The sequence below is a fragment of the Ascaphus truei genome, chromosome 3 (genome assembly GCF_040206685.1).
Source record: "Ascaphus truei isolate aAscTru1 chromosome 3, aAscTru1.hap1, whole genome shotgun sequence".
NCBI lineage: Eukaryota > Metazoa > Chordata > Amphibia > Anura > Ascaphidae > Ascaphus > Ascaphus truei.
Window position 1 is genome coordinate 432,458,270 of NC_134485.1, and position 144,179 is coordinate 432,602,448.

At 54.4% G+C, this 144,179-nt stretch overlaps 1 protein-coding gene across 2 annotated transcripts; it reads right to left on the minus strand.

The window, feature by feature from the left end:
• Positions 1-17,341: 17,341 nt before the first annotated feature.
• HAO2 (hydroxyacid oxidase 2) lies at positions 17,342-115,355 on the minus strand. 2 transcript variants are annotated; one of them, XM_075592925.1, is made up of 8 exons: positions 115,221-115,355; positions 82,984-83,136; positions 75,205-75,356; positions 72,177-72,460; positions 33,313-33,531; positions 32,211-32,369; positions 31,917-31,986; positions 17,342-17,531 (listed from the first exon to the last, which is right to left on the minus strand). In XM_075592925.1, exons 2-8 carry the CDS (start codon positions 83,112-83,114, stop codon positions 17,476-17,478), a joined length of 1,071 nt encoding a protein of 356 aa, XP_075449040.1. In that variant the 5' UTR covers positions 83,115-83,136; positions 115,221-115,355; the 3' UTR covers positions 17,342-17,475. The 2 variants fall into 2 exon arrangements, with proteins under 2 accessions (XP_075449040.1, XP_075449041.1); XM_075592926.1 differs by lacking the exon at positions 115,221-115,355 and adding an exon at positions 92,464-92,554.
• Positions 115,356-144,179: the final 28,824 nt, after the last annotated feature.

The window sequence follows — 144,179 nt, forward strand, 5'->3', positions numbered from 1 at the left end:
CACGGTAACGCAGAGTTAGTGTAAATAATCATTCAGGGTCTCAGTTTTCCTTTGGTCACGGTAACGCAGAGTTAGTGTAAATAATCATTCAGGGTCTCTGCTTATTTTTTAGAGGTGCAGAAAGTCCAACTGTCCCCCTACTTAATATCCTGTGAATCCGCCGTCCTCCTCCTAGAGAGGTGGCCAGCTTCATTCAAATGAACATGAGTGTGAGACACACGTGTCAAATCTCACTGACTTTCTATCTCACTAGTTTTTAGCTTCAGTATCTCAAACATTTCAGTGCTGTCTCACTGATAAAAATCAGTATTTTCCCATTCAAATGTCATTTTTGGGCCCAGAACCCCAAAATCTCACTGACTTTGCAAGGGTTTCTGGGTCAGCTCTTGTCAAGGGTGCAGGGGTCAGAGGGTGCGCCCCTGGTGCAGTTGGGGCTGCCTGGCGTTTTGGCTCAGTGTGAGGTTGGTTTTCAGGTCATGGTGTTGCTTCAGTTGCATTAGTAACGGTGTGAAGCCTCGCCTCCAGGGGAAGGGCAGTGCCCGATGTATGGTAGCGAGGGGTAGCGTTGTGTACCCAGACCTCCTGCTATGCATCGGTTGAGATTTGTTGGCTTCCCCATGACATTAAGGACTTTATGGTAGAGGCAGAAGAAAAGTCCGAGGAGATACCCTGTGGGGGGTATGGAGCTGAATTCAGGGCCGGGGTTCGGGTCCTAGCCCCGTTGACCAGATTTCCATTGGGTTCCAATTTCCTATGCTCCCATGCTGCGCCCCTCGGGGGCCATCCTTAGGCACTGGTACAACCCCCAGCAATGATTGGTCCATTCCAGAGGCTCCTTTTGCTCCTGATTGGCTCATCGGAGTAATGGTCTATAGCGATTGGTCAGCGCCCTGTTCTTTGTTTTCAAATGGAGGCCGGGAAAGTATAGAAGTCGACTCCAAACCGAGCTCCAGACTTGTTCATGGTCGGTGTCGGGGGCTCCAGAAAGAATATATGGTTGTGTGTACGTGCGCATTCACAGAACCAAAACTGACCATTCTACTACTCAGGGTTTGGGAGGACTATGCGAGGGTAAGACCTGGCAAGGGTGGATCTGCTTTATGTTATGAAAATGGGGAAACTTTCTCAAAGTTCCACGTTACAGATCTTAAAGCTGTGTTTAACGGAAGCGGTGGTGGATCCAGATCTGTATGGTTCTCATTCGTGTCGGATTGGTGCAGTGGCAGAGGCAGCTCGACTGGGATTGAGTAAGGTCTTATAAAGTGGATCAGCAAGTAGGAGTATGCATGCTTCAGTGGTGTAATTAGGGCATGCTTATTTTAACACGCTTGGTTGTTGGAGGTAATTGTTTGTGCTCATTTGTCTTGTTGCCGGTGGTTTCTATAAGGCGTGGATTTGAGGGGACTCCCGTGCAGAATAGGCAGGCAGTGGTAAGCAGGCCCTCAGGAAAGCAGCTGGGTATACTGGGAGATTTGATATTCGTTTCTGGGTTAGGACAGCAAAGGCTCAGGTGGCTTCAGTGTTTTCACTAATGTTGGGGACACTATTCAAAGAGACACTGCCCAGTTGACAATGGAGGTGAAGGATACAGTGCTGGTGTGGGCAGAGATAATGCCACACTAGGGCTCCCTCAGGGTTGAACCGCTCCCCTCCAACCTACGAGGACTCTCTGGTTCCTGAGATATTTCGTTTTGAAATTACCTTACATTAATATTTTGTGCGGGAGAAATAATATGACCACTGCAGTCAGCCTCACTCTGGTGGCCAATAGGAAGCTGTGACATCATCATGAGATGACCCTGCAGTCATCTTTGTTGTTCTTACCAAGTACTGGACAAAGTAACAAATGAAATCTTTCTGCTCCGGGGGGTCGGCGGAGCTTGCAGTGTTGTGGTTCTGCTCCGGGGGGTCCCGGTTCTGCTCCTGGGGGTCACGGTTCTGCTTCGGGGACCCCTGGTTCATATAGGATTTAAAAGAAATACTTGGTGCGTGCTTCTGTTTGCTTCATAATTCCAGATACATTTATCAGTCTGTTAGATTTAGGTTTCCAGCTATGAACACACACTCAGTATATACAGCTCACCGTGTCAGAACACACTCAGTATATACAGCTCACCGTGTCAGAACACACTCAGTATATACAGCTCACCGTGTCAGAACACACTCAGTATATACAGCTCACCGTGTCAGAACACACTCAGTATATACAGCTGTAACGCTTGTTCCCTTTGGTCTGACCCACCCAATCGCACATTGGCCCCTGTGGTCTATGCAGCACTGTTACATGTTCGTGTCTGTGGTGCACTTGTAGGCAACAGGACTCCTGAGTCTCCCGCATGATGGTATTCGGGAATGTCAAGTCAGACAGGTGTCTGAGGTAATGGGTGCGAGTCCTACTTACATCACGTGCAGCGCCTCCACCTCATCAGGATCTAAGCATATGCAGGGAGATGGTCCTGATGAGGAACTCCTTCTTGGTGGTGAGGGCCCCTGGAGAGTAATTGCAGACTCACACCATGGGGTTTCCATTGAACAAGCCATATTTATTGTGCGTGGTGATAAGGGCCAGCTGCCCCTCACAGTCATTGTCTTAGCCACACATTGCTCCGTGATCCCCTTCAAAGGGTACGCCCTCCCAATGGAGTGGGATTCCCTCTCCCCGCAGGGAGGTCCCCACTGTGCCAGGTCCCTGGACACAGTTGGCCTTCTCTAGCTAGATATTGAATGGTGCCACTAGTTACTGCACTAGTGGGCACCTTTGAACTTGCTGCTTCACCTTGTAACATCAACCCGCAGCAACCACACTAACTTTAGGCAGTGCAGTGCCTTATATACCTCAGGAAGCAGGCACATCTCTGATGTCACTAATCAGGGACTCAAAGCATGTAGCCACTCCCATCCATACATAGGGCACCTCACCAGGGTGTGAGGGCAAACCTCCATGATTACTGCTGGCATTCCTGTAACTTACCAGGTTTTGCTGCCAGCAGGAGAGATGACTGTAGACATTGTTATGCATGGCTACATACTCCCCCTGGTGAATCCCCACCATCCCGGCTGGGACCTAAATTTGGTGTACCTTTCTCCAGGAAACACTGCAAAAGGAACACACATCAAAAGTCATAACAATGCTTTTCATCCATAATTAGAAATATAACACAGCGCTCACTGACCAGCAGGGGCGCTCAAGATTTCTTTTCCCAGACCTCATTTGCTGTCTCCCTAGTAAGGCCTTGCCCCCGCTGTGGCGGACGCTGCGCGCATGAGAGCCCTCCCCGCAATGGCGCCGGGCCCGCTGCGAGGGGGGGCCGCAGCGCTCGCGCGAGAGCTACTCCTGCTCTCAATAGAATTGAGAGCAGGACTCGCGTCGAGCGATTAGGCACGCCCCCCGGCGGTTCAGCCAACGAGGGCAAACCTGCCGGGTGACGTCATGGCCACGCCCCCGTCACTCCTCCGCCACACCTCCCCCCGGTCTCTGCTCCTGCAGTGAGCTGCAGACCGGGGAATCGGCTGAACGCGCCGCCAAAAGCGCGGGCGCGCGTTACAGCGTCGTGACCGGGGTCTTAGCCTAATAGTGACGAGGATCTGGCTTTTTAATCTCTCTGCCCGCCATGTCGGTCACTGATACGCTATACTCCCTGGGCAAGCCACGCTCCCCTCTATACACCACCTTATGCATATAGAAGCTGCGCCCAATACTCCAGACTCGCATTAACTGGGATATTCGTTCCTCTGCTTGGGTGCCTGTAATGGCACCTCCCCTGGTAACCATGTAGTACTCAATATCCTCCCTGAGCCACCCATCCCGACAGTCCTCTATCTCCTGCATGAGGGGTTCGGGAACATAGGGGTATTCTAGCCCATGGGTACGTTTATACTTAGTACAATGGTCCGTTCTGCTCGGCAAGCCCTTGTCAGCTTAGCACTGCCCGTTCTTCCTGGCAACACCCATGATAGGGGTTCATCGGGATCCACCGGATCATCCAACCCATCTGGACCCAGGGGATCTATAAATCCACGCTAAATTCTAAACCATCTATCCTGGATTTCCCTGAGATGATCCTCCTCCGTAAACTCCCCTTTAGCCCACCAATGATCTACCTCCCCATCCCGATCTATGATGAACCGAGTTCTATCAATCCAGGGCACATATCCTTCAAACAAGGGGGCCCACCATCGGGTTTCCCTGACTTCCTTTAACGATACTTCCTCTAGCTCTCCCTCTTCTGGTCCACCACTGGAAGATATGCCCGATGTACACTCGGAGGGTGCTTGATTGTTCAAACCCTTTTTCTGGCTTCCAATAGTAACGCTCACATTACTGGGACAGTCACTGAATACCGACACCTGTCGTGTAATCCTCCCTCCTCCCACTGACCCATCATCGGATGTCCCATAGTCCAGGCTCCCAGTCCGTTCAACGGAAGTGACCCGTGAATCCCCTGACATCCCTAAACTAGAGGATGACCCAAAAGTGAAAGTGAATGGGGCTGGGACTTTAACTAGGGCCTGGGGTCTAGCTAGGACTGGGGTTTGGGGATAGGGCCGCACAGTCAGTATCCGCGGGGCTAGGACCCGCTCTTCTCCGCTACCTGGTCCGGTTCCGCCGCAGGGACTCTCCATCTCTCCAGTCTCCCGACTCCTCGATTTCTGCGTCGATCGCCCGCTCCTTTTGGATTTGGGCGTCCGACCTCCACTGCTCGAGTGACGGGAAGCGATCATCTCCCCCTCTGCTCCGCTCGGTCCACAGGAAGTGATGTCTGGACACGTACGTGTCCCGCCGCCATCTTGGGTTGGGTCCCCAAGCGGGACCTCTTCCTCCACCACGATATCCAGCAACGCCTTTTTCCGTCGTGGCGCCGCCTGGGCCTGGCTCTGTCCTTCCTCCGCCACCGCCACCTTGGGAGCCTGGGACAAGCATGGACTCTGCTTACCACTCCCCCGCATTGGAGTGGACCTGCCGCCATCGGATCTGCTGGTCACCACGGCCGTAGGACTTCGCCGCGGTATGGGCGACACTCGGCTCCGTTCCTCGCCGACACAGGTAAGTGGCACTCTTTTAATAGTACCGCTGCTGTGGTACGCCGGCGGTCGGGTCGTAACTGCAATAATGCTGAGGGACTCCTCGTCCGAGGACTCCAATTTGGCATTAGGCCGGGGCATTCCGCTTGGTGATTTGTGGCGCGGCCCCCTCTTATCACCGTGTCGGTGACCGGTTTTCTCGGCCGGCTCTGTTTTGACGACCGGAGCTGGTCCCTGTTCACCGGGACCCGTAGTCTCCCTCCAGAGCGCACCGGGAAGTTCCGCTGCCAGCATAGCGACATCCTCCGCAGCCTCTAACGCCTGAACCGGCATGAATGTTGGCATGGGCCATAAGTATTGTAGGCCACACTGGGCGCATCGGGCGGTAGAGCTCACCGCTCCGCCCGGCAGTCGGCCCTGCAGGCATAGGCATGCCACTGTCTCTACGCCCTCTACTCGGAGGATCAAGAAGCCTCCTGGGGCCGAGTAGGGATGAGTGGTTATCAGAGGCCCTTGTTCTTGTTTGCAAGTCATAGTCACTAATGGAGGTGCTCATATTAGTGGTCCGTACTGCTTGCTGGTTCCTCGCAACTGAAGGGCATGGGCTGGGTCACCAACCCTTCCTCCAGCTTTCTCCATCCGCATCCGCTAAGACAGGAAACCACTCCCCATGGTTGAAACTTGGGGGATGTCCCGTAGACTTGTAGACTGGCCCAGCACAGGGGCGGAACTAGTCACAGTCCATGTGGGCGTGGCTCCAGCTTTCGCGCCATACCCCCCAACAGGGCGGGGTCTCTCCGTTGGCGACACTCCTGGCCAACTTTCTGCAAATTGAGCATTTGCAATATTCTCTGCAACTGGCCCACGCGGTTTCCCAGGGAAGCGGGAACCGCCATTTTGGACTGCACTGTCGAGGTAGCTTTCGACTGTTTGTTTGTTGAATGACAAGCAAGTCCATTACGTGCCTCCCATTTCACGATACTATCCCCTTCACTATCCTCAGGGTCAGTTCTCCAAGGTTCGAAGCAGGCCATACACGGCACCACCACTGTTTTCATGCCATTCCACAACAGGCTCACAAAAGTCTCCTCTGTAGCTGGCTCCTCTTCCTCACACATCATAACATATTCGTTCTCTCCTTCGGCCTCCGTCAGCCATATTTGAGCTTCCGCACCGCGCGGATTTTCCATTCTGCCGGTGCCATTCGACTACTGTGTCTTGAATTATTGTACATGGAGCTCCTGTCTGCGGGGCAGCTGCCACACCAATACAATAAAAATGCCTTGTGCACCACCCGTGTACCTGATGTAAATCTGACTCGTGTTTGCACTACCTCAGGCTAGGCTCTCTCTTTCTGTGTCTGCTGTATCTCCTTCCTCCCAGTCTGTGCTCCCTGCGGTAAGTGGTCTGGAATGGACTAGAGTACTCTGGTTCGTCTATGCAATACTTTGGGGGTCTACCTACTGTTGGTCAGTCTAGCGCAGACCCTCTCCAGGATTCCTGCTCTAAGTTACCAGTTTATCCCTTTAGGCGTCATACCACTAGCACTACCTCAAGGTTTCGGTGACAGCTATAGCCCGGCTCCAGACCCAACCAAACTCCTAGCAGAATCCCAGGGCGGCCCGTGCGATCCGCATCACATGCAGCACCCCTGACTACCCCTGGCTCCCTTCCACGCAGCACAAAGTGGCAGCAGACAAGCTCCCTGTTCCTGTTGAGCCCAGCAAAAGCCTGTCCTGTTGACAGGTATCTCAGCAGCGCCTCCAACTGCAACGCTTGTTCCCTCTGGTCTGACCCACCCAATTTCACATTGGCCCCTGTGGTCTATCCAGCCCCGTTACATGTTCGTGTCTGTGGTGCACCTGTAGGCAACAGGACTCCTGAGTCTCCCGCATGATGGTATTCGATGATGTCAAGTCAGACAGGTATCTGAGGTAATGGGTGCGAGTCCTACTTACATCACGTGCAGTGCCTCCACCTCATGCAGGTAGATGGTCCTGATGAGGAACTCCTTCTTGGTGGTGAGGGCCCCTGGAGAGTAATTGCAGACTCACACCATGGGGTTGTCATTGAACAAGTCATATTTATTGTGCGCGGTGATAAGGGCAAGCTGCCCCTCACAGTCATTGTCTTAGCCACACATTGCTCTGTGATCCCCTTCAAAAGGTACGCCCTCCCAATGGAGTGGGATTCCATCTCCCCGCAGGGAGATCACCCCTGTGCCAGGTCCCTGGACACAGTTGGCCTTCTCTAGCTGGATATTGAATGGTGCAACTAGTTACTGCACTTGTGGGCACCTTTGAACTTGCTGCTTTACCTTGTAACATCAACCTGCAGCAACCACACTAACTTTAGGCAGTGCAGTGACTTATATACCTCAGGAAGCAGGCACATCTCTGATGTCACTAATCATGGACTCAGAGCATGTAGCCACTCCCATCCATACATAGGGTACCTCACCAGGGTGTGAGGGCAAACCTCCATGATTACTGCTGGCATTCCTGTAACTTACCAGGTTTTGCTGCCAGCAGGAGAGATGACTGTAGACATTGTTATGCATGGCTACACTGCTCACCGTGTCAGAACACACTCAGTATATACAGCTCACCGTGTCAGAACACACTCAGTATATACAGCTCACCGTGTCAGAACACACTAAGTATATACAGCTCACCGTGTCAGAACACACTCAGTATATACAGCTCACCGTGTCAGAACACACTCAGTATATACAGCTCACCGTGTCAGAACACACTCAGTATATACAGCTCACCGTGTCAGAACACACTCAGTATATACAGCTCACCGTGTCAGAAAACACTCAGTATATACAGCTCACCGTGTCAGAACACACTCAGTATATACAGCTCACCGTGTCAGAACACACTCAGTATATACAGCTCACCGTGTCAGAACACACTCAGTATATACAGCTCACCGTGTCAGAACACACTCAGTATATACAGCTCACCGTGTCAGAACACACTCAGTATATACAGCTCACCGTGTCAGAACACACTCAGTATATACAGCTCACCGTGTCAGAACACACTCAGTATATACAGCTCACCGTGTCAGAACACACTCAGTATATACAGCTCACCGTGTCAGAACACACTCAGTATATACAGCTCACCGTGTCAGAACACACTCAGTATATACAGCTCACCGTGTCAGAACACACTCAGTATATACCGCTCACCGTGTCAGAACACACTCAGTATATACCGCTCACCGTGTCAGAACACACTCAGTATATACAGCTCACCGTGTCAGAACACACTCAGTATATACAGCTTCCCATGTCAGACATCCCAACAAACCATTTAAAGCACTGCGGTAAAGTGACGGCTTTTACCTGGTTTAAATACCAGGGCTGTTTGTGGAGAAGCGTTTATGGGGTCTGTTTATCAGCCTTCCGGCTGCAAAACGAGGGCAAAAATAGGGCACCAGATTTATGAAAGGAAACAACCACGTTGTCTTAGATGGGACTCCCTTCCTTAGACAAATCTGGTGTTGTTTTTTTTTTGCCCACGTTTTGCAGCCTGCAGGGACTTGTGCATAAACATTCCTACATACAGTACTGCTCGGGACACAGAGTAAAATAATAATAATAATAATAATATATATATTAAAATGTTCTGATTTTAAACAGTCCCTATATACAGGAGTTTACATGAATAGATTTGTTTGGAGATAGAATTCTCCGGCACCTTTTGCTGGATATAATGTAACATGTTATATTCCTACAGCTGTACGTGTGCGATCCTACAGCCGTGTGTCTGGATATAATGTAACATGTTATATTCCTACAGCTGTACGTGTGCGATCCTACAGCCGTGTGTCTGGATACAATGTAACATGTTATACACCCCCAGCTGCACGTGTGCGATCCTACAGCCGTGTGTCTGGATATAATGTAACATGTTATACTCCCCCAGCTGTACGTGTGCGATCCTACAGCTGTGTGTCTGGATACAATGTAACATGTTATACACCCCAAGCTGCACGTGTGCGATCCTACAGCCGTGTGTCTGGATATAATGTAACATGTTATATTCCTCCAGCTGCACGTGTGCGATCCTACAGCCGTGTGTCTGGATATAATGTAACATGTTATATTCCCCCAGCTGCACGTGTGCGATCCTACAGCCGTGTGTCTGGATATAATGTAACATGTTATATTCCCCCAGCTGCACGTGTGCGATCCTACAGCCGTGTGTCTGGATATAATGTAACATGTTATACTCCCCCAGCTGCACGTGTGCGATCCTACAGCCGTGTGTCTGGATATAATGTAACATGTTATACACCCCCAGCTGCACGTGTGCGATCCTACAGCCGTGTGTCTGGATATAATGTAACATGTTATACACCCCCAGCTGCACGTGTGCGATCCTACAGCCGTGTGTCTGGATACAATGTAACATGATATACACCCCCAGCTGCACGTGTGCGATCCTACAGCCGTGTGTCTGGATATAATGTAACATGTTATACACCCCCAGCTGCACGTGTGCGATCCTACAGCCGTGTGTCTGGATATAATGTAACATGTTATACTCCCCCAGCTGCACGTGTGCGATCCTACAGCCGTGTGTCTGGATACAATGTAACATGTTATACTCCCCCAGTTACACGTGTGCGATCCTACAGCCGTGTGTCTGGATATAATGTAACATGTTATAGACCCCCAGCTGCACGTGTGCGATCCTACAGCCGCGTGTCTGGATACAATGTAACATGTTATACACCCCCAGCTGCACGTGTGCGATCCTACAGCCGTGTGTCTGGATATAATGTAACATGTTATACTCCCCCAGCTGCACGTGTGCGATCCTACAGCCGTGTGTCTGGATATAATGTAACATGTTATACACACCCAGCTGCACGTGTGCGATCCTACAGCCGTGTGTCTGGATACAATGTAACATGTTATACACACCCAGCTGCACGTGTGCGATCCTACAGCCGTGTGTCTGGATACAATGTAACATGTTATACACACCCAGCTGCACGTGTGCGATCCTACAGCCGTGTGTCTGGATATAATGTAACATGTTATACACCCCCAGCTGCACGTGTGCGATCCTACAGCCGTGTGTCTGGATATAATGTAACATGTTATACACCCCCAGCTGCACGTGTGCGATCCTACAGCCGTGTGTCTGGATATAATGTAACATGTTATACACACCCAGCTGCACGTGTGCGATCCTACAGCCGTGTGTCTGGATACAATGTAACATGTTATACACCCCCAGCTGCACGTGTGCGATCCTACAGCCGTGTGTCTGGATACAATGTAACATGTTATACACCCCCAGCTGCACGTGTGCGATCCTACAGCCGTGTGTCTGGATACAATGTAACATGTTATACACCCCCAGCTGCACGTGTGCGATCCTACAGCCGTGTGTCTGGATACAATGTAACATGTTATACACCCCCAGCTGCACGTGTGCGATCCTACAGCCGTGTGTCTGGATACAATGTAACATGTTATACACCCCCAGCTGCACGTGTGCGATCCTACAGCCGTGTGTCTGGATACAATGTAACATGTTATACACCCCCAGCTGCACGTGTGCGATCCTACAGCCGTGTGTCTGGATATAATGTAACATGTTATACTCCCCCAGCTGCACGTGTGCGATCCTACAGCCGTGTGTCTGGATATAATGTAACATGTTATACTCCCCCAGCTGCACGTGTGCGATCCTACAGCCGTGTGTCTGGATATAATGTAACATGTTATACACCCCCAGCTGCACGTGTGCGATCCTACAGCCGTGTGTCTGGATATAATGTAACATGTTATACTCCTCCAGCTGCACGTGTGCGATCCTACAGCCGTGTGCCTGGATATAATGTAACATGTTATACACCCCCAGCTGCACGTGTGCGATCCTACAGCCGTGTGTCTGGATACAATGTAACATGTTATACTCCCCCAGCTGCACGTGTGCGATCCTACAGCCGTGTGTCTGGATATAATGTAACATGTTATACTCCCCCAGCTGCACGTGTGCGATCCTACAGGCGTGTGTCTGGATACAATGTAACATGTTATACTCCCCCAGCTGCACGTGTGCGATCCTACAGCCGTGTGTCTGGATATAATGTAACATGTTATACTCCTCCAGCTGCACGTGTGCGATCCTACAGCCGTGTGTCTGGTCATTTACCTATTAAAGCTGCATTTATTTCGGTCAGTGCCTGAGGGTACCCGTGTCTGTCCCGCGTCTGTCCCGCGTCTGTCCCGTCTGTCCCGTGTCTGTCCATGTCTGTCCCGCGTCTGTCCCGCGTCTGTCTCGCGTCTGTCCCGCGTCTGTCCCGCGTCTGTCCCGCGTCTGTCTCACGTCTGTCCCGCGTCTGTCTCGCGTCTGTCCCGCGTCTGTCTCGCGTCTGTCCCGCGTCTGTCCCGCGTCTGTCTCGCGTCTGTCTCGCGTCTGTCCCGCGTCTGTCTCGCGTCTGTCTCGCGTCTGTCCCGCGTCTGTCCCGCGTGTCTGTCCCGTGTCTGTCTCGTCTGTCCCGTGTCTGTCCCGTGTCTGTCTCGTCTGTCCCGTGTCTGTCCCGTGCCTGTCCCGTGTCTGTCCTCGTGTCTGTCCTCGTGTCTGTCCCATGTCTGTCCCGCGTCTGTCCCGCGTCTGTGTCGCGTCTGTCCCACGTCTGTCCCGCGTCTGTCCCGCGTCTGTCCCGCGTGTCTGTCCCGTGTCTGTCTCGTCTGTCCCGTGTCTGTCCCGTGCCTGTCCAGTGTCTGTCCTCGTGTCTGTCCTCGTGTCTGTCCCGTGTCTGTCCCGTGTCAGTCCTCGTGTCTGTCCCGTGCCTGTCCCGTGTCTGTCCCGTGTCTGTCCCGTGTCTGTCCTCGTGTCTGTCCCGTGTCTGTCCTCGTGTCTGTCCCGCGTCTGTCCCGCGTCTGTCTCGTCTGTCCCATGTCGGTCCCGTGTCTGTCCCGTGTCTGTCCCGCGTCTGTCCTCGTGTCTGTCCCGTGTCTGTCCCGTGTCTGTCCAGTGTCTGTCCTCGTGTCTGTCCTCGTGTCTGTCCCGCGTCTGTCTCGCGTCTGTCTCATCTGTCCCGCGTCTGTTCCGCGTCTGTCCCGCGTCTGTCCTGTGTCTGTTCCGCCTCTGTCTCGCGTCTGTCCCGCGTCTGTCTCGTCTGTCCCGTGTCTGTCCCGCGTCTTACCCGCGTCTGTCCCGCGTCTGTCCCGTGTCTGTCTCGTCTGTCCCGTGTCTGTCCCGCGTCTGTCCCGCGTCTGATCCGCGTCTGTCCCGCGTCTGTCCCGTGTCTGTTCCGCCTCTGTCTCGCGTCTGTCCCGCGTCTGTCCCACGCCTGTCTCGTCTGTCCCGTGTCTGTCCCGCGTCTGTTCCGCGTCTGTCCCGCGTCTGTCCTGTGTCTGTTCCGCCTCTGTCTCGCGTCTGTCCCGCGTCTGTCTCGTCTGTCCCGTGTCTGTCCCGTGTCTGTCCCGCGTCTGTCCCGTGTCTGTCCCGCGTCTGTTCCGCGTCTGTCCCGTGTCTGTTCCGCCTCTGTCTCGCGTCTGTCCCGCGTTTGTCCCGCGTCTGTCTCGTCTGTCCCGTGTCTGTCCCGCGTCTGTCCCGCGTCTGTCCCGTGTCTGTCCCGTGTCTGTCTCGCGTCTGTCCCACGTCTGTCCCGCGTCTGTCCCGCGTCTGTCCCGTGTCTGTCTCGTCTGTCCCGTGTCTGTCCCGCGTCTGTCCTCGTGTCTGTCCCGCGTCTGTTCCGCGTCTGTCCCGCGTCTGTCTCGTCTGTCCCGCGTCTGTCCCGTGTCTGTTCCGCGTCTGTCCCGCGTCTGTTCCGCGTCTGTCCCGCGTCTGTCTCGTCTGTCCCGTGTCTGTCCCGTGTCTGTTCCGCGTCTGTCTCGTCTGTTCCGCGTCTGTCCCGCGTCTGTCCCGCGTCTGACCCGTGTCTGTTCAGCGTCTGTCCCGTGTCTGTCTCGTCTGTCCCGTGTCTGTCTCGTCTGTCCCGCGTCTGTCCCGCGTCTGTCCTTTGTCTGTCCCGCGTCTGTCCCGTGTCTGTTCCGTGTCTGTCTCGCGTCTGTTCCGTGTCTGTCTCGCGTCTGTCCCACGTCTGCCCCGCGTCTGTCCCGTGTCTGTCTCGTCTGTCCCGTGTCTGTCCCTCGTCTGTCCCGCGTCTGTCCTCGTGTCTGTCCCGCGTCTGTCTCGCGTCTGTCCCGCGTCTGTCTCGTCTGTCCCGTGTCTGTTCCGTGTCTGTCTCGCGTCTGTCCCGCGTCTGTTCCGTGTCTGTCCCGTGTCTGTCTCGTCTGTCCCGTGTCTGTCCCGTGTCTGTCTCGTCTGTCCCGCGTCTGTCCCGCGTCTGTCCCGGGTCTGTCCTGCGTCTGTTCCGCGTCTGTCCCGCGTCTGTCCCGCATCTGTCAAGTGTCTGTCTCGTCTGTCCCGTGTCTGTCCCGCGTCTGCCCCGTGTCTGTCTCGTCTGTCCCGCGTCTGTCCTCGTGTCTGTCCCGCGTCTGTCCCGCGTCTGTCCCGCGTCTGTTCCGCGTCTGTCCCGCATCTGTTCCGCGTCTGTCTCGCGTCTGTCCCGCGTCTGTCTCGTCTGTCCCGTGCCTGTCCCGTGTCTGTCCTCGTGTCGGTTCCGCGTCTGTCTCGTCTGTCTCGCGTCTGTCCCGCGTCTGTCCCGCATCTGTCTCATCTGTCCCGTGTCTGTCCCGCGTCTGTCCCGTGTCTGTTCCGCGTCTGTCCCGTGTCTGTCTCGTCTGTCCCGTGTCTGTCTCATCTGTCCCGTGTCTGTCCCGCGTCTGTTCCGCGTCTGTCCCGCGTCTGTCTCGTCTGTCCCGTGCCTGTCCCGTGTCTGTCCCGCGTCTGTCTTGTCTGTCCCGTGTCTGTCTCGTCTGTCCCGCATCTGTCCCGCGTCTGTCCCGCGTCTGTCCCGCATCTGTCCCGTGTCTGTCTCGTCTGTCCCGTGTCTGTCTCGTCTGTCCCGTGTCTGTCCCGCGTCTGTCCCGTGTCTGTCCTGTGTCTGTCCCGCGTCTGTCCCGCGTCTGTCCCGTGTCTGTTCCGTGTCTGTCTCGCGTCTGTCCCACATCTGTCCCGCGTCTGTCCCGTGTCTCTCTCGTCTGTCCCGTGTCTGTCCCGTGTCTGTCCCTCGTCTGTCCCGCGTCTGTCCCGCGTCTGTCTCGCGTCTGTCCCGCGTCTGTCTCGTCTGTCCCGTGTCTGTTCCTTGTCTGTCTCGCGTCTGTCCTGCGTCTGTCCCGCGTCTGTTCCATGTCTGTCCCGTGTCTGTCTCGTCTGTCCCGCGTCTGTCCCGCATCTGTCCCGCATCTGTCAAGTGTCTGTCTCGTCTGTCCCGCGTCTGTCCCGTGTCTGTCTCGTCTGTGCCGTGTCTGTCCCGCGTCTGTCCCGTGTCTGTCTCGTCTGTCCCGCGTCTGTCCCGCGTCTATCTCGTCTGTCCCGCGTCTGTCCCGCGTCTGTCTCATCTGGCCCGTGTCTATCCCCTGCACAGGAGATGGGGGATTAATCTCCGGCGTTCGCCTTGGCGCGAGTGTGTTGTTTCTTCGCAGGCGAGGATATTCGTGGCTCAAACTCAGAGCGACACATTGTGGCGCCCCCGCAAAGTGTGAATGCCCAACTGCACCTGCTTCTCCCCCCCATTTCCCACCGCACCCATTTCTTCCCCCCCCCCATTTCCCACCCGCACCCACTTCTTCCCCCCCATTTCCCACCCGCACCCACTTCTCCACCCCCCCATTTCCCACCCGAACCCACTTCTACCCCCCATATCCCACCAGCACCCATTTCTCCACCCCCCCATTTCCCACCCACACCCATTTCTCCCCCCCCCATTTCCCACACGCACCCATTTCTTTCCCCCATTTCCCAACCGCACCCATTTCTCCCCCCCCCCCCCATTTCCCACCCGCACCCATTTCTCCCCCCCCCATTTCTTTCCCCCCCATTTCCCACTCGCACCCATTTCTCCCCCCCCCCCACTTCCCACCCGCACCCATTTCTTCCCCCCCCATTTCCCACCCGCACCCATTTTTCCTCCCCATTTCCCACTCGCACCCATTTCTCCCCCCCCCCACTTCCCACCCGCACCCATTTCTTCCCCCCCCCCATTTCCCACCAGCACCCATTTCTTCCCCCCCATTTCCCACCCGCACCCATTTCTCCCTCCCCCCCATTTCTCACCCACACCCATTTCTTCCCCCCCCATTTCCCACCCGCACCCATTTCTACCCCCCCACATTTCCCAACCGCACCCATTTCTTTCCCCCCCATTTCCCACCCGCACCCATTTTTCCTCCCCCCATTTCCTACCCGCACCCATTTCTTCCCCCCCCCCATTTCCCACCAGCACCCATTTCTTCCCCCCCCATTTCCCACCCGCACCCATTTCTTCCCCCCACCCATTTCCCACCGCACCCATTTCTTCCCCCCCCCTTTCCCACCCGCACCCATTTCTTCCCCCCCATTTCCCACCCGCACCCATTTCTTCCCCCCCCATTTCCCACCCGCACCCATTTCTTCCCCCCCCCATTTCCCACCAGCACCCATTTCTTCCCCCCCATTTCCCACCCGCACCCATTTCTCCCCCCCCATTTCTCACCCGCACCCATTTCTCCCCCCCCATTTCCCAACCGCACCCATTTCTTTCCCCCCCGCACCCATTTCTACCCCCCCATTTCCCACCCGCACCCATTTCTTCCCCCCCCATTTCCCAGCCGCACCCATTTCTCCTCCCCCCATTTACTACCCGCACCCATTTCTTCCCCCCCCCCATTTCCCACCCGCTCCCATTTCTTCCCCCCCCATTTCCCACCCGCACCCATTTCTTCCCCCCCCATTTCCCACCGCACCCATTTCTTCCCCCCCCTTTCCCACCCGCACCCATTTCTTCCCCCCCCATTTCCCACCCGCACCCATTTCTTCCCCCCCATTTCCCACCCGCACCCATTTCTTCCCCCCCCCCCATTTCCCACCCACACCCATTTCTTCCCCCCCCCATTTCCCACCCGCACCCATTTCTTCCCCCCCCCATTTTCCACCCGCACCCATTTCTTCCCCCACCCCCATTTCCCACCCGCACCCATTTCTCCCCCCCCATTTCCCACCAGCACCCATTTCTCTCCCCCCCCCATTTCCCACCGCACCCATTTCTCCCCCCCCCATTTCCCACCCGCATCCATTTCCCCCCCCCCCATTTTCCACCCGCACCCATTTCTTTCCCCCCATTTCCCACCCGCACCCATTTCTCCCCCCCCCATTTCCCACCCGCACCCATTTCTTCCCACCCGCACTCATTTCTTTCCCCCCATTTCCCACCCGCACCCATTTCTTTCTTCCCACCCGCACCCATTTCTTTCCCCCCATTTCCCACCCGCACCCATTTCTTCCCCCCCATTTCCCACCCGCACCCATTTCTTTCCCCCCATTTCCCACCCGCACCCATTTCTTTCCCCCCATTTCCCACCCGCACCCATTTCTGAAGGCAGGAAGTTTACATTCATTATCTTGGTGTTGAAGACTTCCACGTCCACGCTCCGGGGGGTCGGTGTCGTACGAAGTTCAGCAGATTCCTGCTGCCTCTAATTTCACAATTTATTTTTAGCCCTGTAAAGCACGGCGAAAAATCTTACAGAAAGGTTACATGTTCACCATCATTTCCCGTTCCACATTTGGGGAGTTTCGCACACACCTCTGATGGCGCGAGTGGCCTTCTTAAAGGTGGCCCATCTTACGATTATATCAAACACATTGAGAACTGCCCATCCACCACCTTGTCCTCGCGAGACTGATCTAGTCCTGAGAGTCCCAGGGCTACAGATATTTGAATAAAAATGCAGGTTAATGGTCACCGCATTCAACGCTGCAGCAATAGACAACCAAAACTGGACTGAGATCGCACGAGGACAGGGAGTCTGGTCGGCATTAGCAGAGATTGATTCTATTGGGGGAACCCGACGCATTCCACACATACTCCTTTAGCTAGCTGGAGGTTCTAATCGAGGACTCTTCAACAGACTGGTGCTTGTATTTTCTTTATATAGAAAGTGGAAGCATTAGTCTGTTAATAAAAAAGTATTATACTCTGAGGATGTATATGAAAAAGCAGTGGTACTCTGCTCAGTACCATCATACGTCTGTATATATGTATAGATATATTATTGTGGCAAAATATGGGGCTGCGCTTTTAACCCTTTTACTGCTAGCGAGGCCAGAAGTCGCCCTGTGTTTGGTGCTAATCAACTGTAGAGCAGTTAACACTGCAATAAGGCACCCAGTATACGTGCAGAACTGATCCCCCAAGTGACCTTTGACCAGACAAATAAAGATTCACGCATTGATCGTTGTGAAAAATAAAATCATGTTTTACTTCCAGTCCATCGAGCAGCACTTTATTTTTGGGGGATCACGGTTGTGGGGGGCGGAGTTTGTCAGCTTCTCCTCCTCTCCCACAGTCGCGGTAGGAGGTACCGTCCTAAAGCTTAGAGAACTGAATGAGGTTTCTGTTGATTTCGGAAACATTTCGACAGCCTGAAAGAAAAGAAAACAGCGGATAATGTGTAAAGATTGGGGAGAGGATATTGTGTACAGGTTGGGGAGAGGATATTGTGTACAGGTTGGAGAGAGGATATTGTGTACAGGTTGGGGAGAGTATATTGTGTACAGGTTGGAGAGAGGATGTTGTGTACAGGTTGGAGAGAGGATATTGTGTACAGGTTGGAGAGAGGATATTGTGTACAGGTTGGGGAGAGGATATTGTGTACAGGTTGGAGAGAGGATGTTGTGTACAGGTTGGAGAGAGGATGTTGTGTACAGGTTGGAGAGAGGATATTGTGTACAGGTGAGAGAGAGGATATTGTGTACAGGTTGGAGAGAGGATGTTGTGTACAGGTTGGAGAGAGTATATTGTGTACAGGTGAGAGAGAGGATATTGTGTACAGGTTGGAGAGAGGATGTTGTGTACAGGTTGGAGAGAGGATATTGTGTACAGGTGAGAGAGAGGATATTGTGTACAGGTTGGAGAGAGGATATTGTGTACAGGTTGGAGAGAGGATATTGTGTACAGGTTGGAGAGAGGATATTGTGTACAGGTTGGAGAGAGGATATTGTGTACAGGTTGGAGAGAGGATATTGTGTACAGGTTAGAGAGAGGATATTGTGTACAGATGAGAGAGAGGATATTGTGTACAGGTTGGAGAGAGGATATTGTGTACAGGTTGGAGAGAGGATGTTGTGTACAGATTGGAGAGAGGATATTGTGTACAGGTGAGAGAGAGGATATTGTGTACAGGTTGGAGAGAGGATATTGTGTACAGGTTGGAGAGAGGATGTTGTGTACAGGTTGGAGAGAGGATATTGTGAACAGGTTGGAGAGAGGATAATGTGTACAGGTTGGAGAGGATATTGTGAACAGGTTGGAGAGAGGATATTGTGTACAGGTTGGAGAGAGGATATTGTGTACAGGTGAGAGAGGATATTGTGTACAGATTGGAGAGAGGATATTGTGTACAGGTGAGAGAGAGGATATTGAGTACAGGTTGGAGTGAGGATATTGTGTACAGGTTGGGGAGAGGATATTGTGTACAGGTAGGAGAGAGGATATTGTGTACAGGTTGGAGAGAGGATATTGTGTACAGGTTGGAGAGAGGATATTGTGTACAGGTTGGAGAGAGGATATTGTGTACAGGTGAGAGAGAGGATATTGTGTACAGGTTGGAGAGAGGATATTGTGTACAGATTGGAGAGAGGATATTGTGTACAGTTTGGAGAGAGGATATTGTGTACAGTTTGGAGAGAGGATATTGTGTACAGATTGGAGAGAGGATATTGTGTACAGATTGGAGAGAGGATATTGTGTACAGGTTGGAGAGAGGATATTGTGTACAGGTTGGAGAGAGGATATTGTGTACAGGTTGGGGAGAGGATATTGTGTACAGGTAGGAGAGAGGATATTGTGTACAGGTTGGAGAGAGGATATTGTGTACAGGTTGGAGAGAGGATATTGTGTACAGGTGAGAGAGGATATTGTGTACAGGTTGGAGAGAGGATATTGTGTACAGGTTGGAGAGAGGATATTGTGTACAGGTGAGAGAGGATATTGTGTACAGGTTGGGGAGAGGATATTGTGTACAGGTTGGGGAGAGGATATTGTGTACAGGTGAGAGAGAGGATATTGTGTACAGGTGAGAGAGAGGATATTGTGTACAGGTGAGAGAGAGGATATTGTGTACAGGTTGGAGAGAGGATATTGTGTACAGGTGAGAGAGAGGATATTGTGTACAGGTTGGAGAGAGGATGTTGTGTACAGGTGAGAGAGAGGATATTGTGTACAGGTGAGAGAGAGGATATTGTGTACAGGTTGGAGAGAGGATATTGTGTACAGGTGAGAGAGAGGATATTGTGTACAGGTGAGAGAGAGGATATTGTGTACAGGTGAGAGAGAGGATATTGTGTACAGGTGAGAGAGAGGATATTGTGTACAGGTTGGAGAGAGGATATTGTGTACAGGTGAGAGAGAGGATATTGTGTACAGGTGAGAGAGAGGATATTGTGTACAGGTGAGAGAGAGGATATTGTGTACAGGTGAGAGAGAGGATATTGTGTACAGGTGAGAGAGAGGATATTGTGTACAGGTTGCAGAGAGGATATTGTGTACAGGTGAGAGAGAGGATATTGTGTACAGGTGAGAGAGAGGATATTGTGTACAGGTGAGAGAGAGGATATTGTGTACAGGTGAGAGAGAGGATATTGTGTACAGGTGAGAGAGGATATTGTGTACAGGTGAGAGAGAGGATATTGTGTACAGGTGAGAGAGAGGATATTGTGTACAGGTTTAAGAAGTTGTGCATTTCCATGAAACACCTTCTGGGGACAGAAGACTTCACTTGGATGGGGTGGACGGATCTTGTGGTGCCAGGAGGCTTCTTATTAAATAGCCCTGCTTAGTAACTATGGGCAATAATGTGACATTATGTACAGTATATGAGAACGAATAACTGGAAAGATCCACAAGACCGCGTTACAGAAATCCGCTCTCACCGGCCCTTATTCCATATGAGAAGTGGGGTAACGCAGTCAGTGCTACGACGACTTCCCATCAAGTAAGTGCAGTACAGTAAGGAAGTATATTCCAAAGGGAGAGAGGTGCCGGTACAAGGGGTCATTCTCCGAGGCTGGAGGGCGGCAGCAAAGTGAGGAAGTACTTCTTCACGGAAAGGGTGGTGGATTCAGGGAATAGCGTCCCAGCAGAGCTGGTAATACAGTAAGGGAATTCACACATGCTTGGGATAGGCATAGGGGTATGAAAGGAAGTCAGGGATCACATCTGAGGCCTTACAGCGGATCGGGAAATGGGCAGAGACGGGGCAAAGTGGGTCTTATCTGCCGTCAACCTCTGTGTTTCTATACCTGCGCTAACAGCGATCCAGTCCCGGTTCTGTTTCTATACCTGCGCTAACAGCGATCCAGTCCCGGTTCTGTTTCTATACCTGCACTAACAGCGATCCAGTCCCGGTTCTGTTTCTATACCTGCACTAACAATAGGGCGGCAGTGATCCAGTCCTGGTTCTGTTTCTATACCTGCACAAACAATAGGGCGACAGTGATCCAGTCCTGGTTCTGTTTCTATACCTGCACTAACAATACGGCGACAGTGATCCAGTCCTGGTTCTGTTTCTATACCTGCACTAACAATAGCGTGACAGAGATTCAGTCCCGGTTCTGTTTCTATACCTGCACTAACAATAGGGCGACAGAGATTCAGTCCCGGTTCTGTTTCTATACCTGCACTAACAGTGATCCAGTCCCGGTTCTGTTTCTATACCTGCACTAACAATAGGGCGACAGAGATTCAGTCCCGGTTCTGTTTCTATACCTGCACTAACAATAGGGCGACAGAGATCCAGTCCCGGTTCTGTTTCTATACCTGCACTAACAATAGGGCGACAGAGATACAGTCCCGGTTCTGTTTCTATACCTGCACTAACAATAGGGTGACAGTGATCCAGTCCTGGTTCTGTTTCTATACCTGCACAAACAATAGGGCGACTGTGATCCAGTCCTGGTTCTGTTTCTATACCTGCACTAACAATAGGGCGGCAGTGATCCAGTCCTGGTTCTGTTTCTATACCTGCACTAACAATAGGGCGACAGAGATCCAGTCCCGGTTCTGTTTCTATACCTGCACTAACAATAGGGCGACAGAGATCCAGTCCCGGTTCTGTTTCTATACCTGCACTTACAATAGGGCGGCAGTGATCCAGTCCTGGTTCTCTTTTCTCATTTGCCCTAATGTTATACGGTAAGATCGGAGGTGCGGGCCGGGTCATATTCACACCGGGAGGTGTTGGTTAATGAGCACTATATACACACACACACACACACACACACACACACACACACACACACACACAGACACACACACAGACACACACACACACACACACACACACACAGACACACACACACACACAGACACACACACACGTTTAGCCCCGTGTTTCAGCTGCAATAATGGGGATTTGCTCCCTTGATAAGTCTGATTGTGTTGTTGCTAACAGCGATCCAGTCCCGGTTCTGTTTCTATACCTGCACTAACAGCGATCCAGTCCCGGTTCTGTTTCTATACCTGCACTAACAATAGGGCGACAGTGATCCAGTCCTGGTTCTGTTTCTATACCTGCACTAACAATAGCGTGACAGAGATTCAGTCCCGGTTCTGTTTCTATACCTGCACTAACAATACGGCGACAGAGATTCAGTCCCGGTTCTGTTTCTATACCTGCACTAACAATAGGGCGACAGAGATTCAGTCCCGGTTCTGTTTCTATACCTGCACTAACAATAGGGCGACAGAGATACAGTCCCGGTTCTGTTTCTATACCTGCACTAACAATAGGGTGACAGTGATCCAGTCCTGGTTCTGTTTCTATACCTGCACAAACAATAGGGTGACAGTGATCCAGTCCTGGTTCTGTTTCTATACCTGCACAAACAATAGGGCGGCAGTGATCCAGTCCTGGTTCTGTTTCTATACCTGCACTAACAATAGGGCGACAGTGATCCAGTCCTGGTTCTGTTTCTATACCTGCACTAACAATAGGGCGACAGAGATCCAGTCCTGGTTCTGTTTCTATACCTGCACTAACAATAGGGCGACAGAGATCCAGTCCTGGTTCTGTTTCTATACCTGCACTAACAATAGGGCGACAGAGATCCAGTCCTGGTTCTGTTTCTATACCTGCACTTACAATAGGGCGGCAGTGATCCAGTCCTGGTTCTCTTTTCTCATTTGCCCTAATGTTATACGGTAAGATCGGAGGTGCGGGCCGGGTCATATTCACACCGGGAGGTGTTGGTTAGATAAGTCTGGTTGTGTTGTTGCACCCAAGACTTGGAGACATCCCCCCACGATGTGTGACGTGCTGAATGAATACATAACCCTTTACTTGCCAGAGGGACAGCGACTTGCAGGCCCCTCTGGGAGTGAAATAGTTAATTGGCGACAGGAGATAGGCGAAGCTTTTCCGAATCCGGCACATAAACGCACCAGTTTGGCGCTCTGCGACCTCGTCGGACCCACCTCCAATTATTTTTAAAGTAACACCTGGACGGTGCGCGCGTTGCCTAGTTGTACGAACACCCATTGTGACGGTAAAGCGGGATCGCAGTGTCGTTGGTGGTTAGCAAAGGGTTACAGTCAGCACCACGTCGCCACCTTGTGGTTTCTCGGGGGCACTGCAGTATGAGTGGGGATTTGGGTTTTTTGTCTGTTCTCTGCGGTTCGGCCTTCAGCTCGGGGCAGCCTTCTCTCTCCGGGGCAGCCTTCTCTCTCCGGGCTCCAGCCTCTTCTCTGGGTTCCATGCAAAGGGCCCTGTGCCTGGCCCCTTCCCCCTGGCCCCTTCCCCTGGCTCACCCCTGGATGTTAAGCTCCCCTCTAGGGCATGGGCTTCTACACCAGACTTTAAGCCCCCTCTGCGTCCCTGCCTGGCACGGGGGCAGCAGAGGGAAGCCATGTTAGGACAGGCCTGGGTGGGTAAGGGACGCTGCAGATGGGCGCCCCCCCCCCCGAAGGTCCCTCTCGCAGATTACTCCCCCACCCCGCAGCCAGAAGGACGGACTGGTGATAGATCGCAGCGAGGTACCTGCTCTGCTGCGCACAACACCCTGGCCCAGAATCAGGTCATCTATGATAGAGGTGGGTGCCCTCTGACGGTCTCCGGTACTGGCTACTGGCCGGCCGCTGGCAAGTGGAAGCATAAGTCTGCTAATAAAAAAGTAGTTATATTCTGAGGAGAGGGTGCAAAGTGAGTAGGGGCCAACCCCCCCCTTTCCTGCCCCAGTCCTGTTTTAATTTGGCCTTCCTCTGCCTTTCCCCTCCCTCTCTGCTAGTCAAAGAGACATAGGGGGCGTAAGGGCTTGGGTAGGAGCCCATATAGGGGAGGGAGCTTAACAGGCGGACGTAGCCCGCCGACAGGGTGGGTAGATTTGGAACAACTGTCCCAAGCCCGGCCAGAGGTCAGTCCCAACTTCTGCGTCCAGCTGCCGGCCCGCTAGTTACTGCCAGGGGGTATTGTGTGAGTGTAGGGGTGTTTTGTGGGGGTATTGTGTGTGTGTGTGTATAGGGGGCGGGGGGGGGTATTGTGTGTGTGTGTGTATAGGGGGTGGGGGGGTATTGTGTGTGGCCAGTGGGGAGGGGGGGAATGAGTAGGGGGTTGAATGTGAGGAAGGGGGGGGGGGAGATTGAGAAAGTGGGATTGAGTAAGAGGAGGGTGGTGCATTGAGTGATAGAGGAGGGAGGAGAGTGTGAGAGAGGGGGTGTAAGAGGGTGAGATGACCCTGCCAGGTGGCCCTGCCAGGGATGGGGCTGAACGGCCGGGGGAAGGTGGAGGGGCCAGGCACAGGGGAAGGTGGAGGGGTCAGGGGAAGGTGGAGGGGCCAGGCACACGGGAAGGTTGAGGGGCCAGGCACAGGGGAAGGTGGAGGGGCCAGGCACAGGGGAAGGTGGAGGGGCCAGGCACAGGGGGAGGTGGAGGGGCCAGGCACAGGGGAAGGTGGAGGGGCCAGGCACAGGGGGAGGTGGAGGGGCCAGGCACAGGGGAAGGTGGAGGGGCCAGGCACAGGGGAAGGTGGAGGGGCCAGGCACAGGGGAAGGTGGAGGGGCCAGGCACAGGGGAAGGTGGAGGGGCCAGGCACAGGGGAAGGTGGAGGAGCCAGGCACAGGGGAAGGTGGAGGAGCCAGGCACAGGGGAAGGGGCCAGGCACAGGGGAGGGGCCAGGCACAGGGGAAGGTGGAGGGGCCAGGCACAGGGGAAGGTGGAGGGGCCAGGCACAGGGGAAGGTGGATAGGCCAGGCACAGGGGAAGGTGGAGAGGCCAGGCACAGGGGAAGGTGGAGGGGCCAGGCACAGGGGAAGGTGGAGGGGCCAGGCACAGGGGAAGGTGGAGGGGCCAGGCACAGGGGGAGGTGGAGGGGCCAGGGGAAGGTGGAGGGGCCAGGCACAGGGGAAGGTGGAGGGGCCAGGCACAGGGGAAGGTGGAGGGGCCAGGCACAGGGGAAGGTGGAGGGGCCAGGCACAGGGGGAGGTGGAGGGCCAGGCACAGGGGGAGGTGGAGGGGCCAGGCACAGGGGGAGGTGGAGGGGCCAGGCACAGGGGAAGGTGGAGGGGCCAGGCACAGGGGAAGGTGGAGGGGCCAGGCACAGGGGGAGGTGGAGGGCCAGGCACAGGGGGAGGTGGAGGGGCCAGGCAAAGGGGAAGGTGGAGGGGCCAGGCACAGGGGAAGGTGGAGGGGCCAGGCACAGGGGAAGGTGGAGGGGCCAGGCACAGGGGGAGGTGGAGGTGGAGGGGCCAGGCACAGGGGGAGGTGGAGGTGGAGGGGCCAGGCAAAGGGGAAGGTGGAGGGGCCAGGCACAGGGGAAGGTGGAGGGGCCAGGCACAGGGGAAGGTGGTGGGGCCAGGCACAGGGGAAGGTGGAGGGGCCAGGCAAAGGGGAAGGTGGAGGGGCCAGGCACAGGGGAAGGTGGAGGGGCCAGGCACAGGGGAAGGTGGAGGGGCCAGGCACAGGGGAAGGTGGAGGGGCCAGGCACAGGGGAAGGTGGAGGGGCCAGGCACAGGGGAAGGTGGAGAGGCCAGGCACAGGGGAAGGTGGAGGGGGCAGGCACAGGGGAAGGTGGAGGGGCCAGGCACAGGGGAAGGTGGAGGGGCCAGGCACAGGGGAAGGTGGAGGGGCCAGGCACAGGGGGAGGTGGAGGGGCCAGGCACAGGGGGAGGTGGAGGGGCCAGGCACAGGGGGAGGTGGAGGGGCCAGGCACAGGGGAAGGTGGAGGGGCCAGGCACAGGGGAAAGTGGAGGGGCCAGGCACAGGGGGAGGTGGAGGGGCCAGGCACAGGGGGAGGTGGAGGGGCCAGGCACAGGGGGAGGTGGAGGGGCCAGGCACAGGGGAAGGTGGAGGGGCCAGGCACAGGGGAAAGTGGAGGGGCCAGGCACAGTGGGAGGTGGAGGGGCCAGGCACAGGGGGAGGTGGAGGGGCCAGGCACAGGGGGAGGTGGAGGGGCCAGGGGAAGGTGGAGGGGCCAGGCACAGGGGGAGGTGGAGGGGCCAGGGGAAGGTGGAGGGGTCAGGCACAGGGGAAGGTGGAGGGGCCAGGCACAGGGGAAGGTGGAGGGGCCAGGCACAGGGGAAGGTGGAGGGGCCAGGCAAAGGGGAAGGTGGAGGGGCCAGGCACAGGGGGAGGTGGAGGGGCCAGGCACAGGGGAAGGAGGAGGGGCCAGGCACAGGGGAAGGAGGAGGGGCCAGGCACAGGGGGAGGTGGAGGGGCCAGGCACAGGGGGAGGTGGAGGGGCCGGGCACAGGGGGAGGTGGAGGGGCCGGGCACAGGGGGAGGTGGAGGGGCCGGGCACAGGGGAAGGTGGAGGGGCCGGGCACAGGGGAAGGTGGAGGGGCCGGGCACAGGGGAAGGTGGAGGGGCCGGGCACAGGGGAAGGAGGAGGGGTCGGGCACAGGGGAAGGTGGAGGGGCCGGGCACAGGGGGAGGTGGAGGGGCCAGGCACAGGGGAAGGTGGAGGGGCCAGGCACAGGGGAAGGTGGAGGGGCCAGGCACAGGGGAAGGTGGAGGGGCCAGGCACAGGGGGAGGTGGAGGGGCCAGGCACAGGGGAAGGTGGAGGGGCCAGGCACAGGGGAAGGAGGAGGGGCCAGGCACAGGGGAAGGTGGAGGGGCCAGGCACAGGGGAAGGTGGAGGGGCCAGGCACAGGGGAAGGAGAAGGGGCCAGGCACAGGGGAAGGTGGAGGGGCCGGGCACAGGGGGAGGTGGAGGGGCCGGGCACAGGGGAAGGTGGAGGGGCCGGGCACAGGGGAAGGTGGAGGGGCCGGGCACAGGGGAAGGTGGAGGGGCCGGGCACAGGGGGAGGTGGAGGGGCCGGGCACAGGGGGAGGTGGAGGGGCCGGGCACAGGGGAAGGTGGAGGGGCCGGGCACAGGGGAAGGTGGAGGGGCCAGGCACAGGGGAAGGTGGAGGGGCCAGGCACAGGGGAAGGTGGAGGGGCCAGGCACAGGGGAAGGTGGAGGGGCCAGGCACAGGGGAAGGTGGAGGGGCCAGGCACAGGGGAAGGTGGAGGGCCAGGCACAGGGGGAGGTGGAGGGGCCAGGCACAGGGGAAGGTGGAGGGGCCAGGCACAGAGGAAGGTGGAGGGGCCAGGCACGGGGGAAGGTGGAGCGGCCAGGCACGGGGGAAGGTGGAGGGGCCAGGCACGGGGGAAGGTGGAGGGGCCAGGCACAGGGGGAGGTGGAGGGGCCAGGCACAGAGGAAGGTGGAGGGGCCAGGCACAGGGGAAGGTGGAGGGGCCAGGCACAGGGGGAGGTGGAGGGGCCAGGCACAGGGGAAGGTGGAGGGGCCAGGCACAGGGGAAGGTGGAGGGGCCAGGCACAGGGGAAGGTGGAGGGGCCAGGCACAGGGGAAGGTGGAGGGGCCAGGCACAGGGGAAGGTGGAGGGGCCAGGCACAGGGGGAGGTGGAGGGGCCAGGCACAGGGGGAGGTGGAGGGGCCAGGCACAGGGGGAGGTGGAGGGGCCAGGCACAGGGGGAGGTGGAGGGGCCAGGCACAGGGGGAGGTGGAGGGCCAGGCACAGAGGAAGGTGGAGGGGCCAGGCACAGGGGGAGGTGGAGCGGCCAGGCACAGGGGGAGGTGGAGGGGCCAGGCACAGGGGAAGGTGGAGGGGTCAGGCACAGGGGAAGGTGGAGGGGCCAGGCACAGGGGAAGGTGGAGGAGCCAGGCACAGGGGAAGGTGGAGGGGCCAGGCACAGGGGAAGGTGGAGGGGCCAGGCACAGGGGAAGGTGGAGGGGCCAGGCACAGGGGAAGGTGGAGGGGCCAGGCACAGGGGGAGGTGGAGGGGCCAGGCACACGGGAAGGTGGAGGTGCCAGGCACAGGGGAAGGTGGAGGTGCCAGGCACAGGGGAAGGAGGAGGGGCCAGGCACAGGGGAAGGTGGAGGGGCCGGGCACAGGGGGAGGTGGAGGGGCCGGGCACAGGGGAAGGTGGAGGGGCCGGGCACAGGGGAAGGTGGAGGGGCCGGGCACAGGGGAAGGTGGAGGGGCCGGGCACAGGGGGAGGTGGAGGGGCCGGGCACAGGGGAAGGTGGAGGGGCCGGGCACAGGGGAAGGTGGAGGGGCCAGGCACAGGGGAAGGTGGAGGGGCCAGGCACAGGGGAAGGTGGAGGGGCCAGGCACAGGGGAAGGTGGAGGGCCAGGCACAGGGGGAGGTGGAGGGGCCAGGCACAGGGGGAGGTGGAGGGGCCAGGCACAGAGGAAGGTGGAGGGGCCAGGCACAGGGGAAGGTGGAGCGGCCAGGCACGGGGGAAGGTGGAGGGGCCAGGCACGGGGGAAGGTGGAGGGGCCAGGCACAGGGGGAGGTGGAGGGGCCAGGCACAGAGGAAGGTGGAGGGGCCAGGCACAGGGGAAGGTGGAGGGGCCAGGCACAGGGGGAGGTGGAGGGGCCAGGCACAGGGGAAGGTGGAGGGGCCAGGCACAGGGGAAGGTGGAGGGGCCAGGCACAGGGGAAGGTGGAGGGGCCAGGCACAGGGGAAGGTGGAGGGGCCAGGCACAGGGGGAGGTGGAGGGGCCAGGCACAGGGGGAGGTGGAGGGGCCAGGCACAGAGGAAGGTGGAGGGGCCAGGCACAGGGGAAGGTGGAGCGGCCAGGCACGGGGGAAGGTGGAGGGGCCAGGCACGGGGGAAGGTGGAGGGGCCAGGCACAGGGGAAGGTGGAGGGGCCGGGCACAGGGGAAGGTGGAGGGCCAGGCACAGGGGGAGGTGGAGGGGCCAGGCACAGGGGGAGGTGGAGGGGCCAGGCACAGAGGAAGGTGGAGGGGCCAGGCACAGGGGAAGGTGGAGCGGCCAGGCACAGGGGGAGGTGGAGGGGCCAGGCACAGGGGAAGGTGGAGGGGTCAGGCACAGGGGAAGGTGGAGGGGCCAGGCACAGGGGAAGGTGGAGGGGCCAGGCACAGGGGAAGGTGGAGGGGCCAGGCACAGGGGAAGGTGGAGGGGCCAGGCACAGGGGAAGGTGGAGGGGCCAGGCACAGGGGAAGGTGGAGGGGCCAGGCACAGGGGGAGGTGGAGGGGCCAGGCACACGGGAAGGTGGAGGTGCCAGGCACAGGGGAAGGAGGAGGGGCCAGGCACAGGGGAAGGTGGAGGGGCCGGGCACAGGGGGAGGTGGAGGGGCCGGGCACAGGGGAAGGTGGAGGGGCCAGGCATAGGGGCCTTTGGATGTAACCCAGAGAAGGGGCTGAAGCCCGCAGAGAGAAGGCGGTTCGCGGCACGCGGCTGAGTCCCAGAGCTTTGCGCCGGCAGACCTGGTGGCAGAGAGCGAGAAAGGGGTTATTTTTGCTTTGCTTAACCTCAGTCCTCACTCAGGCCGCAGTGCCCCCGAGCAACCACCAGGCAGCGACATGGTGATGACTCTAACCATTTGGTAACCACCAAACCACCAAAGACACCGCAATCCCTCGTCTCCTTTACAATGTGCTTTAGTGCGACTTGCCAAAGTCCGCACCGTCAAATTGTTTCTTTAAAAAAATTGGAGGCGGGTCAGACGATTTCGCAAAGAGTTAAACTTTTTGCGTCTGATTCATAACTTTGTCAAAACTTCACCCGTCTCTACCGGCCGCTTTATAGTGACCCTAGTTTTATAGCAGTTCCTCAGGGACAGACTAAAGAGGAGAGTGAGGGAAAGAGGAGGAGAGGAGGAGAGGGGGGAAGGAGAGAGGAGAGGAGGAGGGGAAGGAGAGAGGAGGGGAAGGAGAGAGGAGGGGAAGGAGAGAGGAGGGGAAGGAGAGAGGAGGGGAAGGAGAGAGGAGAGGAGGAGAGGGGAGGGGAGGGAGGGGAGAGAGGAGGGGGGAGAGAGGAGAGGGGGGAGAGAGGAGAGGGGGGAGAGAGGAGAGAGATAACACATACACAGACATCGAATGTTACAAAACAGGGGGCAATGTATCAATGTATCAGTGGAAAGTGGTGTAAATCAGAGAAAAATATCCCACTGCAATCAATAGGATTATTTCTTTGATGCATCAGATGCACTGTTCTGCCCAAGAATTTCCCCCACATTTACCTTGAAACATAGACCCCCAGGATGGAGAAAGTGACTAAGGGAAGAACGCAGTAACAGACAGGGGACAGTGCAAACCCGTTTCCCGCGGTTCATTTTAACAAAACAAATCCTGCCTATTAGAATGAGAGAAAAGTCGCCAGTTGTATATATATATATCCCATCAAACATCCCTCTAAATAAATTAGGGAGACATGCCTGTGCTGAAACGGGAGCACACCTGAGGTACCTGGCTGGGAGATATGCTAATGGCTATACAAAGTATATTTAAATGAGTCACACACTATCTGAACGGATTACCATACCAACTATATAGAGTTGATAAGCCCAAGGCACCAAGCTAATTACTGGAAAGGTGTCAGACCCAACCAGGACTAGAACTCAAAACCACTGCTTTTCTAAACCACAGCTCTAACAGTGTGAGCAAACCAGCTGATGGATAATATAATTGTCAAATCCTACTTTTGAGCTGCTCACACATGTAGCTAATCTAGCTATTCGTGTATCTCACAGGTATCTCAGGTGGGCTCCACAAAGAACACTAAGGCTAAGGTCCCGTTGCACGCGTCCGCACGGCTGGCTTGCTTGCCGGCGGCGCGTGCAACTCGCTGTACCGCGATCTGCGGTCTACAGGATACTTTTCTCTGAGCGGGGGGGGCGTGGCCAAACGGGTTGGGGGGGGCGCGGCCATGACGTGAGGGGGCGCGGCCATGACGTGAGGGGCCGGAGCGGGAGGTGGGCGGGAGTGGGAGGATTGACAGGGAGGGGGGGGCGTGGCTTGAGCGGAGGGACCCGCTACTCTTCCCCCCCTCCCTCCACGGGCTGCAGGTAAGTAAAAAAAACACACACACGCAGGCACTCATACATACATACATACATACATACACACACACACACACACAGGCAGGCACTCACACACACACACACACACACAGACAGAGACAGGCACGCAGACAGACACACACACACACACACACACACACACACACACACACACACACACACACACACACACACACACACACACACACACACACACACACACACACACACACGCAGGCACTCACGCACTCACGCACTCAGACACACACACAGACAGGCACTCACGCTGCTTTCACTCCACACTCCTCCCCGCTCCCCAAAGCCTCTCCTCCTCCCGCAGCCTCCCCTCCCCATTGGCTCACAGCCACACCACGTGACGCGTCAACGCTAAGAAACACCATTCTGTGGTGTCTCCTAGCGGCTGACGCGCCACAGCGTGTGATCAGCTGGGCAGCCAGTGGGGACCGGGACCGGCTCGCAAGGATTCCCCTGCTGGTGGGGAACTCGCTACATTGCCGCCCGCGCCAACGTGCGCAGCGGGTCCCAGGCCTAAACTGGTAACCAGGAAGTGGAAAGGGTCTGCTTTTAAAGGAAGCCAGGGAGAGAAAAAATCGCCTATCCTTACTAGAGACCCTGCCAGAGAGAGATGCTTGTAGGAATTTTAACAGAGGCTAGTGAGAGAGAAGTGGACAATAGGACAGATTATACTGTGGGGTCAACACCCGCAAATGTTTGCTTTAACACATGAAACATTTCTTTCCTGTGACCACATCCAAATGTACACAGCGCGTTTTGTTACATTTCAGGCAGGTTTTTAGTTAGGAAGGTGTAAGTCACATCAGACCTGTTGGGTTTATTTGACCGTAAGGGACTGGGGCACAGAGATTCTCTCTCTCTCCCCAGATCGCAGGCTCATGCACATGGCATGTTAAAGCTGCAGTTCAAGCTCCCGTTTTGTTTTGTTTTATTAGGTTTTTTTTTTAATTCAGTAGTTTCATGTGGGCAATCTCTACTTACCTAAAGAACTGCATAGCTGCCGGTCAATTCGTTCTCCGTCTAATGATCGGCAAAGTTTGGCGACATCTTTAAATATGGGGAATGTAAATGGTTGCTACAGCAACAAGCATGCTTTTAAAAATAGAATACAAGAAAATTGGTCTTTCAAAGTAGTTTTTTTAAAAACAGAAAATGCTAAAAGTATTTTTTCTTACTACAGAACTGATTTATTTAAAAAAAAAAACACACATGCAGGATATTGCCTGAACTGCAGCTTTAAGACATGGAACATGGAAATGCTTCTCTTAGCTTTAATATATCACCAACATTTTCTTCACCCCAGCGACAGCAGAAAAATGGCCGTGCAAACGAAGCGATCACTTGGAGAGCCATTGATGTTTTTTTTGTATTGGGATGACAGATTACTACACTGGCACGATATGACCTTGGAGTCACCTTCCACTTATAAGGGAAGCAGCCGGCATTCGAATTGCAGGATCTTACCTGAGAGGGCCATGGACAGACGGAATTCATCGGCCAGGATCTGCAGGACGCCTCTCACTCCCTCCTCTCCCTGAGGTACGAGAGAAGGAGGATGTTACCGAGAGAAACCAGCCCTGCAGCACTAACCCATTCACCTGCTATATATAGGTCATGGCGCAGTGTGTATATACACACTATCACTTCCTGTGTGGAGAAGATGTCCTCCTTTCTGCCACCACCCTCGTCCTCTGTGCCGCACCTTGTACATAAACTCCCATAAAATGTCCCCATTTCCCCCCTCCCCCTGTGTCACACCTTGTACGTGAGCCCCCACACGATGGGTCGCCCAATAAACACACACTTCGCTCCCAGAGCCAACGCCTTCAGCACGTCGCTGCCCGTCCGTATGCCGCCATCTATATACACCTCGATCCGACCCTGCACCGCGTCCACAATCTCCGACAGGGCGTCAATCTGCGAGCACAGATTGAGGAACAGGGTCACATGCAGGACGCACGGACACCATCCAATACAGTCACAGGGGACCATGTACATATGGATTCATATTATTACAGGAAGCCACATGGACACATACATATAAGCACAGGAGGCCACTGGTCAATACAATAACAAGAGCTACTAAATCAATCAATCAATCTGATATAATTCAGTTACATCGGGTTTATATATTTAGTTATGTTGGGAGTGCAGGTGCAGCTGTCCTGAGTTCTCTGTTGTGTGACTCTGGTTAGGTGACAATTGAGTGACTATGGACAACTGGTTAGAGCTGATGCAACCGGAAGAGGCCATGACTGCAGGTTGAATTAATAAGGAGTTCTGAGATCTTTCTAGAAGACATGCCATATTAGGTTATTCTCTGAATGGAGGCGTGGGCAGTTCCTTATCAGATAACATCAGTTTGAAGCTGAAGGACCTTATCTGGTAATAGAATTAGTGATCACAAGAGCTGACTAAGGGATACTATCGGTATACATATGTAGCAGGGAAGCACAGGGGAGGCACAGAAAGATTGATTCCACCAGGAGGAGGCACCAAAGTATTCCACCGAGAGTTGAGGACAGTGTGTTAACACCAGCAAAGATGAAGGAGAGAAGTGTTATCATGATATTAAGATCAAATACAAGGATCCCACACAGAAACAGGAAACTGTGCAACTATCTTTGTAATATTTTTGTATGTGAGTATTTATCTTCAAAGGAAACATTTCTTTCTATGTCATGCGGCCAGAATGGCTGAGTTTGTGCAGGTGCTGGGTTAATCGAAGACAGAGAAATAAGGACATTTTACAATGAGGAACATCAAACTGTAGTATTCGGAGACAAAACAAAGTTGGTCGGACATACTGTACCTGCTAGACCATTTGAAACAAACTTTTTGATGCCCTGGAAATACATACCGTGGCAAGATCTCCATCCAGTTGTCTTCCCCCGTGGTTGGACACGATGATGCCCTGCACGCCGTGCTCCACCGCTAGTTCTGCATCCTCCTTGGTCAGGATACCCTTGATGATGACCGGCAGATGGGTGAGGCTCCTCAGCCAACAGATGTCCTTCCAGCTGATGGACGGGTCCAGGGTGTCAATTGGGACGCCGTAGTTATCAGGGCCGCCGTGTTCCTATGGCAACAGGAGGAGGAGGAACGGTCATAGCGGCTGAGCAGAATGGTACCCACTTAGCAGGACGAGTCGCCATTTCAGGTGCTGGACTGTTTAGTGACACCAAACATTCCTATATTAACAGATCTCGGGCGTTGACGGTGCGGTTTTCAGTTCTTGATCCCGGGGGCGCCATGCTTGGAGTTTTGTTTCTGCGTTAGAACCGGCCACGGCCCCCGGAGGTTGAGAGAGTACGGATCAGCTCGGGGGTGAAACCCGGGTTCAGGTAAGTTTAATATATATATTATTTAAAAAAATGAGTAAATGAGTAGCCGAGATTGCTGCTTTAGGAAAGATAATGGCTTTTGATTTGCTAAGCCCATTCACCTGAAGACTTGGTGCTGCTTACTAGGTGCCGTGTGACCCAAAATGTGGTGTGTCCGCTCGTTAAAATGTCAGTATTTGAGATAATGCGGTTTGTGGGAATTCTGGTATGAAGCTGGTGCTGGCCGGCATGTATATCCTGTGCTTTTGTGTCATTATTTCAAGATATTTTGCCTCATGCATTTGCTTGTGATTTGGGGATTGTCAGTAGGAGTTCAGTGATTCAGGGGGAAGTGGCGCTCTCGAGGGAAGTGGCGCTCTCGGGGAAAGCGGCGCTCTCGGGAGAAGTGTCGCTCTCGGGAGAAGTGTCGCTCTCGGGAGAAGTGTCGCTCTCGGGAGAAGTGTCGCTCTCGGGAGAAGTGTTGCTCTCGGGAGAAGTGTCGCTCTCGGGAGAAGTGTCGCTCTCGGGGGAAGTGCCGCTCTCGGGGGAAGTGGCGCTCTCGGGAGAAGTGTCGCTCTCGGGGGAAGTGGCGCTCTCGGGAGAAGTGTCGCTCTCGGGAGAAGTGCCGCTCTCGGGGGATGTGGCGCTCTCGGGGGAAGTGCCGCTCTCGTGGAAAGTGGCGCTCTCGGGGGAAAGTGGCGCTCTCGGGGGAAGTGGCGCTCTCGGGGGAAGTGGCGCTCTCGGGGGATGTGGCGCTCTCGGGGGAAGTGCCGCTCTCGGGGGAAGTGGCGCTCTCGGGGGAAGTGGCGCTCTCGGGGAAAGTGGCGCTCTCGGGGGAAGTGGCGCTCTCGGGGGAAGTGGCGCTCTCGGGGGAAGTGGCGCTCTCGGGAGAAGTGGCGCTCTCGGGGAAAGTGCCGCTCTCGGGGAAAGTGGCGCTCTCGGGGGAAGTGGCGCTCTCGGGGGATGTGGCGCTCTCGGGGAAAGTGGCGCTCTCGGGGAAAGTGGCGCTCTCGGGGGAAGTGGCGCTCTCGGGGGAAGTGGCGCTCTCGGGGGAAGTGGCGCTCTCGGGGGAAGTGTTGCTCTCGGGGGAAGTGGCGCTCTCGGGGAAAGTGGCGCTCTCGGGGAAAGTGGCGCTCTCGGGGGAAAGTGGCGCTCTCGGGGGAAGTGGCGCTCTCGGGGAAAAAGTGGCGCTCTCGGGGGAAGTGGCGCTCTCGGGGGAAGTGGCGCTCTCGGGGGAAGTGGCGCTCTCGGGGGAAGTGGCGCTCTCGGGGGAAGTGGCGCTCTCGGGGAAAGTGGCGCTCTCGGGGAAAGTGGCGCTCTCGGGGGAAGTGGCGCTCTCGGGGGAAGTGGCGCTCTCGGGGAAAGTGGCGCTCTCGGGGAAAGTGGCGCTCTCGGGGGAAGTGGCGCTCTCGGGGGAAGTGGCGCTCTCGGGGGAAGTGGCGCTCTCGGGGGAAGCGGCGCTCTCGGGGAAAGCGGCGCTCTCGGGGGAAGCGGCGCTCTCGGGGGAAGCGGCGCTCTCGGGGGAAGCGGCGCTCTCGGGGGAAGCGGCGCTCTCGGGGGAAGCGGCGCTCTCGGGGGAAGCGGCGCTCTCGGGGGAAGCGGCGCTCTCGGGGGAAGCGGCGCTCTCGGGGGAAGCGGCGCTCTCGGGGGAAGTGGCGGTCTCTTCTGGGGACGGCCGGTGTTCCCCGTCTGTCTGCGAGCACCATCACTTCTGTTAAGTATATTTTTAATTTTCTAATTTTCTATTTTTATTATATTCATTTAATGCATTATGTTTATGTGCACCCAGCGTGTGTGTGTGTGTGTGCGTGTGTGTGTGTGTGTGTGTGTGTGTGTGTGTGTGTGTGTGTGTGTGTGTGTGTGTGTGTATATATATATGTATATATTGTGACAGGGTCATTGACTCCGTGTATGGGAATAGGAGATGGCAGTATGCATGCTATCCAGTAAACAAGGGGTTAACTCAGCTTGTCAAGCAGACCACAGGTGATTTGAATTAAGCTCCTTCACCTGCTTTAGAAACAGGAAGAGGAAATACCTCTGGGGCGGCAGTCTCTCTCTCTGAGGCATAGAGGGAAGACAGAGGAGTGTTAAGACAGACACAAGCTGCCCAAAGCGATCCTGTCCAAAGAGGGAAGAATAAAGCTCCCAGGTAAGGAGCCAACTGCGTTTGCTGTACTTTATTGGGCTGGAATAGGTTAGCTAGCCAGCCATATAGTTAGCCTGCACTTTTGTTTAGCTAGTACCCCGACCGGGGTTAGGATTTTGTTTCGTTTCAATTTTAAAGGGACAGTGTACCCATTGTTTAGTTACCGTTTTTGGACAAATAAACCCATCAGCATTATTTCACCGGAAAAGACGTGTTGTCTCCTCACTTACCACGACCATCCTGCCACACGTGGTGTCAGAAGTGGGATTTCGAACACCCTGTAAAAGGGGCGGAGCTAGAGATTGCGTCTGGTGGAAACTGTCCACGCGGTAGCTGCCACTATGGAGGACATTGTGAAGGCCTTAGTACACAGCACCGCTGTCCAGCAAGAAGCTAACAAACAGGGACAGGACAGCACGGCTGCACAACGCGAGACGAACCGGTTATTTGCAGCCCAGCTTGATGTTGTTGCAGACACACAGAAGCAGCTGATTGAGCAGCTGGCCCAGATTAAAATGGCCTTGTCAAGTACGGCCCCGACGCGGCCCGTCCAGGCGAACGAGTACCTACAGAAAATGACGCTGCACGATGACGTCGAGGGATACCTCAGGTCCTTTGAGCGAATCGCTTCTCGGGAAAGGTGGGCCCGCTCCAAATGGGCTGGGATTATCGCACCATTTTTACTGGGGGAAGCCCAAAAAGCGTATTGTGACCTTGACGAAGAAGCCGCAGCAGACTATGACTGTCTGAAAAGCGAAATCCTTGCAAGGATTGGTGTGACTCCCGCAGTTTGTGCACAGAGGTTCCATAAGTGGAAATACCAGGAACAGAAGCCGCCCAGATCCCAGTTATGGGATTTGATTCACCTAGCGTCCAAGTGGCTAAAACCAGAGGAACATAGCCCGGCACGGATCCTTGAGATGGTGGTGTTGGACCGCTTCATTCGAGCGTTACCCCAGGACCTTCAACAGTGGGTGGGACAGGGAGATCACCCCTCTTGTGATGCCATGGTAGGCGCAGTGGAGCAGTTTCTGGCTACCCGTGAACTGTCACGCCCCACTCGCACCAACTACAACCCACGTCCCAACACGACCAGTAGAGGCCAGCGCTGGCGCCAGGACCCACGACCGTTCGCACGATTTGAACGGGTGGAAGAAAACCCGGATAGAGACAGAACGCTAAATTTCAGAAAGGGTTTCAAGAACGAACTGGGCCAATTGTTTGTTTTGAGTGTGGGGAGACGGGGCATATTAAGGCTCACTGCCCACAGTTGTCTGAGCCAATGGAGTGTGCATATGGTTCTGTGAAATCTGAATTTTGTGGAGTGGTGGGTATGACCCGCGAGGGAAAACGTAACCACAACTTCCTCACCACGGTGATGTTAAATGGAAAACCAGTCTCCGCACTGGTAGACTCAGGGAGCAATATTAACTTGGTATCCGGGAAGTTGGTTAAGCCTCTCCGGTTACCCCAGGGTGAGAAGTTGCGGGTATTATGTGTACATGGGTGTACGCTTCCGTACACCACGACTCTGATAAAAGTAAAGGTCGAGGGGCAAGTCATCGAAACTATGGCAGCAATTGTACCAAAGTTACCCCATTCCCTAGTGTTAGGCTGTAATATCCCTGGTTTTGACACCCTGATCAGAGGACAGCTCACCTTGAACAATCCTACTCCAGTTGAGCTTTTTCCGTTTACCGACCCCGAATTAGTCGCCGAGGTGTCTAAAACCCCTAAGTCAAAACGAGAACGTAGGACCGAAAAAAAAGAGGTACACCCCCACCCCAGTTAGCACTGGTCACTACTCCTAACGGAGAGAGACCAGAGGGAGAAGAGTTGTCCGAGACAGGGCCTGTTGATGCTCAGGTATATGAGTTACCCGTGGAAGTAACCAACCAAATTCCCGATGAGGAAGGTTTTGGAAATCTAGAACTGTCCCTAACTAACTTTGGTAGAGAACAGGCTAATGATCCCCAGTTGAAAAATGGGTTTAGCCAGGCGGTAGAAGTTAATGGGGTCCCGGTAGAAGGAACCACAAAGGAATCCTATCCATATTTCTATATTAAGAATGATTTGTTATACCATGTGAGCCAAGAGGAGGGCCAAGAAATAGAAAAATTGTTAGTACCCAGTTCATTAGTGAGGAAGGTCCTAGAGCTAGCACACTCTCATTTGTTGGGGGGTCATCTGGGCGTAGAGAAGACACAGCAAAGAATCCTAAAAAGGTTTTACTGGCCAGGGATATATAATGCAGTAAAGAGATTCTGTGCCTCTTGTCCCGAGTGTCAGTTGACAGCCCCCCGACCACGTTTGAGGGCCCCATTGATCCCTATGCCTATTATTGAGGTCCCATTTGAGAGGATTGCCATGGATATAGTGGGTCCCTTGGACAAATCTGCCAAGGGTCATCAGTACATTCTGGTGATCCTAGACTATGCCACTCGATATCCAGAGGCACTACCTTTACGTAACACTTCCTCCAAAGCTATAGCTAAGGAATTGTTACAGGTGTTCTCCCGACTCGGGATACCGAAAGAAATTTTGACAGATCAGGGTACCCCGTTTACATCTAAGCTTATGCGAGACTTATGTGTAGAGCTAAAAATACAGTCCCTAAGAACCTCTGTGTACCATCCGCAAACGGACGGACTGGTAGAACGATTTAATAAGACGTTGAAGATGATGTTGAGAAAGGTGGTCGCTAGTGATGGGAAGAACTGGGACACCTTGTTGCCTTATCTCTTGTTTGCTATCCGAGAGGTACCACAGGCCTCTACGGGGTTTTCCCCATTTGAATTCCTGTATGGGAGACGCCCAAGAGGGATTCTGGATAGCCTCAAAGAAGAGTGGGAGCAACAAGCTGTGCCAGGGAAAAATGTCGTCCAATTTGTGGAAGATTTGAAAGACCATATTGCGCATATTACCCCCATAGTCAGACAGCATCTAGAAGAGGCACAGAGGGCCCAACGGAACCTTTACAACAGACAGGCTACGGTTCGTAACTTCCGACCAGGGGACCGAGTAATGGTCCTTGTTCCCACGGCCGAAAGCAAGCTGTTATCACATTGGCAGGGGCCATATGAGGTTCTAGAACAGGTCGGCCCGGTGAATTATAAAATTCGACAGCCAGACCGGAGGAAGGTAGAGCAGATCTATGACATAAATCTATTAAAAGCCTGGAAGGATAGAGAGGTATGTCTGTCCGTAGTAGCTAACGAATCCAGGAAAGGGGAGGAACCACTTGTTCAAATATCGGCAGAACTTACACCTGAACAACACAGAGAAGCTGTAGATTTGGTAAAGAGGAACAGAGATGTCTTTTCCAGCGTACCAGGGAAAACTAGGATGGTTTCTCATGATATCGTCACCAAGCCTGGGGTAGTCATTAAGATAAGACCTTATAGAATCCCAGAAGCTAGAAGAGGGGCTATTCAGTCAGAGGTAAAGAAAATGCTAGATCTAGGCATAATTGAGGAGTCCCATAGTCAATGGTCCAGCCCTATTGTCTTGGTACCTAAGCCAGATGGGACAATACGGTTCTGTAACGACTTTAGAAAAGTAAACGAAGTCTCGAAGTTTGATGCCTATCCTATGCCACGGGTAGACGAGTTAATTGAGAAGTTGGCACGTTTTCTAACCACTTTAGATCTTACAAAGGGTTATTGGCAAATCCCCTTAACAAGGTCAGCAAAAGAGAAAACTGCCTTCTCCACACCTGATGGTCTATTTCAGTATACTGTTTTACCCTTTGGTCTTCTTGGGGCGCCTGCAACCTTCCAAAGGTTGATGAATAAGTTGCTACACCCACACTCGAACTACGCCTCAGCGTACTTAGACGATGTAGTAATTCATAGTCCAAATTGGGACTCACATCTAGTAAAGGTTGAAGCAGTGTTAAGAACCTTTCGGGAGGCGGGTCTTACAGCCAATCCAGCTAAATGTTCAGTCGGCCTAGCAGAGGCAAAATATCTTGGCTATGTTGTGGGAAGGGGGACAGTAAAACCCCAGCTCAATAAAGTTGAGGCCATTGAGAGTTGGCCCCGTCCCCTTAAAAAGAAACAGGTTAGGACGTTTCTGGGCATTGTAGGATACTACAGGCGATTTATACCCCATTTTGCAACCCGGGCTGCACAGCTTTCAGATCTAGTAAAGGCAAAGGCACCTGATGTTGTAAAATGGAACGGTAATGCGGAGACCGCATTTGTAGACCTACGCACAACGCTCTGTAGTCACCCAGTCATGGTAGCTCCGGATTTTAAAAAGGAGTTTTTTTTGCAAACGGACGCCTCCGAAGTAGGTCTCGGAGCAGTACTGTCCCAGTTTGTAGGAGAAGAGGAACACCCGGTCCTCTATTTAAGTCGCAAATTGTGTCCCCGCGAACAAAGATATGCCACAGTGGAAAAATAGTGTCTGGCCGTAAAGTGGGCAACAGACACATTGAAATATTACCTTTTAGGCAGGTCTTTTACACTCATAACAGATCACGCACCCCTACAGTGGATGCATAGACATAAAGAAAAGAACTCGAGAGTTACCCGTTGGTTCCTGTCGTTACAACCTTTTAACTTTACGATCCAACATCGGCCAGGAATACTGCACGGTAATGCTGATGCACTCTCTAGGGTGCACAGTCTCGGTGCACGGGCCGCTCCTCTCGGTAACGTTACGCTGGGAAGGGGGATATGTGACAGGGTCATTGACTCCGTGTATGTGAATAGGAGATGGCAGTATGCATGCTATCCAGTAAACGAGGGGTTAACTCAGCTTGTCAAGCAAACCACAGGTGATTTGAATTAAGCGCCTTCACCTGCTTTAAAAACAGGAAGAGGAAATACCTCTGGGGCGGCAGTCTCTCTCTCTGAGGCATAGAGGGAAGACAGAGGAGTGTTAAGACAGACACAAGCTGCCCAAAGCGATCCTGTCCCAAGAGGGAAGAATAAAGCTCCCAGGTAAGGAGCCAACTGCGTTTGCTGTACTTTATTGGGCTGGAATAGGTTAGCTAGCCAGCCAGATAGTTAGCCTGCACTTTTGTTTAGCTAGTACCCCGACCGGGGTTAGGATTTTGTTTCGTTTCAATTTTAAAGGGACAGTGTACCCATTGTTTAGTTACCGTTTTTGGACAAATAAACCCATCAGCATTATTTCACCGGAAAAGACGTGTTGTCTCCTCACTTACCACAACCATCCTGCCACAATATATATATATATATATATATATATATATATGATTCCCAAAGGGAGCACACTGGTATACCAAAACAAATGAAAACATATTTATTGATGGAACAATAAAAACAGGGGAGAAAGTGTTAAAAGGAGGGGGGACTGCTACACAATTCCTGAATGGGACAAGCGATGCTGGACTAATGGACATTGCAAAACATACAGACTCAGCTAAGGTCCACATCTGTCAGTTGACACGATGTGAGCACAGGGTGATAAATGGCGACTGAATGCAAATTATACACTGAAGGACAAATAGTCCCCCAAACTGTAAGGTCATTTTGAAGGGCAACAACATAATATTATATTTTTAAATGTCACGGACAATAAGCCAGCCCTGTGTCCATGTGTACTCACCACAGGAGAAGAATACACATGTGTGCAAGTGCAGTACCGTAAGAACGAGTGACATTCACACCACAAATTGGATGTGTACGAAGACACAAAGTAGCAACGTTGCTGACAGGTTAGAAATGTCTCCACGAGATCCATAAAGAGACATTATTAAATGTAGTGTCCATGATAGAAAGGGCAGTAAGATGCAGAGTAACCTGTCTAAGGCCGCGCTTATAGTGCCAGCGATGTGACGTCAGGCTGCGCTTATAGTGCCGGCGATGTGACGGTCAGGCTGCGCTTATAGTGCCGGCGACGTGACGGTCAGGCTGCGCTTATAGTGCCGGCGATGTGACGGTCCGGCCGCGCTTATAGTGCCGGCGACGTGACGATCAGGCTGCGCTTATAGTGCCGGCGATGTGACGGTCAGGCTGCGCTTATAGTGCCGGCGACGTGACGGTCAGGCTGCGCTTATAGTGCCGGCGATGTGACGGTCAGGCTGCGCTTATAGTGCCGGCGATGTGACGGTCAGACTGCACTTATAGTGCCGGCGATGTGACGGTCAGGCTGCGCTTATAGTGCCGGCGACGTGACGGTCAGGCTGCGCTTATAGTGCCGGCGATGTGACGGTCAGGCTGCGCTTATAGTGCCGGCGATGTGACGTCAGGCTGCGCTTATAGTGCCGGCGATGTGACGGTCAGGCTGCGCTTATAGTGCCAGCGATGTGACGGTCAGACTGCACTTATAGTGCCGGCGATGTGACGGTCAGGCTGCGCTTATAGTGCCGGCGATGTGACGGTCAGGCTGCACTTATAGTGCCGGCGATGTGACGGTCAGGCTGCGCTTATAGTGCCGGCGATGTGACGGTCAGGCTGCGCTTATAGTGCCGGCGATGTGACGGTCAGGCTGCGCTTATAGTGCCGGCGATGTGACGGTCAGGCTGCGCTTATAGTGCCGGCGATGTGACGGTCAGGCTGCGCTTATAGTGCCGGCGATGTGACGGTCAGGCCGCGCTTATAGTGCCGGCGATGTGACGTCAGGCTGCGCTTATAGTGCCGGCGATGTGACGGTCAGGCTGCGCTTATAGTGCCGGCGATGTGACGTCAGGCTGCGCTTATAGTGCCGGCGATGTGACGGTCAGGCCGCGCTTATAGTGCCGGCGATGTGACGGTCAGGCTGCGCTTATAGTGCCGGCGATGTGACGGTCAGGCTGCGCTTATAGTGCCGGCGATGTGACGGTCAGGCTGCGCTTATAGTGCCGGCGATGTGACGGTCAGGCTGCGCTTATAGTGCCGGCGATGTGACGTCAGGCTGCGCTTATAGTGCCGGCGATGTGACGGTCAGGCTGCGCTTATAGTGCCGGCGATGTGACGGTCAGGCTGCGCTTATAGTGCCGGCGATGTGACGTCAGGCTGCGCTTATAGTGCCGGCGATGTGACGGTCAGGCTGCGCTTATAGTGCCGGCGATGTGACGGTCAGGCTGCGCTTATAGTGCCGGCGATGTGACGGTCAGGCTGCGCTTATAGTGCCGGCGATGTGACGGTCAGGCTGCGCTTATAGTGCAGGCGATGTGACGGTCAGGCCGCGCTTATAGTGCCGGCGATGTGACGGTCAGGCTGCGCTTATAGTGCCGGCGATGTGACGGTCAGGCTGCGCTTATAGTGCCGGCGATGTGACGGTCAGGCTGCGCTTATAGTGCCGGCGATGTGACGGTCAGGCTGCGCTTATAGTGCCGGCGATGTGACGTCAGGCTGCGCTTATAGTGCCGGCGATGTGACGGTCAGGCTGCGCTTATAGTGCCGGCGATGTGACGGTCAGGCTGCTCTTATAGTGCCGGCGATGTGACGGTCAGGCTGCGCTTATAGTGCCGGCGATGTGACGGTCAGGCTGCGCTTATAGTGCCGGCGATGTGACGGTCAGGCTGCGCTTATAGTGCCGGCGATGTGATGGTCAGGCTGCGCTTATAGTGCCGGCGATGTGACGGTCAGGCCGCGCTTATAGTGCCGGCGATGTGACGGTCAGGCTGCGCTTATAGTGCCGGCGATGTGACGGTCAGGCTGCGCTTATAGTGCCGGCGATGTGACGGTCAGGCTGCGCTTATAGTGCCGGCGATGTGACGGTCAGGCTGCGCTTATAGTGCCGGCGATGTGACGGTCAGGCCGCGCTTATAGTGCCGGCGATGTGACGTCAGGCTGCGCTTATAGTGCCAGCGATGTGACGGTCAGGTTGCGCTTATAGTGCCGGCGATGTGACGGTCAGGCTGCACTTATAGTGCCGGCGATGTGACGGTCAGGCTGCGCTTATAGTGCCGGCGATGTGACGGTCAGGCTGCGCTTATAGTGCCAGCGATGTGACGGTCAGGCTGCGCTTATAGTGCCGGCGATGTGACGGTCAGGCTGCGCTTATAGTGCCGGCGATGTGACGGTCAGGCTGCGCTTATAGTGCCGGCGATGTGACGGTCAGGCTGCGCTTATAGTGCCGGCGATGTGACGTCAGGCTGCGCTTATAGTGCCGGCGATGTGACGGTCAGGCTGCGCTTATAGTGCCGGCGATGTGACGTCAGGCTGCGCTTATAGTGCCGGCGATGTGACGGTCAGGCTGCGCTTATAGTGCCGGCGATGTGACGGTCAGGCTGCACTTATAGTGCCGGCGATGTGACGGTCAGGCTGCGCTTATAGTGCCGGCGATGTGACGGTCAGGCTGCGCTTATAGTGCCGGCGATGTGACGGTCAGGCCGCGCTTATAGTGCCGGCGATGTGACGGTCAGGCTGCGCTTATAGTGCCGGCGATGTGACGGTCAGGCTGCACTTATAGTGCCGGCGATGTGACGGTCAGGCTGCGCTTATAGTGCCGGCGATGTGACGGTCAGGCTGCGCTTATAGTGCCGGCGATGTGACGGTCAGGCTGCACTTATAGTGCCGGCGATGTGACGGTCAGGCTGAGCTTATAGTGCCGGCGATGTGACGGTCAGGCTGCGCTTATAGTGCCGGCGATGTGACGGTCAGGCTGAGCTTATAGTGCCGGCGATGTGACGGTCAGACTGAGCTTATAGTGCCGGCGATGTGACGTCAGGCTGCGCTTATAGTGCCGGCGATGTGACGGTCAGGCTGCGCTTATAGTGCCGGCGATGTGACGGTCAGGCTGCGCTTATAGTGCCGGCGATGTGATGGTCAGGCTGCGCTTATAGTGCCGGCGATGTGACGGTCAGGCTGCGCTTATAGTGCAGGCGATGTGACGGTCAGGCTGCGCTTATAGTGCCGGCGATGTGACGGTCAGGCTGCGCTTATAGTGCCGGCGATGTGACGGTCAGGCTGCGCTTATAGTGCCGGCGATGTGACGGTCAGGCTGCGCTTATAGTGCAGGCGATGTGACGGTCAGGCTGCGTGCCAGCGATGTGACGGTCAGGCTGCGCTTATAGTGCCGGCGATGTGACGGTCAGGCTGCGCTTATAGTGCCGGCGATGTGACGGTCAGGCTGCACTTATAGTGCCGGCGATGTGACGGTCAGGCTGCGCTTATAGTGCCGGCGATGTGACGGTCAGGCTGCGCTTATAGTGCCGGCGATGTGACGGTCAGGCTGCGCTTATAGTGCCGGCGATGTGACGGTCAGGCTGCGCTTATAGTGCCGGCGATGTGACGGTCAGGCCGCGCTTATAGTGCCAGCGATGTGACGGTCAGGCTGCGCTTATAGTGCCGGCGATGTGACGGTCAGGCCGCGCTTATAGTGCCAGCGATGTGACGGTCAGGCTGCGCTTATAGTGCCGGCGATGTGACGGTCAGGCTGCGCTTATAGTGCCGGCGATGTGACGTCAGGCTGCGCTTATAGTGCCGGCGATGTGACGGTCAGGCTGCGCTTATAGTGCCGGCGATGTGACGGTCAGGCTGCACTTATAGTGCCGGCGATGTGACGGTCAGGCTGCGCTTATAGTGCCGGCGATGTCAGGCTGCGCTTATAGTGCCGGCGATGTGACGTCAGGCTGCGCTTATAGTGCCGGCGATGTGACGGTCAGGCTGCACTTATAGTGCCGGCGATGTGACGGTCAGGCTGCGCTTATAGTGCCGGCGATGTGACGTCAGGCTGCGCTTATAGTGCCGGCGATGTGACGTCAGGCTGCGCTTATAGTGCCGGCGATGTGACGTCAGGCTGCGCTTATAGTGCCGGCGATGTGACGTCAGGCTGCGCTTATAGTGCCGGCGATGTGACGGTCAGGCTGCGCTTATAGTGCCGGCGATGTGACGTCAGGCTGCGCTTATAGTGCCGGCGATGTGACGGTCAGGCTGAGCTTATAGTGCCGGCGATGTGACGGTCAGGCTGCTCTTATAGTGCCGGCGATGTGACGGTCAGGCTGCGCTTATAGTGCCGGCGATGTGATGGTCAGGCTGCGCTTATAGTGCCGGCGATGTGACGGTCAGGCTGCGCTTATAGTGCCGGCGATGTGACGGTCAGGCTGCGCTTATAGTGCCGGCGATGTGACGGTCAGGCTGCGCTTATAGTGCCGGCGATGTGACGGTCAGGCTGCGCTTATAGTGCTGGCGATGTGACGGTCAGGCTGCGCTTATAGTGCCGGCGATGTGACGGTCAGGCTGCGCTTATAGTGCCGGCGATGTGACGGTCAGGCTGCGCTTATAGTGCCGGCGATGTGACGGTCAGGCTGCGCTTATAGTGCCGGCGATGTGACGGTCAGGCCGCGCTTATAGTGCCGGCGATGTGACGGTCAGGCCGCGCTTATAGTGCCGGCGATGTGACGGTCAGGCTGCCCTTATAGTGCCGGCGATGTGACGGTCAGGCTGCGCTTATAGTGCCGGCGATGTGACGGTCAGGCTGCCCTTATAGTGCCGGCGATGTGACGTCAGGCTGCGCTTATAGTGCCGGCGATGTGATGGTCAGGCTGCGCTTATAGTGCCGGCGATGTGACGGTCAGGCTGCGCTTATAGTGCCGGCGATGTGACGGTCAGGCTGCGCTTATAGTGCCGGCGATGTGACGGTCAGGCTTCACTTATAGTGCCGGCGATGTGACGGTCAGGCTGCGCTTATAGTGCCGGCGATGTGACGGTCAGGCTGCTCTTATAGTGCCGGCGATGTGACGGTCAGGCTGCGCTTATAGTGCCGGCGACGTGACGGTCAGGCTGCGCTTATAGTGCCGGCGATGTGACGGTCAGGCTGCGCTTATAGTGCCGGCGATGTGACGGTCAGGCTGCGCTTATAGTGCCGGCGATGTGACGGTCAGGCTGCGCTTATAGTGCCGGCGATGTGACGTCAGGCTGCGCTTATAGTGCCGGCGATGTGACGGTCAGGCCGCGCTTATAGTGCCGGCGATGTGACGGTCAGGCTGCGCTTATAGTGCCGGCGATGTCAGGCTGCGCTTATAGTGCCGGCGATGTGACGGTCAGGCTGCGCTTATAGTGCCAGCGATGTGACGGTCAGGCTGCCCTTATAGTGCCGGCGATGTGACGGTCAGGCTGCGCTTATAGTGCCGGCGATGTCAGGCTGCGCTTATAGTGCCGGCGATGTGACGGTCAGGCTGCGCTTATAGTGCCGGCGATGTGACTGTCAGGCTGCCCTTATAGTGCCGGCGATGTGACGGTCAGGCTGCGCTTATAGTGACGGCGATGTGACGTCAGGCTGCGCTTATAGTGCCGGCGATGTGACGTCAGGCTGCGCTTATAGTGCCGGCGATGTGACGTCAGGCTGCGCTTATAGTGCCGGCGATGTGACGTCAGGCTGCGCTTATAGTGCCGGCGATGTGACGTCAGGCTGCGCTTATAGTGCCGGCGATGTGACGGTCAGGCTGCGCTTATAGTGCCGGCGATGTGACGGTCAGTCTGCGCTTATAGTGCCGGCGATGTGACGGTCAGGCTGCACTTATAGTGCCGGCGATGTGACGGTCAGGCTGCGCTTATAGTGCCGGCGATGTGACGGTCAGGCTGCGCTTATAGTGCCGGCGATGTGACTGTCAGGCTGCGCTTATAGTGCCGGCGATGTGACGGTCAGGCCGCGCTTATAGTGCCGGCGATGTGACGGTCAGGCTGCGCTTATAGTGCCGGCGATGTGACGTCAGGCTGCGCTTATAGTGCCGGCGATGTGACGGTCAGGCTGCGCTTATAGTGCCGGCGATGTGACGTCAGGCTGCGCTTATAGTGCCGGCGATGTGACGGTCAGGCTGCGCTTATAGTGCCGGCGATGTGACGTCAGGCTGCGCTTATAGTGCCGGCGATGTGACGTCAGGCTGCGCTTATAGTGCCGGCGATGTGACGGTCAGGCTGCGCTTATAGTGCCGGCGATGTGACGGTCAGGCTGCGCTTATAGTGCCGGCGATGTGACGTCAGGCTGCACTTATAGTGCCGGCGATGTGACGGTCAGGCTGCGCTTATAGTGCCGGCGATGTGACGGTCAGGCCGCGCTTATAGTGCCGGCGATGTGACGGTCAGACTGCACTTATAGTGCCGGCGATGTGACGGTCAGGCTGCGCTTATAGTGCCGGCGATGTGACGTCAGGCTGCACTTATAGTGCCGGCGATGTGACGGTCAGGCTGCACTTATAGTGCCGGCGATGTGACGGTCAGGCTGCGCTTATAGTGCCGGCGATGTGACGGTCAGGCTGCGCTTATAGTGCCGGCGATGTGACGGTCAGGCTGCGCTTATAGTGCCGGCGATGTGAGGGTCAGGCTGCGCTTATAGTGCCGGCGATGTGACGGTCAGGCTGCGCTTATAGTGCCGGCGATGTGACGGTCAGGCTGCGCTTATAGTGCCGGCGATGTGACGGTCAGGCTGCGCTTATAGTGCCGGCGATGTGACGGTCAGGCTGCGCTTATAGTGCCGGCGATGTGACGGTCAGGCTGCGCTTATAGTGCCGGCGATGTGACGGTCAGGCTGCGCTTATAGTGCCGGCGATGTGACGGTCAGGCTGCGCTTATAGTGCCGGCGATGTGACGGTCAGGCTGCGCTTATAGTGCCGGCGATGTGACGGTCAGGCTGCGCTTATAGTGCCGGCGATGTGACGGTCAGGCTGCGCTTATAGTGCCGGCGATGTGACGGTCAGGCCGCGCTTATAGTGCCAGCGATGTGACGGTCAGGCTGCGCTTATAGTGCCGGCGATGTGACGGTCAGGCTGCGCTTATAGTGCCGGCGATGTGACGGTCAGGCTGCGCTTATAGTGCCGGCGATGTGACGTCAGGCTGCGCTTATAGTGCCGGCGATGTGACGGTCAGGCTGCACTTATAGTGCCGGCGATGTGACGGTCAGGCTGCACTTATAGTGCCGGCGATGTGACGTCAGGCTGCGCTTATAGTGCCGGCGATGTGACGGTCAGGCTGCACTTATAGTGCCGGCGATGTGACGGTCAGGCTGCACTTATAGTGCCAGCGATGTGACGGTCAGGCTGCGCTTATAGTGCCGGCGATGTGACGGTCAGGCTGCGCTTATAGTGCCGGCGATGTGACGTCAGGCTGCGCTTATAGTGCCGGCGATGTGACGGTCAGGCTGCGCTTATAGTGCCGGCGACGTGACGGTCAGGCCGCGCTTATAGTGCTGGCGATGTGACGGTCAGGCTGCGCTTATAGTGCCGGCGATGTGACGGTCAGGCCGCGCTTATAGTGCCGGCGATGTGACGGTCAGGCCGCGCTTATAGTGCCGGCGATGTGACGGTCAGGCTGCGCTTATAGTGCCGGCGATGTGACGGTCAGGCTGCGCTTATAGTGCCGGCGATGTGACGGTCAGGCTGCGCTTATAGTGCCGGCGATGTGACGGTCAGGCTGCGCTTATAGTGCCGGCGATGTGACGTCAGGCTGCGCTTATAGTGCCGGCGATGTGACGGTCAGGCTGCGCTTATAGTGCCGGCGATGTGACGTCAGGCTGCGCTTATAGTGCCGGCGATGTGACGGTCAGGCTGCGCTTATAGTGCCGGCGATGTGACGGTCAGGCTGCGCTTATAGTGCCGGCGATGTGACGGTCAGGCTGCGCTTATAGTGCCGGCGATGTCAGGCTGCGCTTATAGTGCCGGCGATGTGACATCAGGCTGCGCTTATAGTGCCGGCGATGTGACGGTCAGGCTGCGCTTATAGTGCCGGCGATGTGACGGTCAGGCTGCGCTTATAGTGCCGGCGATGTGACGGTCAGGCTGCGCTTATAGTGCCGGCGATGTGACGGTCAGGCTGCGCTTATAGTGCCGGCGATGTGACGGTCAGGCTGCGCTTATAGTGCCGGCGATGTGACGGTCAGGCCGCGCTTATAGTGCCAGGGATGTGACGGTCAGGCTGCGCTTATAGTGCCGGCGATGTGACGGTCAGGCTGCACTTATAGTGTCGGCGATGTGACGGTCAGGCTGCTCTTATAGTGCCGGCGATGTGACGGTCAGGCTGCGCTTATAGTGCCGGCGATGTGACGGTCAGGCTGCGCTTATAGTGCCGGCGATGTGACGTCAGGCTGCGCTTATAGTGCCGGCGATGTGACGGTCAGGCTGCGCTTATAGTGCCGGCGATGTGACGGTCAGGCTGCGCTTATAGTGCCGGCCATGTGACGGTCAGGCTGCACTTATAGTGCCGGCGATGTGACGGTCAGGCTGCACTTAAAGTGCCGGCCATGTGACGGTCAGGCTGCGCTTATAGTGCCGGCCATGTGAGGGTCAGGCTGCGCTTATAGTGCCGGCGATGTGACGGTCAGGCTGCACTTATAGTGCCGGCGATGTGACGGTCAGGCTGCACTTATAGTGCCGGCGATGTGACTGTCAGGCTGCTCTTACAGTGCCGGCGATGTGACGGTCAGGCTGCGCTTATAGTGCCGGCGATGTGACGGTCAGGCTGCGCTTATAGTGCCGGCGATGTGACGGTCAGGCTGCGCTTATAGTGCCGGCGATGTGACGGTCAGGCTGCGCTTATAGTGCCGGCGATGTGACGGTCAGGCTGCGCTTATAGTGCCGGCGATGTGACGGTCAGGCTGCGCTTATAGTGCCGGCGATGTGACGGTCAGGCTGCACTTAAAGTGCCGGCGATGTGACGGTCAGGCTGCGCTTATAGTGCCGGCGATGTGACGGTCAGGCTGCGCTTATAGTGCCGGCGATGTGACGTCAGGCTGCACTTAAAGTGCCGGCCATGTGACGGTCAGGCTGCGCTTATAGTGCCGGCCATGTGACGGTCAGGCTGCGCTTATAGTGCCGGCGATGTGACGGTCAGGCTGCGCTTATAGTGACGGCGATGTGACGGTCAGGCCGCGCTTATAGTGCCAGGGATGTGACGGTCAGGCTGCGCTTATAGTGCCGGCGATGTGACGGTCAGGCTGCACTTATAGTGTCGGCGATGTGACGGTCAGGCTGCTCTTATAGTGCCGGCGATGTGACGGTCAGGCTGCGCTTATAGTGCCGGCGATGTGACGGTCAGGCTGCGCTTATAGTGCCAGGGATGTGACGGTCAGGCTGCGCTTATAGTGCCGGCGATGTGACGGTCAGGCTGCACTTATAGTGTCGGCGATGTGACGGTCAGGCTGCTCTTATAGTGCCGGCGATGTGACGGTCAGGCTGCGCTTATAGTGCCGGCGATGTGACGGTCAGGCTGCGCTTATAGTGCCGGCGATGTGACGTCAGGCTGCGCTTATAGTGCCGGCGATGTGACGGTCAGGCTGCGCTTATAGTGCCGGCGATGTGACGGTCAGGCTGCGCTTATAGTGCCGTCCATGTGACGGTCAGGCTGCACTTATAGTGCCGGCGATGTGACGGTCAGGCTGCGCTTATAGTGCCGGCGATGTGATGGTCAGGCTGCACTTAAAGTGCCGGCCATGTGACGGTCAGGCTGCGCTTATAGTGCCGGCCATGTGAGGGTCAGGCTGCGCTTATAGTGCCGGCGATGTGACGGTCAGGCTGCACTTATAGTGCCGGCGATGTGACGGTCAGGCTGCACTTATAGTGCCGGCGATGTGACTGTCAGGCTGCTCTTATAGTGCCGGCGATGTGACGGTCAGGCTGCGCTTATAGTGCCGGCGATGTGACGGTCAGGCTGCGCTTATAGTGCCGGCGATGTGACGGTCAGGCTGCGCTTATAGTGCCGGCGATGTGACGGTCAGGCTGCGCTTATAGTGCCGGCGATGTGACGGTCAGGCTGCGCTTATAGTGCCGGCGATGTGACGGTCAGGCTGCGCTTATAGTGCCGGCGATGTGACGGTCAGGCTGCACTTAAAGTGCCGGCGATGTGACGGTCAGGCTGCGCTTATAGTGCCGGCGATGTGACGGTCAGGCTGCGCTTATAGTGCCGGCGATGTGACGTCAGGCTGCACTTAAAGTGCCGGCCATGTGACGGTCAGGCTGCGCTTATAGTGCCGGCCATGTGAGGGTCAGGCTGCGCTTATAGTGCCGGCGATGTGACGGTCAGGCTGCACTTATAGTGCCGGCGATGTGACGGTCAGGCTGCACTTATAGTGCCGGCGATGTGACGGTCAGGCTGCGCTTATAGTGCCGGCGATGTGACTGTCAGGCTGCGCTTATAGTGCCGGCGATGTGACGGTCAGGCTGCGCTTATAGTGCCGGCGATGTGACGGTCAGGCTGCGCTTATAGTGCCGGCGATGTGACGGTCAGGCTGCGCTTATAGTGCCAGGGATGTGACGGTCAGGCTGCGCTTATAGTGCCGGCGATGTGACGGTCAGGCTGCACTTATAGTGCCGGCGATGTGACGGTCAGGCTGCGCTTATAGTGCCGGCGATGTGACGGTCAGGCCGCGCTTATAGTGCCGGCGATGTGACGGTCAGGCTGCGCTTATAGTGCCGGCGATGTGACGGTCAGGCTGCGCTTATAGTGCCGGCGATGTGACGGTCAGGCTGCGCTTATAGTGCCAGCGATGTGACGGTCAGGCTGCGCTTATAGTGCCGGCGATGTGACGGTCAGGCTGCGCTTATAGTGCCGGCGATGTGACGGTCAGGCTGCGCTTATAGTGCCGGCGATGTGACGGTCAGGCTGCGCTTATAGTGCCGGCGATGTGACGGTCAGGCTGCGCTTATAGTGCCGGCGATGTGACGGTCAGGCTGCGCTTATAGTGCCGGCGATGTGACGGTCAGGCTGCGCTTATAGTGCCGGCGATGTGACGGTCAGGCTGCACTTATAGTGCCGGCGATGTGACGGTCAGGCTGCACTTATAGTGCCGGCGATGTGACGGTCAGGCTGCGCTTATAGTGCCGGCGATGTGACGGTCAGGCTGCGCTTATAGTGCCGGCGATGTGACGTCAGGCTGCGGTTATAGTGCCGGCGATGTGACGGTCAGGCTGCGCTTATAGTGCCGGCGATGTGAAGGTCAGGCTGCGCTTATAGTGCCGGCGATGTGACGGTCAGGCTGCGCTTATAGTGCCGGCGATGTGACGGTCAGGCTGCGCTTATAGTGCCGGCGATGTGACGTCAGGCTGCGGTTATAGTGCCGGCGATGTGACGGTCAGGCTGCGCTTATAGTGCCGGCGATGTGACGGTCAGGCTGCGCTTATAGTGCCGGCGATGTGACGGTCAGGCTGCGCTTATAGTGCCGGCGATATGACGGTCAGGCTGCTCTTATAGTGCCGGCGATGTGAGGGTCAGGCTGCGCTTATAGTGCCGGCGATGTGACGTCAGGCTGCGCTTATAGTGCCGGCGATGTGACGGTCAGGCTGCGCTTATAGTGCCGGCGATGTGACGGTCAGGCTGCGCTTATAGTGCCGGCGATGTCAGGCTGCGCTTATAGTGCCGGCGATGTGACGTCAGGCTGCGCTTATAGTGCCAGCGATGTGACGGTCAGGCTGCACTTATAGTGCCGGCGATGTGACGGTCAGGCTGCGCTTATAGTGCCGGCGATGTGACGTCAGGCTGCGCTTATAGTGCCAGCGATGTGACGGTCAGGCTGCACTTATAGTGCAGGCGATGTGACGGTCAGGCTGCGCTTATAGTGCCGGCGATGTGACGGTCAGGCTGCGCTTATAGTGCAGGCGATGTGACGGTCAGGCTGCGCTTATAGTGCCGGCGATGTGACGGTCAGGCTGCGCTTATAGTGCCGGCGATGTGACGTCAGGCTGCGCTTATAGTGCCGGCGATGTGACGGTCAGGCTGCGCTTATAGTGCCGGCGATGTGACGGTCAGGCTGCGCTTATAGTGCCGGCGATGTGACGGTCAGGCTGCGCTTATAGTGCCGGCGATGTGATGGTCAGGCTGCGCTTATAGTGCCGGCGATGTGACGGTCAGGCTGCGCTTATAGTGCCGGCGATGTGACGGTCAGGCTGCGCTTATAGTGCCGGCGATGTGACGGTCAGGCCGCGCTTATAGTGCCGGCGATGTGACGTCAGGCTGCGCTTATAGTGCCGGCGATGTGACGGTCAGGCTGCGCTTATAGTGCAGGCGATGTGACGGTCAGACTGCGCTTATAGTGCCGGCGATGTGATGGTCAGGCTGCACTTATAGTGCCGGCGATGTGACGGTCAGGCTGCGCTTATAGTGCCGGCGATGTGACGGTCAGGCCGCGCTTATAGTGCTGGCGATGTGACGGTCAGGCCGCGCTTATAGTGCCGGCGATGTGACGGTCAGGCTGCGCTTATAGTGCCGGCGATGTGACGGTCAGGCTGCGCTTATAGTGCCGGCGATGTGACGGTCAGGCTGCGCTTATAGTGCCGGCGATGTGACGGTCAGGCTGCGCTTATAGTGCTGGCGATGTGACGGTCAGGCTGCGCTTATAGTGCCGGCGATGTGACGTCAGGCTGCGCTTATAGTGCCGGCGATGTGACGGTCAGGCTGCGCTTATAGTGCCGGCGATGTGACGGTCAGGCTGCGCTTATAGTGCCGGCGATGTGACGGTCAGGCTGCGCTTATAGTGCCGCCGATGGGACGGTCAGGCTGCTCTTATAGTGCCGGCGATGTGACGTCAGGCTGCGCTTATAGTGCCGGCGATGTGACGGTCAGGCTGCGCTTATAGTGCCGGCGATGTGACGGTCAGGCTGCGCTTATAGTGCCAGCGATGTGACGGTCAGGCTGTGCTTATAGTGCTGGCGATGTGACGGTCAGGCTGCGCTTATAGTGCCGGCGATGTGACGGTCAGGCTGCGCTTATAGTGCCGGCGATGTGACGGTCAGGCTGCGCTTATAGTGCCGGCGATGTGACGGTCAGGCTGCACTTATAGTGCCGGCGATGTGACGGTCAGGCTGCGCTTATAGTGCCGGCGATGTGACGTCAGGCTGCGCTCATAGTGCCGGCGATGTGACGTCAGGCTGCGCTTATAGTGCCGGCGATGTGACGGTCAGGCTGCGTTTATAGTGCCGGCGATGTGACGGTCAGGCTGCGCTTATAGTGCCGGCGATGTGACGGTCAGGCTGCGCTTATAGTGCCGGCGATGTGACGGTCAGGCTGCGCTTATAGTGCCGGCGATGTGACGGTCAGGCCGCGCTTATAGTGCCGGCGATGTGACGGTCAGGCTGAGCTTATAGTGCCGGCGATGTGACGTCAGGCTGCGCTTATAGTGCCGGCGATGTGACGGTCAGGCTGCGCTTATAGTGCCGGCGATGTGACGGTCAGGCTGCGCTTATAGTGCCGGCGATGTGACGGTCAGGCTGCGCTTATAGTGCCGGCGATATGACGGTCAGGCTGCTCTTATAGTGCCGGCGATGTGAGGGTCAGGCTGCGCTTATAGTGCCGGCGATGTGACGTCAGGCTGCGCTTATAGTGCCGGCGATGTGACGGTCAGGCTGCGCTTATAGTGCCGGCGATGTGACGGTCAGGCTGCGCTTATAGTGCCGGCGATGTCAGGCTGCGCTTATAGTGCCGGCGATGTGACGTCAGGCTGCGCTTATAGTGCCGGCGATGTGACGGTCAGGCTGCACTTATAGTGCCGGCGATGTGACGGTCAGGCTGCGCTTATAGTGCCGGCGATGTGACGGTCAGGCTGCGCTTATAGTGCCGGCGATGTGACGGTCAGGCTGCACTTATAGTGCCGGCGATGTGACGGTCAGGCTGCGCTTATAGTGCCGGCGATGTGACGTCAGGCTGCGCTTATAGTGCCAGCGATGTGACGGTCAGGCTGCACTTATAGTGCCGGCGATGTGACGGTCAGGCTGCACTTATAGTGCCGGCGATGTGACGGTCAGGCTGCGCTTATAGTGCTGGCGATGTGACGGTCAGGCTGCGCTTATAGTGCCAGCGATGTGACGGTCAGGCTGCACTTATAGTGCCGGCGATGTGACGGTCAGGCTGCGCTTATAGTGCCGGCGATGTGACGTCAGGCTGCGCTTATAGTGCCAGCGATGTGACGGTCAGGCTGCACTTATAGTGCAGGCGATGTGACGGTCAGGCTGCGCTTATAGTGCCGGCGATGTGACGGTCAGGCTGCGCTTATAGTGCCGGCGATGTGACGGTCAGGCTGCGCTTATAGTGCCGGCGATGTGACGTCAGGCTGCGCTTATAGTGCCGGCGATGTGACTATCAGGCTGCGCTTATAGTGCCGGCGATGTGACGGTCAGGCTGCGCTTATAGTGCCGGCGATGTGACGGTCAGGCCGCGCTTATAGTGCCGGCGATGTGACGGTCAGGCTGCGCTTATAGTGCCGGCGATGTGACGTCAGGCTGCGCTTATAGTGCCGGCGATGTGACGGTCAGGCTGCGCTTATAGTGCCGGCGATGTGATGTCAGGCTGCGCTTATAGTGCCGGCGATGTGACGTCAGGCTGCGCTTATAGTGCCGGCGATGTGACGGTCAGGCTGCGCTTATAGTGCCGGCGATGTGACGGTCAGGCGATGTGACGGTCAGGATGCGCTTATAGTGCCGGCGATGTGACGGTCAGGCTGCACTTATAGTGCCGGCGATGTGACGGTCAGGCTGCACTAATAGTGCCGGCGATGTGACGTCAGGCTGCGCTTATAGTGCCGGCGATGTGACGGTCAGGCTGCGCTTATAGTGCCGGCGATGTGACGGTCAGGCTGCGCTTATAGTGCCGGCGATGTGACGTCAGGCTGCACTTATAGTGCCGGCGATGTGACGGTCAGGCTGCGCTTATAGTGCCGGCGATGTGACGGTCAGGCTGCGCTTATAGTGCCGGCGATGTGACGGTCAGGCTGCGCTTATAGTGCCGGCGATGTGACGGTCAGGCCGCACTTATAGTGCCGGCGATGTGGCGGTCAGGCCGCGCTTATAGTGCCAGCGATGTGACGGTCAGGCTGCGCTTATAGTGCCGGCGATGTGACGGTCAGGCTGCGCTTATAGTGCCGGCGATGTGACGGTCAGGCTGCGCTTATAGTGCCGGCGATGTGACGGTCAGGCTGCAATTATAGTGCCGGCGATGTGACGGTCAGGCTGCGCTTATAGTGCCGGCGATGTGACGTCAGGCTGCGCTTATAGTGCCGGCGATGTGACGTCAGGCTGCGCTTATAGTGCCGGCGATGTGACGTCAGGCTGCGCTTATAGTGCCGGCGATGTGACGGTCAGGCTGCGCTTATAGTGCCGGCGATGTGACGGTCAGGCTGCGCTTATAGTGCCGGCGATGTGACGGTCAGGCTGCGCTTATAGTGCCGGCGATGGGACGGTCAGGCTGCTCTTATAGTGCCGGCGATGTGACGTCAGGCTGCGCTTATAGTGCCGGCGATGTGACGGTCAGGCTGCGCTTATAGTGCCGGCGATGTGACGGTCAGGCTGCGCTTATAGTGCCGGCGATGTGACGGTCAGGCTGCGCTTATAGTGCCGGCGATGTGACGTCAGGCTGCGCTTATAGTGCCGGCGATGTGACGTCAGGCTGCGCTTATAGTGCCGGCGATGTGACGGTCAGGCTGCGTTTATAGTGCCGGCGATGTGACGGTCAGGCTGCGCTTATAGTGCCGGCGATGTGACGGTCAGGCTGCGCTTATAGTGCCGGCGATGTGACGGTCAGGCTGCGCTTATAGTGCCGGCGATGTGACGGTCAGGCCGCGCTTATAGTGCCGGCGATGTGACGGTCAGGCTGAGCTTATAGTGCCGGCGATGTGACGTCAGGCTGCGCTTATAGTGCCGGCGATGTGACGGTCAGGCTGCGCTTATAGTGCCGGCGATGTGACGGTCAGGCTGCGCTTATAGTGCCGGCGATGTGACGGTCAGGCTGCGCTTATAGTGCCGGCGATATGACGGTCAGGCTGCTCTTATAGTGCCGGCGATGTGAGGGTCAGGCTGCGCTTATAGTGCCGGCGATGTGACGTCAGGCTGCGCTTATAGTGCCGGCGATGTGACGGTCAGGCTGCGCTTATAGTGCCGGCGATGTGACGGTCAGGCTGCGCTTATAGTGCCGGCGATGTCAGGCTGCGCTTATAGTGCCGGCGATGTGACGTCAGGCTGCGCTTATAGTGCCGGCGATGTGACGGTCAGGCTGCACTTATAGTGCCGGCGATGTGACGGTCAGGCTGCGCTTATAGTGCCGGCGATGTGACGGTCAGGCTGCGCTTATAGTGCCGGCGATGTGACGGTCAGGCTGCACTTATAGTGCCGGCGATGTGACGGTCAGGCTGCGCTTATAGTGCCGGCGATGTGACGTCAGGCTGCGCTTATAGTGCCAGCGATGTGACGGTCAGGCTGCACTTATAGTGCCGGCGATGTGACGGTCAGGCTGCACTTATAGTGCCGGCGATGTGACGGTCAGGCTGCGCTTATAGTGCTGGCGATGTGACGTCAGGCTGCGCTTATAGTGCCAGCGATGTGACGGTCAGGCTGCACTTATAGTGCCGGCGATGTGACGGTCAGGCTGCGCTTATAGTGCCGGCGATGTGACGTCAGGCTGCGCTTATAGTGCCAGCGATGTGACGGTCAGGCTGCACTTATAGTGCAGGCGATGTGACGGTCAGGCTGCGCTTATAGTGCCGGCGATGTGACGGTCAGGCTGCGCTTATAGTGCCGGCGATGTGACGGTCAGGCTGCGCTTATAGTGCCGGCGATGTGACGTCAGGCTGCGCTTATAGTGCCGGCGATGTGACTATCAGGCTGCGCTTATAGTGCCGGCGATGTGACGGTCAGGCTGCGCTTATAGTGCCGGCGATGTGACGGTCAGGCCGCGCTTATAGTGCCGGCGATGTGACGGTCAGGCTGCGCTTATAGTGCCGGCGATGTGACGTCAGGCTGCGCTTATAGTGCCGGCGATGTGACGGTCAGGCTGCGCTTATAGTGCCGGCGATGTGATGTCAGGCTGCGCTTATAGTGCCGGCGATGTGACGTCAGGCTGCGCTTATAGTGCCGGCGATGTGACGGTCAGGCTGCGCTTATAGTGCCGGCGATGTGACGGTCAGGCGATGTGACGGTCAGGCGATGTGACGGTCAGGATGCGCTTATAGTGCCGGCGATGTGACGGTCAGGCTGCACTTATAGTGCCGGCGATGTGACGGTCAGGCTGCACTAATAGTGCCGGCGATGTGACGTCAGGCTGCGCTTATAGTGCCGGCGATGTGACGGTCAGGCTGCGCTTATAGTGCCGGCGATGTGACGGTCAGGCTGCGCTTATAGTGCCGGCGATGTGACGTCAGGCTGCACTTATAGTGCCGGCGATGTGACGGTCAGGCTGCGCTTATAGTGCCGGCGATGTGACGGTCAGGCTGCGCTTATAGTGCCGGCGATGTGACGGTCAGGCTGCGCTTATAGTGCCGGCGATGTGACGGTCAGGCCGCACTTATAGTGCCGGCGATGTGGCGGTCAGGCCGCGCTTATAGTGCCAGCGATGTGACGGTCAGGCTGCGCTTATAGTGCCGGCGATGTGACGGTCAGGCTGCGCTTATAGTGCCGGCGATGTGACGGTCAGGCTGCGCTTATAGTGCCGGCGATGTGACGGTCAGGCTGCAATTATAGTGCCGGCGATGTGACGGTCAGGCTGCGCTTATAGTGCCGGCGATGTGACGTCAGGCTGCGCTTATAGTGCCGGCGATGTGACGTCAGGCTGCGCTTATAGTGCCGGCGATGTGACGTCAGGCTGCGCTTATAGTGCCGGCGATGTGACGGTCAGGCTGCGCTTATAGTGCCGGCGATGTGACGGTCAGGCTGCGCTTATAGTGCCGGCGATGTGACGGTCAGGCTGCGCTTATAGTGCCGGCGATGGGACGGTCAGGCTGCTCTTATAGTGCCGGCGATGTGACGTCAGGCTGCGCTTATAGTGCCGGCGATGTGACGGTCAGGCTGCGCTTATAGTGCCGGCGATGTGACGGTCAGGCTGCGCTTATAGTGCCGGCGATGTGACGGTCAGGCTGTGCTTATAGTGCTGGCGATGTGACGGTCAGGCTGCGCTTATAGTGCCGGCGATGTGACGGTCAGGCTGCGCTTATAGTGCCGGCGATGTGACGGTCAGGCTGCGCTTATAGTGCCGGTGATGTGACGGTCAGGCTGCGCTTATAGTGCCGGCGATGTGACGTCAGGCTGCGCTTATAGTGCCGGCGATGTGACGGTCAGGCTGCGCTTATAGTGCCGGCGATGTGACGGTCAGGCTGCGCTTATAGTGCCGGCGATGTGACGGTCAGGCTGCGCTTATAGTGCCGGCGATGTGACGGTCAGGCTGCGCTTATAGTGCCGGCGATGTGACGGTCAGGCTGCGCTTATAGTGCCGGCGATGTGACGGTCAGGCTGCGCTTATAGTGCCGGCGATGTGACGGTCAGGCTGCGCTTATAGTGCCGGCGATGTGACGGTCAGGCCGCGCTTATAGTGCCGGCGATGTGACGGTCAGGCTGCCCTTATAGTGCCGGCGATGTGACGGTCAGGCTGCGCTTATAGTGCCGGCGATGTGACGGTCAGGCTGCCCTTATAGTGCCGGCGATGTGACGTCAGGCTGCGCTTATAGTGCCGGCGATGTGATGGTCAGGCTGCGCTTATAGTGCCGGCGATGTGACGGTCAGGCTGCGCTTATAGTGCCGGCGATGTGACGGTCAGGCTTCACTTATAGTGCCGGCGATGTGACGGTCAGGCCGCGCTTATAGTGCCGGCGATGTGACGTCAGGCCGCGCTTATAGTGCCGGCGATGTGACGGTCAGGCCGCGCTTATAGTGCCGGCGATGTGACGGTCAGGCCGCGCTTATAGTGCCGGCGATGTGACGGTCAGGCTGCGCTTATAGTGCCGGCGATGTGACGTCAGGCTGCGCTTATAGTGCCGGCGATGTGACGTCAGGCTGCGCTTATAGTGCCGGCGATGGGACGGTCAGGCTGCGCTTATAGTGCCGGCGATGTGACGGTCAGGCTGCGCTTATAGTGCCGGCGATGTGACGTCAGGCTGCGCTTATAGTGCCAGCGATGTGACGGTCAGGCTGCGCTTATAGTGCCGGCGATGTGACGGTCAGGCTGCGCTTATAGTGCCGGCGATGTGACGGTCAGGCTGCGCTTATAGTGCCGGCGATGTGACAGTCAGGCTGCGCTTATAGTGCCGGCGATGTGACGGTCAGGCTGCGCTTATAGTGCCGGCGATGTGACGTCAGGCTGCACTTATAGTGCCGGCGATGTGACGGTCAGGCTGCGCTTATAGTGCCGGCGATGTGACGTCAGGCTGCGCTTATAGTGCCGGCGATGTGACGGTCAGGCTGCGCTTATAGTGCCAGCGATGTGACGGTCAGGCTGCGCTTATAGTGCCAGCGACGTGACGGTCAGGCTGCGCTTATAGTGCCGGCGACGTGACGGTCAGGCTGTGCTTATAGTGCCGGCGATGTGATGTCAGGCTGCGCTTATAGTGCCGGCGATGTGACGGTCAGGCTGCGCTTATAGTGCCGGCGATGTGACGGTCAGGCTGCGCTTATAGTGCCAGCGACGTGACGGTCAGGCTGCGCTTATAGTGCCAGCGACGTGACGGTCAGGCTGCGCTTATAGTGCCGGCGACGTGACGGTCAGGCTGCGCTTATAGTGCCGGCGACGTGACGTCAGGCTGCGCTTATAGTGCCGGCGATGTGACGGTCAGGCTGCGCTTATAGTGCCGGCGATGTGACGGTCAGGCTGCGCTTATAGTGCCGGCGATGTGACGGTCAGGCTGCGCTTATAGTGCCGGCGATGTGACGGTCAGGCTGCGCTTATAGTGCCGGCGATGTGACGTCAGGCTGCGCTTATAGTGCCGGCGATGTGATGTCAGGCTGCGCTTATAGTGCCGGCGATGTGACGTCAGGCTGCGCTTATAGTGCCGGCGATGTGACGGTCAGGCTGCGCTTATAGTGCCGGCGATGTGACGGTCAGGCTGCGCTTATAGTGCCGGCGATGTGACGGTCAGGCTGCGCTTATAGTGCCGGCGATGTGACGTCAGGCTGCGCTTATAGTGCCAGCGATGTGACGGTCAGGCTGCGCTTATAGTGCCGGCGATGTGACGGTCAGGCTGCGCTTATAGTGCCGGCGATGTGACGGTCAGGCTGCGCTTATAGTGCCGGCGATGTGACGGTCAGGCTGCGCTTATAGTGCCGGCGATGTGACGTCAGGCTGCGCTTATAGTGCCGGCGATGTGACGTCAGGCTGCGCTTATAGTGCCAGCGATGTGACGGTCAGGCTGCGCTTATAGTGCCGGCGATGTGATGTCAGGCTGCGCTTATAGTGCCGGCGATGTGACGTCAGGCTGCGCTTATAGTGCCGGCGATGTGACGGTCAGGCTGCGCTTATAGTGCCGGCGATGTGATGTCAGGCTGCGCTTATAGTGCCAGCGATGTGACGGTCAGGCTGCACTTATAGTGCCGGCGATGTGACGGTCAGGCTGCGCTTATAGTGCCGGCGATGTGACGTCAGGCTGCGCTTATAGTGCCGGCGATGTGACGTCAGGCCGCGCTTATAGTGCCGGCGATGTGACGGTCAGGCTGCGCTTATAGTGCCGGCGATGTGACGGTCAGGCCGCGCTTATAGTGCCGGCGATGTGACGGTCAGGCCGCGCTTATAGTGCCGGCGATGTGACGGTCAGGCTGCACTTATAGTGCCGGCGATGTGACGGTCAGGCTGCACTTATAGTGCCAGCGATGTGACGGTCAGGCTGCGCTTATAGTGACGGCGATGTGACGGTCAGGCTGCGCTTATAGTGCCGGCGATGTGACGGTCAGGCTGCGCTTATAGTGCCGGCGATGTGACGGTCAGGCCGCGCTTATAGTGCCGGCGATGTGACGGTCAGGCCGCGCTTATAGTGCCGGCGATGTGACGGTCAGGCTGCGCTTATAGTGCCGGCGATGTGAGGGTCAGGCTGCGCTTATAGTGCCGGCGATGTGACGGTCAGGCTGCGCTTATAGTGCCGGCGATGTGACGGTCAGGCTGCGCTTATAGTGCCGGCGATGTGACGGTCAGGCTGCGCTTATAGTGCCGGCGATGTGACGTCAGGCTGCACTTATTGTGCCGGCGATGTGACGGTCAGGCTGCGCTTATAGTGCCGGCGATGTGACGGTCAGGCTGCGCTTATAGTGCCGGCGATGTGACGGTCAGGCTGCGCTTATAGTGCCGGCGATGTGACGGTCAGGCTGCGCTTATAGTGCCGGCGATGTGACGGTCAGGCTGCGCTTATAGTGCCGGCGATGTGACGGTCAGGCTGCGCTTATAGTGCCGGCGATGTGACGGTCAGGCTGCGCTTATAGTGCCGGCGATGTGACGTCAGGCTGCGCTTATAGTGCCGGCGATGTGACGGTCAGGCTGCGCTTATAGTGCCGGCGATGTGACGGTCAGGCTGCGCTTATAGTGCCGGCGATGTGACGTCAGGCTGCGCTTATAGTGCCGGCGATGTGACGGTCAGGCTGCGCTTATAGTGCCGGCGATGTCAGGCTGCGCTTATAGTGCCGGCGATGTGACGTCAGGCTGCGCTTATAGTGCCGGCGATGTGACGGTCAGGCTGCGCTTATAGTGCCGGCCATGTGAGGGTCAGGCTGCGCTTATAGTGCCGGCGATGTGACGGTCAGGCTGCACTTATAGTGCCGGCGATGTGACGGTCAGGCTGCACTTATAGTGCCGGCGATGTGACGGTCAGGCTGCGCTTATAGTGCCGGCGATGTGACGGTCAGGCTGCACTTATAGTGCCGGCGATGTGACGGTCAGGCTGCACTAATAGTGCCGGCGATGTGACGTCAGGCTGCGCTTATAGTGCCGGCGATGTGACGGTCAGGCTGCGCTTATAGTGCCGGCGATGTGACGGTCAGGCTGCGCTTATAGTGCCGGCGATGTGACGTTCAGGCTGCGCTTATAGTGCCGGCGATGTGACGGTCAGGCTGCGCTTATAGTGCCGGCGATGTGACGGTCAGGCTGCTCTTATAGTGCCGGCGATGTGACGGTCAGGCTGCTCTTATAGTGCCAGCGATGTGACGGTCAGGCTGCGCTTATAGTGCCGGCGATGTGACGGTCAGGCTGCGCTTATAGTGCCGGCGATGTGACGTCAGGCTGCGCTTATAGTGCCAGCGATGTGACGTCAGGCTGCGCTTATAGTGCCGGCGATGTGACGGTCAGGCTGCGCTTATAGTGCCGGCGATGTGACGGTCAGGCTGCGCTTATAGTGCCGGCGATGTGACGGTCAGGCTGCGCTTATAGTGCCGGCGATGTGACGGTCAGGCTGCGCTTATAGTGCCGGCGATGTGACGGTCAGGCTGCGCTTATAGTGCCAGCGATGTGACGTCAGGCTGCGCTTATAGTGCCGGCGATGTGACGGTCAGGCTGCGCTTATAGTGCCGGCGATGTGACGGTCAGGCTGCGCTTATAGTGCCGGCGATGTGACGGTCAGGCTGCGCTTATAGTGCCGGCGATGTGACGGTCAGGCTGCGCTTATAGTGCCGGCGATGTGACGGTCAGGCTGCGCTTATAGTGCCAGCGATGTGACGTCAGGCTGCGCTTATAGTGCCAGCGATGTGACGGTCAGGCTGCGCTTATAGTGCCGGCGATGTGACGGTCAGGCTGCGCTTATAGTGCCGGCGATGTGACGGTCAGGCTGCACTTATAGTGCCAGCGATGTGACGTCAGGCTGCGCTTATAGTGCCGGCGATGTGACGGTCAGGCTGCGCTTATAGTGCCGGCGATGTGACGGTCAGGCTGCGCTTATAGTGCCGGCGATGTGACGGTCAGGCTGCGCTTATAGTGCTGGCGATGTGACGTCAGGCTGCGGTTATAGTGCCGGCGATGTGACGGTCAGGCTGCGCTTATAGTGCCGGCGATGTGACGGTCAGACTGCGCTTATAGTGCCAGCGATGTGACGGTCAGGCTGCGCTTATAGTGCCGGCGATGTGACGGTCAGGCTGCGCTTATAGTGCCGGCGATGTGACGGTCAGGCTGCGCTTATAGGGCCGGCGATGTGACGGTCAGGCTGCGCTTAAAGTGCCGGCGATGTGACGGTCAGGCTGCGCTTATAGTGCCGGCGATGTGACGGTCAGGCTGCGCTTATAGTGCCGGCGATGTGACGGTCAGGCTGCGATTATAGTGCCGGCGATGTGACGTCAGGCTGCGCTTATAGTGCCGGCGATGTGACGGTCAGGCTGCGCTTATAGTGCCGGCGATGTGACGTCAGGCTGCGCTTATAGTGCCAGCGATGTGACGGTCAGGCTGCGCTTATAGTGCCGGCGATGTGACGGTCAGGCTGCGCTTATAGTGCCGGCGATGTGACGGTCAGGTTGCGCTTATAGTGCCGGCGATGTGACGGTCAGGCTGCGCTTATAGTGCCGGCGATGTGACGGTCAGGCTGCACTTATAGTGCCGGCGATGTGACGGTCAGGCTGCGCTTATAGTGCCGGCGATGTGACGGTCAGGCTGCGCTTATAGTGCCGGCGATGTGACGGTCAGGCTGCGCTTATAGTGCCGGCGATGTGACGGTCAGGCTGCGCTTATAGTGCCGGCGATGTGACGGTCAGGCTGCGCTTATAGTGCCGGCGATGTGACGGTCAGGCTGCACTTATAGTGCCGGCGATGTGACGGTCAGGCTGCGCTTATAGTGCCGGCGATGTGACGGTCAGGCTGCGCTTATAGTGCCGGCGATGTGACGGTCAGGCTGCGCTTATAGTGCCGGCGATGTGACGTCAGGCTGCGCTTATAGTGCCGGCGATGTGACGGTCAGGCTGCGCTTATAGTGCCGGCGATGTGACTGTCAGGCTGCGCTTATAGTGCCGGCGATGTGACGGTCAGGCTGCGCTTATAGTGCCGGCGATGTGACGGTCAGGCTGCGCTTATAGTGCCGGCGATGTGACGGTCAGGCTGCGCTTATAGTGCCGGCGATGTGACGGTCAGGCTGCGCTTATAGTGCCGGCGATGTGACGGTCAGGCTGCGCTTATAGTGCCGGCGATATGACGTCAGGCTGCGCTTATAGTGCCGGCGATGTGACGGTCAGGCTGCGCTTATAGTGCCGGCGATGTGACGGTCAGGCTGCGCTTATAGTGCCGGCGATGTGACGTCAGGCTGCGCTTATAGTGCCGGCGATGTGACGGTCAGGCTGCGCTTATAGTGCCGGCGATGTCAGGCTGCGCTTATAGTGCCGGCGATGTGACGTCAGGCTGCGCTTATAGTGCCGGCGATGTGACGTCAGGCTGCGCTTATAGTGCCGGCGATGTGACGGTCAGGCCGCGCTTATAGTGCCGGCCATGTGAGGGTCAGGCTGCGCTTATAGTGCCGGCGATGTGACGGTCAGGCTGCGCTTATAGTGCCGGCGATGTGACGGTCAGGCTGCACTTATAGTGCCGGCGATGTGACGGTCAGGCTGCGCTTATAGTGCCGGCGATGTGACGGTCAGGCTGCACTTATAGTGCCGGCGATGTGACGGTCAGGCTGCACTAATAGTGCCGGCGATGTGACGGTCAGGCTGCGCTTATAGTGCCGGCGATGTGACGGTCAGGCTGCACTTATAGTGCCGGCGATGTGACGGTCAGGCTGCACTTATAGTGCCGGCCATGTGACGGTCAGGCTGCGCTTATAGTGCCGGCGATGTGACGGTCAGGCTGCGCTTATAGTGCCGGCGATGTGACGGTCAGGCTGCGCTTATAGTGCCGGCGATGTGACGTCAGGCTGCGCTTATAGTGCCAGCGATGTGACGTCAGGCTGCGCTTATAGTGCCGGCGATGTGACGGTCAGGCTGCGCTTATAGTGCCGGCGATGTGACGGTCAGGCTGCGCTTATAGTGCCAGCGATGTGACGTCAGGCTGCGCTTATAGTGCCGGCGATGTGACGGTCAGGCTGCGCTTATAGTGCCGGCGATGTGACGGTCAGGCTGCGCTTATAGTGCCGGCGATGTGACGGTCAGGCTGCGCTTATAGTGCCGGCGATGTGACGGTCAGGCTGCGCTTATAGTGCCGGCGATGTGACGGTCAGGCTGCGCTTATAGTGCCAGCGATGTGACGTCAGGCTGCGCTTATAGTGCCGGCGATGTGACGTCAGGCTGCGCTTATAGTGCCGGCGATGTGACGTCAGGCTGCTCTTATAGTGCCGGCGATGTGACGGTCAGGCTGCGCTTATAGTGCCGGCGATGTGACGTCAGGCTGCTCTTATAGTGCCGGCGATGTGACGGTCAGGCTGCGCTTATAGTGCCGGCGATGTGACGGTCAGGCTGCGCTTATAGTGCCGGCGATGTGACGGTCAGGCTGCGCTTATAGTGCCGGCGATGTGACGGTCAGGCTGCGGTTATAGTGCCGGCGATGTGACGGTCAGGCTGCGCTTATAGTGCCGGCAATGTGACGGTCAGGCTGCGCTTATAGTGCCGGCGATGTGACGGTCAGGCTGCGCTTATAGTGCCGGCGATGTGACGGTCAGGCTGCCCTTATAGTGCCGGCGATGTGACGGTCAGGCTGCACTAATAGTGCCGGCGATGTGACGGTCAGGCTGCGCTTATAGTGCCGGCGATGTGACGGTCAGGCTGCGCTTATAGTGCCGGCGATGTGACGGTCAGGCTGCGCTTATAGTGCCAGCGATGTGACGGTCAGGCTGCGCTTATAGTGCCGGCGATGTGACGGTCAGGCTGCGCTTATAGTGCCGGCGATGTGACGTCAGGCTGCGCTTATAGTGCCGGCGATGTGACGTCAGGCTGCGCTTATAGTGCCGGCGATGTGACGGTCAGGCTGCGCTTATAGTGCCGGCGATGTGACGGTCAGGCTGCGCTTATAGTGCCGGCGATGTGACGGTCAGGCTGCGCTTATAGTGCCGGCGATGTGACGTCAGGCTGCGCTTATAGTGCCGGCGATGTGACGGTCAGGCTGCGCTTATAGTGCCGGCGATGTGACGGTCAGGCTGCGCTTATAGTGCCGGCGATGTGACGGTCAGGCTGCGCTTATAGTGCCGGCGATGTGACGGTCAGGCTGCGCTTATAGTGCCGGCGATGTGACGGTCAGGCTGCGCTTATAGTGCCGGCGATGTGACGTCAGGCTGCGCTTATAGTGCCGGCGATGTGACGTCAGGCTGCGCTTATAGTGCCGGCGATGTGACGTCAGGCTGCGCTTATAGTGCCGGCGATGTGACGGTCAGGCTGCGCTTATAGTGCCGGCGATGTGACGGTCAGGCTGCGCTTATAGTGCCGGCGATGTGACGGTCAGGCTGCGCTTATAGTGCTGGCGATGTGACGTCAGGCTGCGCTTATAGTGCCGGCGATGTGACGGTCAGGCTGCGCTTATAGTGCCAGCGATGTGACGGTCAGGCTGCGCTTATAGTGCCGGCGATGTGACGGTCAGGCTGCGCTTATAGTGCCGGCGATGTGACGGTCAGGCTGCGCTTATAGGGCCGGCGATGTGACGGTCAGGCTGCGCTTAAAGTGCCGGCGATGTGACGGTCAGGCTGCGCTTATAGTGCCGGCGATGTGACGGTCAGGCTGCGCTTATAGTGCCGGCGATGTGACGGTCAGGCTGCGATTATAGTGCCGGCGATGTGACGTCAGGCTGCGCTTATAGTGCCGGCGATGTGACGGTCAGGCTGCACTTAAAGTGCCGGCGATGTGACGGTCAGGCTGCGCTTATAGTGCCGGCGATGTGACGGTCAGGCTGCGCTTATAGTGCCGGCGATGTGACGGTCAGGCTGCGCTTATAGTGCCGGCGATGTGACGGTCAGGCTGCGCTTATAGTGCCGGCGATGTGACGGTCAGGCTGCGCTTATAGTGCCGGCGATGTGACGGTCAGGCTGCGCTTATAGTGCCGGCGATGTGACGGTCAGGCTGCGCTTATAGTGCCGGCGATGTGACGGTCAGGCTGCGCTTATAGTGCCGGCGATGTGACGTCAGGCTGCGCTTATAGTGCCGGCGATGTGACGGTCAGGCCGCGCTTATAGTGCCGGCGATGTGACGGTCAGGCTGCGCTTATAGTGCCGGCGATGTGACGGTCAGGCTGCGCTTATAGTGCCGGCGATGTGACGGTCAGGCTGCGCTTATAGTGCCGGCGATGTGACGGTCAGGCTGCGCTTATAGTGCCGGCGATGTGACGGTCAGGCTGCGCTTATAGTGCCGGCGATGTGACGGTCAGGCTGCGCTTATAGTGCCGGCGATGTGACGGTCAGGCTGCGCTTATAGTGCCGGCGATGTGACGGTCAGGCTGCGCTTATAGTGCCGGCGATGTGACGGTCAGGCCGCGCTTATAGTGCCGGCGATGTGGCGGTCAGGCCGCGCTTATAGTGCCGGCGATGTGACGGTCAGGCTGCGCTTATAGTGCCGGCGATGTGACGGTCAGGCTGCACTTATAGTGCCGGCGATGTGACGGTCAGGCTGCGCTTATAGTGCCGGCGATGTGACGGTCAGGCTGCGCTTATAGTGCCGGCGATGTGACGGTCAGGCTGCGCTTATAGTGCCGGCGATGTGACGGTCAGGCTGCGCTTATAGTGCCGGCGATGTGACGGTCAGGCTGCGCTTATAGTGCCGGCGATGTGACGGTCAGGCTGCACTTATAGTGCCGGCGATGTGACGGTCAGGCTGCGCTTATAGTGCCGGCGATGTGACGGTCAGGCTGCGCTTATAGTGCCGGCGATGTGACGGTCAGGCTGCGCTTATAGTGCCAGCGATGTGACGGTGAGGCTGCACTTATAGTGCCGGCGATGTGACGGTCAGGCTGCACTTAAAGTGCCGGCGATGTGACGGTCAGGCTGCACTTATAGTGCCGGCGATGTGACGGTCAGGCTGCACTAATAGTGCCGGCGATGTGACGTCAGGCTGCGCTTATAGTGCCGGCGATGTGACGGTCAGGCTGCGCTTATAGTGCCGGCGATGTGACGGTCAGGCTGCGCTTATAGTGCCGGCGATGTGACGGTCAGGCTGCGCTTATAGTGCCGGCGATGTGACGGTCAGGCTGCGCTTATAGTGCCGGCGATGTGACGGTCAGGCTGCGCTTATAGTGCCGGCGATGTGACGGTCAGGCTGCGCTTATAGTGCCGGCGATGTGACGGTCAGGCTGCGCTTATAGTGCCGGCGATGTGACGTCAGGCTGCGGTTATAGTGCCGGCGATGTGACGGTCAGGCTGCACTTATAGTGCCGGCGATGTGACGGTCAGGCTGCGCTTATAGTGCCGGCGATGTGACGGTCAGGCTGCGCTTATAGTGCCGGCGATGTGACGGTCAGGCTGCGCTTATAGTGCCGGCGATGTGACGTCAGGCTGCGCTTATAGTGCCGGCGATGTGACGGTCAGGCTGCGCTTATAGGGCCGGCGATGTGACGGTCAGGCTGCGCTTATAGTGCCGGCGATGTGATGGTCAGGCTGCGCTTATAGTGCCGGCGATGTGACGGTCAGGCTGCGCTTATAGTGCCGGCGATGTGACGGTCAGGCTGCGCTTATAGTGCCGGCGATGTGACGGTCAGGCTGCGCTTATAGTGCCGGCGATGTGACGGTCAGGCTGCGCTTATAGTGCCGGCGATGTGACGGTCAGGCTGCGCTTATAGTGCCGGCGATGTGACGGTCAGGCTGCACTTATAGTGCCGGCGATGTGACGGTCAGGCTGCGCTTATAGTGCCGGCGATGTGACGGTCAGGCTGCGCTTATAGTGCCGGCGATGTGACGTCAGGCTGCGGTTATAGTGCCGGCGATGTGACGGTCAGGCTGCGCTTATAGTGCCGGCGATGTGACAGTCAGGCTGCGCTTATAGTGCCGGCGATGTGACGTCAGGCTGCGGTTATAGTGCCGGCGATGTGACGGTCAGGCTGCGCTTATAGTGCCGGCGATGTGACGGTCAGGCTGCGCTTATAGTGCCGGCGATGTGACGGTCAGGCTGCGCTTATAGTGCCGGCGATGTGACGGTCAGGCTGCGCTTATAGTGCCGGCGATGTGACGGTCAGGCTGCGCTTATAGTGCCGGCGATGTGACGGTCAGGCTGCACTTATAGTGCCGGCGATGTGACGTCAGGCTGCGCTTATAGTGCCGGCGATGTGACGGTCAGGCTGCGCTTATAGTGCCGGCGATGTGACGGTCAGGCTGCGCTTATAGTGCCGGCGACGTGACGGTCAGGCCGCGCTTATAGTGCCAGCGATGTGACGGTCAGGCTGCGCTTATAGTGCCGGCGATGTGACGGTCAGGCTGCGCTTATAGTGCCGGCGACGTGACGGTCAGGCCGCGCTTATAGTGCCAGCGATGTGACGGTCAGGCTGCGCTTATAGTGCCGGCGATGTGACGGTCAGGCTGCGCTTATAGTGCCGGCGATGTGACGGTCAGGCTGCGCTTATAGTGCCGGCGATGTGACGTCAGGCTGCGCTTATAGTGCCGGCGATGTGACGGTCAGGCTGCGGTTATAGTGCAGGCGATGTGACGGTCAGGCCGCGCTTATAGTGCCGGCGATGTGACGGTCAGGCTACGGTTATAGTGCCGGCGATGTGACGGTCAGGCCGCGCTTATAGTGCCAGCGATGTGACGGTCAGGCTGCGCTTATAGTGCCGGCGATGTGACGGTCAGGCTACGGTTATAGTGCCGGCGATGTGACTGTCAGGCTGCGCTTATAGTGCCGGCGATGTGACGGTCAGGCTACGGTTGCTGGAAAATCAAATAGAGATGACTTCCAGCGATCGCGACCAAGCCGTCACGTCGCGCCTACTATACAGTAAGTGCACGCGACGGCGTCAATACATTGGTTTAGATGCGGCGTCGCGTCGTATTTCCGTCACTATAAGCGCAGCCTTAGTCACAACAGGATCCATGAATAATAGATGATATGGAGTGCAGGATACATCACTGCAGCAGCATGCAGTCTTCATAAAATACAGCTCAACCCCCTTATAACGCTGCGCTTGGGGTCCAAAGAATCACATCGCGCTATAAGCGGATCGCGTTAGGAATAATGTACAATTGTATGCATTGTACAATAAAGTATTTAAGACACCACCAATAATCGTGCTGTAAAGTATTCCTAAATACGAAAATTGGGAGCCGCGCGTGCATCGCGTTATAAGCGGATTCGCGTTGTAACGGATCGCGTTATAACGGGGTTGAGCTGTAGCTTGTCTCAATTAAGAACAATGTCCAGATGTGATGCAAAGTAAAGAGTCCAGAATACATCCCCACAGTAGAAGGGTATACAGTATACGCTCATATACGTCCCGGTAACAGGAAGAGGTGTCCCCCAACCAGGCTCCCGTTTGTTGCACTTTCTATCATGGACACTACATTCAATAATGTCTTTTTATAGAGACATTACTGAATAACCTATAAATAACCCTAAAACTAAAGCCTATGTAATATTAATAGGTTACAAGATAACAAAGTAGCGCCGCACAAAACACCACCAGACTTTAACCATAACGGGGCAGACTCATCAAGCGTTGCCGCGGGTCAGCGGGCCTGGTCCAGGTCTGCGGGACTTACCACCGGATCAGGTGCGCTGCGGAATCTGCCCCTAAGAGAGTAAATAGGGGGGGGAGCAGTAGAGGTCTCCTTTACCTCGAACACCCCCTCGAAGTTCTTGACCTTGAGGTGCGGCGGGAGGTGGAAGTTGTTGCGGATGTCGCTCCTTCTCTTGCCGGTGTACGGGACGTCCACGGTGAGGACCAGAGCCTTGAAGCCCAGGGCCTCCACCCGGTGCACCAGCTGCTCGGACAGCTTGCGGTCGCGGTACACGTAGAGCTGGAACCACCGGAAACCGTCGGGGGCGGCGGCCACGATCTCCTCCACGGAGCAGGTGGAGTAAGTGCTGGCCACGTAGCAGAGGTTGAGCGCCTCGGCCGCTGAAACACACACAGGGCAAGCGTCTTACACCCAGCTTACACTACTATAGTATATTATTATTATTACTACCAGGGGCGTGGCTTCTATATAACCCCAGGCGTGTACGTGAGCAGTATATAGCACTATGGAAGCTTGAGTACATCGTGTGATACAGTAGTATCTGGGACACAGAGCAGCACAGCCGTTTCATTGTAACGTCATAGTTCCACCTGCTTTTTAAAGAAAAATATTTTGAAAAGTCTCCATTTTGTTTTTAGCGCGTTAATATCATTGACCTTCACAAAATTCGGTCCAAATGGGTTTTGCCGCAAGGTGTTACACGTCCGGTTCCCGTGCTATTTTTAAGGCACTTGAAGCACTGGTTAACAATATTAACGCCCCGTTCTGTATTTGTTGTCTCTCTATAATATTAGCAACCTGTGAGGACTCGGGAGCCGCGCGGACCGTCGCGCCCCCTCCCGCAAGACGCCGACACACGCGCAGCCACTCGCCTCTGGCTCCCCGGAATCCCACGCGCCTCCTCGCGCATGTGCAGGGCTTCCCCCGCTGGAGCGCCGCCCTCTACCCGCCCGGCGCGCATAGGTTTGGATTCCAGGTCGCGTCGCGCGTCATTGGCGCGTGACGCGCGCGGGTGACGCTCCCAAGCGACGTGTCACGAAAACTATCAGCTTTTAACATCCTCACCTGCCTAGCTACTCCCCAGCCTATCGCTGCTCCTGGGGAGGCCACGCCTCCGCTCCACCCCCCTTGGGGATTGGCTCCTTCTGCATATATATGCTCAGCTGTGCCACTTGCACTTTGGCTGAGCATAGATTCTTGTTCCCTGTGCTTACCTCTCCTGTATTCTAGATCTCCTGCCTTGCCTCGCTTTGTCATTTCCTGTGTACCGACCCGGCTTGCCTTTGGACTACTGATCTCGGCTATCCTCGAACCTCCGCTGCTCTCCTACCCTGACCTCGGCTCTGTACCTCAACCATCCTGCTCTCTCCAAACTTGACCTCGGCTAGCTCCTTCTACGACCCGGACCTCCCCAACACTGACCTCGGCAAGTATAACGACCACTCTGACTTCTCCAACCCCGACCCGGCTACCAAGACCACTCTACATTCCGGACGTGACCCCCGTGTCTGTGGCTGGTGTTTGCTTATTCCCATCTCAGTACCGGGGTCTCGTCTTGTTTGTGGTGAGCACAGCGTAACACAACCCCAAACTCTGGCGTAGGTGTATCAAAGCAAACTTAAAGCAAAACAGACTCACGTTGTGTCATTTTCCTCCAGCATCTCGTTGTGTCAATACTGTATACCCAAGTTTTGCACCATATGCGCCATAGAAAGATAGTTTGACACAGGGGTGATTCAACTGCCCCCCTACTGAATGAACTACCATCTAGTTGTCCCCCATATGTTCTTCTCTCCCCCTCATACGTCTCTCTCTCCCCCCATATGTCCGTCTCTCCCCCCATATGTCCCACTCTTCCCCCCCATATGTCATTCTCTCCCCCCCATATGTCCGTCTCTCCCCCCATATGTCCGTCTCTCCCCCCATATGTCCGTCTCTCCCCCCATATGTTCCACTCTTCCCCCCCATATGTCCCACTCTTCCCCCCCATATGTCATTCTCTCCCCCCCATATGTCCCTCTCCTCCCCCCCATATGTCCCTTTCCTCCCCCCCATATGTCCCTCCCCCCCATATGTCCCTCTACTCCCACATATGTCCCTCCCCCCCATATGTCCCTCTACTCCCACATATGTCCCTCCCCCCCATATGTCCCTCTCTCCCCCATATGTCACTCTAAACACCATGCCACTCTCACCCCCCATATGTCATTGTCACCTCCACTTCTTGTCTTGTTTTTGCGATCTCTTTCTGCCTGTGCCTAAGCAGGGGTATCCTGAGAACCTGACCTGTTGGTGGCCCTTGAGGACTGGAGTTGGCCACCCCTGCAGTAGATACAGGACCCACAAAGACAGGTAAGGCTCATTGTAAAACGTCTGTAGGGACAGAATTGCCGGACTCTTCATGAGATCTTGAGCCAGTCCAGGTATTCTTGACCCTAACCCCAGTGCATGCTGGGTACAGCAGGGGCGGGGGAAAGCTTTGCAGAAATTCGAATCCACTGCGATTGGGCCAGTTCCTTCCAGCCACGGATTTGCGCGGATCAATCTCAAAAAGGCAGATATGTTTCTACCCCCCCCCCCCCGAAAATCCGCAGACGGATTCGGATTTAAAATAAGGATGTGTTATGAGAAGGGGGCGCATAGAAATAGGGGTGCAGCCTCACGTTGAGGCCATGGTGTTGTAGGCAGGTTTGGCTGTGGGTTGGTTAGGGCGGCTCCTGCTCAAACATTTATACATTATTTACTTAATAAAACTTGTAACTTAACCATTAACTTTGTGACTGACTGGACTGACCCCTGTCTGTGTGTGTCCACTCCCCGTGCTGGAGTCTGGCCTCAGGGACTGGGGCTCTTCTTCTGCACTGACTCAGCTATATAAATTATATAGCGGTATATTAATAAACAGATGCACGCGGATTCACATTTCTTGAAACGCACGGAATAGATAATGGTTCATTCTGAAGAATCCGCACGGATTTCGGAAACGCCCAATCCAACGGTGGATTTCCACGCACGGATCGGATGGAACCCAAAATTCCGTGGCAAATCGTCGGATCGGATGTCGGTAGGTTTGCCCGTCCCTATTCTACTGTGGAGTGGGCGTGCCCCGACGCCCGCGTTGTACCTTTGGCGGTGCTCCTCTCCCCGTCCGGCCAGGCCAGGCAGTGGAAGGCCGTGGGCGCTATCCCAATGGGGCTGCTGATCTCCGTCCCCAAAACCGTCGTCCGCGTGTCGGTCACGGACACATCTCGGAGCATGCGAGGTCGCAGGCGGATCCTGTAACGAGAGGGAAAACGCGTTCAGCTAGAGCGGCCAAGTCAGCGTCCGATTACTGTCGTCGGAAATTAATACGGGGGCAAAATATCACCCAACATTTGTTGGACAGATTTCCCGGAGTTCGCGCTGTATATTGTTCCTAACGAATGTTTGTCAGTTTTTTTCCAATTTTGTCAAAGGCTTTGCAAAAAATCCCAAAGACTTCAAAAGTCATCGCCATAAATTGTCACATTTTGCAAACGTTGTCAAAATCCCGCACATTTCTGTGACTTTATGATCAAATGTTACTCATGGAGTAAGATAGCAGAGCTCCACGTCTGTTTGTGCATTTTGCCTTTTTTTTTTCTCATTCTTTTGCATCTGTTTTGCAGGCCACAAATTTACAACATTCTCCAGCTTTTTGAATCTGAACAAATATTTATTCTGAAGTGCAGAACACGCTTGAAAGGGGCAGGTAAAGGGTCAATGTCCAAGATCGCACAGCGTGTAAGGAGCCTGAGCAGGAGTTCCTATCCTCCAATAACGTGGAATCTCTCCTCCTGCATCTCACTATGCCCTCCTTATTGCTTTTTCTGTTTACTGTTTCCTCACTCCTTTGTGAATGTCCCTGTTCTCTCCAACTTCCCCACTCACCACTGCACCATTATTTATACACCTCTCTCCCAACAACCCTCAATAAAAAAACACCCACACAAATCCTCTATTCACACCCTCTATCTACTCCTTCCTGCTGCTGGGGATCTCCCCTAAGCCTGAAGCCAGACATACACACCTGCTCTCACCCACGCCTCCCTGCCATCTCTTCCCCTGTTAAGTGTGTTAACCTTAAGTTATTTGACTAACCTTAAAACTTGCCCCACAAACCAAGCATCCCAACATCCTGCACTCATGGTTACTGTCCCACACTCAGTCACTCCTAGCACCCATTGTGACCAAGAACTGCCATCTGCAGCACTTATTCCCTCACCTGCTCTCTCTGTAAGTTCCCCATCAAACCTCTTAGATTGTAAGCTCTTCGGGGCAGGGATTTCCTTTCCTATTGTCTGACTTTGCTGCACTTATTGTATTATTATAATTCCCTGTACTGTATTCTTTGTGAAGCGCTGAGTACACTTTTGGCGCTACTGTATATAAATAAAGACATACAATACAAATACAACTCACAAAGGTGTGTATTCTAGAGCCAGTACCTAGACCACTGTCCTACAGAGGCGAGGAGGATCTATTAATCACCAACTGCTACTGTAGGTCCTACAATCACCTACAACTACCTGCATCCTACAGCACCGGGCTGGCATGGATATCTTTGGGTGGTTAGGAGACGTACAGTAGCAAACTTCTATTAAAGGAGCCGTCCAAGCCGGGTTATTTTCTTATGGGACAAAACTGGAGACATGGAGACGAAAATGTGAAATGGAAATGACGTCACGTAACGGCCGCCCTCCCCCCACACGCCCGCTGACATGCCGCACATGCGCAGTGGTGATGGCGCCGCTGACGGATGCCACGCATGTGCAGAAGCGGCTGGTAGCGGCGCCGTTCCCCCCACACGCCCGCTGACATGCCGAACGTCACGTGCGCATGCACTCGCGAGGGCAGGACCGTTGAACACACACACGCCACTTCAATCAACCCAGGCAGTCTACCTGCTACTTTACCTTGTATACAACCCATGCCACTGACAGCCCCTGCCTCTCGCTGTATAACCATCATGATCTCCCTCTATAAACCTTTTAACCCCGCGCAGGCTGGTCTGATCTCCTGTCTCCGTCCCCAGGATTGTGTCAGACAAGCGTCGGCACCTTTGAGCAGGCGCTCAGCAGTTACGGGACAGACGAGGACATCCTGTTTGTCTATGTGGACAGCTGACCCCAGCTGCGGCTCACAAGGGGGCATCCGCTTCTCTCGGGGCCTCTTCCCCCCAAGCCCCTCACACCACCCCCCTCACACACACCCCCTTACATCCCCCCACACACACACACACAAAATCTGGCCGCCGTGTCCAGACCTCTGTTGGGGGGGGAGGAGGGGAGAAGGGTGGTTGACTCCAGGTCAGGGGACTTGCTCAGAGGTGGGTCTGGCCTGTGGATGCTGAACACCCCCTCCCCGTACCTCCCCCGGGGGAAGGAGAGAGGGGGGCTGGCTCCAAGCCGGGGGACTCAGAAAGCGACAGCTCAGACATTTCTCCCCCCCTGTCTCCATACCTCCGCCGGAGGGGAGGAGAGAGGGGGGCTGTGTGTGTCTCCATACCTCCGCCGGAGGGGAGGAGAGAGGGGGGCTGTGTGTGTCTCCATACCTCCGCCGGAGGGGAGGAGAGAGGGGGGCTGTGTGTGTCTCCATACCTCTGCCGGAGGGGAGGAGAGAGGGGGGCTGTGTGTGTCTCCATACCTCCGCCGGAGGGGAGGAGAGAGGGGGGCTGTGTGTGTCTCCATACCTCCGCCGGAGGGGAGGAGAGAGGGGGGCTGGCTCAGGGATGGGGGACTCAGGGACAGGGACAGCTCAGACAATCCCCAGCAGAGAGAGACACACTGACACACACACACACACACACTGACTGACACATACACACTGACTGACACACACACACATACACTGACTGAAACACACTGACACAGACACACACACTGACTGACTGACTGACCCCCACACACACAGACTGACACACACACACACACACACACACACACACACACACACACACACACACACACACACACACACACACACACACACACACACACACACACACACTGACTGACACACACACACTGACTGACTGACTGACTGACTGACACACATGGACTGACTGACACACACACGCACACACTGACACACACGCACACAGAATTCCCAGTTACTATAAATATAGAAGTGCAAATAGCTAAAACACGTGTTCTAAGTCAAACTTCTTTGCGTTTTAACAAATACAATTTCTGTGACAAAACAGTGACAAAAGACAGAGAAGTTTCGCTTACTGTGCCAGCCGCCTTTATCCTCCTTCTTACCCGGCTGCTTACACGGAGTTTCTCCGTTTCAATCGGAGTTTCCCGCGCGGCGGCCGCATCATCAGATAAGCGCTAATGGCGCTTATCATTGAAAGCGCCCGCGGCGCGGGAAACCTAAGGAAAAAAAGCCGCGCGCCGCCGCGTTTTTAAAAATCTTGCGGTGGCAGCCGCAGGAGGATAACGCCGGCTGCCGCTGTATTATGCGCGAGCACACACAGCTTTTTTTTTAAATACAGGTTTGAAGCAGGGGGTCTCCGGAGCTGAACGCCGTTAATTTCAGCTCGGGGGACCCCCTGCTTCCGGACATACTGGCACCCCCATCGGAGGTACGTATCTCCTGCAGTTTAACGCTGCCAATGGGAAGCCGCCCCGGATGACATCACGGCTTCCTATTGGCCCACAGGGCCCGGGAGCTGTGAAAAGCCGCCATATACTGTAGTGAACCCTGGAGTGGCTACCGCTACCGACACCCACTATGAAGGCAAGTATCACCAGAAGCAGGGATTCCCCCGGAGCTGACATGAATGGGGGTTCTGCCCCGGAGACCCCCTTCCTGCTTCAACCCTGCATCAATAAAGAAAACCCCCAGGATCGCCTCCAGTTACCATCATTTGTTAAGAAAATGGCCCAATCTCCATAATATGCAAGTTATGATGTGTTATTAACAACGTCCCTGGTGGGATCAGCGCTACAGAAACGGCAGTGTTATAAGCATGGGAGGTGACGTCATCACGCGGCGGAGAACGGCGGTGACGACGGGAGCTCGAGAGACTGCGGTGGTTCCTTCCCTCACCGCGCATGAAGTGTGCTCCCTGTTTACACTCAATGTACGCTGTGGTAACATCTAAACCGTATCCCAGGACTTAACACCATTCGACCTATGGGCTTTGTTTCAGGGTAGTACTCTGCGAGTGTGAGAGAGTGAGAGTGTGAGAGAGTGTGAGAGAGTGTGAGAGAGTGTGAGAGTGTGTGAGAGAGTGTGAGAGAGTGTGAGAGAGTGTGAGAGTGTGAGAGAGTGTGAGAGAGTGTGAGAGTGTGTGAGAGTGTGTGAGAGTGTGTGAGAGAGTGTGAGAGAGTGTGAGAGAGTGAGTGTGAGAGTGTGGGTTCATGTGAACCTTTATTTTATGTAATGTTTTGTAGCATGTAATTGTTAAGGTTACTATAAAGGTTATTATCTTTATTAATTGTGTTTTTCCCTTTTTTGTGCTTTCTTTTTGTTTTCATGTTTAGTGTTATAAGCAGGCAAGGCAGGCCGAAATCCACCGGAGGGACAATCCTCTCCAACCTGATTTTTGTTTAAATGAAATAAAATGGGTGAATGTTTCAGAGAAATTCAACCAAACTTTATAAAAAACAAATGTATTATTCCTTCCCAAGAGTTTTTTTTTAAAGAAATTTAGAACAAAATTAAGTTTTGGTAAAACCAAAACAGGAAAAAAGAATTTCGAACCAAAATTCCCACCCTTCGGTAACATGGCGGTGTTTTTGCACACGGACCTGCCAGCTACTATTAGTGTGTACCTGCGCTATGAAGAAATCCCTCCCATTAGCCATATGCTAATATATGTAAATGCTTTGGATGGCAGCGAGAGACTGAGGGGTCATTTCTATATTATCCGGAGTGGTTATTTAGGGGTCGGATGAAAATGGCCAAACGGCTGCTTCAGACTTTATAGAATTCACTCCTAAATGTTATGTTGCTCCGTCCTCAATCGTAGTCCATATGTTCTGACGTACGAGGGGGTTATGGTGGACGAGGTGGAGAAATGCGTTGGTCAGAATTCTAAGAATTGAACACATCACAATCGCTCTCAGGGGCCACTACAATCCCGATTCAATCTGCCAATGAAGGAGCGGGCGGTGTCAATAATTACCTGGGATTATGTAGCAGATCCCAACAAACTGGCAGATACTACGAGCTACATACACCATTTTAGTAAATGACCCTACACCATCAGTAGGGTTATTCTTTACATTATTGTTACAGCTTGGCATCCAAACCCCTACCCATCCAAACCCCTACCCATCCAAACCCCTACCCATCCAAACCCTTACCTATCCAAACCCCTTCCCATCCAAACCCCTACCCATCCAAACCCCTACCCATCCAAACCCTTACCTATCCAAACCCCTTCCCATCCAAACCCCTTCCCATCCAAACCCCTTCCCATCCAAACCCCTACCCATCCAAACCTCTACCCATCCAAACCCCTTCCCATCCAAACCCCTTCCCATCCAAACCCCTTCCCATCCAAACCTCTACCCATACAAACCCCTTCCCATCCAAACCTCTACCCATCCAAAGCCCTACCCATCCAAACCCCTTCCCATCCAAACTCCTAACCATCCAAACCCCTACCCATCCAAACCCCTACCCATCCAAACCCCTACCCATCCAAACCCCTTCCCATCCAAACCCCTTCCCATCCAAACCCCTACCCATCCAAACCCCTACCCATCTAAACCCCTACCCATCCAAACCTCTACCCATCCAAACCCCTTCCCATCCAAACCCCTTCCCATCCAAACCTCTACCCATACAAACCCCTTCCCATCCAAACCTCTACCCATCCAAAGCCCTACCCATCCAAACCCCTTCCCATCCAAACTCCTAACCATCCAAACCCCTACCCATCCAAACCCCTACCCATCCAAACCCCTACCCATCCAAACCCCTTCCCATCCAAACCCCTTCCCATCCAAACCCCTCCCCATCCAAACCCCCTCCCCATCTAAACACTTATCTCACCCAAACCCCACCCCACCCAACCCCCTTCCCATTATAATATTGCGATGACAGCACTACTCCAATTTACATATATATTGAAAATGGTCTGTAGACCTAAAGGTCTCGATGGGGTCCGAATAGGGTTGCCAGGTGTCCAGTACTGCGCTAGACTGTCCTGTATTTGGACACTGTCCACTAAAAAAATTGAGGTGCCACCGGACATGTACTGTATGTGTCTGGTATTACCTCTCTGGGCGTGTATGTGTCTGGTATTACCTCTCTGGACATGTATGTGTATACCAGTATTACCTCACTGGGCGTGTATGTATTTACCGGTATTACCTCTCTGGGCGTGTATGTGTACTGTATACCAGTAATACCTCTCTGGGCGTGTATACCGATATTACCTCTCTGGGCGTGTATGTGTTGTGATACCATCACTGTCCTCTAGGGGCTGTAACAGTGCAGTAAGTGTGCTTTCCAGTCAACAGAAAGTTAATTTATCAAAGAGAAGCCAGCAGCAGCTGCTAACTAATGAAGTTAATCAGCCTGGCCTGAGTGAAAAAGAAGTGGTTTAAAAGACAGACTGAAAGCTGCTATGCGGAGAGACTGTTTTCCCCAGAGAAGGGGGGAGATAGAAGTGCTCCCCAGTGGCAAAAGCTGGTATAGAGGACCTACAGAGGAGTTTCTCTGGGCTCAACGTTGGGCTGAGTTCCCCTAAGAAGAAGAACAACAAGGCTGTACTAAAGTGGGGATGTCCGCTCCTTGGCATTTACAGAGGAGAGTTTCTCTGGGCTCAACGCAGGGCCGAGTTCCCCTAGGAAGGAAGGACGACAAGGCAGGGATGTCTGCTCCAAAAGGACTAAGATAAGCAAAACCCTTATTATTGTGTGCAGAGACTGTGTAGATTTTGCATATGCCAGGGTATGTTTTGGCTTGGGAACCAGCTTAGCTGGCCATGCAGTTAGTGAGGGTGAAAGCTAAGGTGTAGTTAGCGTTCCCTAAAGGGAATAGGTGTTATTTTTATGTGCTGTTTTGATTTAAAGGGACGGTGGGCCTGTTAGCATATGATTTAATCCCTTTAAATAAACTCCACGTAAGAGAAGTACGATGTTTCCTGCCTTAATCTGGGACTAAAAGATGCTACAACGTGGTGTGAGCATCGCAGTATATACCGATATTACCTCTCTGGGCGTGTACGTGTATACCGGTATTACCTCTCTGGGCGTGTATGTGTATACCGGTATTACCTCTCTGGGCGTGTATGTGTATACCAGTATTACCTCTCTGCCGTGTATGTGTATACCGGTATTACCTCTCTGGGTGTGTGTGTATATCAGTATTACCTCTCTGGGCGTGTATGTGTATACCGGTATTACCTCTCTGGGCGTGTATGTGTATACCGGTATTACCTCTCTGGGCGTGTATGTGTATACCGGTATTACCTCTCTGGGCGTGTATGTTTATACCGGTATTACCTCTCTGGGCGTGTATGTGTATACCGGTATTACCTCTCTGGGCGTGTATGTGTATACCGGTATTACCTCTCTGGGCGTGTATGTTTATACCGGTATTACCTCTCTGGGCGTGTATGTGTATACCGGTATTACATCTCTGGGCGTGTATGTGTATACCAGTATTAGGTATTAGGTGGAGGAAACAGCATGGAGCACAGGTATGTGTGTTTGTGTGTCGAGCGTGTGGCACCTTTCACCATTGTGTCCAGTTTTTTTGGAGAGGCCGTCTGGCACCCCTAGATCTGAAACATAGATAATTAGCAAAACACGTGTGTACTGTATATACAGTATATATCTGTATTTGAGTTGGTGGAACATGTTACAGAGAGCGCACACAGAGCGCACACAGAGCGCACAGCAACGGCTGAAGCTGTTACCTTCTGAACGCGAGCAGGTTATCATCCCGGGTGCAGCAGTCATCAGCTCCCGCGGCATAATACTCCCAGGTGGCTTTGGGCAGGTGCTGTTTGGCGTAGGCTTCATAGTCTGACAGGCAAATCAGGGGCATCTCCACAGCCCCCTGCCCCGACCTGCAGGGGAGAGCAGAGACTGTGACGTGTGTTATATAGAGAGAGGCCCCGACCTGCAGGGGAGAGCAGAGACTGACGTGTGTTATATAGAGAGAGGCCCCGACCTGCAGGGGAGAGCAGAGACTGTGACGTGTGTTATATAAAGAGAGACCCCGACCTGCAGGGGAGAGCAGAGACTGACGTGTGTTATATAGAGAGAGGCCCCGACCTGCAGGGGAGAGCAGGGACTGTGACGTGTGTTATACAGAGAGAGGCCCCGACCTGCAGGGGAGCAGAGACTGTGACGTGTTTTATATAGAGAGGCCCCGACCTGCAGGGAAGCAGAGATGTGTTATAGAGAGAGAAGCGGAACATTACCCAGCGATGTGTTGCATGCAAACCTGATGGGTATTAGTCATTTTCCGGGTCTCCCACAGTTTCAGGGAGACCCCCTCAGAACCCAGACAGTGTCTGCCATATCCTGCAGGGAACAGTGAAGGGGCAGAGGGATCTGTGACAGGGGGCAAGGGACAGTGACGGGACAGGGAAGGGGCAGAGGGATCTGTGACAGTGACAGGGGACAGTGGCAGGAGCAGAGGGATCTGTGACAGTGACAGGGGAGGGGCAGAGGGATCTGTGAAGGGACAGGAAAGGGGCAGAGGGATCTGTGGCAGGGGACAGGGAAGGGGCAGAGGGATCTGTGACAGGGGACAGGGAAGGGGCAGAGGGATCTGTGACAGGGGACAGGGAAGAGGATGAGGGATCTGTGACAAGGGACAGGGAAGGGGCAGAGGGATCTGAGACAGGGGATAGGGAAGGGGCAGAGGGATCTGTGACAGGAGATAGGGAAGGGGCAGAGGGATCTGTGACAGGGGATAGGGAAGGGGCAGAGGGATCTGTGACAGGGGACAGAGAAGGGGCGGAGGGACCTGTGACAGTGACAGGGGACAGTGGCAGGGGCAGAGGGATCTGTGACAGTGACAGGGGATAGGGGAGGGGCAGAGGGATCTGTGAATGGACAGGGAATGGGCAGAGGGATCTGTGACAGGGGACAGGGAAGGGGCAGAGGGATCTGTGACAGGGGACAGGGAAGGGGCAGAGGGATCTGTGACAGGGGACAGGGAAGAGGATGAGGGATCTGTGACAAGGGACAGGGAAGGGGCAGAGGGATCTGTGACAGGGGACGGAAGGGGCAGAGGGATCTGTGACAGGGGACAGGAAAGGGGCAGAGGGATCTGTGACAGGGGATAGGGAAGGGGCAGAGGGATCTGTGACAGGGGACAGGGAAGGGGCAGAGGGACCTGTGACAGGGGACAGGGAAGGGGCAGAGGGACCTGTGACAGGGGACAGGGAAGGGGCAGAGGGATCTGTGACAGGGGACAGGGAAGGGGCAGAGGGATCTGTGACAGGGGACAGGGAAGGGGCAGAGGGATCTGTGACAGGGGACAGGGAAGGGGACGAGGAACCTGTGACAGGGGACAGGGAAGGGGCAGAGAGATCTGTGACAGGGGACAGGGAAGGGGACGAGGGATCTGTGACAGGGGACAGGGAAGAGGATGAGGGATCTGTGACAAGGGACAGGGAAGGGGCAGAGGGATCTGTGACAGGGGACAGGGAAGGGGCAGAGGGATCTGTGACAAGGGACAGGGAAGGGGCAGAGGGATCTGTGACAGGGGACAGGGAAGGGGCAGAGAGATCTGTGACAGGGGACAGGGAAGGGGCAGAGAGATCTGTGACAAGGGACAGGGAAGGGGCAGAGAGATCTGTGACAGGGGACAGGGAAGGGGCAGAGAGATCTGTGACAGGGGACAGGGAAGGGGCAGAGGGATCTGTGACAGGGGACAGGGAAGGGGCAGAGAGATCTGTGACAGGGGACAGGGAGGGGCAGAGGGATTAGCGACAGGGGACAGGGAAGGTGCAGAGGGATCTGTGACGGTGACAGTGACAGGGGACAGTGGCAGGGGCAGAGGGATCTGTGACGGTGACAGTGACAGGGGACAGGGACGGGGCAGAGGGATCTGTGACAGGGGACAGGGAAGGGGCAGAGGGATCTGTGACAGGGGACAGGGAAGGGGCAGAGGGATCTGTGACAGGGGACAGGGAAGAGGATGAGGGATCTGTGACAAGGGACAGGGAAGGGGCAGAGGGATCTGTGACAGGGGACAGGGAAGGGGCAGAGGGATCTGTGACAAGGGACAGGGAAGGGGCAGAGGGATCTGTGACAGGGGACAATGAAGGGGCAGAGAGATCTGTGACAAGGGACAGGGAAGGGGCAGAGAGATCTGTGACAGGGGATAGGGAAGGGGCAGAGGGATTAGCGACAGGGGACAGGGAAGGTGCAGAGGGATCTGTGACAGGGGATAGGGAAGGGGCAGAGGGATTAGCGACAGGGGACAGGGAAGGTGCAGAGGGATATGTGACAGGGGACAGGGAAGGGGCAGAGGGACCTGTGACAGGGGACAGGGAAGGGGCAGAGGGATCTGTGACAGGGGACAGGGAAGGGGCAGAGGGATCTGTGACAGGGGACAGGGAAGGGGCAGAGGGACCTGTGACAGGGGACAGGGAAGGGGCAAAGGGACCTGTGACAGGGGACAGGGAAGGGGCAGAGGGATCTGTGACAGGGGACAGGGAAGGGGCAGAGGGATCTGTGACAGGGGACAGGGAGGGGGCAGAGGGATCTGTGACAGGGGACAGGGAAGGGGCAGAGAGATCTGCGACAAGGGACAGGGAAGGGGCAGAGGGATTTGTGACAGGGAACAGGGAAGGGGCAGAGGGACCTGTGACAGGGGACAGGGAAGGGGCAGAGGGACCTGTGACAGGGGACAGGGAAGGGGCAGAGGGACCTGTGACAGGGGACAGGGAAGGGGCAGACGGATCTGTGACAGGGGACAGGGAAGGGGCAGAGGGACCTGTGACGGGACAGGGAAGGGGCAGAGGGACCTGTGACAGGGGACAGGGAAGGGGCAGAGGGACCTGTGACAGGGGACAGGGAAGGGGCAGAGGGATCTGTGACAGGGGACAGGGAAGGGGACGAGGGATCTGTGACGGGACAGGGAAGAGGATGAGGGATCTGTGACAAGGGACAGGGAAGGGGCAGAGGGATCTGTGACAGGGGACAGGGAAGGGGCAGAGGGATCTGTGACAAGGGACAGGGAAGGGGCAGAGGGATCTGTGACAGGGGACAGGGAAGGGGCAGAGAGATCTGTGACAGGGGACAGGGAAGGGGCAGAGAGATCTGTGACAAGGGACAGGGAAGGGGCAGAGAGATCTGTGACAGGGGACAGGGAAGGGGCAGAGAGATCTGTGACAGGGGACAGGGAAGGGGCAGAGGGATCTGTGACAGGGGACAGGGAAGGGGCAGAGGGATCTGTGACAAGGGACAGGGAAGGGACAGAGGGATCTGTGACAGGGGACAGGGAAGGGGCAGAGAGATCTGTGACAGGGGACAGGGAGGGGCAGAGGGATTAGCGACAGGGGACAGGGAAGGTGCAGAGGGATCTGTGACGGTGACAGTGACAGGGGACAGTGGCAGGGGCAGAGGGATCTGTGACGGTGACAGTGACAGGGGACAGGGACGGGGCAGAGGGATCTGTGACAGGGGACAGGGAAGGGGCAGAGGGATCTGTGACAGGGGACAGGGAAGGGGCAGAGGGATCTGTGACAGGGGACAGGGAAGGGGCAGAGGGATCTGTGACGGGACAGGGAAGGGGCAGAGGGACCTGTGACAGGGGACAGGGAAGGGGCAGAGAGATCTGTGACAGGGGACAGGGAAGGGGACGAGGGATCTGTGACAGGGGACAGGGAAGAGGATGAGGGATCTGTGACAAGGGACAGGGAAGGGGCAGAGGGATCTGTGACAGGGGACAGGGAAGGGGCAGAGGGATCTGTGACAAGGGACAGGGAAGGGGCAGAGGGATCTGTGACAGGGGACAATGAAGGGGCAGAGAGATCTGTGACAAGGGACAGGGAAGGGGCAGAGAGATCTGTGACAGGGGATAGGGAAGGGGCAGAGGGATCTGTGACAGGGGATAGGGAAGGGGCAGAGGGATTAGCGACAGGGGACAGGGAAGGTGCAGAGGGATATGTGACAGGGGACAGGGAAGGGGCAGAGGGATCTGTGACAGGGGACAGGGAAGGGGCAGAGGGATCTGTGACAGGGGACAGGGAAGGGGCAGAGGGACCTGTGACAGGGGACAGGGAAGGGGCAGAGGGACCTGTGACAGGGGACAGGGAAGGGGCAGAGGGATCTGTGACAGGGGACAGGGAAGGGGCAGAGGGATCTGTGACAGGGGACAGGGAGGGGGCAGAGGGATCTGTGACAGGGGACAGGGAAGGGGCAGAGAGATCTGCGACAAGGGACAGGGAAGGGGCAGAGGGATTTGTGACAGGGAACAGGGAAGGGGCAGAGGGACCTGTGACAGGGGACAGGGAAGGGGCAGAGGGACCTGTGACAGGGGACAGGGAAGGGGCAGAGGGACCTGTGACAGGGGACAGGGAAGGGGCAGAGGGATCTGTGACAGGGGACAGGGAAGGGGCAGAGGGACCTGTGACGGGACAGGGAAGGGGCAGAGGGACCTGTGACAGGGGACAGGGAAGGGGCAGAGGGACCTGTGACAGGGTACAGGGAAGGGGCAGAGGGATCTGTGACAGGGGACAGGGAAGGGGACGAGGGATCTGTGACGGGACAGGGAAGAGGATGAGGGATCTGTGACAAGGGACAGGGAAGGGGCAGAGGGATCTGTGACAGGGAAGGGGCAGAGGGATCTGTGACAAGGGACAGGGAAGGGGCAGAGAGATCTGTGACAAGGGACAGGGAATGGGGCAGAGAGATCTGTGACAGGGGACAGGGAAGGGGCAGAGAGATCTGTGACAGGGGACAGGGAAGGGGCAGAGGGATCTGTGACATGGGACAGGGAAGGGGCAGAGGGATCTGTGACAGGGGACAGGGAAGGGGCAGAGAGATCTGTGACAGGGGACAGGGAGGGGGCAGAGGGATTAGCGACAGGGGACAGGGAAGGTGCAGAGGGATCTGTGACGGTGACAGTGACAGGGGACAGTGGCAGGGGCAGAGGGATCTGTGACAGGGGACAGGGAAGGGGCAGATGGATCTGTGACAGGGGATAGGGAAGGGGCAGAGGGACCTGTGACAGGGGACAGGGAAGGGGCAGAGAGATCTGTGACAGGGGATAGGGAAGGGGCAGAGGGATCTGTGACAGGGGACAGGGAAGGGGCAGAGGGATCTGTGACAGTGACGGGATAGGGGAGGGGCAGAGGGATCTGTGACAGGGGACAGGGACGGGGCAGAGGGATCTGTGACAGGGGACAGGGAAGGGGCAGAGAGATCTGTGACAGGGGATAGGGAACGGGCAGAGGGATCTGTGACAGGGGACAGGGAAGGGGCAGAGAGATCTGTGACAGGGGATAGGGAAGGGGCAGAGGGACCTGTGACAGGGGACAGGGAAGGGGCAGAGAGATCTGTGACAGGGGATAGGGAAGGGGCAGAGAGATCTGTGACAGGGGATAGGGAAGGGGCAGAGAGATCTGTGACAGGGGACAGGGAAGGGGCAGAGGGACCTGTGACAGGGGACAGGGAAGGGGCAGAGGGACCTGTGACAGGGGACAGGGAAGGGGCAGAGGGACCTGTGACAGGGGATACGGAAGGGGCAGAGGGATCTACGACAGGGGACAGGGAAGGGGCAGAGAGATCTGTGACAGGGGACAGGGCAGGGCAGAGGGATCTGTGACAAGGGACAGGGAAGGGGCAGAGGGATCTGTGACGGGACAGGGAAGGGGCAGAGAGATCTGTGATGGGACAGGGCAGGGCAGAGGGATCTGTGACAGGGGACAGGGAAGGGGCAGAGGGACCTGTGACAGGGGACAGGGAAGGGGCAGAGGGACCTGTGACAGGGGACAGGGAAGAGGAAGAGGGATCTGTGACAGGGGACAGGGAAGGGGTAGAGGGATCTGTGACAGGGGACAGGGACGGGGCAGAGAGATCTGTGACAGGGGACAGGGAAGGGGCAGAGAGATCTTTGACAGGGGACAGGGAGGGGCAGAGGGATTAGCGACAGGGGACAGGGAAGGTGCAGAAGGATATGTGACAGGGGACAGGGAAGGGGCAGAGGGATTTGTGACAGGGGACAGGGAAGGTGCAGAGGGATATGTGACAGGGGACAGGGAAGGGGCAGAGGGATCTGTGACGGTGACAGTGACAGGGGACAGGGACGGGGCAGAGGGATCTGTGACAGGGGACAGGGAAGGTGCAGAGGGATCTGTGACAGGGGATAGGGAAGGGGCAGAGAGATCTGTGACAGGGGATAGGGAAGGGGCAGAGGGATCTGTGACAGGGGACAGGGAAGGGGCAGAGGGATCTGTGACAGGGGATAGGGAAGGGGCAGAGGGATCTGTGACAGGGGATAGGGAAGGGGCAGAGGGATCTGTGACAGGGGATAGGGAAGGGGCAGAGGGATCTGTGACAGGGGACAGGGAAGGGGCAGAGGGACCTGTGACAGGGGATAGGGAAGGGGCAGAGGGATCTGTGACAGGGGATAGGGAAGGGGCAGAGGGACCTGTGACAGGGGATATGGAAGGGGCAGAGGGATCTGTGGCAGGGGACAGGGAAGGGTCAGAGGGATCTGTGACAAGGGACAGGGAAGGGGCAGAGGGATCTGTGACGGGACAGGGAAGGGGCAGAGAGATCTGTGACGGGACAGGGCAGGGCAGAGGGATCTGTGACAGGGGACAGGGAAGGGGCAGAGGGATCTGTGACAGGGGACAGGGAAGGGGCAGAGGGATCTGTGACAGGGGACAGGGAAGGGGCAAAGGGATCTGTGACAGGGGACAGGGAAGGGGCAGAGGGACCTGTGACAGGGGACAGGGAAGGGGCAGAGGGACCTGTGACAGGGGACAGGGAAGAGGAAGAGGGATCTGTGACAGGGGACAGGGAAGGGGTAGAGGGATCTGTGACAGGGGACAGGGACGGGGCAGAGAGATCTGTGACAGGGGACAGGGAGGGGCAGAGGGATTAGCGACAGGGGACAGGGAAGGTGCAGAAGGATATGTGACAGGGGACAGGGAAGGGGCAGAGGGATTAGCGACGGGGGACAGGGAAGTTGCAGAGGGATATGTGACAAGGGACAGGGAAGGGGCAGAGGGATCTGTGACAGGGGATAGGGAAGGGGCAGAGGGATCTGTGACGGTGACAGTGACAGGGGACAGGGACGGGGCAGAGGGATCTGTGACAGGGGACAGGGAAGGTGCAGAGGGATCTGTGACAGGGGATAGGGAAGGGGCAGAGGGATCTGTGACAGGGGATAGGGAAGGGGCAGAGGGATCTGTGACAGGGGACAGGGAAGGGGCAGAGGGACCTGTGACAGGGGATAGGGAAGGGGCAGAGGGATCTGTGGCAGGGGACAGGGAAGCGTCAGAGGGATCTGTGACAAGGGACAGGGAAGGGGCAGAGGGATCTGTGACAAGGGACAGGGAAGGGGCAGAGGGATCTGTGACGGGGGACAGTGACAGGGGGCAGGGAAGGGGCAGAGGGATCTGTGACGGGGGACAGTGACGGGGGGCAGGGAAGGGGCAGAGAGATCTGTGACGGGGGACAGGGAAGGGGCAGAGGGATTAGTGACAGGGGACAGGGAATGGGCAGAGAGATCTGTGACAGGGGACAGGGAAGGGGCAGAGGGACCCTTGACGGGGGACAGGGAAGGGTCAGAGGGATCTGTGACGGGGGATAATGACGGGGGGCAGGGAAGGGCAGAGGGATTTGTGACAGGGATCTGTGACAGGGGACAGGGAAGGGGCAGAGGGACCTGTGACAGGGGACAGGGACAGGGCAGAGGGATCTGTGGCAGGGGACAGTGATGGGGGACATTGGATAGTCAGTGAGAAGTGTACCCCAGTTACTCACACAGAATAACTATATTATATTACTCGGGCGCTCCCCTGCACACGTCCTGCCTGAGGACCCCACAACTGATGCACCCTGAAGCTATTTATTGCAACGGTTCCACTATATAAAATATTTTTATAAATAATATAATAAGTACGGATTCCTGTGGCAGAAAGTGCACTCAGGAGTCAGGTTACCCCCAGGTAATACCATCGGGATGATTATTGTACCCTGACACAAGGCTGCTTATCTACATAAAACACGCGAGTACAACGTGAAACACGCGAGTACTATGTTAGAGATGTGAGTTCTACGTGAAACACGCGAGTACTACGTGAAACACGCGAGTACTACGCGAAACACGCGAGTACTACATGAAAAGGAAATCCCTTTTAACACAGAAAGAAACACACGTAGGGTGTTCTCCCTTAACACTGACCACTGACTTCACGCACAAAACTGCCTACTAATTAGTATCATGTGTATGTATGTACATGTATGTCTGTATATGTATGTCTGTGTATCATGTATATGTATGTATGTATGTGTATGTATAAGTATGTATGTATATGTATGTCTGTATGTCTGTGTATCATGTGTATGTATGTATATGTATGTATGTATATGTATGTCTGTGTATCATGTATATGTATGTATGTATGTGTATGTATAAGTATGTATGTATGTATATATATGTCTGTATGTCTGTGTATCATGTGTATGAATGTATATGTATGTATGTATATGTATGTCTGTGTATCATGTATATGTATGTATGTATGTGTATGTATAAGTATGTATGTATATGTATGTCTGTATGTCTGTGTATCATGTGTATGTATGTATAAGTATGTATGTATATGTATGTCTGTATGTCTGTGTATCATGTGTATGAATGTATATGTATGTATGTATATGTATGTCTGTGTATCATGTATATGTATGTATGTATAAGTATGTATGTATATGTATGTCTGTGTATGTCTGTGTATCATGTGTATGTATGTATATGTATGTATGTATATGTATGTCTGTGTGTCTGTATTTATACAGCGAATAATATGGGTGTGTAGCACTCCAAAAAACAGTGATACTTGCAGAATACCGGAGCTCCTGGCTCAGCGCCATTAATGTACACAGCGCTTCACAGCAGTAATACATGTGACAATCATATAAATAACAAATATTCGACGAGGATGCATTAGCACGGCACTGCCTGGAGTTGTAAGACTTTCCCTATTCACTTTATTTGTGACCAGGAAAATCTTAGCATGCTACATGGTACATGCTACACGCGTGTGGTACATAGCGATACACAGCACACAGTGGCAGCCCCTTGTATTGCTGGACCCCCTGCACTGCGGGGGTTTATACAGCCTATAACCAGCCAGCACCTCTTCCCAGCTCGTCACCTCTCTAACCTGACCTGTCTCTCTTCCCAGAATCCTCCTTACCCAGGTCCCGATGGCTGCGCTCCCTTCCTGCAGGAGGGCAGAGTTCTAACTCCCCCCTCCCCCCAGTGCTGCTGACGTAGGGAAGTAGGAGAGTCCTGCAACCGGAAGGGGATACACACTGCTCTGTGTATTACACATACACACTGCTCTGTGTGTTACAGATACACACTGCTCTGTGTATTACACATACACACTGCTCTGTGTGTTACACATGCACACTGCTCTGTGTTACTGTACATATGCACACTGCTCTGTGTGTTACAGATACACACTACTCTGTGTGTTACAGATACACACTGCTCTGTGTGTTACACATGCACACTGCTCTGTGTGTTACAGATACACACTACTCTGTGTGTTACAGAAACACACTGCTCTGTGTGTTACACATACACACTGCTCTGTGTGTTACAGATACACACTGCTCTGTGTGTTACAGATACACACTGCTCTGTGTATTACACATGCACACTGCTCTGTGTTACATATGCACACTGCTCTGTGTGTTACAGATACACACTACTCTGTGTGTTACAGATACACACTGCTCTGTGTGTTACACATACACACTGCTCTGTGTGTTACACATGCACACTGCTCTGTGTGTTACACATGCACACTGCTCTGTGTGTTACACATACACACCGCTCTGTGTGTTACACATGCACACCGCTCTGTGTCACACATACACACCGCTCTGTGTGTTACACATACACACTGCTCTGTGTCACACATACACACCGCTCTGTGTGTTACACATACACACCGCTCTGTGTGTTACACATACACACTGCTCTGTGTGTTACACATACACACTGCTCTGTGTGTTACAGATACACACTGCTCTGTGTGTTACACATACACACTGCTCTGTGTTACATATGCACACTGCTCTGTGTATTACAGATACACACTGCTCTGTGTATTACACATGCACACTGCTCTGTGTGTTACACATATACACTGCTCTGTGTATTACAGATACACACTGCTCTGTGTATTACACATGCACACTGCTCTGTGGGTTACTTATACACACTGCTCTGTGTATTACACATGCACACTGCTCTGTGTATTACACATGCACACTGCTCTGTGTATTACACATGCACACTGCTCTGTGTATTACACATGCACACTGCTCTGTGTATTACACATACACACTGCTCTGTCTATTACACATGCACACTGCTCTGTGTGTTACACATGCACACTGCTCTGTGTGTTACACATGCACACTGCTCTGTGTATTACACACACACACACTGCTCTGTGTATTACACATACACACTGCTCTGTGTTACAGATACACACTGCTCTGTGTGTTACAGATACACTGCTCTGTGTTACACATACACACTGCTCTGTGTGATACAGATACACACTGCTCTGTGTGTTACAGATACACACTGCTTTGTGTGTTACAGATGCACTGCCCTGTGTGTTACAGATACACTGCTGTGTGTTACAGATACACTGCTCTGTGTTACACATATACACTGCTCTGTGTGATACAGATACACACTGCTCTGTGTGTTACACATGCACACTGCTCTGTGTATTACACAAACACACTGCTCTGTGTATTACACATACACACTGCTCTGTGTGTTACACATGCACACTGCTCTGTGTTACATATGCACACTGCTCTGTGTGTTACAGATACACACTACTCTGTGTGTTACAGATATACACTGCTCTGTGGGTTACTTATACACACTGCTCTGTGTATTACACATGCACACTGCTCTGTGTATTACACATGCACACTGCTCTGTGTATTACACATGCACACTGCTCTGTGTATTACACATGCACACTGCTCTGTGTATTACACATGCACACTGCTCTGTGGGTTACTTATACACACTGCTCTGTGTATTACACATGCACACTGCTCTGTGTATTACACATGCACACTGCTCTGTGTATTACACATGCACACTGCTCTGTGTATTACACATGCACACTGCTCTGTGTATTACACATGCACACTGCTCTCTGTGTTACACATGCACACTGCTCTCTGTGTTACACATGCACACTGCTCTGTGTGTTACACATGCACACTGCTCTGTGTGTTACACATGCACACTGCTCTGTGTATTACACACACACACACACTGCTCTGTGTATTACACATACACACTGCTCTGTGTGTTACACATGCACACTGCTCTGTGTTACAGATACACACTGCTCTGTGTGTTACAGATACACACTGCTCTGTGTGTTACACATGCACACTGCTCTGTGTGTTACAGATACACACTGCTCTGTGTGTTACAGATACACACTGCTCTGTGTGTTACACATACACACTGCTCTGTGTGTTACAGATACACACTGCTCTGTGTGTTACAGATACACACTGCTCTGTGTGTTACACATACACACTGCTCTGTGTGTTACAGATACACTGCTGCGTGTTACAGATACACTGCTCTGTGTTACACATACACACTGCTCTGTGTGATACAGATACACACTGCTCTGTGTGTTACAGATACACACTGCTTTGTGTGTTACAGATGCACTGCCCTGTGTGTTACAGATACACTGCTGTGTGTTACAGATACACTGCTCTGTGTTACACATATACACTGCTCTGTGTGATACAGATACACACTGCTCTGTGTGTTACAGATACACACTGCTCTCTGTGTTACAGATACACACTGCTTTGTGTGTTACAGATACACACTGCTTTGTGTGTTACAGATACACTGCCCTGTGTGTTACAGATACACTCCGCTCTGCATGTTACACATACACACCGCTCTGCGTGTTACACATACACACCGCTCTGCGTGTTACACATACACACCGCTCTGCGTGTTACACATACACACCGCTCTGCGTGTTACACATACACACTGCTCTGCGTGTTACACATACACACTGCTCTGCGTGTTACACATACACACCGCTCTGTGTGTTACACATACACACCGCTCTGTGTAAAATTGGTGTACATATCTCCTTCATGCTGGCAGTAATCCTGGTAAGAATGCAGGGTTGCCAGTAACAATCATGGAGGTTTGCCCTCAAACCCTGGTGAAGTGTCATATGTAGCAAAGGAAGTGACAACATGCTTTGTGTCCACTGTTAGTGACACAGAGGTGGGTCTGTTTCTGGAGTCTATATAAGACACAGAACTGCCTAAAGTTAGTGAGTCTGATTCTGGTTCTGTCTGTGTTAATGTTCCTGAGTGAAGTGTCTGCAGAAGTGCAAGTCTGCCTGCCAGATACTTCAGTGCAAGTTGCTTACACACTGTGTCCAGGTATCTGGCACTGCTGTGGTCTCCCTTCGGGGAGAGGTGGAAGAGCATCCTAATTAAGAGAGGAGGAACCTTCTGCATGGAGTACTCCAAAGAAATGAGCGGCTAAGTGTCGTCCGCAATGATGGGCAGTCTGCCAGAGGAGATGACATTAAAGATGCCCTGGTTCAAAAGATCCCTCCTGTGTGAGTGTGGAGTCATTCAGCAGGTGGATCCACCAAGAAGGAGTTCCCCATCAGATACTTCCCCTGCAGCCGCAGAGGTCCTGATGGGGTGGAGGCGCTGCATCGTATGTGAGTAGGACCCAGACACTACCTCAGATGCCTGTCATGGTGATATTCCCCATAACAGCCAGCGGGAGACTCAGGAGTCCTGTAAGCCAGCAGGTGCACCATTAATAAAAATAAACCGGCGCCAAAAGGAATGAAAATCTGACCAAATGTAGTCCAATTCAAAGGGTTGGGATGAGTTCCATAGAAGTGTCCTCAATGCAATCTCAAACAAACAGACATATAGGACCACAACATAAAAGAGAAGAAAAAAAGAGAAAAAAGATCATAGTGCAACTAAATACAGACTACAAATCACTGATATAGTGTACAAATATAGACAGTAATTTAATATATAATTAAAAAATACACATAAAAACAACAAACAAATGTTTGTTGGGCAGGGAACACACTAATAAAGTGATGGCGTCCAGTGGGGCTAAAACTGAAACCCTACTTACAGCAATGCTGAGTGGTAAAAGCCTGTATTGCAGTCACACAACCCTCCGTGGCCTGAGTAGAAGATGGATCCACTACACCGTCAATGTGCTGCTGCACCGCAGGGAAGCGCCTCTCCCGTGGTACCACACCGCCAGCCACCTAACTAGTCCTCGGACGCGTGTATGCTCATAGATGGAGGAGCACCAGAGCTCAAAACCGCCGAAGGCCTCACTGGGACCGTCACGCGGACCTCGGGTCTCGCGATACCATGTGACGTCACCGCTGTGAGCCGGGACAGGGGAGGGAAGCTCGCGAGTGCCGGGCACTGAGACAGCCAAAGCTGCTGGGGGAGGGAAAGCAAATAAACAGGAGATGGAAGCCAAATAGTCCTTGCCAAAAGTAATAGTCCACCCTACGCGTTTCGTGACGTCAGTCACTTCGTCAGGGGCATGATGGGACATGTAAAAGCGGCAGTACATTTATACTAAAACACTGATTGACAAATTGTCTAATAACACAATATTAAAACACATTCATATATAAGCAGACTAATATCAGTGAACAAAACATACATATACTATAGAAAATAAAAATAAATGCATGGAAATAAAAAATATATATATACAAACTGAAAAGAATAAAAAATAAAAAAAGAGCAAATAAAAAACCTGCTCTTAAAGAAACAGTACACACAAAATACACTCATAGGATTGCATATAACAAGAGACAAACACGGAAGAATACCAATACCAATAAACGACAAGCAGGGGGTAGCTGATTTAGCTATTACTAAGGATGAGTATGATTTCTTATTAAAGGCACATCCCCGTATCCCCTTGTTTTATATCATCCCCAAAATTCACAAAGATCTTCACACCCCACCAGGTAGACCCATTATATCTGGACTTGGTTCGCATACTTCTAATTTATCCCAATTTATTGATTATTATTTGCAACCACATGTTAGTCTTCTTAGGTCCCATTTACGTGATACCACCCATGCACTTCAGGTGTTGCGCGGTTTGGAGTGGCGGCCTGGGTATGTGTGGGTCACCGCTGATGTAACATCTTTATACACGGTGATCGACCATGCCCTGGGTTGCCAGGCCATACGTCGCACACTGGAGAAGGACGTTAGTATGTCATCAGTTTTAATGAATTTTGTTATAGACAGTATTCATTTTATTTTAACCCATAATTATTTTTCATTTAATTCTAAATTTTACTTGCAGGTATGTGGCACGGCCATGGGAACCAGGTTTGCTCCAAGTTATGTCAACTTATTTATGGGGCAGTGGGAGGAGAATTTTATTTGGAATAACTGCCCCCTTGGAGCAAACCTGGTGCTCTGGCTTCGCTACATAGACGATATTTTGTTTGTATGGAATGGTAGCATTGAATTATTACACTCTTTCATTTCTTATTTGAACAACAACCCGTTAAATCTTAAGTTTACCTGTCATTTCGATCCTAGCTCCATTGACTTTTTGGACTTGAATATCAGTTCAGTCAATAATCATATAAGCACTAAAACGTACTTCAAAACTGTACAAGCTAATAATTATGTAATGGCTACAAGTCAGCACAACCCCCAGTGGTTGCGCAACATCCCAAAGGGCCAGTTAATTCGCCTGCGGTGTAATTGCTCAGATGATGAGGTTTTTGCGTCTCAGGCGAGTGAACTGAAGAATACATTTCTTGATCGACAATATTCAGAGGAATTGCTCTCTCGGGCCATGTCGCAGGTTCATGGTATCGATAGGGCTAACCTTCTAGAGTACAAGAAGGACAAGGGAGAATCTAATTCTAATAATGCGGTCTCCTTTGTAACACAATATAATTCTATGGCTCCTTATATTAGGAAAGTTTTGTGCAATCATTGGCCGATCCTTTTAAGAGACCCAGTTTTGGCCCAAATTTTACCTCCAAAACCAGCGGTTATTTTTAGGAAGGCCCCGAACTTGCAATCTAGATTGGCTCCTACATGCCCTAATCTATCTAAAAAGTCTGTTTTGGAGAAAAATCCTAAAGGTTTTTTTCCTTGCAGTAATTGTACTGCTTGTAAGTACAGTTCCAAACAAAGTACGTTTAGCTCTAACGTTACTGGACGGATATATGATATACGTTCATTCATTGACTGTCATTCTGTTACACTTATTGCAGTGTCCGTGCGGGCTGCAATATGTAGGCCGCACGGGGAGGTCTTACCAGAGACGTATATACGAATATACGTATATACGAACAACATATACAACATTAAAAGAGGTCTCACAACACATAGTGTGTCCCATCATTTTTTAACCCACCATCAGCAGAACCCCATTGGTTTAAAAAGTCAGGCCATTGAAAGTTAAGTGAAAAAAGAAATAAAGTGCGCAGCTACTAAAACGTGACGTGGTTGATAGTGACAATAAAGTGAATTGAATAACTTAACTTAAATGGAGCGTCTGCAGCTGCGATGGAGGGGGGGCTCAGGGACCCCCTGAAGCTAACAGATAAATACAAAAAAGACACAGCGCACAACGCTCATAGTGCATTAAAAATATTTTTTACATAAACAATACATAGGTGAGTAATGTGCGTACATCAAATGCAGTAATAACAAGCACCCCTGTGAGGACACCTTATCCGGTCTCCGGAGGCGTTGGGTAACATATACCCCTGTGAGGACACCTTATCCGGTCTCCGGAGGCGTTGGGTAACATATCCCGAAACTGCTTGTTATTACTGCATTGAAAGTTATCCTGGTAATTGGAGAGGGGGAGATAAAATTAACGGTATTAGCAAGCGTGAATCATATTGGATATATGAACTTAAAACGCTATCCCCCAATGGTCTCAACATCGAATTCGATCTAGCTGCATTTTTGGTTAAATAATGTGGGTTTTGTATGTGACACCTATTTGTTGTGTCCTTTTTTGCTGCTTGTCGTTTATTGGTATTGGTATTCTTCCATGTTTGTCTCTTGGTATATGCAATCCTATGAGTGTATTTTGTGTGTACTGTTTCTTTAAGAGCAGGTTTTTTATTTGCTCTTTTTTTATTTTTTATTCTTTTCAGTTTGTATATATATATTTTTTATTTCCATGCATTTATTTTTATTTTCTATAGTATATGTATGTTTTGTTCACTGATATTAGTCTGCTTATATATGAATGTGTTTTAATATTGTGTTATTAGACAATTTGTCAATCAGTGTTTTAGTATAAATGTACTGTCGCTTTTACATGTCCCATCATGCCCCTGACGACGTGACTGACGTCACGAAACGCGTAGGGTGGACTATTACTTTTGGCAAGGACTATTTGGCTTCCATCTCCTGTTTATTTGCTTTCCCTCCCCCAGCAGCTTTGGCTGTCTCAGTGCCCGGCACTCGCGAGCTTCCCTCCCCTGTCCCGGCTCACAGCGGTGACGTCACATGGTATCGCGAGACCCGAGGTCCGCGTGACGGTCCCAGTGAGGCCTTCGGCGGCTTTGAGCTCTGGTGCTCCTCCATCTATGAGCAGACGCGCGTCCGAGGACTAGTGAGGCGGCTGGCGGTGTGGTACCACGGGAGAGGCGCTTCCCTGCGGTGCAGCAGCACATTGACGGTGTAGTGGATCCATCTTCTACTCAGGCCACGGAGGGCTGTGTGACTGCAATACAGGCTTTTACCACTCAGCATTGCTGTAAGTAGGGTTTCAGTTTTAGCCCCACTGTACGCCATCACTTTATTAGTGTGTTCCCTGCCCAACAAGCATTTGTTTGTTGTTTTTATGTGTATTTTTTAATTATATATTAAATTACTGTCTATATTTGTACACTATATCAGTGATTTGTTGTTTGTATTTAGTTGCGCTATGATCTTTTTTCTCTTTTTTTCTTCTCTTTTATGTTGTGGTCCTATATGTTTGTTTGTTTGAGATTGCATTGAGGACACTTCTATGGAACTCATCCCAACCCTTTGAATTGGACTACATTTGGTCAGAATTTCATTCCTTTTGGCGCCGGTTTATTTTTATTAATTGTGTATTTTTTTGGTTTGTGTCACCTATTGTTCCTGGCAGCCTTTGCCTTAATATTTTAGGAGTTTATATATATTTATTAGTTGTTTAACTGACACTAATTTTTGTATTTTTTGCAATAGCGCTGTTCCAACTGCCCTTCCCCTTTATCCAGCAGGTGCACCACATACCATACAGACATGTAATGGGGCCAGTGGACCACAGGGGCCAATATGAGATTGGGTGGGGGGCCAAGAACCGTTACACACATACACACCACTCTGCATGTTACACATGACATGCACAGAGTTCTGCGTGTTACACATACACAGCACTCTGCGTGTTACACATACACAGCACTCGGCGTGTTACACATACACAGCACTCTGCGTGTTATGTTACACATACACAGCACTCTGCGTGTTACAGATACACAGCACTCGACGTGTTATGTTACACATACACAGCACTCTGCGTGTTACAGATGTAACCAGATCCCCTCTGTCTCCCCATTCCTCCGGTGTCCCTTCCCTTACCTTTCACGGTTGCGGGGGCGAGCACGTAGCCGGGGGGCTCCTGGCGGCCCTATTTGCAGGGCGGCGCCATCTTGTTCGAAGCGCGCACATGCGCAGTGGTTAGTCAGGAGTTGCGGCGGCCATTACCCGGTTCGCGCATGTGCAGAGGGTATTGCGGCGGCCATTACAAAGTCGCGCATGCGCAAATCGCTAGGCGCACACGGCGCCAACATTAAAGAGGGGGGCAGGACCACCATGTGATGCCAGGGAGCCAATAGCATGGCTAGTTCTCCTGCCGGAGGATATACAATGAGGGCCCTGCCAGGAAGTGAGGCAGTAGGAGCAGGAAGGGATAGGGGACAGAGGTGTCTGTGCAGAGAGGAAGTAGCCTCTGCACTAGGACAGATAACCCCCTAGGCCCCAGATAGGCCCGAGTCACTTATTGAGTTTGTGGCTGCACCAGGGACAGGCCCTAGAATAGGAACCTATCCCATTAGCACCACAGTGATAGTTTAGGGACACAGCGGACACTGCATTCCCTGAAGAAGCGGTCTGGGACCGGGCCTCACATGAGAGAGAGAGACATTATCTGGGTGGGACCACCCGGAGGGACGTCATGGAGGAGATCGCAGAGCGGCGGATCCTATTCAAAGTATTTGCGGACCGGGTGCTGGCAGGTACTGTCTGTAAAAGTGCACCAACGTACCGGTACAACACAGGCGCTGATCACGCCTATAAGGGTGGGTTCTTTGGGGACACTATTGGGATAAGTGGCCATGGGACATATGATATACTGTGGACACGGTGTGGGGTACACGGTGTGGGGGGAATAAGGTGGGAAGAGGCCCTGCGAGGCGCGTGGCAGTTGTGTATCTAGTCACTATAGAGTATAGTGTAATATCTCATTACAGTAAAGGTCTTTCTATTTTTACCATTGTATGTGTTCATTTTATTGTGTCCTGTGAGGGGCCGATTCCACTCTGCTGGGATCCCTCACAGGTGGAGGCACTGCACCATATTGTAAGTGATTCACCCCAGGCTCTTAGTGGCAGAGGCTCAGGCTCCTGTGAGCCAACAGGTACAACGGCAGCCCGAGAAGCTTCCTGTATTCAAGGGGAAACAGGGCTACATTTGGAGGCGCTGCTGAGATTCAGACCTGGGGTGCCCGAAATCAGTATAAATGATGTCCTACTCAGTAGTATCCTCACCTTCGCGCCAGGAGGTGTATGACTGGGCCTTGGAGATGCAAGTGCCGCCTCTCCAAGCACTCGCTGTGGGACAAGTACCCATTGATGCCCTCTCTTATGAGATCTGTAATGCACGAAGACAGCATACCCACATACAGGGAGACGTAAAAGTCCTGGATCGCCACAAAGACGGAGACGGAGTGTGGTCCTTTGCGTTAGTGAGTGTAGGGCGAGATATAATGGAAGAAGGAGGGCCGTCCAGTTTGTGAGTCCAGGAAGCTAAAGGTTCCCATTGTCCTGCACCCCATGACCCCGCTGTAAGGAGCGCCTGTGACCCCACTGTAAGGAGCGCCTGTGACCCCGCTGTAAGGAGCGCCTGTGACCCCGCTGTAAGGAGCGCCTGTAACAATCTGTACCTAACCTCGGTCAGTCCTCAGAACACGGGGCGCAGTGTAACAATCTGTATCTAACCTCGGTCAGTCCTCAGCACACGGGGCGCGGTGTAACAATCTGTACCTAACCTCGGTCAGTCCTCAGAACACGGGGCGCGGTGTAACAATCTGTATCTAACCTCGGTCAGTCCTCAGAACACGGGGCGAGGTTTAACAATTTGTACCTAACCTCGGTCAGTCCTCAGAACACGGGGCGCGGTGTAACAATCTGTATCTAACTGTCCTCAGAACACGAGGCGCGGTGTAACAATCTGTATCTAACCTCGGTCAGTCCTCAGCACACGGGGCGCGGTGTAACAATCTGTACCTAACCTCAGCACACGGGGCGCGGTGTAACAATCTGTACCTAACCTCGGTCAGTCCTCAGCACACGGGGCGCGGTGTAACAGTCTGTATCTAACCGTCCTCAGAACAAGAGGCGCGGTGTAACAATCTGTATCTAACCGTCCTCAGAACACGAGGCCCGGTGTAACAATCTGTATCTAACCGTCCTCAGAACACGAGGCGCGGTGTAACAATCTGTATCTAACCTCGGTCAGTCCTTAGAACACGAGGCGCGGTGTAACAATCTGTATCTAACCTCGGTCAGTCCTCAGAACACGGGGCGCGGTGTAACAATCTGTATCTAACCTCAGTAAGTCCTCAGAACACGGGGCGCGGTGTAACAATCTGTACCTAACCTCGGTCAGTCCTCAGAACACGAGGCGCGGTGTAACAATCTGTATCTAACCTCGGTCAGTCCTCAGAACACGAGGCGCGGTGTAACAATCTGTACCTAACCTCGGTCAGTCCTCAGAACACGGGGCGCGGTGTAACAATCTGTACCTAACCTCGGTCAGTCCTCAGAACACGAGGCGCGGTGTAACAATCTGTACCAAACCTCGGTCAGTCCTCAGAACACGGGGCGCGGTGTAACAATCTGTATCTAACCTCGGTCAGTCCTCAGAACACGGGGCGCGGTGTAACAATCTGTATCTAACCTCGGTCAGTCCTCAGAACACGGCGCGGTGTAACAATCTGTATCTAACCTCGGTCAGTCCTCAGAACACGGGGCGCGGTGTAACAATCTGTACCTAACCTCGGTCAGTCCTCAGAACACGGCGCGGTGTAACAATCTGTACCTAACCTCGGTCAGTCCTCAGAACACGAGGCGCGGTGTAACAATCTGTTCCTAACCTCGGTCAGTCCTCAGAACACGGGGCGCGGTGTAACAATCTGTATCTAACCTCGGTCAGTCCTCAGAACACGGGGTGCGGTGTAACAATCTGTATCTAACCTCGGTCAGTCCTCAGAACACGGGGCGCGGTGTAACAATCTGTACCTAACCTCGGTCAGTCCTCAGAACACGGCGCGGTGTAACAATCTGTATCTAACCTCGGTCAGTCCTCAGAACACGGCGCGGTGTAACAGTCTGTATCTAACCTCGGTCAGTCCTCAGAACACGGGGCGCGGTGTAACAATCTGTATCTAACCTCGGTCAGTCCTCAGAACACGGCGCGGTGTAACAATCTGTACCTAACCTCGGTCAGTCCTCAGAATACGGGGCGCGGTGTAACAATCTGTATCTAACCTCAGTAAGTCCTCAGAACACACGGCGCGGTGTAACAGTCTGTACCTAACCTCAGTCAGTCCTCAGAACACGAGGACCGGTGTAACAATCTGTATCTAACCTCGGTCAGTCCTCAGAACACGGGGCGCGGTGTAACAATCTGTACCTAACCTCGGTCAGTCCTCAAAATACGAGGTGCGGTGTAACAATCTGTACCTAACCTCGGTCAGTCCTCAGAACACACGGCGCGGTGTAACAATCTGTACCTAACCTCGGTCAGTCCTCAGAACACGGGGCGCGGTGTAACAATCTGTATCTAACCTCGGTCAGTCCTCAGAACACGGGGCGCGGTGTAACAATCTGTACCTAACCTCGGTCAGTCCTCAGAACACGGGGCGCAGTGTAACAATCTGTATCTAACCTCGGTCAGTCCTCAGCACACGGGGCGCGGTGTAACAATCTGTACCTAACCTCGGTCAGTCCTCAGAACACGGGGCGCGGTGTAACAATCTGTATCTAACCTCGGTCAGTCCTCAGAACACGGGGCGAGGTTTAACAATTTGTACCTAACCTCAGTCAGTCCTCAGAACACGGGGCGCGGTGTAACAATCTGTATCTAACTGTCCTCAGAACACGAGGCGCGGTGTAACAATCTGTTTCTAACCTCGGTCAGTCCTCAGCACACGGGGCGCGGTGTAACAATCTGTACCTAACCTCAGCACACGGGGCGCGGTGTAACAATCTGTACCTAACCTCGGTCAGTCCTCAGCACACGAGGCGCGGTGTAACAGTCTGTATCTAACCGTCCTCAGAACACGAGGCGCGGTGTAACAATCTGTATCTAACCGTCCTCAGAACACGAGGCCCGGTGTAACAATCTGTATCTAACCGTCCTCAGAACACGAGGCGCGGTGTAACAATCTGTATCTAACCTCGGTCAGTCCTTAGAACACGAGGCGCGGTGTAACAATCTGTATCTAACCTCGGTCAGTCCTCAAAACACGGGGCGCGGTGTAACAATCTGTATCTAACCTCAGTAAGTCCTCAGAACACGGGGCGCGGTGTAACAATCTGTACCTAACCTCGGTCAGTCCTCAGAACACGAGGCGCGGTGTAACAATCTGTATCTAACCTCGGTCAGTCCTCAGAACACGAGGCGCGGTGTAACAATTTGTACCTAACCTCGGTCAGTCCTCAGAACACGGGGCGCGGTGTAACAATCTGTACCTAACCTCGGTCAGTCCTCAGAACACGAGGCGCGGTGTAACAATCTGTACCTAACCTCGGTCAGTCCTCAGAACACGGGGCGCGGTGTAACAATCTGTATCTAACCTCGGTCAGTCCTCAGAACACGGGGCGCGGTGTAACAATCTGTATCTAACCTCGGTCAGTCCTCAGAACACGGGGCGCGGTGTAACAATCTGTACCTAACCTCGGTCAGTCCTCAGAACACGGCGCGGTGTAACAATCTGTATCTAACCTCGGTCAGTCCTCAGAACACGGCGCGGTGTAACAGTCTGTATCTAACCTCGGTCAGTCCTCAGAACACGGGGCGCGGTGTAACAATCTGTATCTAACCTCGGTCAGTCCTCAGAACACGGCGCGGTGTAACAATCTGTACCTAACCTCGGTCAGTCCTCAGAACACGAGGCGCGGTGTAACAATCTGTATCTAACCTCGTCAGTCCTCAGAACACACGGCGCGGTGTAACAATCTGTACCTTACCTTGGTCAGTCCTCAGAACACGGGGCGCGGTGTAACAATCTGTACCTTACCTCGGTCAGTCCTCAGAACACGGGGCGCGGTGTAACAATCTGTACCTAACCTCGGTCAGTCCTCAGAACACGAGGCGCGGTGTAACAATCTGTACCTAACCTCGGTCAGTCCTCAGAACACGGGGCGCGGTGTAACAATCTGTATCTAACCTCGGTCAGTCCTCAGAACACGGGGCGCGGTGTAACAATCTGTATCTAACCTCGGTCAGTCCTCAGAACACGGGGCGCGGTGTAACAATCTGTACCTAACCTCGGTCAGTCCTCAGAACACGGCGCGGTGTAACAATCTGTATCTAACCTCGGTCAGTCCTCAGAACACGGCGCGGTGTAACAGTCTGTATCTAACCTCGGTCAGTCCTCAGAACATGGGGCGCGGTGTAACAATCTGTATCTAACCTCGGTCAGTCCTCAGAACACGGCGCGGTGTAACAATCTGTACCTAACCTCGGTCAGTCCTCAGAACACGAGGCGCGGTGTAACAATCTGTACCTTACCTTGGTCAGTCCTCAGAACACGGGGCGCGGTGTAACAATCTGTACCTTACCTCGGTCAGTCCTCAGAACACGGGGCGCGGTGTAACAATCTGTACCTAACCTCGGTCAGTCCTCAGAACACGGGGCGCGGTGTAACAATCTGCACCTAACCTCGGTCAGTCCTCAGAACACGGGGCGCGGTGTAACAATCTGCACCTAACCTCGGTCAGTCCTCAGAACACGGGGCGCGTGTAACAATCTGTATCTAACCTCGGTCAGTCCTCAGAACACGGGGCGCGGTGTAACAATCTGTACCTAACCTCGGTCAGTCCTCAGAACACGGGGCGCGGTGTAACAATCTGTACCTAACCTCGGTCAGTCCTCAGAACACGAGGCGCGGTGTAATAATCTGTACCTATCCTCGATCAGTACTCAGAACACGGGGCGCGGTGTAACAATCTGTATCTAACCGTCCTCAGAACACGGGGCGCGGTGTAACAATCTGTATCTAACCTCGGTCAGTCCTCAGAACACGGGGCGCGGTGTAACAATCTGTATCTAACCTCGGTCAGTCCTCAGAACACGGGGCGCGATGTAACAATCTGTATCTAACCTCGGTCAGTCCTCAGAACACGAGGCGCGGTGTAATAATCTGTACCTATCCTCGATCAGTACTCAGAACACGGGGCGCGGTGTAACAATCTGTTTCTAACCTCGGTCAGTCCTCAAAATACGAGGTGCGGTGTAACAATCTGTACCTAACCTCGGTCAGTCCTCAGAACACGGGGCGCGGTGTAACAATCTGTATCTAAACTCGGTCAGTCCTCAGAACACAGGGCGCGGTGTAACAATCTGTACCTAACCTCGGTCAGTCCTCAGAACACGAGGCGCGGTGTAACAATCTGTATCTAACCTCGGTCAGTCCTCAGAACACGGGGCGCTGTGTAACAATCTGTATCTAACCTCGGTCAGTCCTCAGAACACGAGGCGCGGTGTAACAATCTGTATCTAACCTCGGTCAGTCCTCAGAACACGGGGCGAGGTGTAACAATCTGTACCTAACCTCGGTCAGTCCTCAGAACACGGGGCGCGGTGTAACAATCTGTACCTAACCTCGGTCAGTCCTCATAACACGGGGCGCGGTGTAACAATCTGTACCTAACCTCGGTCAGTCCTCAGAACACGAGGCGCGGTGTAACAATCTGTATCTAACCTCGGTCAGTCCTCAGAACACAGGGCGCGGTGTAACAATCTGTATCTAACCTCGGTCAGTCCTCAGAACACGAGGCGTGGTGTAACAATCTGTATCTAACCTCGGTCAGTCCTCAGAACACGGGGCGCGGTGAAACAATCTGTATCTAACCTCGGTCAGTCCTCAGAACACGAGGCGCGGTGTAACAATCTGTACCTAACCTCGGTCAGTCCTCAGAACACGAGGCGCGGTGTAACAATCTGTACCTAACCTCGGTCAGTCCTCAGAACACGGGGTGCAGTGTAACAATCTGTACCTAACCTCGGTCAGTCCTCAGAACACGGGGCGCTGTGTAACAATCTGTATCTAACCTCGGTCAGTCCTCAGAACACGAGGCGCGGTGTAACAACCTGTATCTAACCTCGGTCAGTCCTCAGAACACGGGGCGCAGTGTAACAACCTGTATTAAACCTCGGTCAGTCCTCAGAACACGGGGCGCTGTGTAACAATCTGTATCTAACCTCGGTCAGTCCTCAGAACACGGGGCGCGGTGTAACAATCTGTACCTAACCTCGGTCAGTCCTCAGAACACGGGGCGCGGTGTAACAATCTGCATCTAACCTCGGTCAGTCCTCAGAACACGGGGCGCTGTGTAACAATCTGTATCTAACCTGGGTCAGTCCTCAGAACACGGGGCGCGGTGTAACAATCTGCATCTAACCTCGGTTAGTCCTCAGAACACGGGGCGCTGTGTAACAATCTGTATCTAACCTCGGTCAGTCCTCAGAACACGGGGCGCGGTGTATCAATCTGTACCTAACCTCAGCACACGGGGCGCGGTATAACAACCTGTATCAAACCTCGGTCAGTCCTCAGAACACGGGGCGCTGTGTAACAATCTGTACCTAACCTCGGTCAGTCCTCAGAACACGAGGCGTGGTGTAACAATCTGTATCTAACCTCGGTCAGTCCTCAGAACACGAGGCGCGGTGTAACAACCTGTATCAAACCTCGGTCAGTCCTCAGAACACGGGGCGCTGTGTAACAATCTGTATCTAACCTCGGTCAGTCCTCAGAACACGGGGCGCGGTGTAACTATCTGTATCTAACCTCGGTCAGTCCTCAGAACACGGGGCGCGGTGTAACAATCTGTACCTAACCTCGGTCAGTCCTCAGCACACGAGCGCGGTGTAACAATCTGTATCTAACCTCAGTCAGTCCTCAGAACACGAGGCGCGGTGTAACAATCTGTACCTAACCTCGGTCAGTCCTCAGAACACGGGGCGCGGTGTAACAATCTGTATCTAACCTCGGTCAGTCCTCAGAAAACGGGGCGCGGTGTAACAATCTGTATCTAAACTCGGTCAGTCCTCAGAACACGGGGCGCGGTGTAACAATCTGTACCTAACCTCGGTCAGTCCTCAGAACACGAGGCGCGGTGTAACAATCTGTATCTAACCTCGGTCAGTCCTCAGAACACGGGGCGAGGTGTAACAATCTGTACCTAACCTCGGTCAGTCCTCAGAACACGGGGCGCGGTGTAACAATCTGTACCTAACCTCGGTCAGTCCTCAGAACACGGGGCGCGGTGTAACAATCTGTACCTAACCTCGGTCAGTACTCAGAACACGAGGCGCGGTGTAAAAATCTGTATCTAACCTCGGTCAGTCCTCAGAACACGAGGCGTGGTGTAACAATCTGTATCTAACCTCGGTCAGTCCTCAGAACACGGGGCGCGGTGTAACAATCTGTATCTAACCTCGGTCAGTCCTCAGAACACGAGGCGCGGTGTAACAATCTGTACCTAACCTCGGTCAGTCCTCAGAACACGAGGCGCGGTGTAACAATCTGTACCTAACCTCGGTCAGTCCTCAGAACACGGGGCGCAGTGTAACAATCTGTACCTAACCTCGGTCAGTCCTCAGAACACGGGGCGCTGTATAACAATCTGTATCTAACCTCGGTCAGTCCTCAGAACACGAGGCGCGGTGTAACAACCTGTATCTAACCTCGGTCAGTCCTCAGAACACGGGGCGCAGTGTAACAACCTGTATCAAACCTCGGTCAGTCCTCAGAACACGGGGCACTGTGTAACAATCTGTATCTAACCTCGGTCAGTCCTCAGAACATGGGGCGCGGTGTAACAATCTGTACCTAACCTCGGTCAGTCCTCAGAACACGGGGCGCGGTGTAACAATCTGCATCTACCCTCGGTCAGTCATCAGAACACGGGGCGCTGTGTAACAATCTGTATCTAACCTGGGTCAGTCCTCAGAACACGGGGCGCGGTGTAACAATCTGCATCTAACCTCGGTCAGTCCTCAGAACACGGGGCGCTGTGTAACAATCTGTATCTAACCTCGGTCAGTCCTCAGAACACGGGGCGCGGTGTAACAATCTGTACCTAACCTCAGCACACGGGGCACGGTGTAACAACCTGTATCAAACCTCGGTCAGTCCTCAGAACACGGGGCGCTGTGTAACAATCTGTACCTAACTTCGGTCAGTCCTCAGAACACGAGGCGCGGTGTAACAATCTGTATCTAACCTCGGTCAGTCCTCAGAACACGAGGCGCGGTGTAACAACCTGTATCAAACCTCGGTCAGTCCTCAGAACACGGGGCGCTGTGTAACAATCTGTATCTAACCTCTGTCAGTCCTCAGAACACGGGGCGCGGTGTAACAATCTGTATCTAACCTCGGTCAGTCCTCAGAACACGGGGCGCGGTGTAACAATCTGTACCTAACCTCGGTTAGTCCTCAGCACACGAGCGCGGTGTAACAATCTGTATCTAACCTCAGTCAGTCCTCAGAACACGAGGCGCGGTGTAACAATCTGTACCTAACCTCGGTCAGTCCTCAGCACACGAGCGCGGTGTAACAATCTGTACCTAACCTCGGTCAGTCCTCAGCACACGAGCGCGGTGTAACAATCTGTACCTAACCTCGGTCAGTCCTCAGAACACGGGGCGCGGTGTAACAATCTGAACCTAACCTCGGTCAGTCCTCAGAACACGGGGCGCGGTGTAACAATCTGTATCTAACCTCGGTCAGTCCTCAAAATACGGGGCGCGGTGTAACAATCTGTATCTAACCTCGGTCAGTCCTCAGAACACACGGCGCGGTGTAACAATCTGTACCTAACCTCGGTCAGTCCTCAGAACACGAGGCGCGGTGTAACAATCTGTACCTAACCTCGGTCAGTCCTCAGAATACGGGGCGCGGTGTGACAATCTGTACCTAACCTCGGTCAGTCCTCAAAATACGGGGCGCGGTGTAACAATCTGTATCTAACCTCGGTCAGTCCTCAGAACACACGGCGCGGTGTAACAATCTGTACCTAACCTCGGTCAGTCCTCAGAACACGAGGCGCGGTGTAACAATCTGTACCTAACCTCGGTCAGTCCTCAGAACACGAGGCGCGGTGTAACAATCTGTACCTAACCTCGGTCAGTCCTCAGAACACGGGGCGCGGTGTAACAATCTGTATCTAACCTCGGTCAGTCCTCAGAACATGGGGCGCGGTGTAACAATCTGTACCTAACCTCGGTCAGTCCTCAGAACACGCGGCGCGGTGTAACAATCTGTACCCAACCTCGGTCAGTCCTCAGAACACGAGGCGCGGTGTAACAATCTTTATCTAACCGTCCTCAGAACACGGGGCGCGGTGTAACAATCTGTATCTAACCTCGGTCAGTCCTCAGAACACGGGGCGCGGTGTAACAATCTGTACCTAACCTCGGTCAGTCCTCAGAACACGGGGCGCGGTGTAACAATCTGTATCTAACCTCGGTCAGTCCTCAGAACACGAGGCGCGGTGTAACAATCTGTATCTAACCTCGGTCAGTCCTCAGAACACGGGGCGAGGTGTAACAATCTGTACCTAACCTCGGTCAGTCCTCAGAACACGGGGCGCGGTGTAACAATCTGTATCTAACCTCGGTCAGTCCTCAAAATACGGGGCGCGGTGTAACAATCTGTATCTAACCTCGGTCAGTCCTCTGAACACACGGCGCGGTGTAACAATCTGTACCTAACCTCGGTCAGTCCTCAGAACACGGGGCGCTGTGTAACAATCTGTATCTAACCTCGGTCAGTCCTCAGAATACGGGGCGCGGTGTAACAATCTGTACCTAACCTCGGTCAGTCCTCAAAATACGGGGCGCGGTGTAACAATCTGTATCTAACCTCGGTCAGTCCTCAGAACACACGGCGCGGTGTAACAATCTGTACCTAACCTCGGTCAGTCCTCAGAACACGAGGCGCGGTGTAACAATCTGTACCTAACCTCGGTCAGTCCTCAGAACACGAGCGCGGTGTAACAATCTGTATCTAACCTCGGTCAGTCCTCAGAACACGGGGCGCGGTGTAACAATCTGTACCTAACCTCGGTCAGTCCTCCGAACACGGGGCGCGGTGTAACAATCTGTATCTAACCTCGGTCAGTCCTCAGAACACGGGGCGCGGTGTAACAATCTGTATCTAACCTCGGTCAGCCTCAGAACACGAGGCACGGTGTAACAATCTGTACCTAACCTCGGTCAGTCCTCAGAACACGGGGCGCGGTGTAACAATCTGTACCTAACCTCGGTCAGTCCTCAGAACACGGGGCGCAGTGTAACAATCTGTATCTAACCTCGGTCAGTCCTCAGAACACGGGGCGCGGTGTAACAATCTGTACCTAACCTCGGTCAGTCCTCAGAACACGGGGCGCGGTGTAACAATCTGTATCTAACCTCGGTCAGTCCTCAGAACACGGGGCGCGGTGTAACAATCTGTACCTAACCTCGGTCAGTCCTCAGAACACGAGGCGCGGTGTAACAATCTGTACCTAACCTCGGTCAGTCCTCAGAACACGGGGCGCGGTGTAACAATCTGTACCTAACCTCGGTCAGTCCTCAGAACACGGGGCGCGGTGTAACAATCTGTACCTAACCTCGGTCAGTCCTCAGAACACGGTTTGCGGTGTAACAATCTGTATCTAACCTCGGTCAGTCCTCAGAACACGGGGCACGGTGTAACAATCTATATCTAACCTCGGTCAGTCCTCAGCACACAGGGAGCGGTGTAACAATCTGTATCTAACCTCGGTCAGTCCTCAGAACACGGGGCGCGGTGTAACAATCTGTATCTAACCTCGGTCAGTCCTCAGAACACGGGGCGCGGTGTAACAATCTGTACCTAACCTCGGTCAGTCCTCAGAACACGGGGTGCGGTGTAACAATCTGTATCTAACCTCGGTCAGTCCTCAGAAAACGGGGCACGGTGTAACAATCTGTATCTAACCTCGGTCAGTCCTCAGCACACAGGGAGCGGTGTAACAATCTGTATCTAACCTCGGTCAGTCCTCAGAACACGGGGAGCGGTGTAACAATCTGTATCTAACCTCGGTCAGTCCTCAGAACACGGGGTGCGGTGTAACAATCTGTATCTAACCTCGGTCAGTCCTTAGAACACGAGGCGCGGTGTAACAATCTGTATCTAACCTCGGTCAGACCTCAGCACACGGGGCGCGGTGTAACAATCTGTATCTAACCTCGGTCAGTCCTCAGAACACGGGGCGCGGTGTAACAATCTGTATCTAACCTCGGTCAGTCCTCAGAACACGGGGCGCGGTGTAACAATCTGTATCTAACCTCGGTCAGTCCTCAGAACACGGGGCGCTGTGTAACAATCTGTACCTAACCTCGGTCAGTCCTCAGAACACGGGGCGCGGTGTAACAATCTGTATCTAACCTCGGTCAGTCCTCAGAACACGAGGCGCGGTGTAACAATCTGTATCTAACCTCGGTCAGTCCTCAGAACACGGGGCGCGGTGTAACAATCTGTACCTAACCTCGGTCAGTCCTCAGAACACGGGGCGCGGTGTAACAATCTGTACCTAACCTCGGTCAGTTCTCAGAACACGGGGCGCGGTGTAACAATCTGCACCTAACCTCTGTCAGTCCTCAGCACACAGGGAGCGGTGTAACAATCTGTATCTAACCTCGGTCAGTCCTCAGAACACGGGGAGCGGTGTAACAATCTGTATCTAACCTCGGTCAGTCCTCAGAACACGGGGTGCGGTGTAACAATCTGTATCTAACCTCGGTCAGTCCTTAGAACACGAGGCGCGGTGTAACAATCTGTATCTAACCTCGGTCAGTCCTCAGCACACGGGGCGCGGTGTAACAATCTGTATCTAACCTCGGTCAGTCCTCAGAACACGGGGCGCGGTGTAACAATCTGTATCTAACCTCGGTCAGTCCTCAGAACACGGGGCGCGGTGTAACAATCTGTATCTAACCTCGGTCAGTCCTCAGAACACGGGGCGCGGTGTAACAATCTGTATCTAACCTCGGTCAGTCCTCAGAACACGAGGCGCGGTGTAACAATCTGTATCTAACCTCGGTCAGTCCTCAGAACACGGGGCGCGGTGTAACAATCTGTACCTAACCTCGGTCAGTCCTCAGAACACGGGGCGCGGTGTAACAATCTGTACCTAACCTCGGTCAGTTCTCAGAACACGGGGCGCGGTGTAACAATCTGCACCTAACCTCGGTCAGTCCTCAGAACACGGGGCGCGGTGTAACAATCTGTACCTAACCTCGGTCAGTCCTCAGAACACGGGGCGCGGTGTAACAATCTGTACCTAACCTCGGTCAGTACTCAGAACACGGGGCGCGGTGTAACAATCTGTACCTAACCTCGGTCAGTCCTCAGAACACGTGGCGCGGTGTAACAATCTGTACTGTACCTAACCTCGGTCAGTCCTCAGAACACGGGGCGCGGTGTAACAATCTGTATCTAACCTCGGTCAGTCCTCAGAACACGGGGCGCGGTGTAACAATCTGTATCTAACCTCGGTCAGTCCTCAGAACACGAGGCACGGTGTAACAATCTGTATCTAACCTCGGTCAGTCCTCAGAACACGGGGCGCGGTGTAGCTGTTCTTTGCCCGCTGTTTGGATAGTAATTAGGAAGCAGACATCAGTTAGACAGATGAAACAGCTGATCTGCCGAAATTTAGCCCCCCAGAGAGAGAGAAAGCGCCCCCCAGTTTTCACAGGTTACAATAGTAATAATTATAATAAATTGTTTTTTTTTTAAATATATAGAGCTGACCATATACACAGCACTATACATAGAATATTTGCAGGCACAGGTCCCTGCCCCGCAGAGCTTACAATCTACGCTTCTGGTGCCTGAGGCACAGGGAGATAAAGTGACTCTCAAGGTCACCTTGATTCACACTCTGTGTCATTGCTGACAGTCAGTGTCTTTACGCTCTGTGCTGCTCCTTCAGCCCTAAATAAGTGAATCCGTTACTTTAAGGCTTGTTAACGAGGCATTACAAAGTGAATCCGTTACTTTAAGGCTTGTTAACAAGGCATTACAAAGAGAATTTATCTTATAATCAGGGAATACATTCCGCGGAAGGCAATAACAATGAGAAGTTGTTTTAAAACGTTTGTATGTGATGCCGCTGCCCGGGCGGGTGCTGCCTGTGTAAGGGTTTTGCAGTGTTGGCAACTCTGTGTGGCAGCCGGAGGCCTCCCGCTGCCCTGTGCCCGCCTCCCTGGGAGACAGAAACCTGTTACCAGCAGCTCATCGCAGACCCCCTGCCCCTGCCCCCTGAGTGTGAGTATCTGCACTCACCTGCCCAGCGTCTCCGGATCCAGCGAGATTGCGCGCGTGAGGGGGGGCTCCTTAATCCCCTCTCCGTCCAAAGATCACTGCAGCACACCTTCTCTCGGCCAATCGGATTCCCTTATCCACATGGATCTTTGCCCCCCTGCTTTTGTTTTTTTTGTTACATGTACAGACAGCGTGTAAGGGATTAACCCCGCGCTGACCTCTGGGACTGTGTAAGCAGAGGGGTGAGGGGGCATTGTGTTATGGCCGTTTGATGTGGCCAGAGAGATAGGGGGGGGGGGTGGGATTTAACCGTTGTAGTGTTGGATGCGACAGAGATGTGCGAGGTACGGGGATCTGGGCCTCAGAGCCTGATGGGACCCTCGTTTTACACACACTACTAATGTAAAGCGCTATGTACACTAATGGCGCTATATAAATAAAGACATACATACATCGGGTGCCCCGTGGAGATTTCAGGGGAGTCACCTTATTAAAATCCAGGACTGATCTTGTACAAACATCTGCATGGCCCGCAGCAACGTACTGTAAAAAGCGCCGCAAGCGGCGTTATCAGCGCCAAATTGGCACAATACTAAATTCCTATGTCAAATTTCGCTAGCGTGTGCGTGTGTACTAACCTGGCGTTATGATGTGTCCTGTGTACGGAATTAATCCTTCATACACACGGCGCACGTTTTTATGGACGGGTGTGCTACTTTTTAAGCAATAAAATGTTGACGCACAAAAAGTTAAACATATATATTATTTTAGTGCGTCGGACCAATTGTATGTTTGCAGCGCGACAGTTACAGAGGCCCCGCGCTCTTTCAGCGCTAGACCTCTGTAACACCTAAATTCAGCCGGCTTCGGGCAACGCATCGCCATGGCAACATGGCATCAAATGACGCCATGGTGTCACATGACCCTGCAGCGTCATTTTACGCCGGATTAAAGGTAAAGGGGGGCGCGACACTGGGGGAGAGCAGGCAGGGGGATGCAGAGCAGAAAGTTTGCGCACCCCTGCATTAGGGGTTCTCAACTCCAGTCCTCAAGACCCCCCCAACAGGACAGGTTTTAAAGATATCCCTGCTTCAGAGGCGCCGAGAGGGGGGGGACAGCCGGTAAAAGTGGCCCGGTGGCCGGACATAGCAGTTGCCGCCGGGCCCTGGCTCTCCCCACCGGCAGGCCTCTTTCTCTGTCCCACGCCGGGCCCTCTGACGTCGGTGCGCGATGGGCCCTCTGACGTCGCGGCGCGATGGGCCCTCTGACGTTGGTGCGCGATGAGCCCTCTGATGTTGTGGCGTGATGGGCCCTCTGATGTTGTGGCGTGATGGGCCCTCTGACGTCGGTGCGCGATGGGCCCTCTGACGTCGGTGTGCGATGGGCCCTCTGACGTCGCGGCGCGATGGGCCCTCTGACGTCGGTGCGCGATGAGCCCTCTGATGTTGTGGCGTGATGGGCCCTCTGATGTTGTGGCGTGATGGGCCCTCTGACGTCGGTGCGCGATGGGCCCTCTGACGTCGGTGCGCGGTGGGCCCTCTGACGTCGGTGTGCGATGGGCCATCTGACGTCGGTGCGCGGTGGGCCCTCTGACGTCGGTGCGCGATGGGCCCTCTGACGTCGGTGCGCGATGGGCCCTCTGACGTCGGTGCGCGATGGGCCCTCTGATGTTGTGGCGTGATGGGCCCTCTGACGTCGGTGCGTGATGGGCCCTCTGACGTCGGTGCGCGATGGGCCCTCTGACGTCGGTGCGCGGTGGGCCCTCTGACGTCGGTGCGCGATGGGCCCTCTGACGTCGGTGCGCGATGGGCCCTCTGACGTCGGTGCGCGATGGGCCCTCTGACGTCGGTGCGCGATGGGCCCTCTGATGTTGTGGCGTGATGGGCCCTCTGACGTCGGTGCGTGATGGGCCCTCTGACGTCGGTGCGCGATGGGCCCTCTGACGTCGGTGCGCGGTGGGCCCTCTGACGTCGGTGCGCGATGGGCCCTCTGACGTCGGTGCGCGATGGGCCCTCTGACGTCGGTGTGCGATGGGCCCTCTGACGTCGGTGCGCGATGGGCCCTCTGACGTCGGTGCGCGATGGGCCCTCTGACGTCGGTGCGCGATGGGCCCTCTGACGTCGGTGCGCGATGGGCCCTCTGACGTCGGTGCGCGATGGGCCCTCTGACGTCGGTGTGCGATGAGCCCTCTGACGTCGGTGCGCGATGGGCCCTCTGACGTCGGTGCGCGATGGGCCCTCTGACGTCGTGGCGCGATGGGCCCTCTGACGTCGGTGCGCGATGGGCCCTCTGACGTCGGTGTGCGATGAGCCCTCTGACGTCGGTGCGCGATGGGCCCTCTGACGTCGGTGCACGATGGGCCCTCTGACGTCGGTGCGCGATGGGCCCTCTGATGTTGTGGCGTGATGGGCCCTCTGACGTCGGTGCGCGGTGGGCCTCTCTGACGTCGGTGCGCGGTGGGCCCTCTGACGTCGGTGCACGATGGGCCCTCTGATGTTGTGGCGTGATGGGCCCTCTGACGTCGGTGCGCGATGGGCCCTCTGACGTCGGTGCGCGATGGGCCCTCTGACGTCGGTGCGCGATGGGCCCTCTGAATTCGCGGCGCGATGGGCCCTCTGATGTTGTGGCGTGATGGGCCCTCTGACGTCGGTGCGCGATGGGCCTCTCTGACGTCGGTGCGTGATGGGCCCTCTGACGTCGGTGCGCGATGGGCCCTCTGACGTCGGTGCGCGATGGGCCCTCTGACGTCGGTGCGCGGTGGGCCCTCTGACGTCGCAGCGCGGTGGGCCCTCTGACGTCGGTGCGCGATGGGCCCTCTGACGTCGGTGCGTGATGGGCCCTCTGATGTTGTGGCGTGATGGGCCCTCTGACGTCGGTGCGCGATGGGCCCTCTGACGTCGGTGCGCGATGGGCCCTCTGACGTCGGTGCACGGTGGGCCCTCTGACGTCGGTGCGCGGTGGGCCCTCTGACGTAGGTGCGCGATGGGCCTCTCTGACGTCGGTGCGCGATGGGCCCTCTGACGTCGGTGCGCGATGGGCCCTCTGACGTCGGTGACGTCGGTGCGCGATGGGCCCTCTGACGTCGGTGACGTCGGTGCGCGATGGGCCCTCTGATGTCGGTGTGCGATGGGCCCTCTGACGTCGGTGTGCGATGGGCCCTCTGACGTCGGTGCGCGATGGGCCCTCTGACGTCGCGGCGCGATGGGCCCTCTGACGTCGGTGCACGATGGGCCCTCTGACGTCGGTGCGCGATGGGCCCTCTGATGTCGCGGCGCGATGGGCCCTCTGATGTTGTGGCGTGATGGGCCCTCTGACGTCGGTGCGCGGTGGGCCTCTCTGACGTCGGTGCGCGGTGGGCCCTCTGACGTCGGTGCACGATGGGCCCTCTGACGTCGGTGCGTGATGGGCCCTCTGACGTCGCGGCGCGATGGGCCCTCTGATGTTGTGGCGTGATGGGCCCTCTGACGTCGGTGCGCGATGGGCCTCTCTGACGTCGGTGCGCGGTGGGCCCTCTGACGTCGGTGCACGATGGGCCCTCTGACGTCGGTGCGTGATGGGCCCTCTGACGTCGCGGCGCGATGGGCCCTCTGATGTTGTGGCGTGATGGGCCCTCTGACGTCGGTGCGCGATGGGCCTCTCTGACGTCGGTGCGCGGTGGGCCCTCTGACGTCGGTGCGCGATGGGCCCTCTGACGTCGGTGCGTGATGGGCCCTCTGAAGTTGTGGCGTGATGGGCCCTCTGATGTTGTGGCGGGATGGGCCCTCTGACGTCGGTGCGCGATGGGCCTCTCTGACGTCGGTGCGCGGTGGGCCCTCTGACGTCGGTGCGTGATGGGCCCTCTGACGTCGGTGCGCGATGGGCCCTCTGACGTCGGTGCGCGATGGGCCCTCTGACGTCGGTGCGCGATGGGCCCTCTGACGTCGGTGCGCGATGGGCCCTCTGACGTCGGTGCGCGATGGGCCCTCTGACGTCGGTGCGCGATGGGCCCTCTGACGTCGGTGCGCGATGGGCCCTCTGACGTCGGTGTGCGATGGGCCCTCTGACGTCGGTGCGCGATGGGCCCTCTGACGTCGGTGCGCGGTGGGCCCTCTGACGTCGGTGCGCGATGGGCCCTCTGACGTCGGTGCGCGATGGGCCCTCTGACGTCGGTGCGCGATGGGCCCTCTGACGTCGGTGCGCGATGGGCCCTCTGACGTCGGTGCGCGATGGGCCCTCTGACGTCGGTGCGCGATGGGCCCTCTGACGTCGGTGCGCGATGGGCCCTCTGACGTCGCGGCGCGATGGGCCCTCTGATGTCGGTGCGCGATGGGCCCTCTGACGTCGGTGCGCGATGGGCCCTCTGACGTCGGTGCGCGATGGGCCCTCTGACGTCGGTGTGCGGTGGGCCCTCTGACGTCGGTGCGCGATGGGCCCTCTGACGTCGGTGCGTGATGGGCCCTCTGAAGTTGTGGCGTGATGGGCCCTCTGACGTCGGTGCGCGATGAGCCCTCTGACGTCGCGGCGCGATGAGCCCTCTGACGTCGGTGTGCGGTGGGCCCTCTGACGTCTGTGCGCGATGGGCCTCTCTGACGTTGGTGTGCGATGGGCCCTCTGACGTCGGTGCGCGATGGGCCGTCTGACGTTGCGGCGCGATGGGCCCTCTGACGTCGGTGCGCGATGGGCCCTCTGACGTCGCGGCGCGATGAGCCCTCTGACGTCGGTGCGCGATGGGCCTCTCTGACGTCGGCGTGCGGAAGTTCGGCCTAGCTTCTGATATACGGCGCCATAAGTCGGAGGCCTGGCGCACGCTGAAGTCAGAGGGTCCGGCGTGGGACAGAGAGAGGAAGAGGTCTGCCGGTGGGGAGAGCCAGGGGCCCGGCAGCGATTTTTTTTGGTATATTTTGTGCGGGGAATTGTGAGGGGGGAGATAATGAGTCTGAGGAGGGGGGAAAGTGAGAGGCGAGGGGGGGAGGAGTGATGAAAAGAGGGAGAAAGCGTGAGACGCAGGGGAGAGAAATACATGTGAGGCGGGGGGGGGGGATTAAGTGTGGAGAAATTAAAGGAGAGAGTGAGAGGTGAGACAGAGAGAAATTCATGGGAAAAGGGAGGGAAATGGAGGGAGGCTCGTGAGGTGTGAAATGGGGCTCTGGGAGTGGGGGGGGGGGGGCGGTCAGAACTGTAGTCCTGGGCCCCGAGAAATCATTCTGCGGCAAAGCTGGCTCCATGATTGAGTTGAGCTGTACTTGTGCAGTCATTTTTGCCTCCGTTTTGCAGCTGGGAAACTTTGAAAAATGACGCCCTTTCATATAAATCTCGTAGGGATCTGTTTACTAAAAGTGTCTCAGCCCCAAAGCTTGGGCAACGCTGCCAGAGCAAATAATTGCATTAGATACAGTATGTGGGATAAATCTCCTGCTGTTCAGTAAATAGCCCCCTAATGCAGGAATTGCCCAATTTATCTGTGTCCAGGCTGCACGAAAGAAACAGCACCAGATTTTTTGGAAGAAACAAATCCCACTTCTGGTCACGCGACCTCATCCTGGGAGTGTGGGCCACTTGCGGTTCTGGTTTTGGGTTCTGAGAAAAAACATGGGGGTTTTCGGATTCGGTTTTGGAAAAACTCAGTTTGTTTTTTTGGTTATTTTATGTCCAAAATTATGGCAAACTCAAAATAAGCAGGAAAATACTAAATTAGGATCATAAAGCTTAAAAAAACGCCTGAAATAACAATAAAATCATTTAAAAAAAAATCAAATAGAAAACTCATATCACAAACTTAAAAGATATATAATAGAAACGCCCCAAGTTTGCAGCTCCAGCAACAAGGAAAGTCTACGTATTTTAGTATGTTCTCTACAAGAGGAAACGTAAATAATATGTCCCAAATGTCCCAAACAGCCATGAAGATCCCCTACAGAAGAGAATCAAGCCAGAGTCCCCCATGCGGGACCCTTTACAAAATCACCTTTATTTGGCAACATATCAAGCAGTTCAAAGAATCCATCCTAAACAATCAAAAAAAAAACATGACCACCGACAGACTTTGATAGTGTCGGACTGCCCGACGTAGCTCACACATTATGTAGAGGAGGTGTAGCACCCCCTTGTGGGGACTACTATGGTAGTGTAAGTGTTAAGGGCCCTAAGGGGTTAACTGAATGGGCTTACTCAGGGTTACTCCCCTCCCCATCATGTGATGTGACTTGCAGAATGGATAGCCACTCCCCAGTGATGCCACCCTAGGGAGATGGAAGGGTGAACACATCGCCCCCCAGCATTCTATAAGCAGGTTCCTCGGGAGTAGCAGTGGAGAGGGCCTCACTGTAAGCTATGTAAATATGGTTAGGTGTATAGTTATGTGTAGTTAGATTTTCCAGTCACCTTTATTGTTTCCAGTCAGGGAATGTGCCCTTTATAGTTAGTGCCGATAGCAATGACCATAGATTGTTCTCTGACCAGAAGGAGCCGGCGGGTGCTCAGCAGGGAATTCTCAGAGTAGAAACTCCGGATCATAGTTGGATCAGGCCCACTGGAGGGTCCCCAGTGAAGCCCCGATCAATTAGGTCCTTTTATGGATGAGGTAGATGGTGCACAGTGACGGGATACAGATCCCTGAAGATAGACTGTACTCACACCGACAGGTCCTCAGTAAAATCCTGAAACGTACAGAGGAAGAATGCTATGAGTGAGAGCTGCCAAGGGAGGAAGCACAGAGACATTAACTGGTGTCAAACAATATAGTTACTATGTGAAGCCCGACTTTGTATGTGGCACATATCAGCGGATGTGAATAAAACCCTTTGTACTAAAAAAGTTCCTGGCGCCCATCCTTATTCTATCTGTATATCCACGCCCAGCCTGCACTGACCCAGCACCCTGAGAAGGTCTGAGAGACTGAGAACAGCCATGTGCTGTAAATAATCTGATGTACACTCTGTTAGAGCCAGGCGAGCAGGGTAACATATGTATAGCATAGCCTCCGGCCACTATTCCTTTTCTTGGGCCCTACCAGTGTTAGGCCTGTTAGGTACAGGCAGCGGAAGGGTTAATTCCTCATTTAGGCCTAGTTTGCTATTGCAGCCTTGGATATACTTACTGTATCCAAGGGCGGGCCTAGCAACAACCTTAGAGTGTCATCCTGGGGGAGGATACTGGCTGGGTTACATGTAGTTTATGTGATGCCTGTCATTATCAGACCTGCCCTGTTATGGGGCAGGGTTACAAACCCAAACCCCAGGGTATATATCTGGCACTCTCCCAGAAGTCAGTTCTGTCTTTTCCCTCCCCCTGTGGAGTGGGGACCATCTACCCTGTGTCCCACGAGGGGATATATTAGGAGCTGAGAAGGGCTTCCATGGGCCTCAAGCCCTGTAAGGGTCCTTCAAGGATAGAGAATGAAAGCTGTGACTTCTGCTATCCGACAATAAACATCAGTTGAATCATTATCAGTGTGGTTAACTGTATGGACCAAGTAAAGTGTCAGCAAGGACCATCCTGGGGCTCCACACATCCACCCTGGCTGGAGGCGCTGCCAAGAACGAATGAAGCACCCTGAAAGCCTGTCCTGATTCTCCCCATACCACCACGTAGCTCGCCGGCCCTCCCGTTCTACCAACAGATATACACCGCACCATGAAACATACAGGTAGCGACGCAATCTCACATAGCGTGGGGGTAAAGGTGCTACATAGGCATAAATAATTAGAGTACATGATGATCAAGTAAGTTCCTCCTTGTTTCTAGTATTATACATAACCAGGGAACCATAACGTGGGCAAATATCCAGTACAGCGTGGGAGTCCTGCCAAGTAAACATGACTCTGAGGAAACAGTACGTACCACTTTCAGTGAGGCTTAAAAATGAAATAACATTATCACAGAAGACCAGGTAATTACACCTTTATAACCAAGATCATTCACCGAGCAAAACAAGTGAGTAAAACAAATTGTCATTTATTTCATAGAAACAGACGTACACCCACGGGGGTTTACAAAATACAAGAGAAAAAACGCACTTACTGGGGATCTGGGGGAAAAACTAGACTTTCCTATCCTTTACTGTCCTTAAAACAAAGTTTTCAGTTGACCGGGATTTAGCCCGAAATGTCCCGGAACTCAAATCGGCATGAAGTTCCAGAAACCACCGTTGTATCTCTCCCGGAGATTCCAAACTCCCTTGACCGGGAGGTAGTACCAAACGTCCTGGTACTCTTTTCGGCGTGTAGTTCTAGCCGTGACCGATACGTTCTCTTGTAGAACTTGGCCCCGAAAAGTGGGACTTAGAAAATTTCTTGCCTTGAAATCTCTGAAACCGACTCGCGTCTGTTTCTCCCAGAGCATCTTTTGGTGAGGTTGAATTTGCCGCTGCTGTCTTGGTGCTTAGAATCTCCTGACCTGATTGGCTGCTGGGTTTCTTATAGTATTTTAGTTCCATTCACAAAATACTACAGCCAATCAGAACGTGGGAACATTTCTGCCAGCCTATCAGAGACTTGCCGGTACCCTGAAGCAAGGTGGGCACCGATTTCAATTCTGTTAAGTGTTTGCGCCAACTTGGCACCTCTGCCACTTAGTATGCAGAGCCCACCCGCTGTGCCAGGCTCCTCAGAGTCTGGGGAAGGGCAAATGGTCGCCCAATAGCTTCTATTCATGCCAGGACGCGGGTGCTTGAGTTTAACTCCGGTACTCCACCCGCCCTGACACCTCTGAGACTTTCATGTCCGGGACCCGAGCAGACTCAGTGGCACCAAGCCTGGTGGCCATCTGGTCTCTCGGAACCAGGGACTTGGAAATTCCCCAACTCATATACAGTGTATAAAACATATATACCTTTATACACAATGTTAATAAAAATCTCACACAATTTTGTCTAAGTCCCTCTTTTCTTAAGTTTGACTAAAAAGACGCCCACGCACAGTTTCAGCGCTCCTAGGCCTTCCGATGAGAAAATGTGTAAAAAGTTGAACCAAATAACACTTAGGTTCAATCTCACAGTTACATTGCTAAACACATAGGAACTTGGACACAAAATGAGCCTTGCAACCTTATCGATGGTGGAAGGACCCCAGAACCTCTATACTTGGTTCTGGTGATTTGGGGCATAATCAGGGGGACCCACCTTAACCTAGGGACCCCTGACTGCACCCGGAATACACATATCCCCATGCGCCCCATTAACCTCTCTGGTCTGTGCTGAAGCAGGGAGACCTAGCGGTGAGTTGCGCAACGCCTGCCAGAGAGGATTTTGCCCAGAGGTCTTTGGCTACATGTCCCCGGGAATCAGGTCAGATACATTTTTGGGGTGGCCAGACACTCTGGACCACGACTACTTAGACACATTCTGACAACACTGTAGAGGGAGAAAGGGGGTGGCCCGGTATTAAAGGGGTTGCACCCCATATGGCCATCCCCTGACCTCACCAGAGAGACAAGAGGTTAACTGGACTGCGGTCCAGGGATGAGGTTTGCACCTTGTTGTACCTTGAAAATGTATGTTCCCCTGTTCCCATGTTTCATTATAAGCAGGTATTTTAATGTTTTAAAGTGCATTTCTGTATTTCCAGTTCTGGAGACCGCAGAGAGTTCATATTTGGCCAATATGTGAAGTCACTGTAGGCATTAAAAACTGGCAACGGTCGACCCACTGAGCCCACCAGAATGGAATTTATTACTATGTGTAAATATTAAAGTGTATATGTATTTTATTTTGGATCTATTCTGAAAATGCAGACGCCATTTGCTAGGTTAATAGGTCATGAAGGCCAGATGGCTGCGTAGCCTAAGCACGGTGATCAAAAAGCTAACTGCCTTGATTGTTTACCCAATGTCTAGGGATTAAGTATTACTCAATCAACAAACTCTGACAGTCTAATTGTTGCCTGAGGGCATGGGTTAGTCTGTGTCTCCACGTTAGATAATTGTTCACCAATAGGCTGTGTTCAATGTTAAGAATAGGGTTGCACAGGTATATAAACTGTGTCAACCCTACAGGTTTTAGTTATGCTTCTGATACCACCTTGAATGTCACTGGATTGCTGGAGTTATGCTTCTGATACCACCTTGAATGTCACTGAATTGCTGGAGTTATGCTTCTGATTCCACCTTGAAAGTCACTGGACTGTTGGAGAATTGCTATTGGATACTTCTCCATCCCCCAACCCTAAGTAAGTGTTATCTTCTTGTCTGTTAATTGTACTATATTGCTGTGTTCACCTTATTTAAGGAATACATTATATTTTATTATATCTAAGCCTCATTCAGTTCAACCCAGATATTTGGTGTTCATTATATCTTGTCATAAGCTACCGTGACAAACACTTTTACCGCAAAACCCCCCTGAAACTCAACTTGAGAATCTCACCTGGTTAGCACTCCTGGAAAGGGCAAAACACACAAATACTTTATTGCAATACAATTACACACATTGCACGTAGCATACATGGGTTCAAGAGCTGACACTCTAAAGTACCCAATATGGCTGAGGTAACCAGCCGAGCATGATACCTTTATTTATGGCCTGGTTACCCCCTCACCGTCACAAACATACATGAGGGGTGCATGCCCGGTGCTGAGCTGAATGCCAGCCTTCTAGCTCAGCTCTTAATCTAGCTTAGGGTTCCTAAACCAGGTTCCCATTTCATTTTTAGCTCCATAAGTGGTAGTATGCCCCGAAAACCTCCCCATGCGAGATGGTCGAGTTTTTCACAAAGCTGGAAGGGCCACGAGACAGCCACCCTCTGGAAAATGGCGACTTTTTCCCAATGAGTTGGGCTGCCCCCTCCTCCCCCTGCTAGTTGGCACAGCCTGACTCTATTTCCTGCTTGTCCAGGCTAGCATGCTTCCTTTTTCAACCAGCAACCATCTTGAGCAGTCACCTGACTCACCTCCTCTGGTAAAGTCATTGCAATTTACCTATCCCTGATACTAAGCTATCCCTATTACCGAGCATTATCCTGCTTACCATCCTAGCTCCCTTTCCTCTCCATTGTTCCCACCCCACTGTGTTTTCCCCCAGTATCTTTTTCCCTTTTTATTTGTATTGTTGTTGCTCAATAAACACCTCAGCAAATAAGATTTCCCTTGCTTGGTATATGGGATTGAGTTAAACTGCCTGTCTCTACTCACTTGCCTCAGTGAGCTTGGGACAGAACAGGCACAGCCCCAGTCTTCTTTGATGAGAAGTTCCCCGTGTGTTTTACAGCTTCGGCCTCTGTAAAGAGAAAGGGGCGGCCATCTTTTTCTGCAAAGACTTAAAGCCGATAAAGTTTAAAAAAAGACACAGCGGGACGTTATATTATAGTCACAGGAAAGATGCAGAATTCAGCGGTTATTACACTAAAGCAGAGGTGGGCAACCTATTTTTCAATGTAGCCACAGGTGTGGTGAATGAGAAGTGAGAATCGCCACACCGTGCTTTTCCGTTACTTGCGTCACTACAAATTTTAGTTCCCATAAAAAATAACAGTTCAAGGTCGGGTCTCGACTCCAACTGAAGGCAGAGGGGGGTATTGGGTGGCTGTGCTGCGTCAATGACTTATTCAGAAAGCGGAAACCAGCACTCGCCATCAGGAAAAAGTTTATTTTACTGTGGGAGCTGCAAACTCAAATTCGTTGACACTTTCATGGCCAATTCGGCACTTGTGGCGATAGGCGATAGGGTTGCCCACTCGGCACTAGATTGTGTCTGTGTCCAATGAGGCATTCATCCCTTTTTTTTTTTTTTAAAGCCTTTTTTGGGGGGCATTAGACAAATCTTAAAAGTGCAGGGTCATCCTGGCCAGGGATTTCAACACGGTCCTAGATGTGGACATAGACTTGTTACCAAATATAGGGACCCGCTCAGCCCCTAGAGGAACCCCTGCTGATTCCAGAGCCTTTAGGGGACTCCTGGAAGATCGCGCCTTTGGTCAGAGAGGCAAAGATCAATAATATTACGTGGTCCGACCACGCAGTGGTGGAGATAGGGTTCAGGAGTTTTGTGCTCCCACAAAGCTATAGGCCAAAGAGGCTACACGACTCCTTATTAACAGGGCCAGAGATGCTGTCTGACATGGGGAAAGAACTAAAAGACTTCTTTAGCATAAACACAACCCCTGGGGCCTCTCCAACCCTTCTATGGGTGACACATACATGGGGGGGGCTGCATGATTAGAATTGCAACCTCTAGGAAAAGATTAAGGAATTAAAATAACTTTCCTATCGAAAACAACTCTCTCAACTAGAACAAGCCCACACGCTCTCCCACCGCTCCTACCAGAGGTCATCCAGGTCAGGGGTAAGCTAAATATATGTCTGAGTGATGCAACTCAAAGGGCCGTGAGATGGAAGAATGAGACATACTTAGGAAAAGGGTAATAAATCAGATAATATGTTGGCTAACAATCTTAACTACAAATTCAAGGCTAGATCCATATGCTCAATTAGGCAACATACCGGGGAGCTCATGTCGAGCACCAAAATGATCCTGAAAAACATTATAGTGAACTATATGATGGTTTGGAAAGCCTGGGTGAAGGGGGACTTTGGATCCTGTTGGGAGCCTGCAGACTACCCAAACTTAACAAAGCAGCCCAGACTGAATTGGATGGGGAGGTCACTGATGAGGAAGTACTGTAGGGGAGGTGATTAAAACCCTGAAATCCGCAAAGGCCCCTGGTATGAGGATCTCCAACATGGATGCCTTCTGACTTCCCCTGCCTCTACCAACATGGCCGCCGAGGCAGGAAGTCAGCCTCTTCCTGAGCCGATTGCTCTCATCTGCCTTGTCCCCTTATAAGTGTAACGGGTTTTCTGAACCGGCCTGACCCACCCAATCTCACATTGGCCCCTGTGGTCTAACCGGTCCCCATTACAGTGTGATAGTATCTGGTGGTGCACCTGTTGGCAACAGGACTCCTGAGTCTCCCGCATGATGGTGTGTGGGGAGGACCCACCCAGACAGGCAGCTGAGGTAGTGTGCTGAGTTTCACCTAGTTCCAGTGCAGCGCCTCCACCTCATCAGGGTCCCTGCGTCCGCAAGGGGATGATCCTGTTGAGGAACTCCTTCATGGTGCTCCTCTCTGTACATTCACTCCACACATGTACACGAGAGGGTTTGTGAATGAGAACATCTTTATTGGGTGATGTGGGCTAGCTGCCCCTCGCAGTATATTCTTAGCCACTCATTCTGCAGTCAGTGCCTCCCTTTAAAAGGTGTATCTCTCCTTAGATAGGGATTCCCTATCCCCGCAGGGATCACTGCCCTGTGCCAGGTCCCTGGACACAGTCTCCTCTCTGGTTACTATAACATAACTTTCAGTCTCTTAGGCTAGTGCTTGAACTTGGGCTCCTGCCAGAACTCCTCCTCTAGGCAGAGCTGAACGTAGATCTGTGCAGAACTAACTTTAGACTCAGTGCTGTGCCTTATGTATACTCTGGAAGCTGACACACCTCTAACATCACTAACCATGGAGTCAGAGCATGTGACTACTCCCATCCATACACAGGGCACCCCACCAGGGTGTGAGGGCAAACCTCCATATTTACTGCTGGCATGCCTACAACTTACCAGGCCTTACTGTCAGCAGGAGAGATGACTGTAGCCATTTTACATGTCCGCTACATTCTCCCCCTGGTGAATCCCATCGTCCTCGCTGGGACCTAAATTTGTATACCCCTTTCCAGGAAGCACTGAAATACAACACATAATTGGTTAACTTTTCATACAAATCTTCATGGTGTATAACAAAAATGAATACAGTACATTCCGCCAAGCCCGCCCCGACCAGCAGCCACGAACCCGCGTAATGTATATGTACCCCCTAAAAATAGTGACTCGGGTCAGGTTTCTTGACCTCTCTTCCGCCCATGTCTATGACCGTGACGTGATAGTGCCTAGGCAGTCCCCTCTCAGGCCTATATGTCACCCTGTGCTTGTAAATATTTCTCCCTATGCCCCATACCCGCACTAAGTGCTCTATGCGCTCCTCGGCCTTCTTTCCTATCACGGAACTCCCTCTTCCCACCAGGTGCATTTCTATGGCCTCCCTAAGCCACCTATCTCTGTTGTCCTCTATCTCATCCATGAGAGGCTCAGGGACATACGGGTACTCCAACCCGTGGGAAGATTTATACCGAGCCATTATGGTTCTCTCGGCCCTACTAATCCTAGTCAGGTCAGCCTTACCTGCCCTCCCAGGCAACACCCATGATAGGGGCTCATCAGGGTCCACGGGGTCTGATAGGATGCTAGGACCCATGGGTTCTATTTCCCTATTCTCGATCTGCAGCCACCGCTCCTGCAACTCTCTGTCCCTCTGTTCCAGTGTGAATTCTCCCACAGCCCACCAGTAGTCCACTACATCCTCTCGCCGGATGAGGAACCGAGTGCGGTCCATCCATGCGGAGTACCCTTCGAATAATGGGGCCCACCAAGGATTCTCTTTGAATCTATCTGACCTCCCTGACTCCCTATCATCATCTATAGAAAATATCCCCGATGACCGTGCGGATAGCGGCAGGAACCACCTGGACGACCCCGGGGCCTTTATCACTGGCTCGGGTGTGGTTGTGGCCACTCTCAATTCTCCCCCTCCCCGAGAATCACCCTCCGTAGCGCCACTGCGCTGTCTTTCCCCAGTCCGTCTCCCTTCTCCCCCTGATGACATGTCCACAGACTCCAAACTAGACGGGGAACCCGGGGACCGTGTGATTGGGGCAGGGGTTTTAGCTAGGGCGTGGGATGGGGCGTATGGGCAAGAGACTGGACCCCACGGGGTTACGACCTGTTCCTGGCTGTCCGTAGACTGGTCCAATGAGGATATCTCACCCTCCTCAGTCCTTGGATCGCCCATCCAACTCCTGGGCCTTGTAGGTGATCGGGGACCTTCCCCCGATCGCCGAAGCGTCGCTGCATTCTTCCTCGGGGTTCCGCTGTCGCCACCGGAAGTGATGTCCTCCCCGGAACCGGAAACACCGTCATCGCGGGTTGGACCCCCATTCGGGATCTCTTCTTCAACGACGACATCCGGAAGCTCCGCCGTCGTCCTCACCGGAAGTGATGCCGTCTCTCCACGTGCGCCTGCGGCCTGGCATGGCCTCTCCGCTCCTACACCGTTTGCTGGGGCAAGGTAAGTGAAGGGACTCCTCTTACCCGTCCGCAGGGGTGCCGGCGTCTCTCGTCCGTCGCCGCCACGTTCTGAGGTGGAGGGACTCCGTCTCTCGGCTCGCCGATCTGCGGGGGACGTCCTGTCTTTCTGACAGCTGCTGGTACCACGGGGTGTCGTCCTCCCCGGTTCTGTCCTGGGCCTCGATGTCACCTCCGCCAATTCACGGAGATCCTCGTCCGAGTATTCTCCCTTCTCGGTGCGGTCAGGAGGTGACCCGACTGTCTCGGTTGCGGCCGACCCAGCCGACTTGACCGGCTCCAGTCCCCTTTCTCCGGGACTCGCACGTCCTATCCACAGTGCACCAGGGGACTCGGCGGTTCGCTTAGCCTGGTCCCCCGGGGGGTCAGCCGATTGTATCGGTATAAATGTCGGCATAGGCCATAAGTACAGTGTCCCGCAATGTGGGCAACGTGCCGCCATGTTGACCGTGCCTCCGGGCTGCCCGCATTGTAGGCAGAGCCCGACCACCGTCTCGGTGTTAGCCACCCTTACTACCAGTAGCCCGCCGGGTACTGAGTAGGGCTGAGTGGAGACCATAGTTCCCACAGCGGAGGGGCAGGCCATTCTTTTGGTAGGGACCACTTTCAGTGTGGGTCTCTCCAGGTCAGTGGTTCCTCGCAACTGACCGGTAGAAGCTTCTGGGCCAGCCACTTCCTGCCTCGGCTCCTCCTTTCGCTGACATAGCTGGGACCCGCCCCCAGGGGTTGCAATTATGGGCGGGTCCCACAGGGGAATATCATGCCCCTTAATTAAGGCCGCGCCTCTCTCAGTCCTGGTGGGCGCGGTCTGCGTTTTCGCGCCAGTTTCCTCCTCAGAGCTGGATTCTTTTCCCGTGGCTAGTTCCCGCCTTCTCCTTGCAGCAGCTTTGCGTGCAAAATATCCCTCTTTCTTGCAAATCGTTTCCACGGCCGGAACTACTTTTTGTAGTGGCGCCGTCTGGATATCAGTCCCTGGGCCCAGTGGGTGCATTCCCACAGGCCATAGTTGAAAGTCACTCCCCCTGGTGGAAATCAGGGGAGGGTCCCATAGACTAAGCGGTTGACTCAGCACAGGGGCAGAGTTAGTCACGGTCCATGCAGGCGCAGCCATAGCTTTCGCGCCATGCCCCCCATCAGGGCGGGGCTCTGCTGTTCGCGCCATTCCCGGCCAGCTCTTTGCAAGTCCTGTATCAGCCACATTTTCTGTGACTGGCCCATGCGGTTTCCCTAGCAAGCGGGAACCGCCATTTTGGTTGGCTTTTAAGCCCAAAAAGTCATTTTGTTTGTTCTCCTCGCGGGGTTCTCCCCCAATTATTACAATTTCCTCACACTCTTCAAGGGTGGCCCCTCGGTGTCCCAGACAGGATAAAAACGGGGCAGCCACGGCCTTCGCTCCGCTCCAGAGCAGACTGGTTAACGATAACTCGGCGACAGTTTGCTCTTCAGTGGGGTGCACGCCACGGGTGCCCTCCCCATCAGCCTCTGGTCGCCCTTTTGTGTTCTCCGCACCACGCGGATCCTCCATTCTCTCGTAACAGTTATCGTACATGGGGCTCCGCTCTGCGGGGCAGCCTCCACATCAGTACAATAAAGAGTTGCTCAGATGCACCACCACATGTGTACCTGAACTAGGCTGGACGTTCTTGCAGCTCACCGCCAGGAGACCCTGCTTCAGCACAGACCAGAAAGGTAAAAGGGGCATAGGGGATGAAGGTATCCCCAGAACAGTACAGGGGTCCCTAGTCTAGAGGGGGGTGCCCAGATCATGCCCAAGTCACCCTGAATCTGTTATAGGGGTTCAGGGGGTTCTCCAGCTGTAGGATAAAGCTGCAAGGTTTATTTTGTATAAAAATGTAACGTCAGATTTTTGCAGTGTGGCAGGGATATGGCTAGTGAGAATAGCAAGTAGGAATTCTTATTCTATCCCTGACACCAAAGAAGGACTTAGGCATTTTAGCAAGACACAGTATCCAAGTATATTTTATTAAAGCTGCAGTTCAGTCAATATCCTGCATGTGTGGTTTTTTAATAAATCAGTTCTGTAGTAAGAAAAAATACTTTTAGCATTTTCTGTTTTAAAAACATTAACTTTGAAAGACCAATTTTCTTGTATTCTATTTTAACAGCTATTTGCTAAGGCACTGCCCCTTCATGTCCTGTCACAAGCCCTGGCACACCCCTTTGTCAGCCCTGCCATCCCTCTAGCACATGTCAGTGCAGGAGTGCTCATGAATATTCATGAGCTTCCACTGACTGACAGAAGCAGATGAAAAACATATGCCATATCTAAAGATGTCGCCAAATTTCGGCGATCAATACATGGATAACGAATTGTCTGGCAGCTTTACAGTTCTTTAGGTAATTAGATATTGCCCACATGAAACTATTGAATAAAATAAAAAAAAAGACTGAACTGCAGCTTTAAACGGATATGTTTAAAATGTGTAATGCTTGGGGCGCTGTATATGAGCGGGGGATTTCTAAGTCCGTGGTTCCGAGAGCCCAGCTGGCTACCCAGTTGGTGCCACTAAGTCTGCTCGGGTCCCAGACTTGAAAACCACAGAGATGCCAAGGTGTTAGGGAGGGCAGAATACCAGAGTTATCCTTGAGTACCCATGTCCTGGCATGAATTAACCTGCGCTTATAGTGCCGGCAACGTCGCGTCAAAACAAATGCATTGCCGTCATCGCGTGTGCTTATAGTAAGCGCGGCGTGATGGAGCGTAGGCTTGGCCGCGCTCACTGGAATTCATCTCCAGCAACCGCAGCCTGACATCGCAGTCGCCGGCACTATAAGCACAGACAAAGGGATATCAGGCGACCATTTGCCCGACCCCAGACACTGAGGAGCCTGGCCCAGCGGGGGATCAGTATGCTAAGTGGCAGAGGTGCCAGGTTGACGCACGCCCCTTTGCAGAATTGAAATCCGTGCCCGCCCAGCTTCAGGGCACCGGCAAATCGCTGATAGGCTGGTGGCAAAAGTCCCACGCTCTGATTGGAGGAGGTATTCTGTGAATGGGACTGAAATCCTATAAGAAACCCAGCAGCCAATTAGCGCAGGAGATTCTAAGCGCCAAGACAGCAGCGGCAGATTTGAACCGAACAAAAGATGCTCTGCGAGAAATAGACGCGAGTCGGCTTCAGGAATCTCAAGGCGAGACATTTTCTAAGTCTCACTTTTCCGGGCCAAGCTCTGAAAAGAAAACGTAGCAGTCGCGGTTGGAAGTAAAGGCCGAATAGAGTGCCAGGACGTTTGGTACTCGCTCCCGGTCATGGGATTTCAGCACCTCCAGAAGGGAACGAGCGTTGGCGGCAGGAACTGCGTGCCAAGATCAGTTCCAGTACTTTTCGGGCTCAGTCCCAGTCATCTAAAGGACTTTGTAAAGACTTTGTTTTCTGTGCTATTGCAACTAGGAAAGGTTCGTTCTGCAGCCCAGACCCCCAGTAAGTGCGTTTCCTCCTGTATATTGTAACTCACGGTATGTACGTCTGTTTCCCAGATCCCCAGTAAGTGCGTTTCCTCCTGTATATTGTAACTCACGGTATGTACGTCTGTTTCCCAGATCCCCAGTAAGTGCGTTTCCTCCTGTATATTGTAACTCACGGTATGTACGTCTGTTTCCCAGATCCCCAGTAAGTGCGTTTCCTCCTGTATATTGTAACTCACGGTATGTACGTCTGTTTCCCAGATCCCCAGTAAGTGCGTTTCCTCCTGTATATTGTAACTCACGGTGTGTACGTCTGTTTCCCAGATCCCCAGTAAGTGCGTGTCCTCCTGTATATTGTAACTCACGGTATGTACGTCTGTTTCCCAGACCCCCAGTAAGTGCGTTTCCTCCTGTATATTGTAACTCACGGTATGTACGTCTGTTTCCCAGATCCCCAGTAAGTGCGTTTCCTCCTGTATATTGTAACTCACGGTGTGTACGTCTGTTTCCCAGATCCCCAGTAAGTGCGTGTCCTCCTGTATATTGTAACTCACGGTGTGTACGTCTGTTTCCCAGACCCCCAGTAAGTGCGTGTCCTGTATATTGTAACTCACGGTGTGTACGTCTGTTTCCCAGATCCCCAGTAAGTGCGATTCCTCCTGTATATTGTAACTCACGGTGCGTACGTCTGTTTCCCAGATCCCCAGTAAGTGCGTTTCCTCCTGTATATTGTAACTCACGGTGTGGACGTCTGTTTCCCAGATCCCCAGTAAGTGCGTTTCCTCCTGTATATTGTAACTCACGGTGTGTATGTCTGTTTCCCAGATTACCAGTAAGTGCGTTTCCTCCTGTATATTGTAACTCACGGTATGTACGTCTGTTTCCCAGATCCCCAGTAAGTGCGTTTCCTCCTGTATATTGTAACTCACGGTGTGTACGTCTGTTTCCCAGATCCCCAGTAAGTGCGTGTCCTCCTGTATATTGTAACTCACGGTGTGTACGTCTGTTTCCCAGACCCCCAGTAAGTGCGTGTCCTGTATATTGTAACTCACGGTGTGTACGTCTGTTTCCCAGATCCCCAGTAAGTTTGTTTCCTCCTGTATATTGTAACTCACGGTGTGGACGTCTGTTTCCCAGATCCCCAGTAAGTGCGTTTCCTCCTGTATATTGTAACTCACGGTGTGTATGTCTGTTTCCCAGATTACCAGTAAGTGCGTTTCCTCCTGTATATTGTAACTCACGGTATGTACGTCTGTTTCCCAGATCCCCAGTAAGTGCGTTTCCTCCTGTATATTGTAACTCACGGTGTGGACGTCTGTTTCCCAGATCCCCAGTAAGTGCGTTTCCTCCTGTATATTGTAACTCACGGTGTGTATGTCTGTTTCCCAGATTACCAGTAAGTGCGTGTCCTCCTGTATATTGTAACTCACGGTATGTACGTCTGTTTCCCAGACCCCCAGTAAGTGCGTGTCCTCCTGTATATTGTAACTCACGGTGTGTACGTCTGTTTCCCAGACCCCCAGTAAGTGTGTGTCCTCCTGTATATTGTAACTCACGGTATGTACGTCTGTTTCCCAGATCCCCAGTAAGTGCGCGTCCTCCTGTATATTGTAACTCACGGTGTGTACGTCTGTTTCCCAGACCCCCAGTAAGTGCGTTTCCTCCTGTATATTGTAACTCACGTTGTGTGTACGTCTGTTTCCCAGACCCCCAGTAAGTGCGTTTCCTCCTGTATATTGTAACTCACGGTGTGTACGTCTGTTTCCCAGACCCCCAGTAAGTGCGTGTCCTCCTGTATATTGTAACTCACGGTATGTACGTCTGTTTCCCAGACCCCCAGTAAGTGTGTGTCCTCCTGTATATTGTAACTCACGGTATGTACGTCTGTTTCCCAGATCCCCAGTAAGTGTGTTTCCACCTGTATATTGTAACTCACGGTGTGTACGTCTGTTTCCCAGACCCCCAGTAAGTGCGTGTCCTCCTGTATATTGTAACTCACGGTGTGTACGTATGTTTCCCAGATCCCCAGTAAGTGCGCGTCCTCCTGTATATTGTAACTCACGGTGTGTAGGTCTGTTTCCCAGACCCCCAGTAAGTGCGTTTCCTCCTGTATATTGTAACTCACGTTGTGTGTACGTCTGTTTCCCAGACCCCCAGTAAGTGCGTTTCCTCCTGTATATTGTAACTCACGGTGTGTACGTCTGTTTCCCAGATCCCCAGTAAGTGCGTTTCCTCCTGTATATTGTAACTCACGGTGTGTACGTCTGTTTCCCAGATCCCCAGTAAGTGTGTTTCCTCCTGTATATTGTAACTCACGGTGTGTACGTCTGTTTCGCAGACCCCAGTAAGTGCGATTCCTCCTGTATATTGTAACTCACTGTGTGTACGTCTGTTTCCCAGACCCCCAGTAAGTGCGTGTCCTCCTGTATATTGTAACTCACGGTGTGTACGTCTGTTTCCCAGAACCCCAGTAAGTGCGTTTCCTCCTGTATTTTGTAACTCACGGTATGTACGTCTGTTTCCCAGACCCCCAGTAAGTGCGTGTCCTCCTGTATATTGTAACTCACGGTGTGTACGTCTGTTTCCAAAACCCCCAGTAAGTGCGTTTCCTCCTGTATATTGTAACTCACGGTGTGTACGTCTGTTTCCCAGACCCCCAGTAAGTGCGTTTCCTCCTGTATATTGTAACTCACGGTATGTACGTCTGTTTCCCAGACCCCCAGTAAGTGCGTGTCCTCCTGTATATTGTAACTCACGGTGTGTACGTCTGTTTCCCAGACCCCCAGTAAGTGCGTTTCCTCCTGTATATTGTAACTCACGGTGTGTACGTCTGTTTCCCAGACCCCCAGTAAGTGCGTTTCCTCCTGTATATTGTAACTCACGGTATGTACGTCTGTTTCCCAGATCCCCAGTAAGTGCGTTTCCTCCTGTATATTGTAACTCACGGTATGTACGTCTGTTTCCCAGATCCCAGTAAGTGCGTTTCCTCCTGTATATTGTAACTCACGGTATGTACGTCTGTTTCCCAGATCCCCAGTAAGTGCGTTTCCTCCTGTATATTGTAACTCACGGTATGTACGTCTGTTTACCAGATCCCCAGTAAGTGCGTTTCCTCCTGTATATTGTAACTCACGGTGTGTACGTCTGTTTCCCAGATCCCCAGTAAGTGCGTGTCCTCCTGTATATTGTAACTCACGGTATGTACGTCTGTTTCCCAGACCCCCAGTAAGTGCGTTTCCTCCTGTATATTGTAACTCACGGTGTGTACGTCTGTTTCCCAGACCCCCAGTAAGTGCGTGTCCTGTATATTGTAACTCACGGTGTGTACGTCTGTTTCCCAGATCCCCAGTAAGTGCGATTCCTCCTGTATATTGTAACTCACGGTGCATACATCTGTTTCCCAGATCCCCAGTAAGTGCGTTTCCTCCTGTATATTGTAACTCACGGTGTGGACGTCTGTTTCCCAGATCCCCAGTAAGTGCGTTTCCTCCTGTATTTTGTAACTCACGGTGTGTATGTCTGTTTCCCAGATTACCAGTAAGTGCGTTTCCTCCTGTATATTGTAACTCACGGTATGTACGTCTGTTTCCCAGATCCCCAGTAAGTGCGTTTCCTCCTGTATATTGTAACTCACGGTGTGGACGTCTGTTTCCCAGATCCCCAGTAAGTGCGTTTCCTCCTGTACATTGTAACTCACGGTGTGTATGTCTGTTTCCCAGATTACCAGTAAGTGCGTGTCCTCCTGTATATTGTAATTCACGGTATGTACGTCTGTTTCCCAGATCCCCAGTAAGTGTGTTTCCACCTGTATATTGTAACTCACGGTGTGTACGTCTGTTTCCCAGATCCCCAGTAAGTGCGCGTCCTCCTGTATATTGTAACTCACGGTGTGTACGTCTGTTTCCCAGACCCCCAGTAAGTGCGTTTCCTCCTGTGTATTGTAACTCACGTTGTGTGTACGTCTGTTTCCCAGACCCCCAGTAAGTGCGTTTCCTCCTGTATATTGTAACTCACGGTGTGTACGTCTGTTTCCCAGACCCCCAGTAAGTGCGTGTCCTCCTGTATATTGTAACTCACGGTATGTACGTCTGTTTCCCAGACCCCCAGTAAGTGTGTGTCCTCCTGTATATTGTAACTCACGGTATGTACGTCTGTTTCCCAGATCCCCAGTAAGTGTGTTTCCACCTGTATATTGTAACTCACGGTGTGTACGTCTGTTTCCCAGACCCCCAGTAAGTGCGTGTCCTCCTGTATATTGTAACTCACGGTGTGTACGTCTGTTTCCCAGATCCCCAGTAAGTGCGCGTCCTCCTGTATATTGTAACTCACGGTGTGTAGGTCTGTTTCCCAGACCCCCAGTAAGTGCGTTTCCTCCTGTATATTGTAACTCACGTTGTGTGTACGTCTGTTTCCCAGACCCCCAGTAAGTGCGTTTCCTCCTGTATATTGATACTCACGGTGTGTACGTCTGTTTCCCAGATCCCCAGTAAGTGTGTTTCCTCCTGTATATTGTAACTCACGGTGTGTACGTCTGTTTCCCAGATCCCCAGTAAGTGTGTTTCCTCCTGTATATTGTAACTCACGGTGTGTACGTCTGTTTCGCAGACCCCAGTAAGTGCGATTCCTCCTTTATATTGTAACTCACGGTGTGTACGTCTGTTTCCCTGACCCCCAGTAAGTGCGATTCCTCCTGTATATTGTAACTCACTATGTGTACGTCTGTTTCCCAGACCCCCAGTAAGTGCGTGTCCTCCTGTATATTGTAACTCACGGTGTGTACGTCTGTTTCCCAGAACCCCAGTAAGTGCGTTTCCTCCTGTATTTTGTAACTCACGGTATGTACGTCTGTTTCCCAGACCCCCAGTAAATGCGTGTCCTCCTGTATATTGTAACTCACGGTGTGTACGTCTGTTTCCAAAACCCCCAGTAAGTGCGTTTCCTCCTGTATATTGAAACTCACGGTGTGTACGTCTGTTTCCCAGACCCCCAGTAAGTGCGTTTCCTCCTGTATATTGTAACTCATGGTATGTACGTCTGTTTCCCAGACCCCCAGTAAGTGCGTTTCCTCCTGTATATTGTAACTCACGGTGTGTACGTCTGTTTCCCAGACCCCCAGTAAGTGCGTTTCCTCCTGTATATTGTAACTCACGGTGTGTACGTCTGTTTCCCAGACCCCCAGTAAGTGCGTTTCCTCCTGTATATTGTAACTCACGGTGTGTACGTCTGTTTCCCAGACCCCCAGTAAGTGCGTTTCCTCCTGTATATTGTAACTCACGGTGTGTACGTCTGTTTCCCAGACCCCCAGTAAGTGCGTTTCCTCCTGTATATTGTAACTCACGGTGTGTACGTCTGTTTCCCAGATCCCCAGTAAGTGCGTTTCCTCCTGTATATTGTAACTCACGGTGTGTACGTCTGTTTCCCAGATCCCCAGTAAGTGCGTTTCCTCCTGTATATTGTATCTCACGGTGTGTACGTCTGTTTCCCAGATCCCCAGTAAGTGCGTTTCCTCCTGTATATTGTAACTCACGGTGTGTACGTCTGTTTCCCAGATCCCCAGTAAGTGCGTTTCCTCCTGTATATTGTAACTCACGTTGTGTGCGTCTGTTTCCCAGACCCCCAGTAAGTGCGTTTCCTCCTGTATATTGTAACTCACGGTGTGTACGTCTGTTTCCCAGACCCCCAGTAAGTGCGTTTCCTCCTGTATATTGTAACTCACGGTGTGTACGTCTGTTTCCCAGATCCCCAGTAAGTGCGTTTCCTCCTGTATATTGTAACTCACGGTGTGTACGTCCGTTTCCCAGATCCCCAGTAAGTGCGTTTCCTCCTGTATATTGTAACTCACGGTATGTACGTCTGTTTCCCAGATCCCTAGTAAGTGCGTTTCCTCCTGTATATTGTAACTCACGGTGTGTACGTCTGTTTCCCAGACCCCCAGTAAGTGCGTGTCCTCCTGTATATTGTAACTCACGGTGTGTACGTCTGTTTCCCAGACCCCCAGTAAGTGCGTTTCCTCCTGTATATTGTAACTCACGGTGCGTACGTCTGTTTCCCAGACCCCCAGTTAGTGCGTGTCCTCCTGTATATTGTAACTCACGGTGTGTACGTCTGTTTCCCAGACCCCCAGTAAGTGTGTTTCCTCCTGTTTATTGTAACTCACGGTGTGTACGTCTGTTTCCCAGATCCCCAGTAAGTGCGTTTCCTCCTGTATATTGTAACTCACGGTGCGTACGTCTGTTTCCCAGATCCCCAGTAAGTGCGTGTCCTCCTGTATATTGTAACTCACGGTATGTACGTCTGTTTCCCAGACCCCCAGTAAGTGCGTGTCCTCCTGTATATTGTAACTCACGGTGTGTACGTCTGTTTCCCAGATCCCCAGTAAGTGCGTTTCCTCCTGTATATTGTAACTCACGGTGTGTACGTCTGTTTCCCAGACCCCCAGTAAGTGCGATTCCTCCTGTATGTTGTAACTCCCGGTGTGTACGTCTGTTTCCCAGATCCCCAGTAAGTGCATTTCCTCCTGTATATTGTAACTCACGGTATGTACGTCTGTTTCCCAGACCCCAAGTAAGTGCGTTTCCTCCTGTATATTGTAACTCACGGTATGTACGTCTGTTTCCCAGACCCCCAGTACGTGCGTTTCCTCCTGTATATTGTAACTCACGGTGTGTACGTCTGTTTCCCAGACCCCCAGTAAGTGCGTGTCCTCCTGTATATTGTAACTCCCGGTGTGTACGTCTGTTTCCCAGATCACCAGTAAGTGCGATTCCTCCTGTATATTGTAACTCACGGTGTGTACGTCTGTTTCCCAGATCCCCAGTAAGTGCGTTTCCTTCTGTATATTGTAACTCACGGTGTGTACGTCTGTTTCCCAGATCCCCAGTAAGTGCGTTTCCTCCTGTATATTGTAACTCACGGTGTGTACGTCTGTTTCCCAGACCCCCAGTAAGTGCGATTCCTCCTGTATATTGTAACTCACGGTATGTACGTCTGTTTCCCAGACCCCCAGTAAGTGCGTTTCCTCCTGTATATTGTAACTCACGGTATGTACGTCTGTTTCCCAGACCCCCAGTAAGTGCGTTTCCTCCTGTATATTGTAACTCACGGTATGTACGTCTGTTTCCCAGACCCCCAGTAAGTGCGCGTCCTCCTGTATATTGTAACTCACGGTGCGTACGTCTGTTTCCCAGACCCCCAGTAAGTGCGTTTCCTCCTGTATATTGTAACTCACGGTGTGTACGTCTGTTTCCCAGATCCCCAGTAAGTGCGATTCCTCCTGTATATTGTAACTCACGGTGTGTACGTCTGTTTCCCAGATCCCCAGTAAGTGCGTTTCCTTCTGTATATTGTAACTCACGGTGTGTACGTCTGTTTCCCAGATCCCCAGTAAGTGCGTTTCCTCCTGTATATTGTAACTCACGGTGTGTACGTCTGTTTCCCAGAACCCCAGTAAGTGCGTTTCCTCTTGTATATTGTAACTCACGGTGTGTACGTCTGTTTCCCAGATCCCCAGTAAGTGCGTTTCCTTCTGTATATTGTAACTCACGGTGTGTACGTCTGTTTCCCAGACCCCCAGTAAGTGCGTTTCCTCCTGTATATTGTAACTTATGGTGCGTACGTCTGTTTCCCAGATCCCCAGTAAGTGTGCGTCCTCCTGTATATTGTAACTCACGGTGTGTACGTCTGTTTCCCAAACCCCCAGTAAGTGCGTGTCCTCCTGTATGTTGTAACTCACGGTATGTACGTCTGTTTCCCAGATCCCCAGTAAGTGCGTTTCCTCCTGTATATTGTAACTCACTGTGTGTACGTCTGTTTCCCAGATCCCCAGTAAGTGCGTTTCCTCCTGTATATTGTAACTCACGGTATGTACGTCTGTTTCCCAGATCCCCAGTAAGTGTGTGTCCTCCTGTATATTGTAACTCACGGTGTGTACGTCTGTTTCCCAGATCCCCAGTAAGTGTGTTTACTCCTGTATATTGTAACTCACGGTGTGTACGTCTGTTTCCCAGACCCCCAGTAAGTGCGTGTCCTCCTGTATATTGTAACTCACGGTGTGTACGTCTGTTTCCCAGACCCCCAGTAAGTGCGTGTCCTCCTGTATATTGTAACTCACGGTGTGTACGTCTGTTTCCCAGACCCCCAGTAAGTGCGTTTCCTCCTGTATATTGTAACTCACGGTGTGGACGTCCGTTTCCCAGATCCCCAGTAAGTGCGTTTCCTCCTGTATATTGTAACTCACGGTATGTACGTCTGTTTCCCAGATCCCCAGTAAGTGCGTTTCCTCCTGTATATTGTAACTCACGGTATGTACGTCTGTTTCCCAGATCCCCAGTAAGTGCGTTTCCTCCTGTATATTGTAACTCACGGTATGTACGTCTGTTTCCCAGATCCCCAGTAAGTGCGTTTCCTCCTGTATATTGTAACTCACGGTGTGTACGTCTGTTTCCCAGATCCCCAGTAAGTGCGTGTCCTCCTGTATATTGTAACTCACGGTATGTACGTCTGTTTCCCAGACCCCCAGTAAGTGCGTTTCCTCCTGTATATTGTAACTCACGTTGTGTGTACGTCTGTTTCCCAGACCCCCAGTAAGTGCGTGTCCTGTATATTGTAACTCACGGTGTGTACGTCTGTTTCCCAGATCCCCAGTAAGTGCGATTCCTCCTGTATATTGTAACTCACGGTGCGTACGTCTGTTTCCCAGATCCCCAGTAAGTGCGTTTCCTCCTGTATATTGTAACTCACGGTGTGGACGTCTGTTTCCTAGATCCCCAGTAAGTGCGTTTCCTCCTGTATATTGTAACTCACGGTGTGTATGTCTGTTTCCCAGATTACCAGTAAGTGCGTTTCCTCCTGTATATTGTAACTCACGGTATGTACGTCTGTTTCCCAGATCCCCAGTAAGTGCGTTTCCTCCTGTATATTGTAACTCACGGTGTGGACGTCTGTTTCCCAGATCCCCAGTAAGTGCGTTTCCTCCTGTATATTGTAACTCACGGTGTGTATGTCTGTTTCCCAGATTACCAGTAAGTGCTTGTCCTCCTGTATATTGTAACTCACGGTATGTACGTCTGTTTCCCAGACCCCCAGTAAGTGCGTGTCCTCCTGTATATTGTAACTCACGGTGTGTACGTCTGTTTCCCAGACCCCCAGTAAGTGTGTGTCCTCCTGTATATTGTAACTCACGGTATGTACGTCTGTTTCCCAGATCCCCAGTAAGTGTGTTTCCACCTGTATATTGTAACTCACGGTGTGTACGTCTGTTTCCCAGACCCCCAGTAAGTGCGTGTCCTCCTGTATATTGTAACTCACGGTGTGTACGTCTGTTTCCCAGATCCCCAGTAAGTGCGCGTCCTCCTGTATATTGTAACTCACGGTGTGTACGTCTGTTTCCCAGACCCCCAGTAAGTGCGTTTCCTCCTGTATATTGTAACTCACGTTGTGTGTACGTCTGTTTCCCAGACCCCCAGTAAGTGCGTTTCCTCCTGTATATTGTAACTCACGGTGTGTACGTCTGTTTCCCAGACCCCCAGTAAGTGCGTGTCCTCCTGTATATTGTAACTCACGGTATGTACGTCTGTTTCCCAGACCCCCAGTAAGTGTGTGTCCTCCTGTATATTGTAACTCACGGTATGTACGTCTGTTTCCCAGATCCCCAGTAAGTGTGTTTCCATCTGTATATTGTAACTCACGGTGTGTACGTCTGTTTCCCAGACCCCCAGTAAGTGCGTGTCCTCCTGTATATTGTAACTCACGGTGTGTACGTCTGTTTCCCAGATCCCCAGTAAGTGCGCGTCCTCCTGTATATTGTAACTCACGGTGTGTAGGTCTGTTTCCCAGACCCCCAGTAAGTGCGTTTCCTCCTGTATATTGTAACTCACGTTGTGTGTACGTCTGTTTCCCAGACCCCCAGTAAGTGCGTTTCCTCCTGTATATTGTTACTCACGGTGTGTACGTCTGTTTCCCAGATCCCCAGTAAGTGTGTTTCCTCCTGTATATTGTAACTCACGGTGTGTACGTCTGTTTCCCAGATCCCCAGTAAGTGTGTTTCCTCCTGTATATTGTAACTCACGGTGTGTACGTCTGTTTCGCAGACCCCCAGTAAGTGCGATTCCTCCTGTATATTGTAACTCACTGTGTGTACATCTGTTTCCCAGACCCCCAGTAAGTGCGTGTCCTCCTGTATATTGTAACTCACGGTGTGTACGTCTGTTTCCCAGAACCCCAGTAAGTGCGTTTCCTCCTGTATTTTGTAACTCACGGTATGTACGTCTGTTTCCCAGACCCCCAGTAAGTGCGTGTCCTCCTGTATATTGTAACTCACGGTGTGTACGTCTGTTTCCAAAACCCCCAGTAAGTGCGTTTCCTCCTGTATATTGTAACTCACGGTGTGTACGTCTGTTTCCCAGACCCCCAGTAAGTGCGTTTCCTCCTGTATATTGTAACTCACGGTGTG

What these genes read in the sequence shown, in the direction of transcription:
- HAO2 (XM_075592925.1), bottom strand. Translation starts at nt 83,114, where the DNA reads ATGCCCCTGATTTGCCTGTCAGACTATGAAGCCTACGCCAAACAGCAC. An exon ending in GGAGAGGAGCACCGCCAAAG is followed by an intron (nt 72,461 to 75,204) that starts GTACAACGCGGG and finishes TGTGTGTTTCAG; the next exon opens with CGGCCGAGGCGCTCAACCTC. An exon ending in TGGATGGAGATCTTGCCACG is followed by an intron (nt 32,370 to 33,312) that starts GTATGTATTTCC and finishes CTGTGCTCGCAG; the next exon opens with ATTGACGCCCTGTCGGAGAT.